Source organism: Sprattus sprattus (genome assembly GCF_963457725.1).
Source record: "Sprattus sprattus genome assembly, chromosome: 2".
In the NCBI taxonomy this organism is placed as follows: domain Eukaryota; kingdom Metazoa; phylum Chordata; class Actinopteri; order Clupeiformes; family Clupeidae; genus Sprattus; species Sprattus sprattus.
Window position 1 is genome coordinate 17,213,569 of NC_137921.1, and position 144,179 is coordinate 17,357,747.

General features: G+C 42.5%; 7 protein-coding genes across 15 annotated transcripts in view; 5 read left to right on the forward strand and 2 right to left on the reverse strand.

Annotated features, from left to right (window-relative positions):
- The window catches only part of LOC308360044 (apolipoprotein B-100-like), a gene marked incomplete at both ends in the record, with an annotated part of 15,093 nt that extends 12,742 nt beyond the window's left edge, over positions 1-2,351 (forward strand). The window contains 2 exons of the mRNA XM_080831793.1: positions 1-1,084; positions 1,221-2,351. The exon at positions 1-1,084 is cut by the window's left edge and continues 3,535 nt beyond it. Coding sequence (XP_080687919.1) covers positions 1-1,084; positions 1,221-2,351 — 2,215 coding nt within the window. The remainder of the gene's footprint in view (positions 1,085-1,220) is intronic.
- A 7,030-nt stretch (positions 2,352-9,381) lies between these two features.
- LOC308360522 (rho-related GTP-binding protein RhoB-like) lies at positions 9,382-10,899 on the reverse strand. Its single transcript, XM_080832475.1, has one exon. It carries the CDS (start codon positions 10,790-10,792, stop codon positions 10,202-10,204), a length of 591 nt encoding a protein of 196 aa, XP_080688601.1. The 5' UTR covers positions 10,793-10,899; the 3' UTR covers positions 9,382-10,201.
- Positions 10,900-12,268: 1,369 nt separating this feature from the next.
- Positions 12,269-37,715, forward strand: pum2 (pumilio RNA-binding family member 2). 8 transcript variants are annotated; one of them, XM_080860409.1, is made up of 24 exons: positions 12,269-12,431; positions 14,424-14,775; positions 18,037-18,105; positions 18,655-18,760; positions 19,197-19,384; positions 21,085-21,254; positions 22,523-22,874; positions 23,330-23,423; positions 25,842-25,943; positions 26,378-26,520; positions 26,633-26,692; positions 27,849-27,969; positions 28,876-29,010; positions 29,547-29,882; positions 30,299-30,526; positions 30,990-31,263; positions 31,577-31,706; positions 32,093-32,227; positions 32,560-32,697; positions 32,952-33,077; positions 33,494-33,565; positions 35,140-35,261; positions 35,905-36,097; positions 36,313-37,715. In XM_080860409.1, the coding sequence occupies exons 2-24, from the start codon at positions 14,437-14,439 to the stop codon at positions 36,442-36,444; spliced, it is 3,765 nt and encodes a 1,254-aa protein (XP_080716535.1). In that variant the 5' UTR covers positions 12,269-12,431; positions 14,424-14,436; the 3' UTR covers positions 36,445-37,715. The 8 variants fall into 8 exon arrangements, with proteins under 8 accessions (XP_080716535.1, XP_080716536.1, XP_080716537.1 ...); XM_080860410.1 differs by having other exon boundaries at positions 33,497-33,565; XM_080860411.1 differs by having other exon boundaries at positions 32,093-32,221.
- Positions 37,716-45,982: 8,267 nt separating this feature from the next.
- On the forward strand, positions 45,983-58,701 carry laptm4a (lysosomal protein transmembrane 4 alpha). Its single transcript, XM_080833064.1, has 7 exons — positions 45,983-46,151; positions 48,944-49,064; positions 53,760-53,836; positions 56,453-56,575; positions 56,807-56,902; positions 57,150-57,248; positions 57,506-58,701. The coding sequence occupies exons 1-7, from the start codon at positions 46,023-46,025 to the stop codon at positions 57,578-57,580; spliced, it is 720 nt and encodes a 239-aa protein (XP_080689190.1). The 5' UTR covers positions 45,983-46,022; the 3' UTR covers positions 57,581-58,701.
- Positions 58,702-61,405: 2,704 nt separating this feature from the next.
- Positions 61,406-69,581, forward strand: matn3a (matrilin 3a; the record flags this gene model as incomplete). The annotated part of the gene is made up of 5 exons (XM_080833764.1): positions 61,406-61,571; positions 64,283-64,858; positions 66,395-66,520; positions 69,390-69,497; positions 69,580-69,581. Coding segments are annotated over 5 exons (978 nt in total).
- Positions 69,582-99,274: 29,693 nt separating this feature from the next.
- Positions 99,275-100,795, forward strand: LOC308383193 (delayed-rectifier potassium channel regulatory subunit KCNS3-like; the record flags this gene model as incomplete). The annotated part of the gene is made up of 1 exon (XM_080860811.1): positions 99,275-100,795. One exon carries the CDS (start codon positions 99,275-99,277, stop codon positions 100,793-100,795), a length of 1,521 nt encoding a protein of 506 aa, XP_080716937.1.
- Positions 100,796-124,090: 23,295 nt separating this feature from the next.
- The window catches only part of mideasa (mitotic deacetylase associated SANT domain protein a), a 20,602-nt gene continuing 513 nt past the window's right edge, over positions 124,091-144,179 (reverse strand). Inside the window, exons 2-13 of one of the 2 annotated variants that reach the window (XM_080833495.1) lie at positions 141,360-142,884; positions 134,656-134,889; positions 133,910-134,237; positions 133,098-133,164; positions 132,392-132,534; positions 131,010-131,113; positions 130,272-130,347; positions 129,850-129,938; positions 128,243-128,299; positions 126,829-126,951; positions 126,151-126,350; positions 124,091-125,777 (exon numbers count right to left, since the gene is read on the reverse strand). In XM_080833495.1, the coding sequence (XP_080689621.1) occupies positions 125,453-125,777; positions 126,151-126,350; positions 126,829-126,951; positions 128,243-128,299; positions 129,850-129,938; positions 130,272-130,347; positions 131,010-131,113; positions 132,392-132,534; positions 133,098-133,164; positions 133,910-134,237; positions 134,656-134,889; positions 141,360-142,844 (3,231 nt within the window). In that variant the 5' untranslated portion in view covers positions 142,845-142,884 and the 3' untranslated portion in view covers positions 124,091-125,452. Of the gene's footprint in view, positions 125,778-126,150; positions 126,351-126,828; positions 126,952-128,176; positions 128,300-129,849; positions 129,939-130,271; positions 130,348-131,009; positions 131,114-132,391; positions 132,535-133,097; positions 133,165-133,909; positions 134,238-134,655; positions 134,890-141,359; positions 142,885-144,179 lie in introns of both variants that reach the window. The other variant, XM_080833494.1, reaches the window with a different exon arrangement.

The window sequence follows — 144,179 nt, forward strand, 5'->3', positions numbered from 1 at the left end:
CCCCATGAAGATGTCTGGAAAGGTTGACCTCCAGAATGACTTTGCTGTTACCATCAACCCTGCTGAGCAGAAAGCCAGCTGGACAGGCCTTGCTCGTTTCAACCAGTACAAATATTCCCACTTCTTCAACATGGCCAACGGTGAGACGGAAATGCACGTCTTTGCAACCCTCAACGGTGAAGCTAACCTTGACATGCTGATGGTTCCCATTGACATTCCTGAAATGACTGTTCCTTTCATTGGAATTACCACCCCATCTGTGACTGGGCTGTCCCTCTGGGAAGATGCTGGTCTGAGGAAAATCCTGATCACCCCTCAGCAGACCCTCAGCCTGGACTCCAAGCTGAAGTACATGAAGAACCCTGAGATGATGAAGGTTGAGATTGACATGGAGCCAGCGTTCAACGTTCTGCGCAAACACCTGGAGCAGGGCAAAGACAAGGCTGCTGACATTCTCTCCACCTCTTACAACCAAGCCAAGGAGCAGTATGAGAAGCTTAACATTGAAGTGCCTCAGACCATCCCTGTGCCTGACTTCAGTAAAATCACCATGCCAACTCTGCGCATGCCAGCTGCCCTCAGGAAGATCAACCTGCCCAAGATGCAGCACACCCTCCTGATCCCCACCATCGGTAACCTGAACTACGAGTTCTCTCTGAAGACCTCCATGCTCACTCTGAATGCAAATGCTGATCTCCTCAACCAGGATAACATCATTGCACGCTTCAATGGCCAGTCTGCCTCTGAGTTCCCCATCCTGAACGCAAAGTCCTCTGGCACCTCAACCCTCAACCTTGCTGATGGTATGAGCCTGGGCACAACACTCTCCTTGGAGCACGCCATTCTCGAGGGTAGCCATACTGGCACCATCACCCTCAACAAGGAAGTCACAGAGGCATCCATTGCAAATGTTGCCAAGATCAACCTGGCCTCAGTGGTTGGTGAGATCCACCAGGAGCTCACTGGAAACCTTGTGGAAGGTCTGACTATATTCATGTCCTCCCCAAGTGCTGGTCTTCTTGGACTTCAGATGCAGACAAAGAGTGCAACCAACCTGAATGGCAGGCTTTACAGCAGATATCCGGTAAGCTCTCAAATATATTACTTCTATTTGTAGCAAATAATGAAGATATTCAAAAAGAAAAGATATGTTATTTATATGTAGACATTCTATAATGTTTTTCCTCATGTTCTAACGATGTGTTTAATATTCCTTGCAGTCTGAGCCTCAAACTGATGTGGACATTCTGGGCATTGAGATGAATGTTGTTGACTCCAATAAGCTGAACATCCAGACAAGCTGGAACATGGAGGTGCCACGTGAGATGCTTCTTAACATCAAGGAGAGAGTGCCAGAAATCACTTCCACATTCGACATCAAGGACATGATGATCGAACAAGCTGATGCTGCCTATGAAATGATCCACAAGTTCCAGGTTTCCCTCCAGTCTGCTGTTAAGTACCTCAAAGAACAGGGAAATGTGATGTATGACAGAGCAGCAGAGAAGATTGCTGATGCCGACCTCACTGAATTCAACAAAAAGATATCAGAAAATGCCATGATCCTCCTGGAGAAGTACGAGAAATTCCTCCAGACCCTGCTGAAGGCCGCAGTCACCTTCCTAGAGGAGACCAAATTCCAAGTCCCTGGTTACACTGAGAAGCTGTCTGTCTTTGAGATCTACAGAGAGATCAGCACCTTCGTTGGTGATTTTACTGAAGATGCCATCACAAGAATCCCAGAGATGCTGGCGTCCTACAGTGAGGCTGCAATTGAGTACATCAGAAATGTTGAGTTCACAATCCCTGGGTCCACCCACATCGTCAGTGGAAGAGAAATCTTGGATGATCTGACAACTGCTTTCCAGAAGATCCAGAGCCAAATTATCACCGCTGTGAAGGATCTCAGCAACATCAAGCTGGAGACCATTGTGCAAAAGCTCTCTGTGTTCATGCAGACCAGCATTGACACAGCAAAGGAATTCATCACCACTCTGGCATCACAAGATCTAAACCGTGTGTCTGCTTGGGCCAAAGATGTGTACGCCGACTTCATCAACTCCGTAATCTTCCGTATCATCACTGATAAGGCCAGGGAAGCTATGAGTGTTGCTGAGCAGTACTACACTCAGCTGAAATCTAGGTTTGATGAGATCTTTGTCACCTTTACCTTTGAGCAGCTGAATGAAGACATTCAGGCCTGGATTCAGTCCATCATCGAGCGCCTCAATGACCTCCAGAACAACATCGCAGCGGCCCTGTTGGAGGTTTCAAAGAAAACCCAGGCTCACGTGACAGTGAGTTATGAAAAGATTGATGTCACCATCCCTCTCCCCCTCAATCTTGCATAAATCTATGGACTGCTATCATGCTGTATTAAGCTATAACCTACTGTCTACTGAATGTGATAAAAACTGTCACCTACCTGCCTGAAGTGGCTTGAAACTACAGCAAATGTATTAAACAACCAGTATGCAATATGAATATACTTCCACCTTACGTTATTGCTGCTTTTGTGTTCTTTTTCTTTTGTATGAGGTTCATTTGCTGTGTTATTGTCTTTAGTCACAACTTACACTTTCAATGTCTATCTTGTTATTCTATTTAAAAAAAAAAAAAACCCTGAGGGTAAAGTATTAATAAAGACCATTTGTACTGCACAAACATCTCCATTCCTTTGCTACATCGGCTCCATTTTTACCATACATCACAGTCACATCAAAATGATCAAAAATCAACAATACGAAATATGCAAACAAAAAATACTTTCCCCAAAATCAGTTTACTTAAAATATGTCATCTCATGTGTTGGCAGTATAGCTTCATGCTTAACAGACTTGGGGGGATGATACTGGCCTAACCATTGTTAATATCCACTTTGATGGGCAAGGGGTTGAATGTCTTGACTAATCTGCACTTGTCCTCAACTTTAAATAAATTGTGCAGAGGTTCTGCTTAAGGTTTCTGCCTGTTAACAGGTAGGTTTTCCTTGCCCCTGTGACCATTGTGCTTGTTCTACAGGAGTTTAGGCCTTGGGCTCTGTAGAGCGCATATTGAAATAAATTGCCGAGGGCTCACACACACTAACACACACACACACACACACACACACACACACACACACACACACACACACTCACACACACACACACACTCACACACACACACACACACACTCACACACACACACACACACACACACACACACACACACACACACACACACACACAGAGAGAACGAGAGCAAGAAACAGAGTAAGAGTACATGTGTTGTACATGTATCCACCTTTCAAATAAACAGTGGTTCAAAAACTTAAGCAGCCTAGAAATCCATAGAGGTTCTCCTAAGCAACTTTGAATCCTTTGATCTTGAGCGTCTTGACGGTTAAATGTGTAGGTACACAAAGAAGTAAACGTACACCAGTAGACGATATAGCTCATACTAATCACAGAAACTACAGATGAGCCATAAGTGATGTAAACCACCTGATGTCGCTGTTTGGACAGTTTAGACTTAAACATTGGATCAGCATGTTTTTTGTGTGCGTGACAATCAGTTAAGTAAATCACTTATGAAGTGGTGGTGGAAAATATCGAGGAGTGATTCCCAGCATTCTAATCCGTGTTTTGTGTGCCATCCTGCCGGGCGCTGAGTCCAGACTAACTGCGCGTCTAAAAATAAACAGGACAGATGACCTCATACTTAGTCAGTGTGTTCCTCTCCCACCCTCGATGGGCGCGAAGAGGAAACTGCTGAAACGCTGACAAAAAAAAAATCCACTTGCTTCCATTACGGCAGGCTATCCGTTGAAGGGATATTCTGAATGTAGCCGACCCGAATTTGGTCCTCGACAATAGTATGTCACAATCGCCCAGGACACGTGGTAATACATCTTTATACAGAATTCATTATTTTTCATGAATGACATTCACCTTCCTGTTTTACATGTTAAATTCACCTGTAAACTGCTAGCTTTTAAAGGGAATTCGTGCAGCTGAACTTAAAATGATTCCCTTAACCCTCAAGACATTCTGATCGTTAAAGATTAATTTAAGAAAATATATCAAGGACCTAGTAAGCAGTCAATGAAACACATTTGAGTGATTGAAAAGCAAATGCACTTGAGTTCAGTTGAGATTTCTCCAAAAATGTCAATATGCAACCTTATTCCACCTCTCTTCAAAACAAATATTGTTATCACTGAAGGCAAATATAATTATGACTTACTACTGTGAATACTAAAAATCTATTATAACTCAATGTATTGAAGAAGAGTTAAACACTGGAATCAGACATGTCATGAGAACTGTTCAGAGGGACCCTTGTATTACCAAAATTACCTGGTGGTAACAGGAGCACAAGTGCCAGATGTAGAATGCCAGATGAACACTTGGAGATCCTGATGCCTGGAGATCTCTGTGCCAGTACACTACACTGTACTTGAATATGCAGGATGTTCTTTGGTACACCTGTGGTGTTCTGGAAGACGAGACTGGTAGATGAGACTTTAAGAAGTAGATGTTTGGCCTTACAGACCAGTAGTGTATCTGGCATTACAAAGTCAAGGCCAGTGGCAATACATTAACCAAATTCAATAGCTGTCCTGTTCTGCTGTGGAGGAACTTGTTGTCTTGACTGTGTGACTGGTGTTTTGGGGAAACACTTCACGATCTTGGAGCAGAAAGTGATGTTTATTGTGTGCATATTTAAACTGAATGAGCTTTCCAGCAAAACATTGAACCCAGACACCAAGTCCAAGCCAGCCAAAGCTCAGCCAACGCTCAACCAAAGCTCGGCTCGGCAATCAGACCTGAAGCCCCTGGAGTGGCCCATGCAGTCCTCAGACCTACGTTTCCATCATCCAATCATTAGTGGGATGAGAAGAGGGCAATGGCAGCAAGGAAATCAAATAACATCACTGAGCTGTACGTTTTTGCACCTGGGGAATGGGTTATGATAGCAACAGAGAGGTGTTACACATTGACATATTTCGACAGACTTATCATGAACTATTTGTAAACTCAACTTTTTGTTGGCTAATGTGTTATATTTAGAGTTTATTAAGGTGTTTCTCAAAGTCAAGCAAGGATCCTTAACGGCTGTGTTTCAAGGATGCTACATCATCAAATCCTGTCGAAGGACTGTTCTTGGGATCCATCTAATTCAAACAAGGCCCAAGTCCTTCATTCAGATACAATGGGAGTATCCTCTGTGATCTTGAAGCACCCACAATCCTATATGCACATACCAGAGCCTTTAAACAAAAGTGCAGAATTTGAAGGCCGGACCTTTGCAATGATGAACACCTAAACATTAGCGAGACCATTATTTGTTCTCCGAATGCTAGGAAGGAGTCTTGTCTAGGCTCTGAAGGATCTGACTTGGAAGGCCCCATCCCACCAAGGAAGCATTCTTGACTTTGAGAGCCTCTCTCTCACTCTTCGGAAGAGGATGTCTTTCTGTTTTTTTTCCCCTTTTTCTTCAAGTCTGCTAATCCAGCGTTAGTCACCTTTGATTCAATCTGCATTAGTTGTATAACATGTGTACAGACACAGTTGTGCAAAGCAATTACTTCAACAGATTTAGACTATGCCTCAGTGTGTGTTGTGCTTTTGTTTCCATTAGATGATAAAATCAGATTAATTCAATTAAATCTGGTATAGCCCCTTCTTTCTCAATGACTGCAATTAAAGGCAAAATTGCACTTGTTTGTATTGATCACAGAAAGATCTCACAGTGCACGGTACGAATCCATATCTCTTTTTTAAGCCTCTGTTCAGGATGTCCACACAGTGAAAAGCTGCTAAATGGTTTTGGGATTGTCCTTGCAGTGCTGTTTTTTCAGTAAAATTCTATCTGATGCGTTGGTAATAAATCGTAATAATTTTGAAGGACCATCCTCACAAATAGCCTCATAAACACAACGGTGAAAGTCTTGTGTAATTTGTCTGGGTCAAGGAACAGCCTGTACTTAGCAAAATTACCCTCAGCCAAACTGCATGGAAAGAGAAAGTTTCCTCTATGTTGCATCTTAATGTGGTGATGCAACAGACATTTCAACTGGACTGAACACAGGCGTTCATTATGGTATTGCTCTAGAAACACCAACTTTTAGAGAGACACTCCCATGAATGTTGACATTTGTGTATATGTGTGCCAGAACTGGTCAACAGCTTGACCACTTGAGTAACGCTGTAAGAGTACCCTATGACCATTACTTTTGTTGTGTGCTTTAGATCTGACTAGCTCCATTCTACTCTGCTTTCAAAGCCTAAAGGAAGAGATCAAAGCAAAATAGTGCACGGGTGTTCACTGGACACTCTGTTCCTTTCCTGAATGTAAACAAAAGGGTCAAGGGCAACTGTGTCATGTTGGGAAAGAATGTGACTTTTAAGTCAATGGCCATGACCCCCCCCCCCCCCCCCTCTGATGTTGGAGTAAATGGAAAAGAGTGGGGCCTGCGCTCTTTTTGCACAATGAGTGACCTCCCGCTAGGCTTGCAGGGAGCCGGAGAGAGGAGAAGAATGAGGGGATGTTGCCGTAATGTCTGCCGCTCTACTGTCTGCTTGTACAGCGCTGTCAGTCACTGACTCTGACTGTTCATGCCGCCCACCCCTTTCAGGCCTTTTAGCTGATCAGGATAACATCATCTTCTGTAAAATGCTCTAGGGAAATCTCATGATGACAGGTTCATCTAAAGCATAAATTAGCTGGAAAAGGGTTGGCCTTCAGACACATCCATCCACACTACTCAGTTTCAAAAGGCCATGTAACTGTTTATTTGTGGTGACTGTTTCATGTTTTATTACAGGGAGTAGACAGTTCTGTTGTGTGCACAACAGTGGCTTTTATCAAATAATATAAATGATTGCCTTGTTCATCTTTTATTATGTCACTATGGTGTTGGCACCCTTTTTCAAAGACATGTGGTCTGGCTCATATATAAACTGTGTTGGTGTGTGTGTGCTCATTTATTTTCAAGGAAGACAAGAGGAGGGTGGAAGAGGGAAGTTGTAATCTTGTTGATAAACACTTAGTTAGTTACCATGGGACCATATGGGGACCTGTTCTGTGCAACATCCTCCTTCACTATTATCCAAATTAACTGAAGAGATCTCATGTAATTGCATTAGAGGTTGTTTGTGAAATGTCTTACGTAGGTTATGAATGAAACAACAAAATAAGGGCTTGATAGTGGGATATGTTGTGTAAACACAGGTGCAGAAATAGAGACTGGTGCTGTAAGTTTAATACTATGTTTCCCTTTGGAGTGTATATTTTATGAAATATGGTTTTTTTTTGCCCCATGCATTATGGTTTCAGAACTGTGTGTTCAGTTTTTTAGCTGTTTGGTTTCATATTTCATAAAATATACACTCCAAAGGGAAACATAGTATTAAACTTACAGCAACAGTCTCTACTTCTGCACCTGTGTTTACACAACCTATCCCACTATCAAGCCCTTATTTTGTAGTGCACAGAGGAAAGACTTGAACACTAACACTAATAGTGTCACAGGGGTAGTCACACACACACACACACACACACACACACACACACACACACACACACACACACACACACACACATACCAAAGGAAATGTTTTCATTTCCTCACACAAGTCTCTAGAACTTGGCCAAAATGACCCAGCTCAAGAGAGCTTTCCTATATAGAGCAGTTTCAGTGGACCACACCTACATTCTACAAAAGATATCAGCACCTCTTTGAGCTCTCTAAGAGTAGAAAAGTAACGCTGTATAAATGCAGTCCATTACCATTGACACTTATAAATGCTGGTACATTTGAAAAACAAGCTAATCAAACTAACATGCTCTGTGAATCCACAATCTGTCAATGCAGCTCCAGGTTTGTCCAGACTTGCCCAATGACTGGGAACCTCATGACTGGCTGCTGTGGAACATGTGGATGCAGCCTACCTCACCACATGTCCACCACATGCTCATGACCAGTCTGCAAACTCCGTTCCATACGGTAGTAATGTAACAGGAAGCCCTGACAACTAAAGGAAACTTTCAATTTGCTTATGTTGATGTACGAGGAAAGACACAGGTAGCTAACAAATTGTTATACGTGAAGTCACAGTGTAGTAAACCGAAATCCTTGTGGATGTTTGTTTTTGTTAATGGTCTTAATAGAAAGCTGTGCTCTCATGCTTGAAAATGCCATCTGCTTCAGACATCAGTGTTTTCAAACTATCTTGTTGTCTTTTTATATTTCGGTTAATTCAGAAGCATCGCCTAAAACATTTCAGAAGGAGGGAATCTTCAGGAGGTAAGATGGTCAGGAATACAAACCCCCTAAAGAAAAAAAAATAGGCAGGGTCTGAGGGGGAAACAGTCTGCCTCTGATGAGTCAGGGGTATTATTTCTGTTGATCACTTCATGCCCAGAAGATAAACAAAGCCTTGCACCTGTGTCATTGTGAACATAACATTCACATAAACTCATGTAAATAAACAATAAATATTCCATTATTGTTCTCATTTAAGTTGCAGTTGATGAATCAGTCTCATTGAAAGATTCCTATGACATTCAAGCGATTACACGGGTGATGAATCAGAATGGTTTCAAATACACAGAGACCTCATTCTTTCAAAGGTCCATAATAGTGCAGCTTTACATGCAGTAACACTGGTGTGTCATGCTGTATGTAAATAGTCACGCAAAAGCTTTAACAAGAACTTTGTGAGAGTGGATATTGGATATTTTTGAGAGTGGATATTTCTGTAAATGATAATAGGTTTGAGAAACATGGGTCCAGAATTGCAATACAGTAATTTAAGGCTTGTCACACAAACAGAGTGGTTATTATGTAAGGGTCCTATCAGTCTGGAAAGCTTAGTTTATTAATAGTATATCAGACATAACAGTTGAGTAAGTGGACAAAGACATTGGTAATCAGGCACGTGAAGGAAGATAACACTTCCCTGAGAGACCAGTTAGGGTTAAAACAAACCCCAGTCATTCAGTTTTCCCGTTTATCCAAACCATATCACCAGACTGTTCATTGTTTACTTGGGTTCTAATTTCCGGCAGGTGTTCCCAGATGCTATTTCCGGTGTTTGTCAATATCAAATAACGTAGGTTATACTGTATAACAATTTGTAACAGATGTAGTCCTTTGACTGAGCATTTCAAGTATAATGAATTTTGCCTTTGAGTACATTTCAGCAATATATTTGATCATGTAATATGTAAATTACAGATTTGCAGTTGGAGGTACTAATAGGTTGATGCAGTTCTGTTTAGATTTATGACACCATGAATAAATTTAGTATACCATACCTATACTTAGTGCATAGTTCACTTAGCTGTAAGGTTTTTTTCCTGTCGGAAGGACCAATCACATTTAATGGTAATACAAGTGTTCTTTATTCAGGCAATTTAAATTAACGACGTTTCAGGGTTTTTCTCTCCAAAAAAGTCCATGTTGATACATCCGCAGAGGATACAAAAATATTGCACTATAAAAGTGTTCTTAGTTGTGGCACATAGCAGACAATGGTTGACAAGTTGCAGTCAGTTTTCCAGCAGGCTTTTGCTATGCTAGAAGTTGGCCTAGGCCTGCTAAGAGATCATAAAACATGAATGCCTTTAACTTGCAAGAGCAGCTTTGAAAAAAAAAAAAAAAAATCCAGTGAAATAAAGTAGTGAATGGTTTTGTTTAATTCAGAAATCCACTAACATTAGGCTTCAATTACTTGAAGAAGGCTAGGCCTATAGGCAGCATAATTGTCGCAGACAATATTTCATTTAAACAATATTTACGGTCAACAAAAATGTTGTTCAACACATGTGCATCCACCCTCCAACAAATAGTATCCTACAGTCTTTTCTGTCAGAGTGTTTTACAACACCAGCCATTCGAAATCCACGAAATGGTTCAGTAGAGTGGCACTTTTACTGATTTGTTCCCTGTTCGGAATTAGTAGGCTACATTGGCCCAAACCCCATGAGCCTCACTTTCTTGGCACATAAAACAAAGATTTAACAACAAGAGTCCTGATGCTGTCTCGAAGTAGGCCCAGTGCCGTTTAACCATTTCGCCCTGACATCATTACTCGGTACACAAGGAGCCTTGTGAATAGGCGGGCACCAGACAGGACGTGGCAATAATAGTCAGAATCGTTCAGGCAACGAGCTTTCATTGTATGCTTATTTGGCTATTCAGTAAAGTCCTCACAATAGCAGGCAACAATTTGTGCAACTACCAGCTTGGCTTGGTCGCTTCTGTAGAGCGGCGCGTGTGGCGGTCTCGAACACCTCGCGTACCCCGTCTTTGGTTTTGGCTGAACACTCCAAATAGTCGTACGCCCCGATGCGCACGGCCATGGCTCTTCCGTCCTCCGTTTTAACGGGCTCTTGTTTCATCCTTGACAGCTCGTTTCTTACGTTCTCGTCGTTCCGTAAGTCCTTTTTATTAGCCACTAGAATTATGGGGACGTTTGGGCAAAAGTGTTTGACCTCTGGCACCCACTTTTCAGGAATGTTTTCAAGGGAGTCTGGACTATCCACCGAAAAACACATCAGTATGACATCAGTGTCCGGATAGGACAACGGCCGAAGCCTGTCGTAGTCCTCTTGTCCAGCAGTATCCCACAGAGCCAACTGCACTTGTTTGGAGTCTACCTCGATATCAGCGACATAATTCTCAAATACAGTTGGGACGTAGACCTCTGGGAACTCGTCCTTGCTGAACACGATTAAGAGACATGTTTTCCCACAAGCACCGTCTCCTACCACGACCAATTTCTTGCGAATATCTGCCATGGCTAGAATCGCATTCAACTGTGAAACACTGACTATTACACCAAAGGCAACAGTTGGTTTGGTTGATGGAAAACGTGTTCACTCCTTGGGTTTCTCAGTTGCTTCGTTTTCAGACCATCCCAAAATGTAGACAGCTGTACACATCGACGTACTTGCACTCTCTCGCTTTATAACGGATCGAATGCTTTCTTATTATAGCAATCCAATCGGAACTATGGAAGTGATGTCACTCTTTACAATAGCATCAATGATTGGTCCCTAATATTGTCGGAGGCGGGGTTATCATTGTGACAGCCATCTGAACTCTGGGATATGTATGCGTGAACCAGAAGGCTGTGCCTCGAGGAAGACAGTTCACAGGATAATGTTTAGGATATATAATTAGATATGTTATCAAGCCAAAAAAATTAAAAATACAATACAAACAGTTTTTGAAAGCCACAATTACAAATATAAACACTGACGTGGAACTGAGACATTTGAGACATTCAACTTGTCAACACTGAAAGTAGCCCATTAATTGAGAGAGTGGAATTATTGTAGGCTACACGGGATAGGTGATGGCCTATATTAGCTAAATGAAGACACTGTCGTAATGTCAGTTTGAAAACCTATTGATTTGGGGTGTGAATAAACAACCATAGATAAAGGTGAGGAACCTTGAGGTCTAAACTATCTTTAGGTTAAGATTATAAAGGGGTTTAGAAGATATGGCCTGCACCAGTCTAGAGCAATTATACATACAGAACGTGAACATGAATCAAAAGGTATCTTCCACATCAGCCCTGTGCCTACGCATGTTCACATGATGTATGTATTGAACATACTTGCAAAAATATTTTTTTTTGTATAGAAAGTCAAGTAATATTGCAGACAGTCAAAACATTTTGCATTCATCTTTTAATATAATTGTTTGTTAAACTGCCTGTGGCACAGGCCAGGACCAAAAACAGAAAATCTGTAGATATGCAGATGCGCATCTCTGGCCAAAGTTCACATGCTCACGAACGGGCCTTTTGTTCTTCCTGGTGGCGATCGAAGCCCACGTTGGTGAATAAGTGCATTTGATCTATGTTCTTCAGGTTAATTGATAATGTTTAAGCGAACCTGACATTTTAGTGCGCAGGTCTAGCGTACAATATGCATTCAGTCTGTGGGGAGGGCACTAGCGTGATACTCCAAACTCCTACATAGCTAGCACGTTCAAACCTAAATCATTAAAACACCGATCTCCACGGAAACAAAACAAAATAGCTGGATTGTCGACAACAGGGTCTATTCAAACGTCGGTCTTCAGCGAAAAATACTGCGTGTAAGTACTAAGGGTATTGTAATTGATGCCATATTACACATAATCTGGAGGTATAAAGTGGATTATTGCTTTGGTCGCTGAGTATTTCCCCCTTTTGTTTAGCGGGTAAGGCCCCTCTGTTTAGAACTTGGAGGGGGGCCATGTTGTTAGTGAGTGGTGTAGTTACCCAGCAGCGATGGTGTTTTGTTAATGCTCTCCAGACGGCATTTGGGTGATGCTCTATCTTTCAACGCTGTACATACGGCTTAGAGATATGTTCTAATAGCATGTGAATAGCTTTTAACTGGATACATTTTAATACATCATTTAAGTATTTTACTTTAAAAGGTAAGATGCTTCGTTGTTTTATTAACAAAGCTTGCTGTATCTGCCCGACATAATCTAGCCATGGAGCTAACGTTAGCTAATGCTGTGTTGTTAGTATGCTAGATTCAAAGCTAATGTTACTGGGCTAAACTGGATTTGCCTGTTCACTAGCTACCTCGCTTGCTTAATGTCCTCAACAACCATTATTTTTAGAAGCTAGCTTACATTCTCCACTCATTCTAGTTAGCTTACCTTTGAATAAGGCCAAGCTCGTTTACTGAATGGGTGATGTTCATTTAAACACGTTATATGTACATTCTGTATTTTGTTAGCATTAGCTGTTGCTAGGGCAAATAAACCAGTTGGTTAGCCAGGTAACGATAGGCTGTGCTTGCTGGCTAGCGTTCGTTTTAGCGGTGGTAGCAGTTATTATGTATGTAGAATCATGGCTGAAGCCACATAGCGAACATTGATATCAAGTTAGCTATTTAGGTGACTTTGTAAGTAGATAACATTAGCTACGCACATTGTCTTGTTTCGTGTCATAATATAGAGTGCTAGCTAGCGAATTGTAAAATATTGCTAGCTATTTGACGTTAGCTGCTGTAACGTCAGCCTGGCAGTGGTACCTAGCAAGCGCTTTAGCTTTTTATCGGAAATGTGATTCTTCCCCTCATTAATGCTCAATTGTGGTAATCCGGCTAGTTCGTCATTTAGTTTGGTCACTGGCTATCTACCCGGAGTAGCTAATTGATTTTTTTTTCTTTTAACGCGGTAGCTACCTTTGTTTGCTTTTCTAACTTGGAAAGCTAGTTCGCCTACTTACATTATCGTTACCTGACTGAAAAGCAAGCACAACCCGCTAGCTGGCTAGGAAGCTTATTTCTGTCGTGTAGATAGATCTGTAACTCGCTAGCCAGCCAGCTAGCTAGCTAATTGTTATCTGCAGAGATCCAACTCGCCATTTTATTTTGAACCATCTCGATTTGCCCATTGATCCCTATATAACGGTAGTGAAATTGGCACATAGCAAGGAATACATAGGAAGTCAGCCATCCGGAAAACCGTGTTATTTGACCTGCTGATGATCATTTTACTCGATTCATTTGTGATCAGATCTTTAGCTCAACGATGCTCTGATGAACTGGCCTAGCTAATGTTGGCTACTATTGTATACCAGCTAACGTTACTTATTTAGCTGCAAGGTAATAACCAAGATATTTAGTTTTTAGCTGCATAGGTTATATCACCGTAATGAGTGTTAACTATTTCAGTGATGGCCAATGTTTACACTTACTTAACATAAGATACGTTGACATTTGTGTAAAAACTTTATACTGAAGCTAACATATTTGCAACCTAATGTTGACAGCATGTCTTAAGCGAAAGCATTTTACCCCCTTGTTGGTTAGCCAACCTTGCTAGCCGTCAACATGCCTTCAGACCGAACTGGTGCAATTTCAGTTTTTTGCTTTTATGCTCATAACACAGAAAACGTAGCTGTTGTTGGAAGTTCTTGGCTTGGTTAAAATTGGTCATTTTTTGTCAGATTCGGCTCTGAAGATACAATGTAACGTTAGGCCTGCTAGGCCAAATTGTCGGAACTAGTCAAAGGAAAGGCTGACTCTAATGTCCATTATTGTAAACCCAAAAGGCCGAAAACAGTTGGTGTAGTTGATATTAGGTTATAGTTCGCTTGGGTAGGGCAGATAGTCTGTTGCATACAGTTTAGTTTTCCTGTTCTCTTGTTTACTGTGGCAATGATTGAAGCCTTTTTCTAACTGTTTTTTGTTGTATTTATGTATGTACTTATGTAGAGAAAGAATAAGTGCTCTAGAGCCCATCAGTGTGTGTTTATGTATGTATGTATGTATGTATGTATGTATTTATATATATATATATATATATATATATATATATATGTGTGTGTGGGGGGGGTGTGTGTGTGTGTGTATGTGTGTGTGTGTGATTAAATTAAACTTTTTTTCAAGAGAACCTTTTCTTTGTCACCAGGTTTCCCCGTGGAATGAGCGTTCCATGCAGCATCCTAGGTATGAATGACGTTGCCTGGCAGGAGACAAGAGGCGGGATGCTGCACACAAATGGTGCCCCTGAGACTGTAGGGGTGAGGGTACACAGCGGTGCCGCCGTCAGCGTCCAGGGCCCTGGCGGCACCCACCCTCTGCAGGGCATGGACAGAGGGACTAACCCAAATCCAGGCACACCACAGCCACCCCTCAGTGGTCGCTCCCAGGACGACGCCACCGTCGGGTACTTCTTCCAGAGGCAGCCTGGGGAACAGCTTGGGGGCTGCAACACAAGCAAACACCGCTGGCCCACTGGGGATGGCAACCATGTCGATCAGGTATGACTTGGCAGCAATTTCAGTTTTGCCCATAGTTATGAATTGTGTATAGAAATATCCTGAAAGTACAGGCAATTTAGCATGGACTTAGCAACAATTATGTCCACCAGGTCCATTGTGGGGACTGGGGAATACTCTAACCAGCTTGTGTGTAGAATAAGACTCCTTGATGATACTGGAGTTAGAAACAGAAAATGGTTACAGAGGGTTGTGTATCAGAAAGGTCATTCTGGTTCCGTTTTCGAGATCCTTTGGTATTCACTAAACAACTATTTTTAACTTAGAATAACTCCAGACCTCATTAGGATTTTTCACTGATGGTTTCTGTGGTGTCATTTAAAGCGACAGGCGTTCTCCCTTGAAGTCTTCTCACTGTGTCACAATGAACATATTCCTCTGTACTCCTCTGCTTTCCAAGTGCTCTCATCTAAATAAATCTGATGACTTGGAGGATGATTCAGGGGCCAAAGAAATATGCTTAAACTGGGAGTTTAAAACAGTCACAGAGTGAGTGAAAACTGAGACTGTGACCAAGAGCTGAGCAAATTTCTAAAATTACCTAACTCTGAAGATGAGATGGTAGCAACAAGAAAGTATCTCTTTCCTTTTTTCAGGTTCTGATTTCTAGTGTTTGAAGTTTTCCTAATTCTGCTCTGCATTTAGAACAAATGTCCTCGCCTGCCAATGTAGTCATGGCAAGAAAGGCCGTATATTGTAGTTGTAAATGGCAGTTGTGTTGATCCTATCTGCACAACCAAAGTTGTTTTCAAACGGTGAGACCACTGGAGTCCCAGAAGAAGAGCATATACAGCAATCTATATGGCTTTTGGTACGTGATTGCCTGGCATGTGTCCAGCAATGTGATTTTTGTTTCTTTTTTAAATATCTGTGTCACTGACTCACCACCCCCCACTAAACAATGCTAACAGGGAGGACTGCTATCTCATGTCAGCACTGACAAAGGAAGGGAACTCCCTAATGTGAAAGCGTAAGCATATGGCCTTTCATTCTCAGCCCACTGCTTCACCAAAGCCCAACAGATAGGAAGTAAATAGCTCATATATATATTTCCCCCCATTTTGTTTTTAGCTTCACAAACCGGCCTCTTTCCCTTCCTTGTCTAGAGATTCCTTCAAGGGAAAACAACAAATTGATTTCTGAATATCTTGGAGGAGTCTTTCAGCGACTTTGGTCTAAAGCAAAGGATTATTACAGCCTTATTACTTTAAATTAAATTGTTTAAAACTATATAATGTCTGTCTATACTAAACTGTAACTATTCATTCTTGATCTGTGAGCAAATGCAAGTAGAAATCATTAATTGTACACAGATGTTTGTAGTGTATTGCAGCTAAGCCTATTTGGAAAGAAAAATGGCTAATTGTATCTAATGAATTATACATGGTTGTCACAGGTGAGGTTAAGGCAAACTTACAGACTAGTCCTCCATTACCCTGGCAACAGAAAAGGGAACTCAAGTGATTTATTAAGCCTATGATGTATGGGTATTATAGTCATAAAACAGTGCCCTTGAACATATACTGTTGGGTCTTAAAGTCTGAATTCACTCCCAAAAAGCTTTTAATTCACAACGTTCACTTCTGCCTTTCCTCAAACAAGGTTACCACAGACTGACTTTTTTCACTCTCATACATAGCTAATCTTGTAAGTTTTCAGTGACAACCCAAAATAGTGGGGTAAATGGTGGGCACACTGATAAACCAATCACAGGTTGATCTCTGGCTGAGAGAGATTTAAAGGGTTCCGTAGAATTGGAGTACCCCCACCGTTTCGGTCTACTTCTACGGTATCGTAGAAAGTTCCCAGAATTTTTCCTTTTAATCTTCTTGAAATATTACCAAAGATATTTCAGAGAGTGTGTGGTGACAGTGGAAGAATCACTTCTTGATTCCACTTTGCTTATTACTGCTTTGGCACAGCTTTAATGTGGGTGTTCTGCAGGAAAATGAATAGTGTCTCAGGCAGCTTGGGCCTGATGGCAGTCTTTCCATATTCTGAAGTTTTAAGAGGCCCTAATATGCTCATTTTCGATTTTCAATATTTAATTTTGGGGGTTTACTAGAATAGATTTACATGTTCCAAAACCAAATTTTTCTCATATTGTATCTTTATTCACCCATTGTCTCAAGCTCTGTTAACCATCCAGTATTGATGACGAATTGGTCGTTGTGCGCACCAACGGTGACACCAACACAACACCATAACCTTTTATGCCAGCACTTGGCGAGCGTTTGAATTGCTGCTGTCTTCTCCTAAACTAGAACTAGACTAAGTTCAACTGGATCACCTGTTTTTATATGTGGATTAAACTGGACAAGTCCTCAAAGTTCCTGGATATATGCACCAGCTGACAAAAATTTGAGAGTGCACAACCAGCCAAGACGAAACCAAATAAGCCAGCAGAAATGGCATAATTTTTTCCTGTTTGCGCCATGCTTTTAGACTGGAATGGCAGATACATATTTCGCTGTAGAACTCCTGTGTCATTAAGCCCCCTCCCCTCCCCTCCTGATGAGCCCATTGTGCTCTGATTTGGTCAGCTAGGCAGGCAGTAAGGATTGTGTTACGAGATTGCGTCATCTTGTCACAAAGGAAAAGGGCTGGAATAAGTGGTTTCTGGGAGAGAGTTACTACTCTACTCATGTACTTTGGGCTCTATTAACTTAGTAGACCGTTTACATTACACACACAAAAGGAAAGGAAAAAGTGGTAAAGCATAATAAGTTCCCTCTAGTCACAATAGCTCAAACCTATTTAACATCTTTGGGAACATTAGAAAAAGGAAAAATAAATGAACATACTTGGATATTTCAAATGACACTTCAGTCATCTAAAACAGAGTCGTAATGATGAAAGATCTAAACTTCAGCAAAATCTATCGATTTCAGTGTCAAAGGTGTTTTGTGGTGCTCAGACATCAGAAATGGCAGAACTTTTTCGGAATCACTGTTTAAACCTGCAGTAGGGAAACTTGTAGACTTTCTAACAAGATAAAAAAAAATGTCATTAAGTAATGAAACTAATGCTCTTGGCAGAATCAGGCCACTGAACCAGGCTGTAAAACTGCTCACCTAAACTATTTGTAGATATTGTATGTACAAGTATGGCACTAAATCTCACTGTACATGTCAGTATGTGTACATTACTTGGCACGGTCTGAATGTTACCCACAGACCGGTGATAACCGTACAGCCTGAAAGGACAACAGTGATTATTGACTCTGTTTTCCTCCCTCCCCAGGTCCGTGCCCAGGATGAGATGAACTATGATTTCCAGGCTCTGGCTCTAGAGTCTCGTGGGATGGGCGAGGTAGGTTACAAACGGAGCCTGAGGAAAGTGTGTGTGTGTGTGTGTGTGTGTGTGTGTGTGTGTGTGCGTGTGCGTGTGTGTGTGTGCCTTTGAGAGCCAGACGCTGTGTCAGGAAGTCAGCATTATTGTGTGTTTCCAGCCATCCCTCTGTGGCAAGTCTGATTAATTTCCCTTGCACAAAGGGTAATATTTCCTCCTTGAAAGTGATTTAATAGCTAGTCTGCATCGGATGCTGTGGAAAGAACCTTTATTGGTTCTGCCGTCTCACCAGGTGTATTTCCAAGGGGCTTTCACCTCCTAAAAAGCATTTGTTTTGTTGTTGTGTTTGGAGATATTACTGAATGATTAAAAATTATCATTGATCTTTACGCTGGATCGTCAGGTTTGCTTTTCATGGCTTTATTCCCTTGGGGCTTTTGGTGATTCCTTTGCAATTGGCAAGAAAATTAATTTGGCATTATATAAACCAGATTGTTAATGGGATAGTGCTTCTGTTGTGTATTTTCTCGAGGGATTAAAACATAAAACTGGTGCTGTTGTTTTTGAAAGCTGCTGCCAGCTAAAAAGCTGTGGGAATCGGACGAGCTGCCCAAGGATGGAAGGAAAGGGATGCTACTGGGAGAAGAGTGGAGAGAGAACGCTTGGGGATCCTCCCGTAAGACCCTTTTATCTTTTCACTACTTTACTTATTTTTTTCCCTTGATTTTAGGTAGCCAATAGGTGATTTTATACCTACATTTGTATCCTTATTCTAACTGTTAACATTCAGACAGTATCTACTCGTATGAAAATGTATTGCAAGATTTGCCTGGTCTAAAGGGGAGGGCGCAACATTAGTGCCCAACAAGGCATTTACATCTCTGTAGAAGTTACTGCGCTACTCTGTTGTGTAAAATATGGGTGCTACACCTTCGAAAAATACTTTGGTTGTCTCATGCTAAATGGGGGACAATACAATATTATTGCGATTTTTAAGAAAAATATTTTGAATTTGCAATACATTGCAAATTATTTCTCCCCTATATTATGTTCAATAATTTGTTCTCCCTCCTGTCTTCTCCCCCATCATTTCCTTCCTCATCTTCCATCAGACCACTCGGTATCACAGCCCATCATGGTGCAGAGGCGACCTGGCCAGGGTTTCCACGGGAACGGTGATGCCAACTCGGTGCTGTCCCCGCGCTCGGAGGGCGGCGGCCTGGGTGTCAGCATGGTGGAATACGTGCTCAGCTCCTCCCCCGGAGACAAGATGGACGGACGCTACCGCAACGGAGGCTTCGTAAGTCACAGGGCATCCTTCTGGAATATTCTGTTAACATTACCGCAACATAACTTAAGTCCCCTCCCTGCAACTGATGCCACTGATGGTCCGTATAGTTTTTGAGCACACACCGGTGTGCATACATTGACCTCTCTGTAAATGGGAAAGATTGTGGCTCAAACCTTGCCATACACAATTCCATTCAATCAACACGTTGCTTTGAGAGCACAGAAGGGAAGGGTGTAATTTGATTGGCTGTTGAGCTCAAATATCTACAGCCTTTAATCAGAATCTGACCTACTTACACTACCATCGTTTGAACGCTTGCACTTGGGGGGGGTACGCAAAGGCTGTGTGAGACACCTTCAGATGGTGTCCACTGGAGATGGGGACTAGTCTGCAACTTGGACTCGTCTTCAAAAGACTTGAGGTTTGACTCGTCAACTATTTTTTTTTTTTTAATATTTAATTTCTGATGAGCTGAATGTCAATGCCTTATCACCCTTAACCTTATGCATCTGGCACCTGAGAACACACCCAGATCGATCAGTCACTTGGTATTGTAGAATGTAATGTTGGCACCTATGGATGGTTAAGCTCAGCATCATCTATCTAACGTTTAGTTTACTTCTATCTTTGGAGCTAAGGGGGGTTAACTTGATTAGACAGGCGTTCACTGACAATGATGTCAGGACCACCAAAATACAAGTCCTTTGGTCATGTTTTGTACCCAAGACAGACAAAAGGTTTAGTTGCAAATATAAAATTATCTGGAAGTCTCTCTCGCTCATAATAATTTATCACCATAACAGATTATTTCATGTTTCCTGAATATATGATTTTTAAGCAACTTGAATTTAATGTCACATAAACTATTTCAATCAACAAGGCTCCAAGTGATTGTTGAAGAATATTATAGCAAGACGAAATAAATATGTTAAGGATGGAAAGCATAGCAACAAATACAACCTGTTGAAAATGAATCGGACAATCTTGCATGCCACACAGATTATTTAAGAACCAAGTAATGTTATCCAGTCATGGTGATCAGACAAATCACCTTTTTCCCCTCTGGCTTGGTGTTCAGTGAGGTTTTACACAGTCATGTTCACCCTTTCAGCCAATGTTATCAATCCTCATCAATATAGATAACTTCTCTAATCCATTTGCATGTCATGACTTACTCTCCAAACCATTTAGGTATTCATTGTGTATGACTCAACAGCAAATTGTACATAACCTTCTGCATGAATGTGAAAAAGCATTTCCAAAATTTCAAAAGAATGAAAAATTGCTGTTAAAATGTGCACAAGTAAATAGATGAGCAGTTTTGAGAGTTTTAATTGTTATCTGAGAAATGTACCAAAGCAACAGAGGGAAACTGTAAGCAGGACCTCAATACTTGGTGTATTCTTCAGCTGTATGTTCATGTTTCAAGGCAAAGTACAGTTACAAGATTTCATTGTGCATTGTTTTTTTTTCAAGTTGTCTGCAATTTCCTGTGATCATGTACCACGGTATGACCATGTACAACTAATCTATGATAATAGATAAATGAGTGATGATAATGCAGTACATGTTTTGAATTCCTTGGATAAAGCTTTGCCGTGTCCTAAGCAGACTGGATGGCATACAGCAGATGATGGAACGCTCATTGCAATCAGGAGACCTGAGACTTGACTTCCAAAAAAAAACCTTTCCTCTTTCTTTTATTTCAGGGCGGAGGAGACGGGGACCCGGACGGCCGAGAGAAGGGTGACCCCATAGACAAAACGTCCCCGTTTGAGGAAGACAAGAGTGCCGAGATGAAGGTTGGCGAGGAGGGCGACTCCAAGTCCAACGGGAGAGGCCTACTCAACGGCATGGACCGCGACTGCAAAGACTTTAAGTAAGCCAGCCAACCTTCTCCCGACACTTCTTAATTTCTCCCTCGTTCCCTAAGGGTTTCTATTGGAATTTATAGAGTTTTTCCTCTGCTGGAAGTCAGGAAGGGTGCATAGGGTGTTTTTTGTTTTTTATTGTAAGTGGCATCAAAAGTTTGTGATTTGTCTCTCAAAAGCAATTTGTCACATTTAAATTTTCTTGTTAACTAGAACTTAATAACCGCTTTTGAGAAACATGCACTAACCTTTTATGATGCAACGTTGGAATTGAACACCAAAAGCAACCGACATCCATGACCGTCCTGACTTGCCTTTCTCCACTCTAATTTTTTGCTTGGAGCTTTTGTAGTCTGTCTGACTGGGACTGCCTCCACAATACTGACAGACTAACGTGAAAAAATAGACTACAGAGTATATCTGGAGAAAAGGACAGATAATTGCATAATTATATTCTTAAAGCTTCCACATTATAACACAGATTAAAGGAATTTAGTTAGTTAGTCAGTCAAGAGGGGTAGTTACTTTTGTGAGAAGTATCATTGCTTTGTGTGAACTGAATTGTAACTGTCAGAATGGCTTAGATTGGCTCCAAACTGACCATGTTGGTTTGTGAACGCGTAGATCTGGTGGGAGTTAAGCAATATAGAAGAATAGAGGTTTTTGTGTGTGTGTGTGTGTGTGTGTGTGTGTGTGTTTGTGTGTGCCTGTGCAGAGCTTTTAGCACGTGGGAAACTAAGGAACCATAGCTCAGTTTGAACAGATGTTTTGGAGCCCACCCACAGTCTTTCTTGCACTTTTTGTACGGTTTGCTTTTGAAAGTAATGCTGGTTTGCTTTTTCCGAGCAGTGTCTGAAAACCTGTCGGGCCGGTTGAAATTCTGCTGTGCAGGGATGTTCTGTGTTCTAGTATAGAGCAGCTCTTTATCTTCACACTATTTGTACCTCAGAAAACCACATGCTCACCTGCCACAGGGCATCTGATCAGTCAGAAAGGATTTATCACTTATTTTAATGTTTTTATTTTTTCTCTTTTCTTTACTCGCTCTCATCCAACCATCTGCCTTTGTCTATCTTCTTTTCTCTTTACCTCCCCTCTCTTTCTCTCTTTCTCTCTTTCTCTCTTTCTCTCTTTCTTTCTTTCTCTCTTTCTCTCTTTCTCTCTCTCTCTCTCTCTCTCTCTCTCTCTCTCTCTCTCTGTCTTTCTCTCCCCGTTCCCCCTCTCTCTCTCTCTCTCTCTCTCTCTGTCTTTCTCTCCCCGTTCCCCCTCTCGTCAGCCCCACCCCTGGTAGCCGACAGGCCTCCCCCACTGAGGCCGTGGAGCGTATGGGCCCGAGCCAGAGCGGGCTGGAGATGATGAGCCAGCAGATGAGCCAGCACCATGCCCTGCAGGCAGCGGCCGCAGCCGCTCAGGCCGCCGCCAACGCCGCAGCAGCCGCGGCCGCTGCTGCAGCCTACAAGCCCTCCCAGCAACAAGAGGACGTCCAGGGCCAGGAGCAACAGGGGCTTGGTGGCATGGAGCAGCAGGGGGGCGTGGAGGCGCTGCAGTTCGACTACGCTGGCAACCAGATCCAGGTGGACTCCTCCGGAACCCCTGTGGGCCTGTTCGACTACAACTCGGGCCAGCAGGTGAGTCTCCTGGGAAACCTATCTGTCCTTCACGGTCAGGTGGTTTGGCTGTACAGTGTAGAGCCCATACAATTAGAATGAATAGGGGGGACGGTCCTTCTTCCAGTGACAACATCCTACACGTGAAAAACATGGAATAAATAGGAAGTAAAGTCATAGATGAGTGCGTTGATGACCTTGTTTAGTTGATACTCGATAAATTACAGGCATAATATGCATTTATGCGCTTTCTATTATCCATAGCATCAAGATTCATGGAGACCCCTAGTTAAGTAGGAATTCCTGTACACAGTTAAATGCCACCTTCGCTCATTCTGCACTTTCTAATTGTATTGTAGAAAAACAGGATTGCAGTGTTCTTTGGTTTTCAAATTGGCTAATACACTGTCATGTCTGGTGTAGTCTCTCTGTGGTGTTTGGTGTTTGACACTTACCTCTGTGCACTGCTTGTCCAGCTGTTCCAGAGGTCCAACCACCTGACTGTCCAGCAGCTGACGGCAGCCCAGCAGCAGCAGTACGCCCTGGCCGCTGCTCAACAATCACACCTCGGTATGCCAGGTTGATTCTTATTTTAAGTACCACAGACTTTGATCCCCATTGTCTTAATGAGTCTCTCAGGAAACAAGGCCTCATCGTTTTGACTGTGCAAAGGAGGAGAGACTATGGCTTCACGTGACTACTTACCTGTGTCTCTGATAAGAAAAGTGTTTAATTTAAGTATCCTAAAGGTTGACAGGGAGGGAGTGTTAGTGTACCCAGCCCTACATGGATATGATGTGATATGATGTGATGTGCGGCCACTCTGAAACCGAAGAGGCAACATGCTACGCTAATCAGTGCTGGCTTGATTATTTGGAACAGATGCTGGGTGACAGAGAATGCAAAGAAGAACTGTCACACTCTGACCTTGCATGCAAACACTAAGGCCGTGTCTCCTATCGAGATCTTGCACACTTCAAACACTGACTTTCAGGGTGTAGGGCGTTCAGTCACACAACCAGCAGAATTCAGGGCACTGAAAGTACCCGGATTGCGCACGGCAAGCGGTCCAAAAATTCAGTGTGAAATAGGGCTGCACGAGTAATTGAATTTTAATCGCGATCACGATTTTGGCTGCCACAATTAAATTAGCATGATCGTCTGCGATATTGACGTTTAAAATGCGTGCTGGAAACCCGTTAGTCTGTCTCTTCCGTTTTAATAAGATCGCTTAAAGTCCTCCGAGTGACGGTCATTTTTCAAGGTAGCATGGCTGCAGCCTTGAATCTGCCTATTACCTAAAAACCTGTGCCACTCTTTCTCGCTCCCTCCGGCAACTGCAAATTGTAAACAAAGATGACGGACCAAACTCTGCTTACAGCTGTGTTGTGTTTTTTTTAAAGTTACCGAGAAATAGACAATGTACTTTCCGATAACACCGTTATTGTAACCAGCAATAATGGTTGATGTGATTTGCGAGGCGTCAGTCAGCCAACTTTCTAACACTAGCACGTTAGCCTAACGTTCCTTCAGCTTACCAAGCTTACCAGAATTCACCCGTAAAAATATCTCGCGTCAGACACCTTCTTAACGAGACATCAAGGTAGCAAGACAGCTATCTTACTTTTAAGAGTTAGGGCAAGTGATTTTAACTGAGAACAAATTATATGCACAGAGTGCGTTAGAATTGTGTCTGCGCCGTAGAGCAATACAACTAACTTTTTCAACCACCTGAGATTTCCCCACCATCCACAGTGTGACAATGCATTAAGGCTAACATTACCTCACTGAATCACTGCCCATGTCCAACGTTAACCCAGAAAACCATAACAGCGACCCTGCATAGCGCGACGGTATCAATCCAAAATGTATTTATATTATGCTTCAGGTGAATAAGAACCGTATACGATTTATTTTTGATGCAAAGATTTGTACATTAGCCAGGATGTAGCACAACAATGGAAGTGGAAGCAGTGTTCTTGTTAATTTAAACGTGAAAGTGCAATAAAAAAGTTATCCCTGAAATTAATGAATAATCGTGATTTCAATATTGATCAAAATAATCGCAATTATGATTTTGGCCATAATCTTGCAGACCTAGTGTGAAACGATTTACACTTCTTGCCCTAAACGGGCTCCATCTTGGCTACGTAGCAGAAGAGGAGGAGCCCTTTTAGAAGCTTTTCAGTTTGGAAAGTTGGCTTTTGACTGACACCTTGCAAATCACTTCAACCATTATTGCTGGTTACAATAACTGTGTTATCGGATAGTACAGTGTCTATTTCTCTATAACTTTTGAAAAATCTAAGCGAGAAAACGGCAACAAATTTACATTCACTTACAAAACACGGCCGTCAGCGGTGTTTGGTCCGCCATCTTTGTTTAAAATTTCCAGTTGGCCGGAGGGAGCTGGCGCACTGATTTATGGGTGAAAGGCTGGCAGCTTTGCGTCCGTCACTTCTGCCAAGTGGTTAACAAAAGTATTCTATTAGAAACAACCCTTCAGCGGCAGAACGCACTAAAGATGTAAGTACTACGCCTGTATTGCAGTGTACTCTGAAAATACTCGATATAAGCCACAGCCTAAGTCTGAGGAAACATTCAACAACCCTCCCTGCTTTTGCAGAGTTAACACATGGAAGAAAGATGCATATGATGAACATTGAAAGAGCTGTAAATTAGAAGCTAAGAGGGTTGGTTTATGATGGATCTACAGTAAGAGTGTGGGAAGTAAGTGTTTGTGTTGTGTGTGTACAAAATGCTTTTACAATCCTTTTTATCTGGCGTGTATGAAAAGACTTCCTCATTCCCTCACTACCATATGCCTGGTTGTAATGCATCTCTGTCCATGAAGGGTCACAGTGTGTGGCATAGGCTCTCGTTTTCTGCGTGCATCCTGTTGTTCCTGTGCACAGTAAGTGTGCGTGAGTCTCTTGACAGTTTCATTAAGACCCTGGTGTTGTAACTCTGTTGCGTGTATTTGTGTAGGCCTTGCTCCAGCGTTCGTGCCAAACCCTTACATCATTAATGCTCCACCTGGTGCTGATCCCTACACCGCTGCTGGCCTGGCCGCAGCTGCCACACTCGCAGGTGAGCGCCACAAACACACACACACACACACACACAGTCACACTCCAAGTATACTTACCATCAATTTTATAGTTCTTTGTGCACAAATAATCACATTAACTTCAATTTATAATGAAGTTTTAGTTAAGTGTGAAGTGCTAGGTCCTACAACCATGTCCGACATCATCCAGGCAGTTGCTTTGACACACAAAACCCATCGCGCATACTGTGGTGCCTCCACAACCCGCAGCATCCGATGTATGCAAACGCACCTAAACTGATACCTTGACTTTAAGATAACTACCATTATTATTTGCCAGTTCCCTTGACTTGCACATGGCCACTTTCACCCACACACAATACCATTGCTTTTAAGAATAGCCCCTGTCTGCTTAGGTTGCCTGACCATTACCATTGCCTTACATCTCTGTGTAAAATTACCTTCTCCCCTCAAGGTCCTACAGTCGTGCCGCCACAGTACTATGGAGTTCCATGGGGTGTGTACCCAGCCAACCTTTTCCAACAACAGGCTGCAGCAGCTGCCAATCACAATGCTAACCAACAGGCTAACAATCAAGGACAGCCTGGACAGCAACAGGTATGCACATAACCAAAGAATTTAATTTCAAAAAGATTATGTGACTGCATTACTTAGGGCCTGAATATAATATAATGCTCCATGGTATTTCTGTTTGATTCGTTTTTCTTAGACTGATACTGATGTGGGGTGGGGGTGGCGGCAGCCAGCAGCACTCTGTGTGTTTAATAAGGTTGTTATTAATATTATTTTTTGATCCATGATCTAGATTACTAAGTACTCAGAACTCAAGTAGGAAAAAGTTGAATCAAATGTAAACAAAAACAAAGGCTAGTACAATGTTAAGACAAAAGTTTGCATTCTAGGACAAATAAAGATGTAGACTGTTTCACAGTTTCAACTTTAAGTTGTAATCAGCAGCCAATAGATAACATTATAACCATAAAATAACTTAAGTGTGCATCAGTGTTTTAAATCTCACATTGTTCACAGCTTTGAACGCTGCCATATCCTTAGAATATGACCGCTTCAGCCACCTTTGCGTTGATTGTATTTTAAAAGAAATCGCATTTATGGGCGAGTAGTTGCAGTGTTTAGCGAAAGTAGCTTTGATACAAATTTCTGCTAAATTCTTGGCTCCTACCTTTTTTGACTGCTCTAATGCATCGGCCAATAATAACTGGTATCTCTAGAGATACAGATGAGTGTGGTTGTTGTTGCCACTGAGTGTGGTTGTTGTTGCCACTGAGTGTGGTTGTTGTTGCCTGAGAAATCTCACAGGGAACTTTGCTTTGAGAAATATCTAACTGCACAGACAAACCACTGCCACACAAGTGGTGTCGAGTCCTTTTTAGGCACTAGTTCCTCATCCCTCAGACTGCTAGCTGACGTTGGATTGTTTTACAAATGTTGTCACACATGAAGGAAACTTAATTCGGTGGATCTGTGAAAGACACATGTTATGTAATTTGGCCAATCAGCGCAGCCATCTAGAAGGCAATCATTCTGTATGGTTTGTCATCATAGCATGGATCCAAACTTTTTTAGTTTGATGTGAGGTTTGGATATAAGAAGGACATTAAATGTCATGAAATCGTCAGATCACCCACCTGTGGAGTGATCACCCACATGTGAAGTGATGGAAAGAAGGACCGTAGTTTTGCTCTCAGGAGGCATTTTAGTGAAATTTCCAGCTCTGCCGTTGGCTTTGTTAATCTTTAATGAGCAGGTCGTGCTGTTTCAAACCACATGCTCAACTCTGTGATTTAATAAATAACTCTCAATGCTTTTGTCAACTGCTGTTCAAAGTTAGACCAATGTATGTTGATAATTGTAAGTGAACTCTTTGGTATTAAGACTTGGTAACCATGTTGACTTTTGACCTCCAGGTGATGCGTGCAGGAAACAACCAGCGCCCTCTGACCCCGGGTCAAGGTGGGCAGAGCCAGCAAGAGTCTCTGGCTGCCGCGGCAGCGGCCAACCCTGCCCTGGCCTTCGCCAGCATGCCAGGTAAGAGAACGCCCTCGTCTTACTGACCCAAGGTCAGCCTAGATGGTGGAATTTATGATGTAGTTGTTAGTAATATTAAATGTGTGCCATCCGCGTGGCTGCACGTTTTTGGTCCAGGTCAGCAGGATCCCACCTTTCTGCAAGGTGCAAAAGCTTGTCTCAGAGATGAGCAAGCTAGTGCCCTACCTTAAGTGGGAAACCATTAGGTCACACTGCTCAGCATGACACACAGTCACATAACGAGACTGCAGTTCATGAATAATGCTGCTCTTTCACGTGAGAGGTGCACTGCACAGCACTCACTTTTACAGAAAAAAAGGAAGAGAAGAGTGCCTTGTGTGCATGAAATCGCTCTTTATTTGCACTTACGACATTCCATTGTGTTGAAATTCATTTTGGCTCAGTACTTGGTCCATTTTTAACATGTGTGGTACAAAAACAAAAAGTCTAGATGTGGCAAGAGGGTCTTATCTGGTGCATCCCCCCCCCCCTCTTTTTTCATCTTCTCTCCATTTATCATTTTTTTTTTTTGTATTTTGTACTGACAGACCACTGGTTCAAGTTTTGTGGAAAAACTGTGGAGGGAGAAAAGTTTGAAAGGGAATGGACAAAACTATTCATTTTTAAAATTGCTATTTTATTTTATTCTATATTATTCGGGTCAGGTGAATGCTCTCATCTAGAGTCTCTTGGCAGATGTTAATGGTATTGCACACATCCCCTGCAGGCCTGTAAGATGGAGTGTAACTCGTAGCCACAAGCCTTTAACAGCATTAGGCAGTAACTTTACCTGCTAAGTTGTCTGTATGTCTGACCCAAATGTTTTTGTGTGTGTGTGTGTGTGTGTGTGTGTGTGTGTGTGTGTGTGTGTGTGTGTGTGTGTGTGTGTGTGATTTGCTCTCAAAGGCTACCAGGTTCTGGCTCCAGCAGCCTACTACGACCAGAATGGGGCGCTGGTGATGGGTCCTGGAGTGGGCCGGAGTGGACAGGTCCGGCTGGTGCAGACCCCCCTCCTGATCAACCCGGCCGCTGCTCAGGCCGGTAAGGACCTCAGGGCTGCCCTGAGAGCTGCCTGTTTATTCCCTCTGTGCAGTCAGGAGCAACACCCTGGGCTGTTGACTCCAATAAGCGGTGAGGTTTAATGAGGCTGATGAAGGCTGAAATCACAGGCCCATTAAGGTGAAGTCCTAGAGGTATTCCCGGAGCAGCAGTGAACACAGAACACACTTGTTCAAGTGCACTTTGGAGTTAAACTGACTGCCAATTACTTTGAGAAAAATAGGCCATGAAATGGGGGACCTTGGCTCACATTTATAAAAGCACACTGTGTCACTGTAATGACAGTCCCATACTGTTTCAGTCTATATATGTATTTTTATTTATTTATTTCTTAGGTGGCTTTTGAAATGTAGAGAAAAAAACAGGGTTAGTTGCAGGGTCTTCACATTCTCGGTCGATCTCATGCAAATCTTTAGATAGTATATTTGATAATGAATGATCATGACCCTTCTGTGTCCTCACTGTCCCCTCTTCAACAATCTTTTCTAACTCCAATCACCCCCCACCCCCACCCACAGCCGCAGCGGCGTCCGCCTCTGGCTCCGGCAACAACATGTCAGGTCCGGGCAACGGCCTGTACCGCTCCATGGGCTGCCAGCAGCCCCAGCAGCAGCAGCAGCAGCAGCAGCAACAACAACAACAACAACAACAACAACAGCTGTCCCAATCTAGCGGCCTGCCCTCCAGCTCCTTCTACGGCTCCGGCACGCCCACCTCCCAGAGCAGCTCGCTCTTCTCCCACACCTCGCCCGCGCAGCAGCAGCCCCCGCCCAGCTCCTCGCTGGGCTTCAGCGGCACTGGGGGCTCGCTGGGGGTGGGCCTGGGCTCAGCGCTGGGCGGGTTCGGATCCTCAGGTGGGTTGAGGAAGTGCCTAGGGGCGACATTTGGAGATGGCGTTATGTATTCTGGAGCTAAAGTTTATCTATGGAAAACACTGGGAATTATTTAATTGTATTTAATAAACTAACATCCCAGAGTTTAGTGATTGGTGATGGATTGTTTATATATATTTTTTAAGTAAAAAAAGAAAAAGAAAATAAATATATATATATATATATATATATATATATATATATATAATAGAAATATGGATTAGAAACTCGTTTTTTGGGTTAATGGAGTGATTTGGCTTTTGTTGAGTGACTGTTCATGGACGTCAACAGTATGCTGCTAAACTAACATAATTGATAATTTGCTCCCCCATCCTCTCTTTCCTCCTCTTCTCCTTCTTCCTCGTTTCTTCCCCTCCTCTGTCCCTCCCTCCCTGCAGTGGGCAGCTCCAGCAGCAGCGTGTCTCGCCGTGACTCCCTGCTGCCCAGCTCTGACCTCTACAAGCGCAGCGGCGGCAGCAGCCTGACCCCCATTGGCCAGCCCTTCTACAACAGCCTGGGCTACTCCTCCTCACCCAGCCCCATCGGCATGACCCCGGGACACTCCCCGCTCACCCCGCCGCCCTCCCTGCCGTCCTCCCACGGGTCCTCCTCCAGCCTTCCCCTGGGTAAGAGATGAGCCTTAGCCACTGTTTGATTACTCCCCCAGACAGCATAGTCCTCACTGTTGAGAGTAAGGTATTCCCATTAACTCCCATGGACCCATAGTCTTATGTCACATGAGACTCCAAGACTCCCATGAGATTAATTTAACATTAAATTCAATCTGTAGTTTACACACTGGTGTTAAGTGCAGATATTGTCCAAAGCTGTTTGGTTAGTGGGATAATAATTGTCATCTGTCTGTTATGTTCAATGTATGGCCACAATACATTGTATTAATACCCACTACTGTCAGTACTGGGTCTTCATTGTCATTTGTAGTTGAGTGTCTGTGAAGAGTGTGTTCGCTCTACAGGCAGACTGCACGTTTTGATTTTCATTTACATCTTTTTGTGCCTGGAAACTTACCCTGCTCATTTCCCCATTTGTGGCTGTCACTCATGAACTTTGACCCTTGACGCACTGCAGGTGGTCTGACCAACGGCAGCGGGCGGTACATTTCCGCGGCCCCGGGGGCGGAGGCCAAGTACCGCAGCACGGGCGGCAGTGCCTCCAGCCTCTTCAGCTCCAGCAGCCAGCTGTTCCCGCCGTCGTCGCGGCCGCGCTACAGCCGCTCAGACGTCATGCCATCTGGCCGCAGCCGCCTGCTCGAAGACTTCCGCAACAACCGTTTTCCCAACCTTCAGTTGCGCGACCTGCCCGGCCACATGGTGGAGTTCTCCCAGGACCAGCACGGTTCCAGGTACGCATATTTAGAAACATGTGCACGCAGAAGCATACAATGCAGTACACAACTACATTCTTCTAAAATGTTGGTGTGTCTGGCACTCTCGTACTCACTCATGCACGCATGTGTGTGCAACAATCATAGAGTTTTAGTGGTAGAAATGACTCAAGGTGTAACAGATCCAGTTAGGCATGAACACACTCTTCACAGTGTTTATGTTACAGTTATCATAGGACTTGTAGCCGTCTGGTTATTCACCCACAAAAACTTTTACGTGAATGTGCTCATGCGTGTGTGTGTTTTGAACCCCCCCCCCCCCCACCCCCAGGTTCATCCAGCAGAAGCTGGAGCGTGCCACCCCAGCAGAGAGGCAGATGGTGTTCGGTGAGATCCTGCAGGCCGCCTACCAGCTCATGACCGATGTTTTTGGGAACTACGTCATCCAAAAGTTCTTTGAGGTGCGCACGCTCTCGGCCCGTTCCACCCCAACTCGCACTCATTCTATTCTCCCACACCTCAGATCAGTACAGCTAGCTAAGGCTTATGTCACAACTTGATGTAGACTGCTCATAACCATGCCGAAGTCTTTCTGTATGACGAGTCACTCAATAGTTTAATGTAGTTTGGTTTAGTCTTATCTTGGAAGTGTGGGGCTGAAAAAGACTGCCCTTTTTTGTTCAAATGGTGAAGTAATTTATTATTATTATTATTGATACCCCTACACTGTCCTGCTTTGATATTGGTTGGCACATATTTGTGTATCACCTGAATTGCAGTTAATGTGATGCTAATGTTAGTGTGTTACTAACAGCTTTTTTGTATTTTTTTCAATTCCCCCTCATAGTTTGGCAGTGCGGATCAGAAGCTTGCGCTGGCGACGCGTATCCGTGGGCACGTGCTGCCCCTTGCCCTGCAGATGTATGGCTGCCGCGTCATCCAGAAGGCCCTGGAATCCATCTCCTCCGACCAGCAGGTAATTGTAAGTCAACCCTCCATTACTTGCTTCTCTTTCTAGCAATGTGATGATGAACCCAATAATGTATTAATGAATATGAAAGTCTCAGATGTATCGTATTGGCGGTTTCCTTTTTTTATTACACATGTAATAATTGTTTAGTCATTAAGTAACAGGCTTGGAAATGCTAGTGTTACTGGTGCTAAGATGGTTTATAAATATTATTCTAGTGCACAAAATTCCAAGTATATGAGAATATCATTGTCATTGAAATATGAATAGAAAAAGATTGAAAAGTGATGATCGTAGGGATGTGGCTGATGAAGAAGAGGTGACTATTCTGTCCCATTTCCCAGAGTGACATTGTGCGAGAGCTGGATGGCCACGTGCTCAAGTGTGTGAAAGACCAGAACGGAAACCATGTGGTGCAGAAGTGCATCGAGTGTGTGCAGCCCCAAGCTCTGCAGTTCATCATTGACGCCTTCCAGGGACAGGTATGTCCAACACTCACACTCACACTCACACTCCAAATCAAAGGACGCTCCATATACGTAACAACAAGTGTGTGTGTGTGTGTGTCCTGGATAGGACAAGTTCCAATTCAATTGGAAATACCATATAACCCGACTGAAAACTAGCTTAAAGCAGTTGTTTGTCATCTATTTATGTCTTTATTTGTTTTTCCCGGTAAGAAGAAGCACTGAAAACCACCTTGTCACTCACTCTAGTGTGTCCTCCTCTCCTGCAGGTGTTTGTGCTGTCCACCCACCCGTATGGTTGCAGGGTGATCCAGCGCATTCTGGAGCACTGCACCCAGGAGCAGACCCTGCCCATCCTAGAGGAGCTGCACCAGCACTCTGAGCAGCTGGGCCAGGTAAACGACACTACTCCAGCCTCAGGCTTCTCTCCCCCAGTAGGCCTCACTGGTGGGGGTCGGCAATCCTGAACCTGAGTATTTTGTCAAAAAAAGGGGCTAGCACAGCACCCTGTCATAAGTGGGTGTGTGCTATGCCCACGACTGAATGAGCTTGTTTTGTTTATGTTTTTGTATGTTTAGGTGGTTTTTCAACTTTTGTTGTTTATATGTGTTGTTGTTGACTATCATTTGTACATTTAACTGTCTAGGTTTTTGCCTAGTGTTGAAAGCACAATTGTGCTTAGATGAAGTGTATTCATGCTGCCCCAGTGGCTTATGCCATGTGGACTCTGATAACCTGGATGATGAACCAACAACCCCCCCTCCCCTTGCCCCCCCCTCCCTCACCCCCACCCCACTTATATTTCATCTAGAAGTATCAAGGCGTTTCATTGGAGATGACACACAAAACATATCATACAGGGTCCAGCGATGCGCTCTTCAAGGTCAGAGCAATGCACCTCCCCTCCTCCCCCTCACGCTTCCTCCTCCTCTTCCTCTTCCTCACACAGTTGCCATGGCGCAGTTTCCCTCTTTGTAACCAGCTTCTTTTTTCTTTGTCTAACAACATAGATAAGACACATTGTCTTATTCTGTTCCTCTGCTGGCTTTCTGTCCTCAGCCTTTCTAAACACTGTTATGATCACACCCACTACATAACATGCACCCACTACATAACATGCACCCACTACACAACATGCACCCACTACACAACATGCACCCACTACACAACACACACAAACACACACAACACAGACATTTTATTTATATATATATATATATATATATATATATATATATATATATATACAAACGCATACATAGAGACACAGATACAGACGCACACTGCAGGAGCTTTTTGTCTGCTGTGTCAGCCACCACCACTGGTTATGTAACTTCCTCTAGCTCCCCTAGAGGAGAGCTTGACCAACCCCCCCCCCCCCCCCCCATCCCACAGACCTATGTGCACTCATATATCCTTCTTTTCCCTCCTTTTTAACACTTCCCCCTTTCTTATTCGCAGACCTCTGGCACGCTTCTGTCCTGCTCTTTTTTTTTTTCACCCTGCCCTCCCTCTCTCTCTCTCTCTCTTCCTGTCCGTTATGAATGCTTGTAGGAATAATCCCCAGAGCATTTCTGTCCCGATTGGACCAGCAACATTGACTTCAGTGTACCTGTAGAGTGACTAATCGAAGCTAGCGATAGTGTGATGTGAAGCTCCAAGTCCCTAGAACGGTTGAGCTTTTCTAAGAGAACGCTCAAGAACAAATGTGTCTGCATTGGGTCTCATAACGGGCAGGATCCCCATATGTAAGTTAAGCTAATTGGAACGGTACTGACAAACTCCCTTAAGCCACATGGCAGTCGAATGTTGGTGCGTCTGGACCTGAGTGCACTCGGAATGATTGCTGGGGTTAACAAGGGCACACTCTTGGTCTCTCTCCAAAGGTCAGATGGGGGTCATAAATGCTGTAGTCGTCACATTGTTTAGATCAGCCTTTGACTTGTCAAATAAATGTTAATGTGTGTGTGTGTGTGTGTGTGTGTGTTTGATAAATATATGGTTTTATTTGTTATGTGTTCAATGTTACCCATGTTTTAGCCTTGCACTCTGTCTGACCCCACACATGCATAGAGACGAGATGAAGTGATTTGGGGGAAAAGCTTTTGCATATCAGAGCCAGGAGTGTAAAGAACTGTCTGTTGCTTAATAAGAACCAAGGTGTATTAGATGCATCTTTTTAGCTGCAATTCAAACTTTTAAACTATATAAAAGCAACTACCTACCCACAGTGTCTCGTCCCATTGGATAATTGTCTATAGGCTTTAATACTTCGGCAGAACTGTAATCACTTTCATACGTTTAAATGAAAAAGATGCACTTTGAGTTGCCAAGGAGATTCATATTAATACTCAGGAACAAACCTCAGGCAAATTCAGCATCTTCCATTAAATTAAATGCAGTCCCCCCCTGGAGTGACATGTTAATATTCCCATCTTTTCCCATGATGCCATGCAGGATCAGTATGGGAACTACGTCATCCAGCATGTCCTGGAGCACGGTCGCCCCGAGGACAAGAGTAAGATCGTGGCGGAGGTGCGGGGCAAAGTCCTGGCCTTGAGCCAGCATAAGTTTGCCAGGTGAGTCTCCGTCTGGCCCTCGCCAAAGGGCCCCCGTGGGGCCTCACTAGGCCTGTATATACCAATGACTATTGTTTGCCATCAGTAGCTTTGCAACATTGGATGTGAAACAGCATCCATCATTCATACAAATATCAATCTATCACTGAGTTAGTAATTTCAACTGAAAGCTGTTGGCGGAGCTGTGTTTACTCAAATTCGGCTTCTGCTGTGGTTTGATGGCACTTAGTCATGGCGTTAGGGTTTGTTTGAAGAGCGGTGTTTTACAGTGCCCTGGTGCCATCACTTTACTCCCGCTGCCTGGCTGCCGAACAAAGAAATTAGATTATGATTGTGGAATTGTTCTCTCACATCTGTACTCGTTACAAGTTGGTTGTTAGGGTTTTCTGTGCTTTGCCAGATGTCTGTCTGGGTCTCTGATGTGTCTTGCAGAGATAAAGCAGTGATGGATCTCAGACCAAACAGGAATTTTATATTATAGACCGGAACAACCAAAGATGTTCTTGTTTTACTTCCAGGACCGCTGCCTCTTCTCATTTTTCCTTTTGTTAACATGACTACCTTCACTATTATTTTAATGGTTATCTCTCTTAATTCATGTTGCCTCCTTTGCCCCTCTCACCCTATCTCCCCCTCCTCTCAGTAACGTGGTGGAGAAGTGCGTCATCCACTCCTCCCGTGCTGAGAGGGCGCTGTTGATCGATGAGGTGTGTTGCCAGAAGGACGGTCCGCACAGCGCGCTCTACACCATGATGAAGGACCAGTACGCCAACTATGTTGTGCAGAGGATGATCGATATGGCCGAGCCTGCCCAGCGCAAAATCATCATGCATAAGGTGAAGACCTAAAGCAACGTATTGATTGGACTTTTGTGGAATCATTTTTGTATTTCATCATCTGAGTAGACACTATGTGAATGAATGTCAGGAAAAGTGTGGTTGTTTCCTGATTGGTTCTGCTATTAATGGAATAATGAGAGGAAATTATCTTAAATAATGTGTCGAGGGTTGAAAAATTGAATGTCACAGCCTTCTCTCACTTGCTTTCTTAGATCCGGCCACATATTGCTACCCTCCGTAAGTACACCTACGGTAAGCACATCCTGGCCAAGCTGGAGAAGTACTACATGAAGAGTGGCTCGGACCTGGGACCGATTGGGGGCCCCACCAATGGCCTGATGTAGGCTCCCCTTCCCCACCCCTGTAACCCCAGCCACGCACCCCCCTCCCCTCGAAAACCTCTCATTTTGGCTAGCTATGTAAAGGTGCACTCGACCCTCTAGACACCCTCATTTGCTTCCCCTTGGGGGATTTACCAAAAAAAAGAATATATAAATAATGAGACAGAGAAAGTCGACTTCAGCTCGTAGTGCAGTGAGGTCCGGCAACAACCTCTGTGCTTGCCCTTGTGCAGTTCTCCCTCATGGCCACTAGGGAGTGCACAGTCTGCAGGCCATCTCTGGGTAAAGCACAACTAGCCCTTGTTTATGATGTAATTGATGTAACTGACTGGTTTTTCGTATATACGTATATATATATATATATATACATATATATATCTTGTACATTTTTTTTTTACCTTGTAAATTCTCTGTAGAAAAACGTATACAAATTTGCTGAAATTTACAATTCTTACAATTTACACCAGCAAGTGACTTTATAAAGCCAAACTGAGTGATCCTTTTTAAAATAATAATAATTATTCTTTTTTGTTTTGTTTTATTTTTAGTACCCATAATTCTTATACTAGCAGTAAGTGGTGACACATCGGTAGACCTCACCTCGCGGCCCCAAGTTTAGGCAGTGGTACTAATGCCAAAGCAGTTGGTTTTTACACAAATCAATTAACTAATCTCCATCTAGCATCTAGCGTTTCTGTTTTTCGGGATAGATGGTTAGCACCGACTCTGTTTGCCGGCAAACGCTCCGTGTCTTGTGCTATCAAGTTAGTCACCGGAATTTATTTTGCGACCAGTCGCAGAGCTTTGCGTGGTACAGACACAGAGTTGATCGGAGGCACCTGGGTAATAGGCCTCAGCTTCCTATTATTTTCCTTTCTTTTGGGCTATAGCTCCCCTGTTAATTAAATAACATTGGACTACAGCTCTGTGGAAGCTGATTTCTTTCTTTTCATTTTTGGGTTCCTCTATTTAACAAAATTTCTCGGACAAGGGGAGGAAACATGCGTGAGGACCCCCCCATCCCCCCACGGCAGGCCATGTTTGTTCAACATCCTGCTCTCTTTGTCTTTTTTCTTTCTTTTCGAGTGTGTTTATCTTGGGCACAGCTCACATGGATGGCTGTGGCCACCTAAGTTAAGTTCTGAGCTACTGGCTGTAGTGCCGAACAGTATTCCGTTTTGGTTGCTTTTCAAGAGCAGAGCCTAAGACCTGAGTTGTACATTGGTCTCGTTCCGTCACAAAAAACGACTTACCAATGTTGTCTTTCCATCGTGACGTGGGGGGTGTTTGGGAGCAGGGGTGGGAGGGGCGGGTGGTGGGTGGTGTTTGCGGGGGGTAGTCAGGGGGTTCTGGTTAGCGGGGAACGCTGGCATGCCGTGTCTGGATTTAATGCTTATGGAATGATATAATTTTTTTTTCTTCATCATCATGTCTGTGGAACATCTATCTGTCGTAGTTATTTGAGATGAACACTGCCCTAGAAAAACGGTATGTTTATGTACTGAACATCATCTCTTTACATAGTACTAGTTTAGGCGAAAATGTATAGCATCTTTATGTACGAGTAAATATTCAAGATATTGTTGTTTTTTTGGGAACGGGGTGGGGGAGGGGGGTCGGGGTCAGGATGGCGCCTTCCACACCAAGAGAGGATAGCGGAGCGACGTGGCAGACAGGAACTTTTTTGTGGATTGTGATTGGCTCTTTAGTCTCCCTTTGTGAGATCGTTTTTTTATTTAACCGTGAGCCTGCTCATTTGAGCCAAGAGACGACAACTTTGGCAAAAGGCGTCGTCATTTTTTGAAGGTTTTTTGGGCATGAGCCGGTGAGGGAGCATTTTTTCAGCGACGATTCAGTTTGAATATGCGAGTAATGCAGAGTGGGGGGTGTCTGGAAGGGCTGCTGTCAAATGCTATACAAATCTTCTGTAATGCTAGTATATTAATGGCTTTTCGTTTTTTGCTTCTTATGAGTAAATGCAGAATACATGTAGTATATGTGCAGTTAATAAGTGTAAGTTTATGAGTTTAAATAGAAGACAAAAAAAAAAATCTAAACTAGTTGTGATGTTGGACAGGCCTTGCTAAACATAGTAGTGATGCTTTTATTTCGTCTGTACAGTTGTACATTTGTAAACGTTTATGCTGTAAATGGGATGTCTTTTACACTTTTGGGGAAGAAAAAAAAAAAGCAAAATTGTGCATTTTTGATGTGTGTATATTCATCACTCCTTTCCCCTTGAATATAATGTATACAGAATTTTTTTTCTTTTGATCAAGTGTTGTTTTAAAGGACAGAAAAGAAACAAATCTTTTATGGCTTCACAATCGGAACATGGTCTTTTTGTTTTTAAATCTGTTTATTGGAGAAGGTCAGACACTCTGTACCAGAGCTGTAACATCTGTTGATATTGTCATTTTGACGTGTGACAGTCTAAAAAAAAAAAGAGAAGACAACTCTAAATTTAAGTAAATGAAATGACCCATCAATGCTCTGTACTTAAAACATAATTAATACTGGGCTGTTAATAGTCCTATCTGCTACCATGGAAACTTCACAGGACACGACAATTATTTTTGTACAGAAGAGTGCTGTATTTTGGAACAGCTTCTTACTTGTAAGCGAAAGAAATGTAAGATATTGTCAATGATATAAATATGAACATATGGGTTTTGTCACACTGTCAAAGTCATGTACATTTTCAGGTGGCCTTATGTACATTTCCAGATGTTAGATGAAGAGGAAAAAGAACTCATTTTTTTGGAAGCAGAATTGTGACTATGTATGATTAAATTGTTCTTCTAACATTTGAATTTTGGCGTCTATTCATTCATCTAGTCTGTGTCCATCTTTGTCACATGAAGCCAAGAAAGAAATGTACGGTGCATTGGTTGATTGATTATAAAAGTTTGACATAACCCATTACCTAACTCTAATGAGCAGTACTGTAGTTGACCTATCGTTATCCCATGTACCCCTCAAAAAGTCACGGTTATAAAACATAATTGATTCTCAGTTACCTTGAGGCGGTTTTCCTCCAGGCACTGAAGTGTTTGTGTATGTGTTTATGAAAGGTGATACTCTTGAGAGAGTAATTCATGTTTTCTTTTTGAAAGAGAAGGCCGACAGTTGAAATCAAGTTTAGGTCTAACTTCACACACACACACACAGTTAAAAAATTTCGTATTAGAAACTTTAATTCGGTCACTCTTGTATTATTGCAACACATTCATGCATGCTTCAGGTTTTCCAGCCTGTCTCTTGTTATTTTCCAAGAGTAACTTCCTGGTTCCTCAAGTGCAGGGGCCAATCAGAGAGCTGCAAGGGCCTTTTGAAAGTGTCCTGGTGGAGATTACCTGTAAGGAGGAAGGCACTTTTCATTCCGACAGGCAGCCATCGTGTCATGACACCTGTGTGAGCTTATCTAAAGAAACTGAAGTCCAAATCGGAACGCTGCAATGAAAGCTCCGTGGTTGGCCGCATGGTTACTCTTTACAGGCCTCAGCGTGCGTCCTGGACACACGGTGAGTTTTGAACCTGCTCAAGGGCAGAATGTGCCATACATATAATTTGCTAAGCAAGTTCTGGATTAATGTGTGCATGTAAAAATGTGTTGTTAATGTCAGGAGGACTCGACTACGAAACAGTGAGGACATTTGTTTTTAGGGACTGCTGTGCAGTGCTGACACACCAGATCATTTGAAACTGGATGAAGGTTTAATCTAACTGTGTAATGGAAAAATACAGGTGTGTCGTGGTATTGTGGCTTAAGTGTGATTAATGCAACTGCATGTAAGCCTCGTAAAGTACAGGTGACAGGTTCACTTGTGTGGATAATACTGCAAACAGACATGACCCTGCTTGTGGACATGATCTAATTGCCTTGTATGCATTTATACAAACATTTGTGTTGCACACTAATCGTTCTCAAATATACCACTGAATAGGTCAGCTGTATGATTTCTGTCCAGCATCTTCCATGGGGCTATACCGCACAAAACCATGGCTGTGCCTTGTCTATTGAATAAGTGTTAAAGGGTGGTATTTGGCAAAGCGGTTTTCTCACAGCTTTGTTTATCTTAAAAGGATCTTTCTTTCAAGTACTTTGAGTGTGTGAGTGGCACTCAACAAGAACATGTGTAATGTGTAGGCCGTACATTTTTACAGAATACAAAAGTCCTGTCCTTTACATTTTCACTCATCTTCAGATGAATAAGGGTTTATTGTACAGATCTGTTTTTGACACACCCCTCCTAGACAGATCCACAGACACCTTTTTTTGGCAGAACTAGATTAGATAAGGGTACCTGCTCCAATCAAAGTCCGTCTGCAACCTGCAACCATAACAACATAAAAAGTTCTTAGAAACATTAGTGTGTTTGGAAATGAGTGAACCAATTTGTCACGTTACTCACAGGATTCCAGATTTGGTCTGGCCTGGTGTTTGTTGACCCAGTGTTCACTACTGAATTTGTAAGTCAGCCCATTTCTCACACTAATCTAATCATTGTGCTCAGTGACTCACAAATGAGGTCATGAAAGATAAACTGTTCAACTTTCGTACAACTGTGTCACGTCATGTCACCATGTAAATCACTAAATGGAGGCCTTTTGTAGCTGTTAAAATGAACCAGTCACTTATCATAAAAAGACTTTGTTTTTCTCCTTTATTTGGGGACTTGGCCACGTTCAGTGTATGCCTAACTAATCTTACAACCTTTTTTATTTCCAGTGTTTACAAAAATCTCCATAGAAGTAACAGGTTTTCTGTGAAAGAAGTTATCTGTCATGCAAGACACCAAAGGGAATACATGAGTCCTGATTATAACAGCATATCATAATCATATTGACCCTGAAAGACTGACAGAGAGGTCTAACAGTAGGTGTCATGATGGTAGAATTGACCTTGAACCCATTTTGAATACGTTCAAAAGTTCAAAAGAAATAATGCTTTTTGCAAATTGCCTGGACATAAGCCAGAGTGACTGCTGCTCTTTGTTGTGTGCAATACCTCACCCCTTTTTTGTAATTACAACTTGTTTTAGCAGGTTTTTGTGCAGTGTTCATTTGTCAGGCGTAATGTTGCTTCCAGAAACACCTGCTGCCGTTAACATTCCTCCTGTATGAAACTGTGTTAGAACTGCAGTTGCCTTCACACATACCCGGGTTGTGTTTTATGCCATCTGTAATCAAGCTCATTTCAATATATTGGCCTGTATTTTTTTTTTTACCAGATACACCTCTTGTGTATACTTGGATATTTGTGAGGAGAAAATCTCAACGTAATTTAAAGTAGTTCTACTACTACCAACTACTACGTCTTCTAACATCCAACATCTGGTGACCATGTCTACTTTCTTACAGTCCTTTATGGCACCAACAGTTGACTGATGATTTATAGCAGTTTTTATAGTGTTTTAATCAGAGTTTACTGTTGGTCCGAACCGCCATCTGCTCTTGTGTGTTTACTTGCTGAACGGCTCCCTTCACTTAATTTTATGGAAGAGAAAAAAAAGGCTCTTCGTGTCCTAGTATTACTCATGTCCTTCCAAGTTAATGTGTAAGTACAGACATGTAGAGAGGGTAGGGCCTATGGCACAATCATTTATGCTAAGTAAACAAGAAGAACAAAAAAAAGTCCAATAGAAACAAGTTACAGAAGCGATTACTTTGAGTTTTCTTTTTGTTGTTGTTATTTTAAGAGAGACACGACGGGGATAATCTTGACCTTTTATATGCCATAATCCAATGGCACAACTGAACAATACATTTGGCAGTGGACAACGTAGCTAATGGTACATGATTCATGCTCTTTTGTCAGTAAGTTTAACGGCAGTTAAGAAATCACTGGGAGGGACAGCAGTTATAAACTGGAGGTGTCTCTCTCTGGATTCTTCTTCCCTGCCGATTAACACAGATGGGACGAGTCAGACACTAGTCATCCAACTCCTACATGATTAACCCTTGAAGGAGTAGGTCTTTTGGCACAGTCTCTTCGAGTCTCTTAACGGCAAAATTACCTGACTCATCGCAGATTCATTGTTCGCCTGACCTGGCAACATGTGATTCAGGGAAAACACATTGCGTGTTCAGGGGTGTGGGACAGTGGATCAGATTACTCTTGTGAAATCTAAAGCAATGGAAAGAAGGTTTGGTCTAAAACTAGTCAGCTAACTACATGCAACTACATGCAAAACCTCAAACACCAACCACAGCTCAGTTGGTAGGCCTACTGATGAAATCATGTTTTTTTTGTCTTAAGGCGATACAATTGGTAATGCTGTGCTGTAAAAGCTTTTCTTACATTATCATGGGGTTTCTGACAAAGACCACAGAAGTACATAGTGCATATCCTGGACAGCTAGTGAGAACGACTGGTGTGATCATGACCATGGTCGTGACCATGTACCGTCAAAATAATTGGAAGATGGTGCCAAAACCAGTTGCCCATAAAATCATACCTCAAGTGGAACAATTCCTGAATGCTATTGCTTTAATTTCATTGTTTCTGCATTTGGTTATTTCCATTCTACGAGAAAATTACATAATTTCAGAAGAATGACAGTGAGCTAACAGCATTTTCTTATTGCTCTGGATCAGGTGTTTACACACACACACACGCGCACACACACACACACACATACACACACACCTGCTCCTTTGTCATCACTGTGACTGCATTTCTCACCTGGCTGTTTCATACTACAGTATATACTAGCTGTTCAGCTGGGACTAAACAGTGTCTGGGCAACCCACTACCATGTATGCTCTGCTCTGAACAGTCTCCGTGCTTCTTCCCCAAGAGTTGTATAGGAAGTTTAATTGAAGGCCTGAAGCTAGCAGACTAATGTGTAACTCACTCTTTCTCCTTCTCGGCAGACCTCCCTCCCTGATGAGGATCTGTCTGGATCAGGTGATGATAATGAAGGGTCAGGGTCAGGGTCTGGGGACTGGACAGAAGGCAACTCAGGTAAGTGAAATCCCTACTAGCATGGTTAACAATAATTCTGGATGCAGTAGGAGATTTTGGTTTCTGAGTTTCCTGAATAATATCTCTGTTCTGTTTTAGACCCCCATGTCGTACCCACAACCATTTCACAGTTTACCCCAGGAGGGAACAGAATCATCCCGGATATCTTCTTGGGTGACACTAAAAGAGAATTTTCTGTAAGGACTGATATGATTTATTCTCACTATTGCTTGGTGGTATTACTATATGGTGGTATTTTGTTATTAAACTGTATGTACCTGTTTATGCTCAGGATGACTCGGATATAATATTTGATTCCCAGCCATCGCATTTACCACCTCCAACTGGACAGGGGAGTCATAGTTTTTTGGAGGACAAGGAAACTCTTGCAGGTAACCCTTGCGCTATGCTGCCAGTGCATTATTGTGGTTAGTACAGCTCTTTCAAGGTTAGGTAGGAAAGAGCAACAAACCTGTCTGTCCTCTGTCAGAAAAAAACATGCTTCTAAATTATTGGTTGAGGCAATTCTTTTCAAAATTAATGTTTTAAAGGTATGCCTCAAGGCAGCCCATGCTTCATCTACAGAATCTGTAAGGTTTGCGATGTTTGTCTCTGAAGTACTGAGCTGATTAATGTTGCTAATGAGTTGTACCTGCTCTCTGAACCACTGCATTAATTAGCCATTCCAGATGAGCAAAACAACTGCAAGGAGGTGTCACCCCTCTGCCTAAAGCATGTGCTTCTGGTAAATGACAAAGGATAATCAGAACATCTTTTCTCCTCTCAGCTGTTGTCAGTGGAGGCGTTGGGGCATTGGTCCTGGCTCTTGTGCTTGTCGCTGCTGTGGTGTACAACATGAAGAGGAAGGAGAAAGCAAAGTGTGGAGCAGCCCAGAACACACACTGCAGCACAGTGTATCACAAAGCACAGACAAAAGACGAGTTCATAATAGCATAGCCCTACACACACTCATAGTAATAAAAGAGGAGGAGAGGTTATCTTGCTGTAGAGAGAATCCACTTAATCCAGGAAGAGTGTGAGAGGGAAATGAGAAATAATAATAGAGGTGGGGAGATGGTGGGGCAAGAGAAGGTAAACCCAAGTAGGTGCAAGAGCAAGAAGAGAAAGGAATGGAAAGGGAAAGAAGACAGAGGGTGAAATGGGAGAGAGAGAAAGTGTGTGTTCAGTGCCATATGATTTTCAGGAATTACTTTTGTTTTATGACTGTTGGGCCTTCCTGAGATGCTGTTCAACTTTGTGTTCCCATTTCTTCAGGTATAAAACTGTATTTATTAATGGCATATGCCTTAAAAGAGTAGAGTAGATATTGGCCATTTGTAACAGTGCCCTTTTCTAAAATGTAGCACAGAGAAATCTTTATTTTTAAATCTCATTAGTCATTCACAAAAATGTATTATTTTTTTACAAAAAAAAAATCACTTTTCATGTCATGACTTAAAAAATGCTTAAACTACAAAAGTATTTTCTGCTTTTCCACAATAAATGGAAGTATACGGGTTATAGACTTCATTAAAAACTAGACATCTGTATTGTTTTCTGATGTTGTGGGCTTGACAACCTCTGTGTTTGTATGCTTGATTCTTTTGAATAGTAAAGGACACTTCTAAAGGTATTATTTTGTCAGATCCCATTATTTCCTGTCTTGGTAGGCTGGTAAGATGCATTTCCATTATTTTATTTGAAAAACATAAAACTCCATTTAGACTAGACCAACACATTTCAACACTCCTGAAGTAATGGTTAAATCAGAGAACCATTAAATATCACGTATCTGTTCTTTATTCATAAATATGCTGCTGCTGAAAATGGTCCAGGCTACAGAACTAAGATTTACCTTTACGTCTTATTTTCCAATTATTATTTTCAAAACATAAACCTCAAAGCCCAAACAGCAAACTTAAACGACTCCATTAAGCCAACATCTCAGCAGCTTTAGAAGAGTTACAGTCGTTTTAGGAATGCCAACTTGGTTACTACTCACAGCTATTATGGCTGGGCCCTCCTCTGCAGGGTGAGGATTCAGAGGTAACCTTGTGGCATCATTTAGTGACATTTATTCAAACATCACACTATTGTGTATAAACCTCATGCATGAAAATATTTATGGTGCTGCTAGAGCCTCATGACGTGAAATATATCGTGAAAATACTGTTAGATAGTTATTCTCGCTGGTTAAGCAATTATATGCGCACAGTGCAATAGCTTTCTGCCTACCACTGTTTTACTTTGCAGGATGATATGTTTGATGTCTGACAAAAACATTACATTTTTTGAGTAAGAGTACCATGCAAACTGTTATATTATAGTTTGTGTTAGAAATAATGCAGCTGATGGAATTTCCCAACAACACTCTTGCAGCGATTGCGCCAACAAAAATGACAAGGATAGCTTTAGTACAGCAGCAGTGATCCCTCCCCTTTCCCTTTCCTTGCGCCGGATGATTGGCTTGTATCGGTCCATCATTGGTTAACGCCGATGCTTGTCAAGGCCGTGTTTCTGTATTTTTCTTTCGTCACGTCAGTCAGATAAGGAGGCGTTTCCATAGTCGACCGTTGTTGATGGTGGAAGTATTGTAGGTCGTGCCGTTTTCATGATGTTTCTCCCCAACATCCAGGGCGATATGCATTTCAAACCGACTCGAGACAGATTCTACACGACAAGATGTTGTGGATGCTGCCATGTTCGGACAGGAACGATTATCCTGGGAACATGGTATATGGTATGTAAATATGGTCGATACGCGTTGGCTAGCTGCAGAAGCCATTTGTTTTGCAGTGCTAACAAGAGCTAGCGACTAAGCTAACTTGAAAAGAGCAGGTAATGTCGTGGTGCACTCTGCTGTGGTTTTCTTGTCGCTATGATAGTCAGGCATAACTGTCATTTGATAATAGAAAAGATAATATAAGCTTGATAGATAGCTGGGTTGATAGCGAAACTGACCAGCTAACAGACTACGGCTAGTTAGCTTGATCCAAACTTTACTGATCAAAATCAACCAATGTCCTGCAAGAATGTGGACGTGATATTCAGTCAGTTGTCCAAACATCACTTACTTACTCTAATAGGTTTGACTGCTAACATTACTGAACTTAAGTCATATTTGTGGAAATAACTTGGAGGGTTTAAGTTTTGCTTTAGATTTGCTATTGTGCGCTTGATAGGGCGAATGATACTGGCATGTTTCATCGGTCCGATGACTAACCTGACCCAGACGCTCTGCTGCGGTAGCTGTCAACTAGCTAGCTACCCTACTAGCTAAGTTAGCTAGCGTACAGATCATCATGTCAAATGTTTAAAATGCCTAACTTTATTATACAGAGAGTCCTACGTTTATCTGGTAGGTAGGATAACATATCCAAGAAATAACATGGACAATGTGATTTTCATTGTGCCTCATTTAACACAAAGATATTAAGTAACGTTAACGTTACTAATTCAGTGACGTTAGGATACTAATGCGAACCGACTGCTTTAAGGTTATATTTAAATGTTTGTTATGGTACTATAGTGTAACCAAAGAAAGTGTTTCACAAAACACAAACATTTTTATTAGACACAACGTTACGTTTATCAGTAAAAGTTAACCAGCGTGGCGAGCTTTAGTAGTGGTAAGTAAGGTAGCGATAGGATAGCTATCATGACGGTAATGCTTTCCAGTTTGGGAGCTAGATAGCGATAGCCCCCCCCCCCCCCCCCCGCAAAAAAAATCCCGAAGAGATGAGTAATGTCATATTGGTCGTGTGGAGGTCAGTTTAGAAAACAAAGTAAACATTATTATTTCACCAATGGCCTCTGACTCGGTGCCTGTCCACTTGGCCCTCTGTCTGCGATATGCCGTCGGTCCTAACAATTGTTATGCTTCCAGTGCTTCCCACGTTACGCAACAGCTGTTAGAAAGGTTTTATGTAGACCTACGGTTTTAATCCCACACTGCGTGTGTATGTAGCCTGTCTTTGTGGTGCACGTTCTACAAATTGTGCCTCCGTGCTGTTTGGTCTAGTCATTAAAATTCACAGGAAAGATTATGTAAGAACAAGTAACTGAGCTATTTTAAATGTATGTTTTTCAGTGTGCGATTCAGGTCCTCGTTTAATTTTCAATGTTGCCCAAAGGACGTTTCTTTGTGTGCAGCTTGTTATGGTGACTCCTAATATATCTTTACTGTAGATGGGGTTCCATATATTTTATTTTGCTTGCTCCAGCATGGATTTAGTGGGTTTTTAGTTGAAGTAAACCACCACACACACACACACACACACACACACACACACTGCATTAACCTAGGTATTTTTAAATATGACCAGTTTAAATTTGCATTGTAATCTAGGTCCAAGAACCCTTAGCCTTCAAAGTGCTGCTCACCCGGAACCTTTGTTGTATTATTACTCTCTTTCCTTTCTGGTTCCTGCATATGAAAATGCTGCCCCACTTTGTATTGTATACAACCTTCTCCAGACTCATAAAAATGTCTTAAACTCCTCCAGTTGGGTCAAGCAAATTACAGCAACTACTTCCTCAAACTCTGACAGCATGACAGAGCATGACTGCGTCTCTCAACCCAACATGTTGACAAAGCTGCCACATCCCAGGGGGCTTCTGGGACTCTTCTGGCGGATGTTGTCAGAAAGTTCTGGTGGTACAAGGATTTTAAGCCCCATACTGGTAGACGCAGGGGAGTCAGGTAGCCTTGGCCCTGGGAGCTTAGAAACAACAAATCGATATACAAACTAATGAAACGGATGATATCAGTAACAGCAGCTGAAAAAAAAAGTTGCCACAGTACGGCAGTTTAGGTTTCACGGATAAAGTAAGAGAAGAAACCCCCAAAGTAATTACTGGAAATAAGTGCAGTTCTATTGCAGTGCAGTCATATTGTTGCCTGGTTATGCATTCACAAGGTAGTTAGGCACGTTACACCGTTGGCACTTGTGGGAAGCAGCTGAAGCTAGAGTGCATTGGGTTTAGGCTACGTATCGGCTCTACCAAGGGCAGGGTGGTTTCAAACATTTGAGAGCATCAGTCTCAGGGTGTGTGTGGATATTTGTATGTTATGATCTAGAGGTATAGAAGGAGATATATTTTCCTGTAGGATTAGTCAGTATTTTTTGTTAACAATGTCCTTTTCACATTGGACGCTGGAAGTCTGCTGAGCTTTCTTCATGATGAGAGTAGGCTGGATTGGATTGGCTTATAATGAAAAGCAGACCATTTGTATTGGTCTATTGGGATTTTGTGATGGTACTATGCTCTACAAAGGGTCCTGCTTGAGGTTTTTTAGATGAATTCAGCACGTAAGTGTTTTCACGCATGACTGATATTTAACTGTCACCACTTTGAAGTTGTATTGCCTTTGCTTGTGAAGACTCAGCATACTGTGGTTTCTCCCCTGGATTGCAAATGTATATTATTTCCGCTCATTTGGTCTCTTCTTCTCTACCTCCTCTCACTGCATTTTCTTTCTTTCTGTCTTTCTTTCTCTTCTCTCTTTTCTCCATCTTTATCTCTGTGCAGGTGGTGAATCTGCTAATGGGGATTCTGCTGACGGTGGCTGTCACCCACCCTGAGAACGTGCCTGCCGTCAACCTGCAGTACGAGGCCATTGAGTATTACCTAGCCTCCGACAGGATGTCAGGTTAGAACCCCCCCCCCCCACACACACACACACTTAATTTGACTTAATAAACTTTAAACTTAATTTGGTGTACAGTTTAGACCCCAGCTGGCAGGCATGTTTCACCTAGATCATCTTGCCAAAGACAACTTGCCTTGCAATTACTTCAGTGGAACTTTTTTGGAAGCCTGTACAAATGAATCTCTTTGTTTAATGAGGTTTGCAGTTCCCTACAACAGTGGTTCCCAAAGTGTGTCGTGTGGAATTACTGCAGAGTGGTGTGGGTTGAGGACACAAAAAAAATAACGTAACGAGAACCCGAATCAACAACTAGTCAAATTAAGTATTTAAGCCTACTTCGCAATTTAATGAGATGGTCAGGGCCTACTGTTTAGCCTGTTTTAATTATTAATACTCCAGGTATGTGCATCAGAGCTAAATAGCCAATCTTAAAACCGTATAAGATCCACCCAGAATTACTCTGTTTCTAAATAAGAAATCTGATCAAATATTTAATGGTGAGGGTCAGGGGTAATTGTTTGGCAACCACTGCTCCAGAAAAATGTGCCTGTGTGAATGAATACGTTTCAGCAACACCTGTTGTTGCTAATACGTTTCACCCAAGGCTTTGTGGTTCTTTTCTTGGGAACTGGTTTTTACATAAAACTGATATCTGGAGCATGCAAGTACAAGTAGTCCCCAAATTGTAGTCAGACTTGTTTGTTAGACCCAGTTGGCTGGCTGCTCTAGTCATAAACATACAAGGTTAAAGGTCATTGGTTGATGAATGCAGAGCATTGTGAAAGCTGCTGATGCAGGGAAGTGAAAAAGAGCACACGAATTTCCACTGACGTTGTGTCTGACCTAGGGTTGGGTACCTAGAACCGGTTCCAATATGGCACTGGTTCCAATACAACCGGTACCTACACGGACCGAATAATCCAGATTTCGGTGCTTCCTTTCAGTGCCTGTGCCGATTTCCAAAAATATATAACAGCAACCAATCATGCAGCTATATGAACAAAACGTACGTTAAATGTTGTCTTATAAAAAGGAATTATTTCAGGCTGCAACATGAAACACGGACGCTGGTTCCAAAACAGTAGAAAACTAGCGATAGCAAACGAGCAGTCACGTTAGTGGCGAAGATCTGTCTCAGTACGATTTGGTCTGTGTCGCTCACGTTCATTTGTGCTCCATAGCAACAGTTTTATGACAGCAAAAAGCAGGCAGCATTTCACAGAACAAGCACAAACAGAGCTAGCCATCAATTTAACAGAGAGAATGCAACAGTTAATATATTGTTCCATTTGAAGAGAAAAAAATGCCTTGGCAATTAAAAAGCCTTTTTTTAATGTTTTAATAATTAATATTAATTATATATACTGTATATATATTAATTATCGGTTCAGGCACCATTTAGGCACCGGTGTCGTTTTAAATGTATCGTTTTAGCCTTTGTATTGGAAAAAACCCAAACAATACCCATCCCTAGTCTGGTGATCTCTTCCTGCCTGTGTCTTTGCTAAACAAAGTTCTGGAATAGCAAATGCCAGAATCCCCTGTAACAGAAGTCCCCGACCCCCCAACCAGTCCAGTATGATTGACTGGCATGGTGGTCCCCAAAACTAGGCTTTGTGTAATAGCATAAGAAAAGCCTTTCCTGTCCTTCCGTCTCTCTCCTCGTACTCTCTTCTCAGCCCCCCCCCCCCCTTTTTTTTTTTTAAACTCTTTTTCGCTCACACTCAAGGGCTTCCCAGAAAAGGTGACTCAGGAAAGCATTTGGCATTCTCCCAGCCAAAGTTACCACACATTCATGAACAGGAACTCCTGTTCAGCAGTAAAGTATTTAAGGCTGATGTTTTTTTGGGGGAAAGAAATTAGTGTGAGGGGAAGTTATGGGAAAGGGGGGAGGGGAGACCACTTGAATCTCAAAGATAAAAAATATTACACAATTTTGGTGAAGAAATCTGTAGTTCTATGCAGAAATATATCTGTAGGTAAGGTTTTGGTCAAAAATACTCTGGCATCTGCAGGGATTAAAGTATTCCGGCACCGTGCCGGATTTCCGGCGTGCAGCGTTTGGCAGCGGGAAAAAAGTCTAATATATATATTTTTTTATATTGAAAACTCGTTATCATCACCATTACTTTCGAGTTTATGAGTTCGTCTGCCAATGATATGAAAAAAGCACAACTCTCAGGCTGTCAAAAGAACATAATTAGCCAATCAGAAGTAGATTAGGGCGGGTCTTGGGAAAATGTGCTTTCACCACCGATTTTCTGTATCGCTCTGCCTACGTAGATGCCAAAGTAGAGATACTGTCAGACCGAAGCAGAGTAAGTTCAAGAATCCTTTGGAAGATGCCCTCCTAGTTGATGAAGGATTGAAAAAGAAATGGCGCTGGGCATGAATAGAAGAGATAGGGAAGGACGGTAAGACTTTTGGTAGCCGGTTGAAGAAGTTAAGAGAAGCAGGTGCTCTCTTGTTGTGCTCAAGAAAGCTAGGCTACTGTATGCAACTAGCGGGAAAAAGGTGCTTCCAGTGCTTCCACTTATTCGTAGAGCAGCTGTTCGTGCTTTCCAACACACAACGCTTTTACCGGGAGCAACAACCACATCTGATGTTCCGGCATCAAAAAAAAGTTCAGGCTCAGGATTTTTTTTTGCTTTAACCCCTGCATCTGTATGGGTAGGTAAAACCATCATAAACAGGGCTCATTGTAAGGTCACACAAATTATAATTATAACTTTTACAGTTAATTCTACAGCATATTGTGCTTCAACAAAGGTAAATATCTTTGATTATTTATTTTTTGTATTGGCATCTTACCAGAGGATTACAGGATCTACCACAGAGTAGCCCTGACTGAGCATTGACTCCTGTCTGTGTGAATGGTTGGGATGACCGAATAATCCCTCCCCTAGTTTCATAAAAGTGAGACACTACAGCTCAGCTCTTATGGCTTTATCTAATGGGTCCATCTGACCCAGAATCTGCTTTGCCCAGTCACAGACAACAGGTCATAAAATATTCACTGGCCAGAATGTCAGAAGGATATTTCAGACAACAGCTTTCTGCTGCTTCTTCTCTCCATTTCTCTTCTAAGGCACTTAACTTCACTGTGTTTTACTAAGTTCTAAAGCCCTTTGTTGTTGCGCCAACGTTTAGGTCTAATCAACCTTCATCAGAGGATCTTAAACTTAATTTTCATGCACTTTTTGAATGTCAATCTAGATGTGGGGAGTCCTAATAGAACAATGTTAAAGTGAAGCACCTGCAAGATAGAATTGCCGTACACGTCTCAACTGTGCCCACACTGCCAAAGAAGTATTATTTACAGATGTGGCACAGCACGGTAATGAAAGCCCTGGCAGGCACTGTTTTCCAGTTGGCAGTGCCGCTGTGCAAGGGTGTGGCTGTGTGGACCGAGCTCAGCCGCATGCTGGTGCTTCTCCAGAGCCCCGCTGCAGCTCTTCCAGACAGGCCGCTTGCTGCAGAGGCATTGAGCGCAAACTGGGGTTCAAAGACAAGGAATATAAAAAAAATCCACCTCCACCATCTCTCTTCGAAGCGCAGTGTCTCAGTTGGCTGCTGCCCTGGGCGGGATGTGACGTGACATGACAATCTTCTCTGGCTGTGACACACACACACACCACACACCTCTATCTCTTTAAAGAACATTAAAAAAAAGTATAAATAAACTGCTCTATCTACCATTTTTGGTTTGTTATGTTTCTGGCATCTTCTATCTGTCTCTGACACAGACAGAGAATGTTAGATTGATGGAGACAAAGAGATTGAATAAACTTTGTGTAAAATTTGTGTGTGTATTCTACACAAGTAATAGGAGTGTGTGTAAGAGTCTCTCTGTCTGTGAAGAAGACACAAAGTATGCTTCCTTCTCTCCCAGTTCTCTCCTGCCAGGCCAGCATTCCACGGCGCTTCAGGCAGCTTTTAATTACGGTTGGCTTGTCTGGACCTCAGCCTCGATGCAAGCACTCAAAGACCGTGTGTGTGTGTGTGTGTGTGTGTGTGTGTGTGTGTGTGTGTGTGTGTGTGGGCAGTTAGTTGAGGATTCCTTAGGGCAGTCAAGTGAATTGATGGAGTGAGTGGAGAAGACCACCCCTCCCCCAGTCACCGACACACACACACATATATCCGCAAACTCCATTTATGCAAAAATCAATGCTAAGCCATTCAAAACTATAAACAGTCCTCCGAGGCCACTGGCCTGCTGCCTGCTCCAGTGTGGCTCGCAATCTGGCCAAGACTACAAGCATGGGTGGATGAGGAGCTCCCCTCTCCACTCTCATACCATACACCCGCCTTAAATCACATGCAAATCGATTAACCCTAACAGCTCCTAGTTTGGCCGGTTCTAGGTGCCCAGTGTCACTCTGTGGAATGTTCTTTGCGTTCTGTTAAGCTCCCCATGTGACCCAAGCATCTCAATGCTATTGTGATGAGCGCTGAAATGTGAACAATGCTGTGAGTCAGCGTTCCAAGGTTGAAGCATCTTGGTGGAAACTCGCGAGAGTCATCTGGTCATTGTTTTCCCTACTCTGTGATGTCAGATGGTTTGGTGGAGCGGTTTGTATTGCTTGCAAAATAACCCAGCGCAAATGTCTGCAAAAGGCCTCAAGTCTGTTAAAGCTGTTGATACAGAGAATTCGGTCTCTCATTCAAACTCTTGTTTTGTTTTCTCCCCACCAGAAAATGCCTGCGTGGGATTCGCCATCTCTCTCCTGATGGTCACCATCAGTGCAATGATGGTGTACGGGGCCATCACTGTAAGTGCATCTAAAACATTGTTTGCAAAGTGTGAAAGCATGTGAGTGAGTGACAGAGAGCTCATGCACAGGCATGCTGACACAACAAGTTTTATCTTCATATTTTAGCAAGATAAGTGTGTGTGTGTGTGTGTGTGTGTGTGTGTGTGTGTGTGCGCGCGCACGCGCATATATCTGCATATGAGTGTAGAGATCACTGCAGTGTCTCTTCACACACAATCATAGATCTGTCTCTGTCTGCGGCCTTCTTAGAGGAGAGCAGTGTGTCAGCTCTGACGTGCCAGCTTTGAAGTGCAAATACGCTCTCCAGAAGACATGGGTGTGAAAGGAACCTTTTCTGTATGCTCTATTATTAGACCAGGAGATGGAGATGTGGTTGTGTTGGAAGGATAATGTAACGGCATTTCACATAATTTTGGTACAAGGCTGCCAGAGGATTTTGTGTTTATTTGTTTGTGTGTTGAATAATCTGATCATTTCTTTGAAGGAGTGTCTGGCAAGCAGAATCTGTGTCTTTCTTGTTTTTCCTCTCTCTTTCTGCCCCTTTTTTGTTTAATGTTATGTCCTCTCTCCGCAATAATCAGCTAAGGTTAAGAAATCAATACCACAAGCTGTGGAAGAACATAACTGAGTTCCCCTGCAGATGTCTGAGTCTCACTGTGTGTTTGTGCTTATTTGCATTGCGTAACCTTCCAGAGGGAACCAGACTCGTACAGGTTTGCGATTCGCAGACCCCTTACCTACCAAACCCCCTAGCAAAGAAGCACCCCCCCCCCACCCCCCACCCCCCATGGTATTGAGAAACTACTCCCAGGTTAACATTGGTGGCCAGTGGTAAGCAGTTTCTGGTTCAGTTACCTGGGTGTGGTTGCACAGTCCCAAAATGTGGCACTAAATTAGTGTAGCTGTGAATTGTCATGCTTCCAGAACCTCATAGGTAGCTTTGTATTCTCTACAACTGTTGTCTATACAATATGCTGAAAAGAGTTAGATGGATATCGAATCTAATGCCAAAGGTAGTCTTATCGGTGCCATACATATGCCGGAAGCTCTATAGCAAAAGTGAACTGCAAATACCTGGGGTGGCTGCGTGCCTTCATACCCACCAAACGGGAACATACCTAATGCGCAACTAACCAAACAGGCATTTTTAATTTAGTTTGATTTTATTATGGTAATCAGATGTGTTGCTGCTTGTTTTGGAATGAAAACGGTTGCTACTACAGTGGCCCCATCCCGATAAGATCTGCTCAGTCCTCATGTGGTGGAATGTCAGTTGGGTTTGGAGGTTGGTTTGGCCCTAGGAGGCTCACTTAAGGCTTGGCTTCAGACAGACAGCCCTAGAAGAGCAGAGCCGAGCAAAGCAAAAGAGGGCCCGCACTAGGGGTGGGAATCTCTTGGCACCTCACGATTCGATTCGAAATCGATTCAGAGGTCAACGATTCGATTTAAAATCGATTATCGATTATCGATTTAAAATCGATTTTGTAATTAAAAAAAAAAAAATTTTTTTTTTTTTTTTTTTTTTTTACACATCCATTTTATGTTGAAATGCAAGCTGCATCGACTATTGCATTGCTCATAGAAAGTCAAAATTGTGACCATTAAAAGCTTTTACTCTAATAAAGCAAATAGCGAAGGTAATTCATCTGTTGATTTTCTTCAATTTAGACTCTGAGTTGCAAACTCATATGGTTCAATAGTCAAAATGCATCGATAATCGTTTTATCGGTTTCGAATTGATATTCGATAATCAATCGATAATTGCATTTCAACATGAAATGGATGTGTTAAAAAAAACGATTATCAATTTTAAACCGATAAAACGATTATCAATCCATTTCGACTTTTAAAACATTTGAGTTTGCTACTTAGAGTCTTTGCTACACTTCCTACTTGTGTTTGATAATTAAAGAAAATCAACAGATGAATTACCTTCTCTATTTTTTATGAGAGAAAAAGCTTTTCCTTGTCACAATTTTGACTTTCTATGAACAATCCAATAATCGATGCAGCTTGCATTTCAACATAAAATGGATGTGTAAAAAAAAAAAAAAAAAAAAAAAAAAAATTTTTTTTTTTTTTTTTTTTTAAATTACAAAATCGATTATGAACTTTTCTGAATCGAGACAGAATCGTTTTAGAGAGAATCGATTAAAATCGAATAATCGATTTTTCCCCCCACCCCTAGCCCGCACTCTGGCGGCCCTTGTTCCTAATGCTTGTGCAATGGGTGTGGAAGCGCCGCAGCTGGGGTCAGAGCAGAACATTCCGGAACAGTCCACGGGCCTGCGCACTGGGCTTTTCAGCAGTGGACTGACACATTCCTAAACCAAAGGCCGCCCTTGCCACATCACACAGAAATCCTATTGGGAGTCCCAGAGTCATCGAGGGTTATCATTTGCTCCGACAGATTAGAGCAGTAGACCCTGTGTAGAGATCCCATGGTCCTTAGCTTGAAAGAGTTCCCAGTTCCCCTTTGCATTTAGTTCCTCAACATGCAGCCTCTTAGATAAAAAGTGACTATAAACTGTGCTTTTGAATGAAGTTGTTGAAAATTATGTCGTAATGTGCATAATATAATCCTGACTTTGTGTGCGTGTGTTTTGTCCACAGCACCGTGATGGCTGGCTCATCCCATTCCTCTGCTACCAGATGTTTGACTTCATCCTTAGCTGCTTGGTGGCCATCAGTTCTCTGACCTACCTGCCGCGCATCAAGGACTACCTGGACCAGCTGGTCAGCACTTCCCCCTCACCTGTGCCTAAATACCTTCCCTATAATGCCTTGAATCTTCACCCACAACATTTGAAATCTTTTTTTATTCACGTTTATCATGCTTTTGTAAAACGGGTCTAAAAGCACATATTGCTGAAATACAAATTCAAGCAAAGAAGAAAAATCTGTTGACTCATGACACTTACCAAAATCCCTATCTCTCTCTCTCTCTCCTTTCATCCCTACCTTCAGCCGGACTTCCCCTACAAGGACAACCTGCTGTCTCTGGACTCCAGCTGCCTGCTGCTCTTCGTCCTGGTCTTCTTCGCCTTCCTCATCATCCTCAAGGTAACAAAGGATTCATTCGGAGTCTGAGTTTACTGCCAAACCACTTCCCTGTTTCCCTGGAATCTCTTAAAATAGACACGGTTTCACAAAATATTACTCCAGTGCAGCTTGGTCTGAACGCTCTATTACGTACTATATTTGCCTAGTCATCCACCCTCAAAAGGTACACACAGCTCATGGGTACATTGTGTCATCCTCGCGATACAGTTAATGTTAGGCTTCAACTTAATATCTTTCTTTCACGCAGGCCTACCTGATCAACTGTGTGTGGAACTGCTACAAGTACATCAACAACCGAAACATGCCTGAGATTGCAGTCTACCCTGCCTTCGAAGCCCCTCCTCAGGTAGGTGGCGTTGTTGACATCTTTCAAACTGCTAAACGGACACCCCTGTGGCCGACATAGGGTAATTTGATGTTGAAAGATGGTTTGTTGCACAGTATGGGCTCAGGAAAGTATACTCTTATTCTGTACTCTTGCGGTCTGCTGCATGTGTTATCACACCTAAGTTGACCTACACTTTTTCTTACTGCCATCAAGCCTTCCGTCATAGGCATTACATTTTTTGTCTTGGCTAAACTGTCTTTGGTGTTCTCCCACAGTACGTGTTGCCCACCTACGAGATGGCCATGAAGATGCCGGAGAAGGAGCCGCCTCCACCCTACATGCCTGCCTGAATTACACCCTGACCCCCCCCCCCCCCTTTACCCTGTTCTTCCCCCATCCACCTGTTCTGCCCACCCTTCTCCCTTCTCATCCCGTAATTGTCTGTACAGTCACCAAGAACTCATTGAACCCTTCTTGCGTCACTTTGCTGAGTGGAGTGGAGTGCTATACACGACCTCTTGTTAGTTCCCTGCCTTCCTCCCTTGGTTATTGAGTAGTCATCGGGTGACGTCAGTAAGATGAGAAGGTAAAGGCAGGTTGCACAGGCCTGCCGAGGTGGACTTGAGCTTGTGTACATAACAAAAAGCAGTTCAAAAGTTTTTCTGTCACTTTTTTTTGTCTCCTCTCTTAATCTTTCTTTCACTTCATGTCTTGCTGTTTGTTTTGCTGTCTGTTGGCCTTTTTGGATCCCTTGTTGAAGTTATTTTGATGTCTTAGTGAAAGGGGGGTATTGTGTAAAGTAACATTGCTTAAGAAGCCTATTCCAACCATCAATCACTCCCTGCAAAGCACCGTCCTGTCCTTTAGGTTGAATATTTATGAGGCACTTTTAATACAGAGAAGACCTCGAGACAATCCATATGGATTCTTAATGATTGATATTACTCTTTACTGTTGCCTGTTTTCCTTAGGTTTTTTTTTTTTTTTTTCCATTTTAAGTGTGTGCTATATGTTTATGAATTAAGGTTTTATCCTAACCATGTTTGAAGAGGGTTGTAGGAATTTAAAAAAAAAAAACAACAACAACAAATATATATATATATTTCTTATTTTAAATAACACTTTCCTTTTGGCATGACCAGACAGGCTATCTTGTTTGACCATGCCAAGTTTCCCGTTGTGGCTGCAGTCTTTGTTGTGAACCGCCCTTGTGTTAAGGCAGTAGCTTGAGTTATACCTTTGGCCAGTCGTCCAGGGTGGCACGCGCTCTCTATTCACGATGGGACAGCGCCCCCTGGTGATGCGGAGAATTGTAGCTACTGTTGTGGTCAACCGTGGATGCATGCTACTCTTACTTTATCAGTCTTTAGTTTCACATGCAGTCTGAACCATTGTGGATATTATAAACACACGCACATACACACATTCACAGAATGGCTTCAATAAAAATTTCGAAAACATTTGTATCCATCACATGACACCAAGCTGGCTTTTTTCTGTGTTTTTGTCTGAACTGTAAAGATGCAAAAACATTCCTGTGGACACTATGCACAGACATCTCGGGACATCAGGGATGGGCAACTGCTGGCCCGCCTTCTCACTCAGTGGGGCCCGCAGATACATTTTCAAAAATCTTAAAAATGCTTCCTTTACCGCACCGAATCAGTTCAGCGATAGAAGGCGCTTCCTATTCAAAAATATGCAAGTGGTTTGGGCCTTCTACAGCGAGGAAAAGAGATAGCGCCATGGCCGCGAGCAGTGCAAAGCGAGAACTTTACCAAGACAATCGTGCCTCAGGTGAGACTGAAAGCAAATTATCTGTTGACAAAATGTAAAGGCAACCACATAGTGTAGTTGGTTTAGAAAACGTTATCAGCCATGAGATTTCAACACAAGTCCAACCTTACGCGATAAGTAGCCTACAACGCAGCTGCTAGGAAAGAAGCCCTTTTAAGGTGCCAAATTTGTGAAGAGGTGTGCAGTAGAAATGGCCAAAGCTTTTGGTGACGATAACCTGATTAAAAACTTTGAAACGGTCTCCTTGTACCGTCGCAGAGTGACATTCACGATCATATCGAGGGGAAGTTGAAACAATTCATCCATGACTGCAAGTAGCCTACTTCTCCTTGGATGAGAGTATAGAGATGTGATGGATGTTAGCCAGCTACTGATTTTTTTTACTAGAACTATTGACAGTTAATTTGAATTGCACGAGGAGTTATTAAAATGGGTGTCTTTGCAGGGCACCGATATTTTCAACACCGTTAATAGTGTTGCAAGTGCGTATGGTGGCTTTGACAAGCCGTCAGCTGTTGTTAGGGATGACCCACCCGCGACGCAGGGGAGACTCCGGTTTCGCAGGGCTCCTCCAACAGAGTTATGCGTGAGGTATTGCAGGTATATGGGGAGGTTTAGTGGAAGTTAAACATGCACTGCAAACATCATTATTAGTTGTTGCACTCAATGTTGGGTTGCTGTTTTGTGCCATCATTGAATGGTGCGCTTTGCACTGAAAAAAAATCACTCAGGAATGTGGTAATTTTTGTTTCCTTTTAACGTTTTGTATTTGTCATTAAAGAACAGTATACATGTTACAAATGCATTTGAGCAATAAACATATGAAGTTACGGTTCTGTACTTTAGGCTAATTCAATAAAGATACAGAGAGTAGGCTATTTGCTCTTATTTTAAATGGTAGCTTTCTCATATCCGATTAGTGGAAGTGCGCGGCCCTCTGGTAGCGACGAGGACAAATTGTGGCCCTCTCCATCATTAAAGTTGCCCATCCCTGCTGTACATCCACCCGTTAATGGCCCTTATTAGTTTCCTGACAATACTGCCACATGTCAGCAACAAACAGCACCACAAATCATGGCCCGTGTGAATAATCTCAAATGCTTCCAATAGTTATGAAGTTTTGAAGACATGATGAAAATGAATTACTATGGGGCGCACTGTGCTACTTGTGCTAAGTGTCATGCATTAGACTGCATTGTTTTTCTATCCCTCATGTGAAGACATGCATGGAACACCTGAAACACAATAAGATAGGCTATGCACGTTAGCAGGATACGTCTTTATAAAGTTTCTTTAGTATTAAAATGCATGTATTTGTTAGTAACCAAGTCTACCCTCTGAGCTTTATAGTAAGTCAAGGGAGTTGGATTTGATTAAGGAGTTACTCAAGGTGTGTTATCGAGCCGTTAACTAAATGATAGAACTGTACCGTTATGAAACACATCAATCTGGTGTTAATTCTGACAAATTCCCATTATTATAAAAATCTGCAATTTCATGAGTTGAAAATGGCTCCACACACCATGCACTGTTTTAAAAACACCCTGAAGCAATGCCAACGTATCTACGGTCATTTGGCATACAGGCCATGAAATGGGCGCCAAGCTCCCGTCTGAGTGTGTCTCAATTTCGTTTCCTGATCGAGACTCATCATTCACAGGAGTTTACGCCCCCCTCCACAGCCCCTTGCCCACCTTTTGTTGCATTTTTCAAAACGTATGCAGAGGGTCGAGATAGGATCAGTGCTGGGGGTGAAGTTCACTTTCATTGGCAATTATTTAGTCCTCTTTTAAAGTGATTCATGACGGCCTACATGAAAATCCGCGATTATGTCTTCAAATAATAATTTGCGCCATCTTGTGGACAAATCTAATCAGCGTGAAGAATCTTGACGTTTTGACGTTTTGCTTATAGCTCATGAAATGCATTATAATTCTATGATTATAGATTTGTGTAAGACAAGTGGGATGGGTTCTGTGTAGATCTTGGAAACTTTTCTGAATGTATGTGTCGGCGTGTGTATGCAATTGTGGTTTAGGTTTAAATAGTCGAAATGTCGTGGTTAAAGGTTTTGAGTTAAGAAGGCTTTTCAGGAAAACATTGTATTTTTCTGATATTTTCTTTGTTGTGACCTGGATTAAAAATAATCAGATGTAGGTTTACCATAAGGCTATTTATAATAACAATAAAGATGAGCATATGAAATCCAGCTCGCACCTTTTCCCCTAAAAATGGGCTGGCTCTAGAGAAAACGTCTTGGATAGGACAAGAAACATAAACGCGCTGTCAGCAGTGTCTTCAAAAGTGCCAACCTTGTAAATGGTAGTGAAACCAGTCAGTTGAAGAAGGACGACTATCGTGAGAGGACCAGTGCAACAATGAGGTCCTTCTTCTGGAGTCTGATCTACGGCCTCTTGGCCTTGTTGGTAGAGGTTTGTGGGACTTACGAGGTTGACCCGGGGCAAGTACATGCGCAAAGTTATGCTCAAAGAAGGAATGTCGCCCGACCACAGTTCCCACCTCAGAGAACTCTAAATCCTGCAGGTAAGTTTAGAGCAAAATATGTTTTACTTAAAGCACTTCACCCGTGATCATTCATACTGATCTCGGGTAGATTTATCTGATATTGCAATGGGCTATGGTTTTGCACTGTGACAGCAAAGTCTTGGCATCTTACATTGTATCGCTGTTTCCTTGATGCTCTTGCACACAGTGCTTAAATAACATGATAACAAGTGCATTGTGGGCTTCTCTGTTGCATTATTTTGCATTGCATTTAGGACAGCGCACTTACTATAAAACTTGTAGATGAATCTGTATGTGTACTTTTAAATAATATAATGTAGATTTTTCATCAATGCTTATTGATAAGCAGAGAACAATTTCAATTGCTTGTTCTAAATTAAGCTCAGTCTGTAAGCTATTTCAGAAGATATGTTTGCATAATTTTGAACAATTTAATACCAGTGTTCAATTAGTATTTTAGGCTTTGCAAAAAAGGGTAAGATTTGGACAAACCTATTACTGAAGAGCTTCACTGTGACTGGTTATGTGGTTAACACTTTTGAGAACTCACTGAGACCTAGTCTGTCAAATAATATCTGAATTTATATGAAAAGCTATGGACGTGGCAGCTCTCCAATTATATGTTAAAGTTCTGCTTAACTGTCTAGCATGCCACCAAAATTCAGAAGCTGAAAATATCAGCATGAGAAAGTAATCGCCCTGCCATATTTTGCAACACCTTTGCACTGCAGTTTGATCTACCTCATCCGTTTGACAAAATGGCTTACATTTTGTGATAATTAGCAACTCTAAATTCTTAAAAAAGGCATGACTTTTACTTTCTCAATCTGGATTGTAAACCTCTGCTCAGAATGTACTGGGGTCAGAGTTTCCCACTCCTGTTTAGGATTACAGAACACAACCAGTTGTAATTATCTTCCTACAGCGACACCTCTAATGGAACCTCTCAGATATTTACGGTGCCTGTAGTTGATTTGGGGGTTCAGCCAAAGTAATGCAGCGAGGGCAGTTAATCACAGTGGTTTGATTACGAGTTCTTCACAACAGAAGCAGGAGTGGGAAATACTGACCTGTAAAAGGCCAGGGGTGGATAATCTTATCCATAGTGGGCCAATGGTGCTGGCAGGTCCACTGATTACATTCATTCCACTCACACGCTTTTATATAAAAGCTTGCAGCCACGTTGGCCCTCTGTAGGTACGATTTGGTCCATCCCTGCAGTGGACTGGAAACCAGTCTAACTAATCACCCACCAGCGTTCTTCATGTGACTAATTTGCTTTACCGCTTCTCCTCTCTGGTGGCCCATAGTACATGGTGTTAACTACAGGTATAATGGGTATCACTACCAACCCCATCAACCTCATCACCATCTGCACTACCACCATCAGCCTTCAAACCTCCATCTGTCGCCAAACTACCGCCAGCCACACAGGATGTACCCTCCGGTGGTCCACCATCGACCCCTCCCTTTCTCGCCATCGGTTGTGCACCGTCGGCCATTTCCTATCTCTCCACCTAGGACACACCTCCGGCCTATAGTCCCCACGCCCCCGGCGGTTCACCATCGGACCAAAGGCCTCATGCTACCAGGGGTTAATCACTTTTACCAAAAAGTAGCTCCCCCTTTTAAGGGCCTGGTTCCTCCAGTAGCTTGCAACAAACAACCCCTTGTAATGCCACAGGTGACCGCTAAACCAACTACAATTCCCATAGCACCCGTGACCAATCCACCTCCAACAACCACCGCATTACTAGAGACATTTACTCTGCCAGTGGCTACCTTACCACCGGAGACTAGCCCCCAACCGACGAGCACTTTCGCCCCAGAGACTTCACCAGTGGTGACTCTACCACTGGTGACCCTTCCGCAAACAACCAGGGTTCCATCAGAGCTACCGGTCAGTACCCAAAGGGGAACCATCACCAACTTCCGTCCTGGGGAGACAGGTAGAATATTCCACAGCTGGGTTTCCTTCCAAACCCAACTGGTTCCAAACAAACTTACTTACAGACGAAACTTATGGTTCATTCCCATGTCATGTTGAAATACTGTACATATCCTGAAACATTTCGGTGTCTGGATCCCTTGGATGGGTCACACAAAATGTCCACCCATTGGACATTGAACTGTGTATCAGCAAATGTTACTGTTGTCTGTATCTTGTCATATCAAGCAACTAATACTAAGCTTTAAAAACCTGGACCCAATTTCTCAAAAACACTGTAGTAGTATAATGACTGCTATCTCATAAATGCTATGTCATGGCCACAATGTTTTTGGGGGAAAGGGTCCAGATCCCCATTGGTTATTAATGTACATCAACAACCACCATCTCAATGGCATTTTTACTAATGATTCTGCAGTCTCATCCCGTGATCACCAATGAGGTAACTATACCTTATTGATTTTAGGCCAAAGCTAATATAACATCTTTAACATGACTTGGTAAATAACTTCTCCATATGTTAGCTCCACTGATGGTATGGCATCAAGAAATCAAGATGGTCAGTAAGTTTGTTGGTGATCTAATATGCATTTAATATTTCAACAGATAGTGCAAGACTGATGTAATACGTGTAACTAGATATGAAAGAATTTCTTGGATGCTTGTATAATTCACCATTATTTATTCGTTCTCAATGTTGTCGATATCAAATACATGAAAACAAAATCGGCTAACTGATATAACTTGTATTATGTGCACTTACCTCTGTTTGGCCAACCAGCCAGTGACAATCAGTGCCAGAGCCGTCCACTAGACCTGGTCTTCATCATCGACAGCTCTCGCAGTGTCCGCCCAATGGAGTTCGAGAAGGTCAAGATCTTTTTGGCCGATATGGTGGACACTCTCGACGTGGGGCCCGAGGCCACCCGTGTGGCTGTGGTGAACTATGCCAGCACAGTCAAGATCGAGTTCCTGCTAAAAGACCACCTTGACAAGGTGACCATGAAGCAGGCCATTAGCCGCATCGACCCCCTGGCGGCTGGCACCATGACGGGCCTGGCTATCAAGAAGGCCATGGACGAGGCCTTCACCGAGCAGTCGGGGGCGCGATCCCGTTCAAAGGGCATCACCAAGGTCGCCATCATCGTGACGGATGGGCGCCCGCAGGACCAGGTGGAGGAAGTGTCAGCCGCCGCAAGAGCTTCTGGGATTGAGATCTACGCTGTGGGAGTGGACCGGGCCGACATGCAGTCGCTGCGGCTCATGGCTAGCCAGCCTCTTGATGACCACGTGTTCTACGTGGAGACCTACGGAGTCATCGAAAAGCTAACGTCCAAGTTCCGGGAGACCCTGTGTGGTAGGAACAGGCCTGGAAAATCATTAGTGTTTCTGTTTGCCAAAGTCCCAAAGAAGTGTGTTTATGTAGGGACTGAGGAATCTGGTTCCATTCATCTGTTGGACCCTGTTGTCATAGACTTGGCCCTCTCTGAAAACCAGTACTCTGCTATTGGTTATAATGGTTATTGGTTATACTATATATTGTTTATAATGTGGCTTCAATCTAGTCAGAGAATGGAATCAGTATTTTGTTTCTGTAGAGATACCTTTAATGAAGAAGGTAATGTCAGAGTTCCAGAGAACTTGTCATATCAGTGGCTTTGCATGTAGACAAAGTTACATAGTTAGACAAAGTATCAGGCTTCATGCACTCTAATTTAGAGATCTGTGAGATCATATAATTTTAATTGTTTGTAACCACATCATATTCATTTGTTGCTGAATGTGTGTTTCAGGTTCTGCTCCAGCTAATAACCATTACTGTGTTCACTAATTTCTGTCTGTCTTTTTCCAGGAGATTGTGTTATCTGTGTGTGGGCAGGAAACTTGCTCTGTTTTGAGTTGGTTCTGCAAAGGTGCTTGATGGCTGTGGTGTATGAGATGGATGCCTCAGGTGTCCATCTCTGTATTACAGTAATAGGGCTTGTTGAGATAGACAACCCTAATACTAAACACAGAGACTTGCAATTGCATTTGTAACAGTTTCCACAACATGGCTTTGGCAACACACACACACATACCGTATATCACCCTGATTTACTTTCAAAACAGGTGTTTCACTTAATATTTAAGTGTGTCACTTTGGTGTCTGTGTCCACTGGCCTTTTAAATGACATTTTGTGATATTTCTTAGCATCTGTTGTCACACTGTTTTAACATGTTACCCACTTGGTGAATCATGTTAGATCATATTATGTGCAATAGAGCTCTATGTGCATGGTATAAAATGTATCACTGGGGTATTTTGGTAAATCATTTTTTTATAACCATTAGCAAAAATGCATAAGACCTGGCAACTCCGTTCTGGAACAAAATGTTAAATATGCTGTAATCATGCTATAACTATAAAAGTTCAGACAGTTTACAATTTGAGTACAGATTTCCTTTAAGGGATTGATTGTGTCAGGACCTTTTGTAATCTGTTTTCTTCTTTAAAAAGACATACAATTTAGTTGTATGACTCTTTAGTCAGTGGCAATAACACAAACCAGGAGCTAATCCTTACTCTTGATGTATGTGTATGGTATACAAGCATATATGATTCAAGCACACCATATATGGTTTAAGAAGAGTTGAGGTTCTGACTAACCACTTCATGGGCAGAAACCATACACACGCACACAGACACACACACATACAGACACAGACACAGACACAGACACAGACACAGACACAGACACAGACACAGACACAGACACACACACACACACACACACACACACACACACACACACACACACACAGACACTCCATTTCTCAATGACTTGCCAGCCAGTTAAATTGTCCATGTGCTGCTTCAGTGCCTTCACCGACACCTGCCCATGGCTTATTGCAGGTCTGGACCCTTGCGCCATGGGACACGACTGTGAGCATATATGTGTCAACAACGTCTCCTCCTTTTACTGCCAGTGTCGGGAAGGCTATGTGTTGAACGTGGACAAGAAAACATGTTCCTTGAAAAGTAAGAACCTGTGAGCTGCTGTAACACTGGCTTTGATGTAAAATCAGCTTCTACGCATACAGTGTATATTTCTGGTTCCAAACTGCTGTATAGTTCTTGTTCCGGCCCAACACATACAAAAAATATTATCAATATTGAAAATATATGAAAGTGTTTTCACATCATTCTGGTAGTTTTAGCATCCGAGTACCAAAGGCCCGAATGCATCAAAGGTGGCAGCAAATGCACCAAGAACCTGTCTGCACAGAACTCTCTTTGACATACTATTGGCTTAAAAAAAATGAAAAGTGTATCGTTGTGTTTGGGACCAGTTTTGGACTCTGTAGGCCGTGTCTACTGGAATCAGTGTTAGCTAAGTTTTTTTTTTTCATACTGAAGAAGAGCTAACCGTTGACTCAAACTATGTCAGTGTCATGGTTGTTCATGCACTCTTGGCTTATTCAGTTGCTTATTCACCATGGCTTATCATCTCCCGTTTTGTGTCTCTCTTGTACAGACAATGTGTAGTTCAGTGTCTATGTTGCTAGTATAACTTAATGTCATGTTAGCTGCTAACAGTCTGGAGTGTTTCGTCTGCTGTGTGGTCTGACAAGTCATTACTCTGTAAAAGAGCACAAGCTTGGTCCATGTATTAATAGAAAGATCTGCTTGTAGTTCATTGTGAGAGTATCTATTGGTTTCTGCATCTGCTATGAAGGGTACAGTAAAATATCTTTGTAACTTAGTGATGATAAATCTGTTTACCAGACTATTTCAGATAGTGGTTGCAAACTTGTGGTGTACACCAGAAGAAAACCAAACAAATCCCATTTTCTTTAACAAGAGTGTTAGAACTATTTTCTGGCTCACGTTTTACAACCATACCATTTGTTCCTTCTACCCAGAGGAATGTTTTCAAGTAAGGACCCAGGCTGGCCTCTTGGATGAGTTTTGTGTGATTTCACATACTGCCTGAATGACCCTGTTGTTCCCAAACCTTTTTACCCTGCCTTATTTGCAGGTCAGGATCACTGTGGCATGGGGCATGACTGTGAGCAAATATGCATTAGCAGCACCCACTCCTATCAGTGTGATTGCCAGGATGGTTATGTGATGAACGAGGACAAGAAATCCTGTTCCTTAGGAAGAAGTAAGAACCTGCAAGGCAGCTGTCATGCAGCTGGCTTCAGGGCAGGGAAACAGTGAAACAGTGGCCTCTTATTCTTACTGGGTGTCCCAGAGTTACTCTAAATAATTATTTAGCATACGTGTGTAACGTGTTGTATCAGTAACGCACAGTCTTCTCTAGCACATTTTGTGTTTTTGAGAAAGTGGCAATAAGAGGGAAGTTGCAAGACTTCCACAGAGTAACTCCTGAAGCTGAGTGTGGAATGCCCTTAAGTGGCAGAGAGTGATGTAGCCTTTTTTAGTGTAAATGTCAACACAGACGCCCGATTGGGATTCACCCTGAAATCAATGAAAGGGAAAGATACTAATCAAATTGAATGAGAGCGTTAAGTATATGAGCTTTTAGAGTAAGGGCCGTTTCCCCATATGTATGTTTCCCGAGTTCATATTCTACACATCTGGAATGTAGAGTCTGAGCTTCAAAGGACCAGACTCTTATCCATGGCTACTTTCAGGTGTGGATGTGGATCACTGTGCCATGGGAAACAACTGTGAACAAATCTGTATCAGCAGCAGCCACTCCTATCTGTGTCTTTGTCATGATGGCTTTACCCTGAATGAGGACACAAGAACATGTTCTCCTGAACGTAAGGACCTCAGAGCCACTTTCTATCCGTGGCTTTGAGGTGGAGTCGGCATTTTACATGTTTTACATACGCTGCATGTAAATAAGCCTGTCGACTCCACAAGGAATAGATTCATATATCTGCTGTATTGTTCTCTTGATTAGGCAAAACATTGTATTTTCTCTGTACTGGTCATGGTGAACTATGCGTGATCTTTCTGACAATGTATAGCTCACGTAATTGCAATCCAGGTTTAGCCACACAAGGTATGTCAGTTAGACACGAGTCACCGTAAAGTAGTGATATTGAGAAATGTGACAGTTCCATTTACCAGGCAACATAATTCCACTGTTATGTTGCTATCATTCCATAGCAACTTGCAAAATAGCCAGCAATAGCTATTAGCATCAGTTGTGGAGGTATAATGGAACTGTTCTTGCTCAACAGTGGCAGTCAATGAGGAATGATTCTGCTTGACCCATACACAAACTGGAAGCTTGACCTTAAAACTGTGTAAACAAGGCCAGAAGTCACTGGTGTTTGTCTTGGTTGATATTGTAGTAGGGAAAATTCCGAAATATCAACATTTTGTATTTTTACAAAAAAGTAGGTTTGCTCGACTAATTTGTGTAGTTTATGCCTGTAATTTGTTTGCAATCTGTAGTAACCTGGCTGTCTGACTCTAAAATAACATAGGTGAGTTATTGTTCATAACCAGCAGCTATTTATTAGCCATAACAGGCAGGCATGTCCACGTAGCAGGATGTTAATGAGATATGTATTCAGTTAGGACTATAGCAAGGCTGGAGCTATGTGTGCTCTACATCTGGAAAAGCTTGTGCCAACAAAAGCAGCTCTGACCCGTGGCTCAACAAATACAGCATTCCTATGGTGCCAAAAATACACCATAAATTTCACTGGGTGAAAGAAGATCAAACATAAACCATCATTTGAACCCGGTACCTCAAGATGCAAAGACAATGTAGTTTCTTATAGACAAAGCTGATGTGGTTTCCCACATTTATCTTTCTCCAGTTTAAGAGAGTGAAAATAGCGTTTTATTTTATTATTATATTACTGATTGGTATGCTAATATAAATGTGCTAACCAAAATCCTTGCTTTACTCACAATGAAGAGGTTAAGGCTGAAGTGATCCAGGACCCCTGCATGTGTGAGGCTCGACTGGCTTTCCAGAGACAGGCTCAAAATGCCCTTCAGGACCTCTCTGCTCGGCATATCCTTTGTGTTTTCATATGTTATCTTATGTAATATTAGAGAAGGTTTTTTTTGTGTGAGGCACCATCTAATTTCCTTAACCACTGCAGAACTGGCCGACGTGACCAGGAGGGTGGAACAGATGGAAATTGCAGTGGGTCATGTGTAGACGCTTGAGGCAAGGTGAGCACTGGAGGTCTGCTGATGTGATCTGTGGGCAAATTTGTGGCCACAATTCTCATCCTCTCATCCTCTGTCTTTTCAGGGTTTGCTTGGTCTACTGAACTTTCAACTAACCATCACAGCCAGGGATCACTACCACCCAGGCATCCCACGTTTTCCCCCAGACCTCCCATACCCAAGGCTCCCGTCTGCTCAGAGAGAGAGCCAACTACAAGCCAAGCCTTTGAATATGCTTCATTTGTGGAATTATAATCCCCATTAGGGAATATTATCACCATTCATACTCAAAGGCAAGGCTACAGACATCCCCAAGAATTACACTGGTGATTAAATCTTATACTGGTGATATAATCATGGTGATTTTTATTAAGCATCCCACTACCCTTCTATGTCCCTGCAGAATTTAACTTTTCAGTTTACTACAATTTTGTTTTACAACCGAAATCTGATGCAGAAAAATCTATAGTAAGTACACTTGTATTGGAATAACTACTACTTCAGTGTATTAAAGACAATTATTGTTCTTATTAGCTAGTATGTCTTTCCATGACTAGCCACACTTAAGTGTGTTTTTGTGTAGAGCAGAATGAAATTCGACTGAAAATATGTAGCAAAGTAGTTTGTAATCTGCACTCTTCATGTGTATAAGCTCAGCCTGTTAAATGTATCAGAGGAACAAATTATTGTTTATTTATCCACTTATTATTGGTGACCCATAGTAAAATGCTGTTCCTTTTTTTTTTTTTTTTAAATACGTTGTAAGATAAACAGATGGTGTTCAATATTGAGGAAACATAATTTTGTCTGGTTTATGAAACTGGATTTATCACAGCTCTTAGCTGGAGTACATTTTTAAATAAATATATAACATACTGTAACAATGTTACAGTGAGTAGAATGCATATCAAAGTATGTTATACGTATATTATACCTGCTCCTTTACACATAAAAAATGTAAAAAAAACTGAGGCTGCTTTAGAATTATTTCTTATATCATGTGCACTTACGTCATACAACAAGTCATTGTGCTGAGGCAGACACCGAAGGAAGTTTTATTGCTGGTGTATGTGTGCTGTATGTCTGATACGGACTTGTGCTTTTACGCCTCAATGTCAAGAAGAGCACATTTTCAGCTCTGGGAGTGAAATTCATATACAAACTATGCCAGGCCCATCTTCCCTAGACAACAAGAAGGTCTTTCATAAGCCTATAGCAAATATAGAAAGAGGGAAGAAGTATCGTTCCTCTCAAACATAGAGAGAGCTCATGCTGTGTCTCACTTCAGAGAGTCTAGACATACTAAACATTCCAACATAAACCTTACATCTTTCTTCAAATATACACGAAAAATCTAGTCAGAAGTTAAAGTTATAGTACTTAAAATTGAGAATGTAATAATGCATTATATTATCATCATCACCACCATCACCATAAGCATATTATTATCATTATTAGTAAAATCATCATTATTATTCATGTTGCTTTTATTATTATTATTATTATTATTATTATATGGCTGAATACATTACATTTACTACGTTCTTAAGTTGAAAGGTTGATGATAAGTATGGAGAGGTTTGCCTACCATGAGAGGTCATGGCATCTGTACTGACAGAGCAGCCAGTTAATCTTTTCAGAGGAAGTGTCTAAATGCCACAGACATGTGCCTCCCTCCTCTCAGACGTTAAGTAAGGGATAACGGCAGACGAGCTGTGCAGTTCTACAAAGTTAATGGACGCTGCGGGGCAAAGAACTCCACGACGCGCAAACTTGACCTCCCTGTTGCTCTGTCCAACTTCACCATCAACGGAAACGTGGAGTTCAACTGTAAATAGTAAAACCTTATGAACAACACCTGTGTCCGTGTGTCCGTTTACAGAGGTGAGCTCATGAGTGTCACTTTGCAGCAATGCCTCGGGAAACTAAAGTTCCAGTTCCAAGCACTACTTTCTCACTACTTTATCTAACGGGAGCACTAGGCTTCAAATCAAGAATTCATCAGGTTATTATGCATATTAAATTTCCTAAAGATAAAGGAAATTCTAAATAATAATAATAATAATACAAACATTTTTGGATGTTGTAAACGGGAGATAAGCGGGATAACGGCCTCCGAGCTGTGCAGTTCTACGAAGTTAATGGACTTCGCGGAGCAACACTCCGCGTCGTGGTGTTCTTTGCCCCGCAGCGTCCATTAACTTCGTAGAACTGCACAGCTCGTCGGCCGTTATCCCTTACATAACATTTCATGGACACAGTAATATTTCAGCAGTGAAATAAGGTTTATTGGATAAACAGAAAAATATGTCAAATGCAGCATTACAAAATAAGACAGGTGCATACATTTGGGCACCCCAACAGAAAAATCACATCAATATTAACTAGAGTCTACTTTTGCAAAAATAACAGCCTCTAGGCGCTTCCTATAGCCTCTGATGAGTGTCTGGATGAAGGTATTTTGGACCATTCCTCCTTACAAAACATCTCCAGTTCAGTTATGTTTGATGGCTGCCTAGTGTGGACAGCCTGCTTCAAGTCATCCCATAGATTTTCAATAATATTCAAGTCTGGGGACTGGGATGGCCCTTCCAGAACACAATATTGTTCCTCTGCATAAATGCCTTGGTAGATTTGGAGCAATGTTTCAGGTCATTTCGCATCTTGCTGAAACACCCAATTCTGGCGTAACTTCAACTTTGTGGCAGATTCTTGAACATTATTTTCAAGATTTGGCTGATATTGAGTTAAATCCATGCGACCCTCAACTTTAACAAGATTCCCAGTACCTGCACTAGCTACACAGCATGATGAACCCCCACCAAATATGAATATTTTACTCACTGCGGAAAAGTGCATATACACACACACACACACACACACACACACACACACACACACACACACACACACACACACACACACACACACACACACACACACACACACACACACACACACACACACACACACACACACACACAGCAGGCCGCGGTCGCAGTGAATTTACTCTCTACTTTTATCCCATCCTGGACTGTCCCTCCTGAGTACTGGAGGCCTAGGGAGAACCTACCCACCAGGACCAACAGCCCCCAAAACGGGAATACAACCCAGGACCTTCTTACTGTGAGGCGGCAGTGCGAGCTAATCAGACGAATTATGTGTTGCAATTAATCAGTTTTGAGTAGTTACAGGTGTTATCTTTCACATTTGATTTAATTTCACACAGCTAAATACTGCTACACCAAATATCTTTGTCTGGAAAACCCCAGTACTCAGTGTTAACTAGAAAATTAATAATATTCCACTGTGATCTTTTTTGTTGAAGACAGAGTAAATTATCATGCAGCCTCAGAAGGGTGCCTTAACTTTTTCATACGACTGTACTGGTTCAGTTGGAACCTTGTCTTCAATACATTTTTTAGGATACTTTACAGACTGTGAAGGCCAGAGGTAATATTTTAACCTTCAAAATCTACACTGATTTAATTTCATATTTCACATCAAATATATATATAGTATTTAGGGTACCCACCCCCTATATATATATATCGGACTGTCTTGCTGATATATCCACCACCTTGAAAAACCACCACCTTCAGCTGAACCTGGCCAAAACAGAACTGATGGTCTTCCCAGCTAAACAGTTCATCCACCACAACATCAATATCAATACTGACTCTTTATCTCTTGCTCCATCCAAAACAGCAAGAAACCTCTGGGTCATTATTGATGACCAACTAACCTTCACAGCCCACATCGCCGCTGTCGCCAGGTCATGCCGCTTTGCGCTATACAACATCCGCAAAATCAGGCCGTACCTAACCCAGTATGCCACCCAGCTGCTGGTGCAAACCTTGGTGAGTTCCCGCCTCGACTACTGCAACGCCCTCCTAACAGGACTGCTGGCTTGCGTGGTGAAACCACTACAGATGATCCAGAACGCGGCGGCGCGTCTGGTGTTCAACCAACCAAAGAGGGCACATGTCACCCCGCTACTCATTGAGCTCCACTGGCTGCTGGTAGCTGCTGTCATCAAGTTCAAGTCACTTATGCTTGCCTACAAAGTGCTTACTGGTTCTGCTCCCACCTACCGATAAGAGCAAATGTTACACCCAGGATGCTGCGCTCATCCAGTGAGCGTCGTCTGACACTGCCTCCTGTGCAAGCACAGCAATCCAGACTATTCTCAGTTGTATTTCCACGTAAGTGGAACGACCTGCCTAGCACTACCAGAGCAGGGGTGTCCCTCTTCAAGAAGCTCTTGAAGACCCAACTCTTCAGAGAGCACCTACCTTCCTAACTGGCACATTGGCTTAACTTGCACTTAAGCAGTGACAGTCCCGCACTTCTTTTTCTTTCTATGTCGTTTTCTATTTCTTGAAAAAAAAAGAAAAAAGCAGTATTTATTGTTGCTCTTAGCTTGATTGTTCTCTCCCTTGTACGTCGCTTTGGACAAAAGCGTCTGCTAAATGCATGCATGCATAATTGGCTTTATTGCTACAGCAGTATAATCCCCCGTAGAGGTCTATTACCCTCATGGAGTGGCAGTGACCTGATGTACCTCTGGCATTAGTATTTGTTAAACTCAAATAGGAAACACATGATAAAATCCAACCTGTCTGTTACATATGAATGAGACAGACCCATGAGGAAGTCAGTCTGTGTTTCCTATATGATGATATGTAACAGACAGCCTGGAAAAAACTTTCCCCAAGAAAGGCTTCTTGCCTTCAGTCTTTGCCAGCTATACTCTTTTTGTGAGACTTGTTAGAACGAATGCAAACACCAGAGATGGTAGTTCAACAAATGTTCTGCACACAAATGCAAACACAGGTGTCTCACACCATATTTGCCAAAATCCTCACATAGCATTTACACTTATGTTTAGTCCACGGATTTCATTAACACACATCAAAACTAGTCATTTACTAGTAAACTAAATGAATACATTTATTTATTTCAAATGTATAAGACAGTTTAGTCCTCTTCCAATGGACTGGCATAAAACTGATGCCACAGACACTTAAACACCGTTGGTTGCCAGGAGATGGGATTTCTCACACTGTTTTGGACGTGGAAGTGATTGATATCTGCTCATTCTTGCTCTCCCAAGGGTGGAGTGGACTTTGACTGTCTGTGTTATTTCTCACAGCAAACAACAAGATTCAGGTCTCTTGGAGAAAAAAAAAAAAAGAAATGGTCCTTTTCCAATTCACCCTCCTCACCTTCAGTCTTGACCCATACACTCAGTAAGTCAGGTAACTTCATTATAGACTATTTCTATTTCTCCAAAAGTGGGGCTGTTTTTGCAAAGTTTAGCTTGTCCATTTTATATGACAGTGTGGTTCTTACAATTGACTGGAACTTTTAAAAAGCTGCCATAACCTCCCTATTTGTCTTTGTTTAAAGAATGTCTTTGAACCATTTGACTAGAGATAAATTGTGCAGTAAGGAAGTGGTCACTGAACCATTTAGCTCACTAGAGATGTTTTGTGTATTATGTTTAACAACTAGACAGCTTGACCTTCTGACCTTTGAGGATCCTCCTAAGAATGTCTCACCCTGAACATTTTCCCATGGAGACAAAATGTGAAAGACGTCTCTGTGCAGTTTGGTCAGGGAAATGCCCAAAGTCTTAATGTCAGAATGTAAGAATAACTTTGAGTGAAAACACTGATGTGATGCATAAAAAAGGTTCTGAAATGTTGAAGGAGAAGCATATTTTGGTACTGATTTTCTCACCATTATTTTTTTATATCTTAAGGAGAAATGTGAAAAGTGAGTTTTTTGGGCAGATTCTTTTGACATGCACAACATAGAAAGATACTGAGGGATACTGAAAGAAAATGTGCTGTCAGAACTCTGCATTCAAATGTATGTATATCATGGCATAGCCTACTGTATATGTACAAACCAGTTGAATGTACGTCACCATTGGCCTAAAATGCAGAAAACTGTAATTGTCAATATAAACACCACCATTGATGTGTTTCATCACAGTAGTCATTTAATTTAGTTTACAGTTCAAAAAACACATTGAAGTGTACCTCTCTAATTAACTTGAATGTGAATTCAACATGATTGCTTCCAAAGAAGTCAACTTGAGTATGCATTTACTCACTAGGTGGCAGCACAGTCCAAGTGAAATGGAAACGTCACCCTGTCAAAAACACAGAAGAAATACGGTTAGCCACTGATAGAATCACATGCTAAGGTTTGTTTGTCAGTGGTCAGCGAGTGTGAACTAGCCTACATGGAAAATAAAACTCACACCATTCTTAAACAAGCTCATACGGAGTTTAACAACAAAAACTTCAAACAGGCTGAGGAATTATATAGTCACTTTATGGCGTATTGTAAGAAACAATCAAGGTAATTTCATCAAGACAACTATCTGAACTAATCGTGTATTGCTACAAGCTACCATTGAAATAATGTTAGAGGGTACTTGATTTATACATTTACTGAACAGCTAGATATAGCCTAAAACTATGTTTTGTTTCAGGGAATGTGACGCCACTGACCTTGCAGTAGCTTTGAATAACCGCGGCCAGATAAAGTATTTGAGAGTTGACTTCAAAGAAGCAATGGAGGATTACACTTTGGCAATTGAGGCAAATAATGAATTTGAAGTTCCATACTACAACAGAGGATTGATACGCTACAGACTAGGTAAAGCCTTCAGTCATGAGTCACAGCATCGTCGCCTCGTACTGGTTTAATGGAGGCAACTAACCATTCATGAAGCGATTGGTCTTTGTAAACACTACAGTTGAATTTTGTGCCAAAAAATAGCCTAGATAAGTAGACTTCACTTCAAACTTTGTGTGGTTGCAGCCTAAGCATCTTCATTTGTTTTCAAGGATTTTTTGAAGATGCCGAAAGAGACTTCAAGAAGGTTCTGGAATTGAATCCAAATTTTGAAGATGCCAAACAGAGTTTACACCAAACAATAATAGATAAAGACAAGATGAACAGAAGATATTAAGCTAATGGTTGGACTTTGAGTACCGTCAAGCACCTGACCAGACCCATTTGTAAAATAAATGTTTAATGTATTGTGTAAAGTTGTCAAACCAGACAGCCTCATGTTTCTCTACCCACAATCAATGATGTCACACTTTTTCCTTGGTTCAGTGTTGTACAAAAACCTAGTGTGATCAAATTGCTGATTTAAAAATTCTGCACAAAACCAAAGTCTGCCTCTTGCTTCTGGTCTGTTATCTTGAGTACCTTGTCCCTACAATACAAGCATATTTTACACATGAAAATTAGTAAACAGGAAGACTTAAAACCAGAAGTCGAAGGTTTAAACACAGGCGCTAAACATTAAGGGCTTGTGATCCCGGTCCTAACTGCAGATTCAAAATACTTAATATAAACACTTCCACTAATCTTTACCAGATTATCATTTGCAAAATGAGAATTTGTAATGGTGGTACTGCTGTAGGAGAATTTGACATTCGGGTCAGAGCAACAATGTGTACTGCACATTTAAGGACCAATGAAGTCCTACAGTAACCATCTACCAACAGAACAAAGTATTAACCATGAATGACAAGAGATGGCATGGTTACACTTGCTTACTGCAAATTCAGTATGAAAAAAGTTGCAACATAAGTAGAGTTGCAGACAAATGTTGGGTTTGAACAGACTTAAAATTGTTTAAAGAAGAAACCACGAGACAAGATATTTCTTTTTAAGACAATCCTTTTATTTGTATAACATGGTTTTGAGTCACGATGACAGCCTGATGCGACCTGAAGAGAGCTGTGTTCTTGACTTGGGAGAATACTTTGCACTGCTTCGGCCTACAAACAAAGACAAGGGAATATTAAACACCAACCACAGAATACCATTGAGCAACTGAATCAAGGAGAACTCACTGCTCTTAATGCTGCTCAGCTCAGGGACATTTCCAGGGGAACTAGGACATCGTCTATAGCAGAGTCCATCACTTTGTTTGTTGTTGTCACAAATGGCAGCGTCACAGTGAATGAAAATCTGCAAGAGATGGGGGGGGGGGGGGTCAAATTAATGTCAGGGTTTATAACCCATTTATAAGCAGGTAAGGAGCAGCAAATGTACCTACCTGGTCTTTAAGCACCACATTATCTTGGACAAAAGCAAACATCTTCATGTCAAAGCGTTTGAAGTGTGAAGGGAACTGGACTCTGCCATCAGCAGTTACAGGATGAATGCTTGGTAAATACCGATCATCCTGGTTTGCACACCTGTAGAGTTGAAATGTAAAGGCATTTATTCCAAACTATGCATTGCAATTCTGTTGCTTTTATAGAAAGATACTGCAAGTCATTTCTGAATTTGGTTCAGTTTAGCAGGTTTATAAATAATTGTACCCATCAACAATGATGTCCCATCGTGGCGTGGACAGCCTGTCCTTTTCAAGGGTTGCCCAGCAGCTCTCCAGGAACAGCACAAGTTGTGGATCTGTGGACTCCAACAACTCAACCTCAAAGTAAAGGGGACGCCTCAGGGCCTCCACCACAGGATAGTCCTCTTCGGTGTAAAACGTGTTGTAGGACACATCTGAGGAGGGGAACAAAGTATTGCAGAGAGAATCACTTAAAAATCTCATAATTCATATTTGGAAAGATACTCACCAGTTGCCAGCCTCATGCGGACCCTCATCTCCCCAAAGGCAGGCTGTGGAGGGCGGTCAAAGGAGCGACTCTCTGGGAGAAACTGCAGCATCTTGAAGTCATTGTTCTCATAGTAACAGGAGATGGTGAGTCTAGGAGCCAGAGAAGACGTTCAAGCTAAAGCCACAATACAAGTTGGTGGGGAGGGGGAGAAATAAAAATAAAAGACTGAGAACTAAACATACCGGTACTCTGGGTTGGAAGTAGTCTTGACATTCACACCTCCTTGCTGAGACATGGTGATCTCATTCTGATATACCATGAAGCCATCCAAGAACTACAAAGCAAAGGAAGGATTATGCATGTATATGCCGACAAACACATGGTAGCTCACAAAAGCTTAAAGTGAAATCTTACTGTTCGGGTTGTTCCGCAGCTGTTAACAGGGAAAGAGAAGGAGGCAAATTGATCGCTGCTGAACATGGGTTTGCACGATGGGTCCTTTAGGGTGAGCTGACTGAGAATAAGATTTGGCACCGACTCAACCTTCAGGGCCAGGGCAATCATTGTGCCATTAGGGTGACACTCTGCAGACAGAAAGGCAGCAAGTGTTGCATTACAACCAAGTCACAGACCACTTCAACCCCAGTTTTATCAATACTCTAGAAAAGGGACACTGACCAGTCAGAGGCATAGGAAAGGTACAGGCCAGAGAGAAGTTGTTGAGGCTCCAATTATTGAGTGGGTCGATGACCTTCAAGTCCAGCCGACCCCCAGCAGCAGATGAAAGAACAAACTACAGACAGGTATGCAACATAGTTAGTAATGAAAGTACACTTGCTGATGAAAGCTCAAGTTACCAATTAAATAAAAAAAGAAGCTTACTGTAAATACAGCATCAGATGAGAGGAATGGCACACTCAAAGTCATGTGTGTAGCATTCTCACGGACATTGTACTTCATTGCTAGGTCAGAAGTCAGCTCCTGACTGCCCACAATGGTTTTAAAGTCACTGCCATGACTTCCATAGGCCACGGTGACATGGTAGCTTTCGTCATCACAAGTTCCAGTTACGACAGGGAGCACTGCAGCAGAAAAAGGACAGTTCCTCAAAATGCTCCAAGACAGAACCCATGACAAGTGTGCTAAAGGCAAGGCTACCGTACCAACATCATGAAGTGTTGCTTCCAGCTCAGCTGGATGAGAGAATGGGGATTGCTCAGGTAGGACAACCAGGCCAAAGCTCAAAGGAAGGGTGTAGGTCGTGAACTCCCGATCAGGATTCTGCAATATAGAAATGAAAGCTTTAATACTGGGAGGGGGGCAGGGACAAGAAAATAGAAAGCTCTTGACAAGACTTGGAAGTGTAGACATACACTCTTCAGGACCACAGAGTCAGAGAACGGCACTTGAAGACTGAAGCCTTTGTAACCATTGGTGAGGCGTTTCTCTTGGACATTGAAGCCTCTTGCGTTGGCCTCGGCAACAGTCAGTACACCAGTGGCAAAGGTCATGTTCACCAGCATCACATCAGGAAGGAAGGTACCCAAAAGTACATCAAAGACCCGTTCCTCAGGGACAGTATCTGTGGAGCAAGGATCAATGAGCAAAGAACTTCCATATGGAAACACAGCAATGTTTGTTGGGATACTCACTGTCAGTCACGTGTGGAGGTCTAGGCATCATAGGGGTGGTGATGGGATACAAGACCTTATATCTGGTGAGCTGGTCAGAGTCAGCCTCCTTCCACACCACCTCAATCATGGCCTCAATGAAGTAAGAGATATGATACTGGTACTCAGGAGCATGGCTCTACGGGGGGGACACACACAAACCCACAGAAAAATGGAAAGTTTGAGCCAATTGATTACTGCAAACCAAAAGTTCCCAACCATCCAATGAGCGCTTACCTTGTAGTAACCATCAGGTCCACCCACAGGCAATTCAATGACAAAGTGGGAATCAGTCACAGACATGGTGTAACCCCTGCTGGCCATCTGGGATTCATCAAGTCGCTCGCCATCAATGCCCATGTGCAACTCCAGCGTCTCACAGGTATTCGATGCAAGTAGTGGGCTGATGTGGCGAGGCACATACCAGGTCATCGTTTCCTCCGTGAAGACCACACCATCTGAACCAGGGGGCATAACACTGTAGCTCTTCCAACTTCAAAATCAGAGTAGTGAAAACAGTTACCATTACTTACCAGTAGGACAAGCTGCAGCAGTGTCAAGCATGGTGACAGACCACAGGTCCTTGAAATATGTGGTAGCCTTCAGAACTGTCATGGAGACACTAGTAACCTGAGAGAAGTAGAGTTACAGGACTTAAGAAAATGGTTTTGTATGATATATATATATATATATATATATGCAACTTACATTTTCAGAGTAAACCTCGGGTGTATTATAAGGGCTTCGGATGAACAGTCTCGATGGGGTTGTTGCGATACTATACCCAGCCTTTTGAGCGTCAGCCAACGGCATGGACTTTTCTTTTGGGGTGAAGAATACCATTCTCCAGATGTTCTTCTCAGAGGTCACAGCCTACAAGGCAAATACAGATTTGAGGTTCAAAAGGAGCCTTTGTATGTTAATTCAAATGGAACTAGTCACACTAAGGTTAAATCAAACACGTGAAGGGAGAAGGCCAGAGGCAACTTGCATCAGGAACTGCACCAGCCCACTGATCATCTTCAAGCTTGGTCTGCTCAAAAGCTGGGTCAATAGGTGGTGGCAACCTGTTCACTGACACCTATTCAAACATAAGGTGCAGTTAATCCTAAAGGGCTTGAACCCTTTGGAGCCATACTGGGAACACTTGGGTCAATAATACAAGTTTACCTCCATGTAGTTTTTGTCACACAGGATCTCACGAGAAGCCCATTGGTTGTAGTTGCAGGTCTTGGTCACCTTGTGCACATCCTCCTCAGCTTTATACTCATCATACATTCGAAGACGCAGTCCTAGTTCAAAAACCTCATCGTCCTAGTCAATGTGTTGGGTGAAAGTTTCTGGTTACCATGTTTCTTGAACAAAGCAGATAAACTGATGTTACGATACATAGCCAACCATGGGGACACATCGTCACGTCATTACCCGATTATTGGTGTAGCAGCTCAGGACTGAGGCAAACAGTTTCACGTTGCCCCAGGGGTCAGACTCCATGCGGTAGCCACACTTAGATTCCATGCTGGGTGTGATGGGGATAAACTGACTGCCATCTGCAAGTGCAAGCTTAGGTTAATCAGAAGGGGAAAGGGAAGAAAAAAAAAAAAAGGATTATCCAAAACAATTTTAAAGAACTCACTGATGGCATCCACTTCCAGGTGCCTTCCAAAGGAAAGGGATTTATCTACGGTCAACTTTAAGACATTTCCAAGGCAATGAGACTTCAGGCCAGTTACTGTAGAGGAGGAAAGATCCAGGAATTAACGTCATACCACACAGTTAAAGCTTCTTTAAACTTGCTCTTTAAAAAAAGACGGGCAAAAACCTACTTTGTTTGAAACTACTCTGAGCAGAAATCATAACAGCCGACATCAAAAGCCATGGGACTCTACAAAACAGAAGACAAGACACCAGTAAGAAGAAACACAAGCAAACTGAACCTTTCAGCTGAAGTTGTAAAACAGAGTACTCACAGTTGTAGAATTATGGCCATTTTCACTGACAAGGAAAGTTCCTGAAACTGAAGAGGCTTGAATCCTTTCTACACTACCAGCAAAGACTCAATTTGCCCCCTACACCGCAAGCCAGAGAGCCACTGAAAGGTGCAGTACATTCCCAGTCTGTGCTCCTAGCCTATATAAAGGGATGCACACAGGTGAGTACAATAGACATTAACGAGTGCTCATCTGTTTGACATCATTGTCAGGTGTGCTCAGGTCATGAAACAGCGATTTCTCCTGGCTGCTAATTGGTTATAAACCATAAGGTTGGATTGTAATAAGGTCCAGCTTTTGTGCTCAGTAGCCAATCAGGTAATATATCTTACATACTCTTTAAAGCTTGAACACACCTGAATCTGGAGGTTTCTTGAATTTAGATTTTTTGAAGATGCTAAGAAATTTCTCCAAATTTTGAAGATGCCAAGAAATGTCTCAAAATTTTGAAGATGCTAAACAGAGTTTACACCAAACAATAATAGATAGTCAAGACAAGATTAACAGAGGATATTAAGATGATGGTTGGATTTTGATTACTGTCAAGCACTTGACCAGTGCAGGAAAACAGGATGACTTTACTAAACCAGAAGTAAAAACTTTTTAAACACAGGAGCTACACATTGAGGTCTTGTGATCCAAAGACCTAACTGCAGATTCAAAAATACCCATTTAAAAATAAATAAACACTACCACTAATCTTTAAAGCAGAAAACAATTTGCAAAATGGTTTTAGAACTTGTTATAGTGGGACAGCTGTAGGAGAATTTTGATGGACATTGTGGTCAGCGCAACAATGTGTACTGCACATTTAAGGAGCAATGAAGTCCTACAGTAACCAGCTGCTGTCTAACAGAATAAAGTATTAGCAATGATTGGCATAACAGAAATTGCATGGTGTGAGAGGAAGAGCGGTCACCCCATTTTATTTGGGATGTGGCACCAGGACTTGATGGTGCAGTGGGGAAAACCACAGTGCAGGAGATGGTGGGTCTTATAAAAATATATATAAAAATGTATATTTATTTACAAGGGCCTCAAAACCCCAAAACATGTGCCCAAGAAATAAACAAACAAATCAAAATACATCAAAATGACTCAAAGTACTCCAGATTGGCACGTTCTAGGCCCAATACAGGCACAAGCTATGCCCCAAACTAGGCACACAAACTAGGCATATAAACTTGACACAAAAACTGTATCAACACATCTAGACACATCAAACTTCTCCTCACAGCAGGGAAGTGTTTTTTGCTCTCACGTCTTGATAGAATCTAAATGAGCCCGCCAAAGTTGAAGAAGGGACTGGAAGACAAAATCAGGAATTCTGGAGTTTATTTCAGCGTGGAGACCCCCTCTCAGCTGGTACTCAGAGAATGGCCTACATGATTGTGGGCTATTTTGGCTCTTATAACATTCAGTCAGGTAGAATACAACAGGGGAGGGGAGACCACACCCTACAGGTGATGGCAAGAAGGGGAGACAGTGAGATGGAGGGAAGGGGGTGATAACAATAGTAATAATAATAATGGATATTATTTGTATAGCACACTTTAAAATACAAAGATTTCTCAAGGTGCTTAACATGGTATAGACAATCACAACAACAATAATACAAAGTAATACAAATGCTAATGAAGTGCAGAAGATAGGATAATATAGAATACTTAAAAAAAGATAACACATTTGAAATAGATAATAAGACTATAATGAGGTTGAATATTGTGTATTTAAAAAAAAAGTAAAATCGGACAGAGCAATTTAAAACAATGCATTCTAAAAAAAACACAGATAGAAAAGAAAACTAAAACAGAAACCAGGACTTTCGGTGAAGGCAGAGATAAATAAGTGGGTCTTGAGATGTGATTTAAAAGCACCAGGGGAATCGAAGGCCCTAATGTTCTCCGGGAGCTCGTTCCAGAGTCGTGGCCCCTGGCGAGGAGAAGGCACGATCCCCCATTTCAGTCATTTTTGTCCGGGGAACTGCAAGGAGATTTGAGTTTCTAGACCTAAGTGTCCTTGATGTGAAGTGAGGGATGAGGAGGTCCTGGAGATAGGTTGGACCAGTAGTGTTTATGGCCTATGAGAAGGACTTGACTGAAAGCCAGTGGAGGGAGTGTAGGACTGGGATGATGTGTTCCCATTTCCGTGTCTGGGTGAGAACGGGTCTGAACATACTGCAGCCTCCGAACGGTTTTCGCTGGCAGACCTGCCAGCAGAGAGTTGCAGTAGTCAAGACGGGAGATGAGGAATGCGTGCACCAACCTTTCTGCAGCAAGTTTTGGTAAAGAGGGTCTCAGCCTTGAGATGTTTCTTAGGTCGTAGAATGAACAGAAGACAAAGGGTGGTAGCAGGAAAGAGGCTATCTGGGTGAAAGGGTTCACATGCTAATTGTTCAGATCTCAGTGAGTACACATCCAATGGTATGAGTTACAGATACAAATGATACAAAATAACAGTAGAATATCCATTTTGCGGTTCCATCAGTCCCCCATATGAGGATTTCTATACTCACACCAGAACCACCATGCAACAACAGATCAGGAAAACTTCAATATGCAGTTTGTCTTTTCCATATATCTTGTTCGAACTTTACAGCGTCATCAAGTTGAGGCCCTCAGTCATGCTAACGTTCTACGCTCTGGCTATATTAGCGGAAAAATTGAGAAGTCTCTCAAGTGAGAAGACAGCACCACTTTCAAACGACAGAGTAAATTGCCGGATTTTGGAGATGGCCTTGGATATACAGACCCAGGTCCTGGAAAGGATGAAAGGTAGCTTGTTCTTTTCAATACAGTTGGATGAGTCGGCGGATGTCAGTAACGCTGCATTTTTGCTGTTTTTTGTGCGTCATCGTTGGAGCAGTATTCTACAAGAGGACATGCTTTTCTGTGGAGAGCATCCCACTGTCTGCTTGGGGCGATTAATGTTGATAGATTTAAATCATTATTCAGACCAGATGTCTGAAGCAACATCTATTTTAATTGGGCCTACCTGAGTGGTCTTGTTTGCATTTTCCCATCACTTGTTTTTAGTGCATGCCATCTTTTGAGTCTTCTGGTTTTATTGACTTGCTGTGCACAAACAGACCTACTGATAAATTCCTGTGTTTCAAAACTCTTGGATATAAATCCCTTTGACTGAAAAAGCTCTATGGGGTTTAAGGTTCTGGTGCACAATGCAATATCTAGTTAGACTTTGTTGAAATCATTTCTAGGCTCCTAGATCGTTGTCCTTGTAGAGGATAGAAATAGTGAAGGTTGAGAACCCCTGCTCTAAAGAACTACAAGACAAGATATTTGTTTTAAAGACAATCCTTTTATTTGTACAACAAGGTTGTGTGTCACGATGACAGCCTGATGCGACCTGAAGAGAGCTGTGTTCTTGACTTGGGAGAATACTTTGCACTGCTTCGGCCTACAAACAAAGACAAGGGAGTATTAACACCAACCACAGAACACCATTGAGCAACTGAATCAAGGAGAACACTCACTGCTCTTAATGCTGCTCAGCTCATGGACATTTCCAGGGGAACTAGGACAACTTCTATAGCAGAGTCCATCACTTTGTTTGTTGTTGTCACAAATGGCAGCGTCACAGTGAATGAAAATCTGCAAGAGATGGGGGGGTCAAATTAATGTCAGGGTTTATAACCCATTTATAAGCAGGTAAGGAGCAGCAAATGTACCTACCTGGTCTTTAAGCACCACATTATCTTGGACAAAAGCAAACATCTTCATGTCAAAGCGTTTGAAGTGGGAAGAGAACTGGACTCTGCCATCAGCAGTTACAGGATGAATGCTTGGTAAATACCGATCATCCTGGTTTGCACACCTGTAGAGTTGAAATGTAAAGGCATTTATTCCAAACTATGCATTGCTTTTATAGGAAGATACTGGAAGTCAATGATTTCTGAATTTGGTCAAGTTTGAAGGTTTATAGATAATTGTACCCATCAACAATGATGTTCCATCGTGGCGTGGACAGCCTGTCCTTTTCAAGGGTTGCCCAGCAGCTCTCCAGGAACAGCACAAGTTGTGGATCTGTGGACTCCAACAACTCAACCTCAAAGTAAAGGGGACTCATCAAGGTCTCCACCACAGGATAGTCCTCTTCGGTGTAAAATGTGTTGTAGGACACATCTGAGGAGGGGAACAAAGTATTGCAGAGAGAATCACTTTAAAAATCTCAAATTCATATTTGGAAAGATACTCACCAGTTGCCAGCCTCATGCGGACCCTCATCTCCCCAAAGGCAGGCTGTGGAGGGCGGTCAAAGGAGCGACCCTCTGGGAGAAACTGCAGCATCTTAAAGTCATTGTTCTCATAGTAACAGGAGATGGTGAGTCTAGGAGCCAGAGAAGACGTTCAAGGTAAAGCCACAATACAAGTTGGTGGGGAGGGGGAGATGAGAAATACAAAAATATTGAACATACCGGTACTCTGGGTGGGAAGTTGTCTTGACATTCTTCACATCTCCTTGCTTAGACATGGTGATCTCATTCTGATATACCATGAAGCCATCTAAGAACTACAAAGCAAAGGAAGGGTTATACATGTTATGTATATGCCGACAAACACATGGTAGCTCACAAAAGCTTAAAGTGAAATCTTACTGTCCGGGTTGTTCCGCAGCTGTTAACAGGGAAAGAGAAGGAGGCAAATTGATCGCTGCTGAACATGGGTTTGCATGATGGGTCCTTTAGGGTGAGCTGACTGAGAATAAGATTTGGCACCGACTCAACCTTCAGGGCCAGGGCAATCATTGTGCCATTAGGGTGACACTCTGCAGACAGAAAGGCAGCAAGTGTTGCATTACAACCAAGTCACAGACCACTTCAACCCCAGTTTAATCACTCAAGAAGGGGTACACTAACCAGTCAGAGGCATAGGAAAGGTACAGGCCAGAGAGAAGTTGTTGAGGCTCCAATTATTGAGTGGGTCGATGACCTTCAAGTCCAGCCGACCCCCAGCAGCAGATGAAAGTACAAACTACAGACAGGTATGCAACATTGTTAGTAATGAAAGTATACTTGCTGATGAAAGCTCAAGTTAGCAATAAAAAAAAAAAAAAAAGCTTACTGTAAATACAGCATCAGATGAGAGGAATGGCACACTCAAAGTCATGTGTGTAGCATTCTCACGGACGTTGTACTTCGTTGCTAGGTCAGAAGTCATCTCCTGCTTGCCCACAATGGTTTTAAAATCACTGCCATGACTTCCATAGGCCACGGTGACGTGGTAGCTTTCGTTATCACAAGTTCCAGTTACGACAGGAAGCACTGCAGCAGAAAAAGGACACAGTTCCTCAAAATGCTCCAAGACAGAACCCATGACAAGTGTGCTAAAGGCAAGGCTACCGTACCAACATCATGAAGTGTTGCTTCCAGCACAGCTGGATGAGAGAATGGGGATTGCTCAGGTAGGACAACCAGGCCAAAGCTCAAAGGAAGGGTGTAAGTCGTGAACTCCCGATCAGGATTCTGCAATATAGAAATGAAGGCTTTAATACTGGGTGGGGGGCACGGACAAGCAAATAGAAAGCTCTTGACAAGATTTGGAAGTGGATAGACATACACTCTTCAGGACCACAGAGTCAGAGAAGGGCACTTGAAGACTGAAGCCTTTGTAACCATTGGTGAGGCGTTTCTCTTGGACATTGAAGCCTCTTGCGTTGGCCTCGGCAACAGTCAGTACACCAGTGGCAAAGGTCATGTTCACCAGCATCACATCAGGAAGGAAGGTACCCAAAAGTACATCAAAGACCCGTTCCTCAGGGACAGTATCTGTGGAGCAAGGATCAATGAGCAAAGAACTTCCATATGGAAACACAGCAATGTTTGTTGGGATACTCACTGTCAGTCACGTGTGGAGGTCTAGGCATCATAGGGGTGGTGATGGGATACAAGACCTTATATCTGGTGAGCTGGTCAGAGTCAGCCTCCTTCCACACCACCTCAATCATGGCCTCAATGAAGTAAGAGATATGATACTGGTACTCAGGAGCATGGCTCTACAGGGGGGGGGGGGGGGGGGTGGAAAAACCCACAGAAATGGAAAGTTTTAGAGCCAATTGATTCCTGCAAACCAAAAGTTCCCAACCATCCAATGAGCGCTTACCTTGAAGTAACCATCAGGTCCACCCACAGGCAGTTCAATGACAAAGTGGGAATCAGTCACAGACATGGTGTAACCCCTGCTGGCCATCTGGGATTCATCAAGTCGCTCGCCATCAATGCCCATGTGCAACTCCTGCATCTCACAGGTATTCGATGCAAGTAGTGGGCTGATGTGGCGAGGCACATACCAGGTCATCGTTTCCTCCGTGAAGACCACACCATCTGAACCAGGGGGCATAATACTGTAGCTCTTCCAAATTCAAAATCATAGTGAAAGCAGTTACCATTACTTACCAGTAGGACAAGCTGCAGCAGTGTCAAGCATGGTGACAGACCACAGGTCCTTGAAATATGTGGTAGCCTTCAGAACCTTCATTGACACACTAGCAACCTGAGAAAAGTAGTGTTACAGTAGTGTTACAGGATTTTAAAGAAAATTGTTTTGTATGCTTAACGAAACAAATAAGTTAGGCAACTTACTTTTTCAGAGTAGACCTCAGTTGTATTATAAGGGCTTCGTATGAACAGTCTTGATGGGGTTGTTGCGATGCTATACCCAGCCTTTTGAGCGTCAGCCAACGGCATGGACTTTTCTTTTGGGGTGAAGAATACCATTCTCCAGATGTTGTTCTCAGAGGTCACAGCCTACAAGGCAAACACAGATTTGAGGTTCAAAAGGAGCCTTTGTATGTTAATTCAAATGGAACTAGTCACACTAAGGTTAAATCAAACACGTGAAGGGAGAAGGCCAGAGGCAACTTGCATCAGGAACTGCACCAGCCCACTGATCATCTTCAAGCTTGGTCTGCTCAACAGCTGGGTCAATAGGTGGTGGCAACCTGTTCACTGACACCTAGTCAAACATAAGGTGCAGTTAATCCTAAAGGCCTTGAACCCTTTGGAGCCTTACTGGGAACACTTGGGTCACTAATACAATTTTACCTCCATGTAGTTTTTGTCACACAGGATCTCACGAGCAGCCCATTGGTTGTAGTTGCACGTCTTGGTCACCTTGTGGGTGTCCACCTCAGATTCATGCTCATCATGCATTCGAATACGCAGTCCTAGTTCAAAAACCTCATCGTCCTAGGCAATGTGTTGGGTGAAAGTTTCTGGTTACTATGTTTCTTGAACAAAGCAGATAAACTGATGTTACAATACATAGCAAACCATGAGGACACATCATTACCTGATTATTAGTGTGGCAGCTCAGGACTGAAGCAAACAGTTTCACGTTGCCCCAGGGGTCAGACTCCATGCGGTAGCCACACTTAGATTCCATGCTGGGTGTGATGGGGATAAACTGACTGCCATCTGCAAGTGCAAGCTTAGGTTAATCAGGAGGGGAAAGGGAAGAAAAAAAAAAAAGAATTATCCAAAACAATTTTAAAGAACTCACTGATGGCATCCACTTCCAGGTGCCTTCCAAAGGAAAGGGATTTATCTACGGTCAACTTTAAGACATTTCCAAGGCAATGAGACTTCAGGCCAGTTACTGTAGAGGAGGAAAGATCCAGGAATTAACTTCATACCACACAGTTAAAGCTTCTTTAAACTTGCTCTTTAAAAAAAGACGGGCAAAAACCTACTTTGTTTGAAACTATGAGCAGGAATTATAACAGCCGACATCAAAAGCCATGGGACTCTACAAAACAGAAGACAAGATGCCAGTTTAAAGAAACACAAGCAAACTGTACCTATTGGCAAAAGTTGTAAAACGGAGTACTCACAGTTGTAGAATTCCAGCCATTTTCACTGACAAGGAAAGTTCCTGTAACTGAAGAGGCTTGAATCCTTTCTACACCACCAGCAAAGACTCAATTTGCCCCTTACAACCCAAGCCAGTGAGCCACTGAAAGGTGCAGTACATTTCCAGTCTGCGCTCCTAGCCTATATAAAGGGATGCACACAGGTGAGTACAATAAACATTAATGAGTGCTCATAAGTGTGTCATCATTGTCAGGTTTGCTCAGGTCATGAAACAGAGATTTCTCCTGGCTGCTAATTGGTTATACACTAGTTAGGTTCTAATAAGGTCCAGCTGTTGTGGTCAGTAGCCAGTAACATTCTATGAAGTATGCTCTTGAAAGCTTGATTACACCTAAATCTGTTCAAAGTAGTTGATGTGTTTACTCATGACACAGCTGACATAACTGGCTTAATTTAGCTGAAGATTCCAGCTCTGGCCATTAATACGATGCGCTCGTAAAACATACTCTTCAAAAGTCTCACATTTGGTATGAACTAATTGTTTAGTAACATTGTTTACTGTTTTCTGCTTAAGTCATTTGTTTTGTAAGAACGTATATTTATAATCCTGTTAATAGTTTATGAAAGTATTACTTGGGTGTGAGATTGTCATTCATTTCACAGTACTATAATATTACCAAATTTTCTTTCAATTGTTTTGAGCCATTGTGCTCAATTACTTCATGAGTTAACACTCAGATATAGTTTCACTCTTTCTCCAGAAGGTGGAGTCATTTAGTCTCTCAGGATTTAAAAGCAGAAATGCAGTGCCCTGGGTTATGAAGACGATAGCATTTGTGGTAGTGCTGCGCACACACACCCCATCTTGTGCCTCGTGTCAAATGTCAGACAACACTTGTCGATTCTGAGTCTCTTTAGAATGTATTTGTTTTAGAATTTAAAAAAAGGGGCCTCAAAATTGACCTCAGCCAGGTTCAAAATATATATTTCTCAAATGAGGTCCTATGGACACTTCACCACAAAATAACCTTTATATCAAAATTGTAGAAAAAAAAAGGAAATCAGTTACTTGAAGTCATTCACTTGGTGACTGTACCCCTCTAGGTCACATGTGTCAAACTCAAGGCCCGGGGGCCTGATCAGGCCCGGCAAGCCATTTAATCTGGCCCACCAGCTCCTCAGAATGTTGCAAGAAGTTCCATTGATTTGAATGAGCAACAGTGAAATTGTATTTGGTTTGCCTAATTTTCCCTCAGGATTATTAAAGTATCCATCTAATTATCTATCGAGCTTGTCTGCCGCAGCCGCTGGCATGTCGAACGCACTACAAATACTGCAAGTCCCACAATGCACTGTCCCCTCGTTGGTAGCATACGTCAATTTAGGGAACGCTTGCCCCACTGTCCGGCCCTGGACTTACACCCATTTTTTATTTTTATTTCAGCCCTCTGTGTAGTTGAGTTTGACACCCCTGCTCTAGGTTGTATACCTAAACACAATCATCCTATTAAAACCCATTTACTAAGTTACAATTACTTAAGTTGCCCATGAGTGTGCAATGACACTGCATAAACAACTGAATCTCATTAGAAGGTATTATGGGATGTGCTAAAGAATCACATCATGGTAAGGTCATTCTGGTGTCTCAACCAGAAAAGCAAGTTTAAGGGCACGGTAGAGTATTGCCCGAAAAGCTAGCAAGCTAGTCAACCACCAAAAGAATGGCTTAAGTTTTTTTCCCCTGGTCATAAATCCCATGAAAATGTGTCACCTGAACTAAACCCAACTATAATACATCAGATAATGCAAGTAAACATATGGAGACTAAAAAAAAAAAACACCGTTTCAAAAAGGAAGTATGAGTCAGTGTTAGGGGAATTTATAAACTTTAATGTCATAACAGGAAGATTAATCCAGATGAAACATGTTCCACGTGCAGTTCAGAAACCATCCTGGGACCTTGAAGACAAGGAAAACAAGCAATCATTATAATTTTCATTGAGGACAGAAAACAAACAGTTCATGCAATAGAGTTGCTTTGCTCAACAGTACCTCTTTGGACACGCTTTCTGCCCATCTGCTGGTTAGCACACTGTCCACGGCACAGTCCATTCAAGGGGCTGTGGGGGTCACAAATGACCACATCACAATGGAAAACCACCTAAAATGGGAAGAGACATTAGGTCATTACTCTGTCCATTCTGCAGTAATGACTACTGGCTGATGGTAGAATCCCCCAAGCACACGCTTGCAGCAAATACAATACATAAAAGAATGAAATGAAAAATGCTCAAATGACCTGGCCTACAGGGGCATCCTCAGCCTCGGCGAAGGAGAACATCTTGACCTCGAACCTTTTGACGAGAGAAGGGAACAGCACCCTGTCATTAGGCGTCACCGGGTGGAAGACAGTCTGGTCTGGGTCCTCAGGATTCGGACAGCTAAGACAAAAATAAAAAAATAAAGAGATTGGACACAAGACCACACCATTAAATTCTCCATCAGTACCAGGAAACACAGCACTTATATGGCTTAAAGTATACTCTGCTTCTCTACTACTTTTGCCCATTTTCTGCGCTGTTACAATTCAGAGCTTACCCTTCCACTATGGTGTCGAATCTTGGTTTGGAAGTTCGGTCCTTATTCAGAGTAGCCCAGCAGTTGTTAATGATGAGTTCTACGTTTGGATCGCCTAACGTAGTCAGCGCCACCTCAAAGAAGAGGGGCTGACTGAGGTACGTCCCCATAGGGTAGTCCCAATCAGCGTAGAACTGAGTGTACGTCGCATCTGAGATAGAGGACCACGGAAAATTACCAAAGGATTGACTGGAAACCCCCCCCCCCCCCAAACAAACAAAACCACCCAACCACACCTTACCTTGAGCAAGCCTCATTTTAATCGTGAAGTCTCCCACTCCGGCCTCGGCCACTGGTGCAGTGGATTGCGGCATGGTGAAATAAGCCAAAGTGTTAGTGGCATTCACAGAGTAGATGCAGGAGAACAGAAACCTGTAACGGGGTGCGGTAGTTAGTTACCTTGTTAAGGGAAAGGAGTTTTGCTGTTGAAGGTTTAGTGAACACATGCAGGGAAAGGAACAGTAACTGAAGAGAATTCTTACCGATATTTCGGCTCTTCATTGGTTGTCGATAAGGTCTTACTATTTTGATCATTTTTCAAGGAGACCATGTTCTCATACACCATCACATCATCTTTAAACTACAAAAGATAAAGAAAAGAAAAGAAAAAAAATCAGTGGTAAAAAAAATAAATAATTATAATAATAATTTTAGTCCAACATCATCCACAATGGGAGCCAATGTACCACTCTAGTGGTCCCACAAGTGTCTACACGGAAGTAGAAAAAAGCAAAGCGATCATCACTGAAGGAAGGCCCACATGAGGGATCGTTCAGACTCAGCTGTCCAGGGTTTAGGCTGGGCACAGCATCAAGTTTAACAGCAAGTGCCCGAATGGTCCCATTTGGACTGCAGTCTGCAGAGAAATATTGTGAAAATAAGAATAATAAATGTCAATTATATATCAATGAAAGGATATAAAAACAACTAGTGAGGCACTGGAAGGAGAGCACCTCAAAGGACCGTTGTAAGCAGCAGGTTTTAATTTAAGGCCAGTGATATGGACATTCACACATTGGCTTCCCGTTTCTTCTAAATGAACCCGAGTGAATGCAAGCAAAGTCAATTTAAGACGTCACATAACATGAATGCATTTATGCTATACAACTGCCATCTAAATACAGCTCTTAGTTACTACCTGTGGGGTCATGAATTAGATTGAGTATGGCATTTTATCTTCTGTGACGAGACATTTCAAATAAATAAATCAAACAGACCGAGGATGGAGGTGGTGAAGGAACAGGCCAGGGAGAAATAGGTGATGTTCCAGGTTCTCTCTGGGTTTTGCAGAGCCACATCAAGTCTGCCCTTCACATCCGAAGAGTGGACCGCCTGAAACATGGGATCACACCAAAGATTTATATTGCATAAACGTCACCCTAAATGGTAGACAGTCCTGATTCAATTTAGGAGGACCAGCCGAGACATGTGTGTAAAAGGCCAAAACAAGACAGTCCCACCATGAGGATCATAAGCTCAGCCTCACACCGACTTGAGTCAAGCATACACATGCTTCCAGATCATACACATGCATGTTCTCCTTCATGTAGCCTACCAGGGACCTTTTACATTAAGCTAGTTATAGCATTTAGCAAATTGCACAGTTCTACAGACACCTGCTGTTCATAGGGAACAATTCTTGGCCAAGAATTTATACAATTTAGGCCAGGCAAAATTAGGTAAAAAGTAAATCCAGTGTGTGTTGCAGCAAACTACCTCTGCATGCTTTACATTTTTAGAAACAAAGAAAAGCTGGACACAAGAAATGAATGTTCTCAAGACAATCCCCTTCACTGCATCAGGATTTACTGAACCTCAAATGCGATGTCAGGAGACCCAAGGGGAACCGTTAAAGTGAAATGGGTTCCATTCTCATTGAAGCTGTACTTCTGGGCCAGCTCAGCGGTCAGCAGGCTGCCACCAACCACTGTCTCAAAGTTATGGCCTTGGCTTCCGTACTGAACAGTGATGTGGACGTTCATCTGATCACATGAGCCAGTTACAGATGCCAGACCTGCAAGGTAAAGGAAACAAAATACAAGTCTATGGGTTTCTGAAATGACATTGAACTCAACATTTAAACTTAGTGTTGAATGTAGCAGGTACATCTTGATACCAAAACAGTCTGTCTATATGTATTAATTTCCAGTACTTCCAACATGTAGAAGTAGTGCCTAAAACAAAAATACATAAAATACAAAATATCACAGAAACTAAAAATAACCAGGAGATCTCATAACAGACTTCACAGCCAAAAGACTCATTAACGGGCTATGGTCACACACACACACACACACACACACACCTTACCAGCATCCTCCACTGCAGCTTCCAAAACAAAAGAATAAGAAAACATCCTCTGCTCAGGTAGAATGAGAAAGCCAAACACCATGTGGAGTCCATAGGTCATCTGCTTAACATTGGGATTCTGTGGTGGCAACACATTTGAATAATCCATTACAGTGTTGCCCATTCGGGCCTAGATACATTAATATCTGGTGGTGGTTTCAGAGTAGAATGAAACATACCTCTTTAACGGCTGTTGGATGAGAGAAGGGCACTTGTACTCTGAAAGCTTTAGAGCCATTAGGAAAGACATGCACTTGGATGTCAAAACCATTGGCTGTGGCTTCAGCTAGAGTCATCACAGCAGAGTCAATGGTGATGTTGATCAGCTCCACATCAGGCAGGAATGTGCCAAAAACAATCTTGAACATGCCTTCCTCTGGAACGGTGTCTAAAAATGGCACATAAGCAATTGAGAAATCAGTAAAAATGTTTTTAAACAAAATCAATCCAAATATTTAGTGACTTGAATGCAGTTCAATAAACTATTTAATATTTTAGGCTGAGACTGTTAGTGTCTTCATATCTGTAATGTAGGACTAATGTAGGAATTGAAAATGAGCAGTATTCATTATGCAGCTTGCTGTGCTATGCCATTACAACCAATGCCCCCTTCTTCCTTACACTTAATATTATTATATAGACCAAACACACCACTGTCTGACATAATGACAGTGGATGATGGTGCATTTTACTCAGAGACATGCACATTGCATGTAAATACACGGTTGTGGGCACACAGGCAGAAAACAAAAAGGCAGACAGAACACAAAAAGGTGGAGGCTCACAGTCCTGGACATGTGGTGGCCTGGGGATGGGTGGAGTACTGATGGGAAAGAGGACTTTGTATCTTGTCTCATCTGAATCTCCCATCTCCCTCCACAGCAGCTCAATCATCGGCTCAATAGAGTAGGCGGTGTGGTATCGCCCTTCATGGACATGGCTCTGTTAAGTATATTAAAAAAAAAAAAAAAAAAAAACCACACACACACACCACACACACTCTTAGATATGAGGCCAAACACAGCTGAACATGATCCTCTTAAAGTCAAAAGATCCATGTGTGCATTTGATAACTAAACAGTGATGACCCAAACACTGGGCTTCCCTTTGTGACTGCGTAGCGTGTGTGCGTGCCATTCTGTTGCAAACCTTGTAGTATCCATGAGGAGACCCTATCGGCATCGCCACCACAAAGTGAGTGTCTGTGACGTAGAAAGAGAAGCCCTGGGCAATCCTGGTGGCCTCATCCATCCGCTGACCATCAATCCCCATGTACGCCTCAAGAGTCTCACAGACAGAGGACAGCAGTGGGGTGATGTGTCGAGGCAGACGCCAGATGATCAGATCCTCAGTGAAAGACACGCCACCTTTATCAAATGCGACAAAACAAATAAATAGGTCATGTAAATAGTCAAAACCAGAAAGATGAAGCTGCTGGAGTTTAACTGGCAAGGCACGGCATGTAAAGAATGTGAATGATGCAACCAGCTTATTTTTCACAAAGGAGTGCCTAACAGCTACTTTCAGGTGTGGATACAAGCAGTCAAACACAACTGAATACACAGATTTTCTGGACTTGTTGAGTGGCATCAGGTGTGCTAGATAAAGTCTGCAATTAAACTCTGCTGGACAATTTCACCTCCAGAGGCAGAGTTGGGCAACAAGTCATGAAATTGCACCTCCTTCAGCAACTCTAACCAATGTTTAGTTTACATGAAGTCTTCATGGCTGAGGGCTCACCAGTGGGGCATGCGGCTGCTGCTTTTACCAGTGACACCATCCAGCGGTGCTTGTACACAAGAGAGCTTGTCAAAGTCGCCATGGGAACTCCAGCCACCTGTTGCAGTGAACAGACTGGTCACCATATGAAGGCTTTTCAAAGTTGTCAGGGGAAAAGAAATGCAAACAACAGACAGAGAGGAGAAGTAGGGAGAGACAAAGACAATAAAGGAGATATGTTTGGTTTACATCTTGGGAATATGTCCCTGTTGTGTTGTATGGGCTTCTTATCAGCAGGCGAGTTGGAGAAGTATAGAGTCCATAGCCTAGCCTGTGGAGTTCCATTGGAGTGAAGGCCTTCTCTGCAGGTGTGTAGATCATCACTTTCTCGAGTTTGAAGGGCACCTTCAAGCCCTATTATAGAGAACAAACATGCAAGAGACTCAAACAGTCTAACATTAATGATAAAACAGAAGCACAATATTAACTGGATGATTATTTGACTTCATACCTCAGGGACTGATTCAGATGAGGGGACAGAGTTTCCACTGGAGGTCATCTGTTTCAATTGCTCAGAGGTTGGAAGATCATGCTCCACAGAGACCTAATGGCGTTCCAGGAAGTCACAATGTAAATACAAAACACTAGCAAAGAGAGGTCCTCAATACAATTTCCTCTATAAGAGAAGACACATTTTGCTGCTTGAGGGCCAGCTGAAAACACCTGACCTCCATGTAGTTGTTGGTGCAGAGAATTTCACGAGAGGCCGGCTGTGCGTAGCTGCATGACTTGGACACAGTGTGGACTCTTCCCGAGTCTTTTCCATATGTTCGGAGCTGTAGATGCGTGTCAAACATCTCATCCCCCTTAAAATAAGGGTAAAAACACCACTTCAAGTCCAAGCTCCACACCATGACAACAGCATCTTCAGTGCATTTTTAACTGAATGGGTTTTACATTTACAATGAGTCATTTAGCAGACACTTTTATCCAAAGCCACGTACAAAAGGAGAGAAAGGAGTAAACTCAAGTTCATTTTCTACAGCTGCCAAGCAAAGCCACTTCAGGCACATTTCCATACCTTGAATTGAACATAACAGTGGTAGAGAGAAGTATAAAGCAGGATATTGCCCCAAGGATCTGATTTCATACTGTATCCACACTGCGTAGCCAGGAAAGGGGTGATGGGGATAACATCACTGCCATCTGAAAATATAATTTGAATAATGTTAAGAAGAATTAACCAAATGGGTTTTAAACAATGTTGGGTCTAACTCACTGAGAGCATCCACTTGAGCATAGTTCCCCGCCAATAGTGAGCCGTCCACACTCACACGCAACACATTTCCAAGGCACATAGAGCTCACGGCATCTGTTTGATGAGGAAAATGGTAAAAGGTTAAAGAAAGTGGGGCAAAAACGAGAGCACTTTAAAAGTTAAACACTTACCTTGGTAGGCCACTATTTGCGTTGCCGTGCTTATGGTCAAGATTAACACACTGGAAAGAGTTTAAAATGTACAATGAATTCAGCAAGACATGTAAGAAAGAGGCAACAGTAGAACACATGTTTTAGACTAATGATTACAAAGGTTCATAAATAAATCGAATAATAACAACGTACTGAAAACAAAGGAGGGCGCTCATCCTGCAATATTAAGAATACACGTTCGCCTCTGATGAGGTGATTAAAAAACTAAGATAACCTACGAGCCCATTTAAAGGCATTTATGACTGCAGCAGCACCAACGTATTTAAATCGCTGGGCGTAAACCTGAACACCACGCACAGATGATTCCAATATCTGCTTAATTGCCCCTGCAAAACTTCCCGGTATTATTGGCCAAAGAGAGTTTTCATATCTGTAGGCTAATTAAAAATATGTGTTTATGCAGGTAAAGTGAGACGTTATTATAGTTGGGCTATGTGTTCGTATTTTGTGGGAGTGGTAGTTTTTTTTAATCATCTTTACATTTCCTATTCAGATTACCATGGGCTGGTTGTGATCGTTCCGCCCACTCTGAGCCCAAAGCGAAGTCCGGTGAGGGGACAGAACATGAGGAAGGTCTTCGGTTGTGCAGATCTGCATGCTGGCTCGGTGTGCGGTACGCAGTTTGATGCTGGACTAAATGGCTGCAACAGTTTCACCGCAATACATCTGCACGGACCTCCGGAACATGGACAAAATTAAACGAGAAATCAGCAATACGGTAACTATTTTGTTGGCATCTAAAATTCTCTCACAATTTTTCAAATGTTGCTAAACTGTTTGTGTTATTATGGGGGTGTTTTTCTGGTTGGCTCTTCGATAGCTGCAATTTCAATCATTCTGTAAGCGCTGCAATGAAGTTGCTTAAGAAGTTGTTGAACAATGTTGCTCGATTATATCATAGTGAGTCAAGTCGTTATGAAAATAATGTACTGTTTCCAAAAAGTATTTTCTCGTAAATGTGTTTGGTAGCCTTTTTAATTACTAATGTCAGTTTTGACAGCTCGCTCTCTTGCATCTCAAAATTGTTTCCCTTAGCCTGGAAATGAATACCGTTCATATGATATTGTCTGTGACCTAATAATATTAATATTAACAGCGTCAAAATAATTACAGTTACACATTATGTATTTTCATTCAAATGCATTAATCATTGGCTTCTGCATTTCTTGAAAATATCTTTCCTAAGATGACTTTGGAAGCACTTATCAAAATAGTTAATTTGACAGCCCTGACATGTTGCTGTTAAAAAGAAAGATCCTGGTGCACTTAAATCCTCCTTTCATTTCTGTAGATGGATAAGTGAAAGTGAAGTCCTATAACCCAGTATCTCAATGCCCCCCAACAACGCCACCATGGTTTACGGCCAGATACTCCACAGCCACGGCCGAGCGGAAGATCTGGTCAACATCAACGTGGGCGGGATGCTGCACAAGGTCGACAAGAACACCCTGATGCGCTTCCCGCAAACACGCCTCGGTCGGCTGCTGTGCTGCCACACGGAGGAGGCTATCATGGAGCTGTGTGACGACTATAGCGCAACTGACCAGGAGTACTATTTTGACCGGAACCCTGGGGTCTTCCGCTGCGTGCTGAATTTCTACCTCACAGGCCACATCCACGTGATGGAGGAGCTGTGCGTGTTCTCCTTCAACCAGGAGATTGAGTACTGGGGCATCCAAGAGCTTTACCTGGCCTCCTGCTGTAGCAGCTGGTTCCAGGAGCGCAAGGCGTTCATCGAGGACCGGGAGTGGGACGTGAGGAGTGATGACCAGGAGCCCAGCTTTGACTCCTCCTTTGAGGAGCTCTCGGCCCTGGAGAAAGACCTGGAGAAGTTCAAGGGCGCCTGGTGCGCTGACGTGCGCAGCTACGTGTGGCTGACCCTGGAGGACCCTGGGTTTTCGCTGTCTTCGAAGGTGATCATGGTGGCGTCGCTGAGTGTGGTGCTCACCTCCATTGTGGCCATGTGTGTACACAGCATGCCCGAGTTCCAGCGCGTGGATGCCAACGACCGGCCCATTGAGGACCCAGTCTTGGCTATCCTGGAGGTGATCTGCATCATCTGTTTCTCAGCCGAGTACACTGTGCGTCTGGTTGTGGCACCCTCCCCTCGAAAGTTTCTGGCGAAACCACTGAACATAATCGACTTTGCATCTATCCTGCCCTTCTACTTAACTCTGGCCTTCGAGACGATTGACGAGGAAGGCAGCGAGGAGGAAAGCGAGAACCTAGAGAACGTCGGCAAGGTGGTGCAGGTCCTGCGGCTGATGCGCATCTTCCGGATCCTCAAGCTTGCGCGGCATTCGGTCGGGCTTCGCGCCCTTGGTGCCACCATGCGTCACAGCTACGAGGAGGTGGGCCTCCTCATTCTCTTCCTCTCCGTTGGCATCTCCATTTTTTCTGTGCTCATCTACTCGGCCGAGAAGGAGGATGCCAACTCTGACCTCGGCACCATCCCCGTTGGTTGGTGGTGGGCCACCATCACCATGACCACCGTTGGCTACGGCGACACGTGTCCCGTTACGACGGCCGGCAAGCTGGTTGCCACACTCTGCATCATCTGTGGACTGCTCGTGGTCGCCCTGCCCATCAGCATCATCTTCAACAAGTTCTCTAAGTACTACCAGAGGAACAAGGCCTTGGACGCCAACCAGAGTGCGGAAGCTGAGACACCTCAGGACAGCCCCTACATGCACATCCGAGAGCTGTATGCTCCGAGCCTGTACCCGTTCCTCGGTGGGATCTCCTTCAAAAACAGTGAAAGCAGTGGGGGGGACGAAACAGACGCTTCCAGCCTTCAGGATGTTGAGGCTGAATGTGATGTGAACACTCTTGAGAAAAAAGAGCTGAAATAAATGAAGTTTATTTTTTTTCTTTCTTATTTCCTCGCTGGCTGGCTGCTGTGGTCGAAACACATTTAACCGCTGAGAGCACTTTGTTGTCCTCAGGGCTAATAAAATATCTCATCTACCAGCCTTTCAACACAATAGCAACATCTTTTTAGAATGCGGGAGATGTCTGCTTTCATTTTCAGTTTGTGCTGATTTGAAGTTCAGAGAAAATGTGATGTGTTTTTGCCGCACCCTAACTGGAGAATGAACAGTGGTCATGGCAGATAGCCAAGGAACCTCTTTGAAAACTCAGGGAGTGTGTCCATTTTCTTCCCAACTGCCAGTAAACGAGGCGAGTGTCAATCTGTACCCTTCCATTACAGACCTTATCTATCTGCCAGGAAGTGTTTCGCAATGAGTCACGAATGGCATACATCAGACGTTGTTATACACAACAAAATACAGTCTTGGAAGGGAAGCCCAATCCGAACTCTACACAAAAAAACACAATCTCCTCCCCTGGTTTTGAGTGAATTGATTATCTTCATTTGGCTTTGAAAGGTGCATGAACTAAAACATCCCCACCCACCCTTAAACACACTCAATGCACTGTGATGATGGCGCTAGTCATGATGACCTCACATGGAGGGGGATTGCCCCTCCTGTGGCGAAACCTTGTGGAAAGTGATTGCAAAGCCTGTGACACACACACACACACACGCTCACAAACATGCACGCACACACACACACACGCTGACACAGACCTACAGATACAATGTCCCTTAAAATTAAATGAATGCTGGAATGGCATGCTCCCAGTGAAAGGTTGAACAACAGAAATGGTAAATGAATAAACAAACTGATTTGCCTGAGATGACAGCTGTTGTCCTGCATCATTATTGTTATGGGTTACCACTGTTCTGTGAGACATCGCAGTCTGCCTGCTTGTGTTTCATAAAGTGTCCTGAATTGCTATTCAATTACTGCTTTTAACAGTCAGTCTGTCAGAATCTGTGCTCTGCTCTTCTGTGAAGTTGTAAGACCTTGCACTTATGCTGTCGCATGTCACTCTGATTGATCATTGCAGATATCTGATAGAGGTCTTTGCAAAATTTTGTTCAGTTGCAACTTTTGCCTTTTTCCCATACAGACCTGCCAGTCACATCTCTCCTGAGGTGTCTTTGTGTGTTCCTGTGTGCTTTCCTCTTCCTGAATTGATTTCCTGACTGAGGATGTCATGTATGCATGGCTTGGTTTCCATTACCAGTCAGCAGAAGGCTCCATCAGTGCAGCTCAGTGCAGTAGTTTGTTTTTGTAAAAAAAAACAGACTTCCTGCAAGTATTTCTGAGTTAGAGCATGGTGAAAATACATTGTGCCTCATTCCTGTTATACACACAGTGCATATTGTATCTTAACTTTTATTACATTTGTTTACATTTCTCATGCCTTAAATATGTGTAAAGAAATGTACAAAATCACTTGAGACAAACAATGAAAATGTACATTTTTATTTGTATCATTTGACAACAGAACGGTTATTTCATATATCCCTTATGCATTAGTTTAAGGAGATCTGAAGTACATATCCATTATCACTTGGGAATGCAGTTGTTGCCTATATACAGTGCCACCAGTGTAACCATATGAGTCTATTTCAGTGTGCATCAACATGCACCATGCCACAAAACTACTATTCATAGGCAAGTTTTAATAGAAAAGTTACCTTGCCATACAGTTTAATTCAAAGGACAAAATACACATTTCAAATACACGTTGCATCGACCTCTGCTCAAATTTAATTTCCCATCACCCCGAAATGGCCCCAATATATTAGCCTCTCCTCATTAGTCTTAATACTGTCGCTGTAAGCACTGAATATTTTTTGCTTTGGTGAAGGGGTGGCAGGTGAACTCCCCCTCTGGAGGTGTTCAATATTCTCTTCTGTCTTTATCCCTCAAAGCTACAATAATCCATCCAGCTATTGGCTTTGTGTCAGGCAGTGTTTGAGTGTTTTTAAAACTGCTTAAATCTTCATCACTGTACTATCCCTCCCTGGGAGTTTATGACTGGAAGAGTTTTTTCCACCCAACAGTCACCTTGGGTTTTAAAAGTGAGAGGGGAAACTGGTCTTTCTTGCTCAGAAATGATATGCGTGCTGCTTTCCCCGCTCGCTGTATCCTGGGATGCTGATCAAGCACTTTTTATGAAGTGATTCTCCAAGAGAGAGAGAGAGCCCTTTGAATGGGCCATAAATCCTCTGCGGCCTGACGAGGATAATGAAGACTCAATGAAAGACATGGGTCCACTCGGCACCAAACGAGCTCTCTGCCCAACCAGCCTATTCCACTTTTTCTCCATTACTTTTCCAAATGGCCACTGCTAATCATATCAGTCTCAGACTCTGGCATGGCCTGCCACTCATGGATTTCACTCACTGTCTGCTCCGAACGACCGGGTCACCATCTAACCAGGACAAAGAATGTGTTTTAGTGCACTGTACATCGTCTCAGTTATTTGTAGATTTAACTCACCTCATGTCTTTGCTATGAACCTGCAAATACTTTTCTCTCTCTCATTGTTGGTTGCACAGGTTCAAGTGCTCATATAAGGAAGACCTTGACAGAACGGCATTTTGTTTACCCAACAACAGACATGTAGGCTACTGTATATTTCAATTTAGACAAAAACTGTCTCTAAACATATTAAGAGGAGATGTTATGTTCAAAAGAAATTATTCACTTTTAGGCTACCAAATGTAACACAGGTTTTTGACTGACTGATAACAAACAAGTCTACATACAGTGCCACTTGAAAGTATGTGAACCCCTTGAGCACTTAAGCGTTTTCTGTTGTTTTACCATGATTTTTCATTTTTTTCATCACCAATTTTCCATAGATGAAATGTCAGGTTTATGTTTATCATTTGCATGTACTTGTTTAGAGGAAATTGTTTGAGAAGCTGAAAAACTACATGAAACATGAAATTAGTCCATTTCAAAAGTAAGTGAACCCCCAGCTGAATTGATAAAGTCAAGCAGGTAACAGATTCAGTGAAACTTATTTGGGTGAATAATTAGTCAATTGAGCAAACCGATCATCTGAGACATCCTTAGGGAAAGGTTTGGGCAACACAGATTAAAAGAGAGAGGAAACCAACCAAACTACTGTAGTGCCAAGGTGTACCCACACAGATCAACAATGCCGAGAGGAAACGAGATATCCGAGAACATCAGGAAGAAGGTACTGACAGCCCATCAGTCTTGGGAAAGCTATAAGACCATCTCCAAAAGATTCCAGCTCCATCCATCCATCCAAGACAAATAATTTTGAAATGGAGGGCATTCAACATGACCGCATCTCTGCCTAGAAGTGGACGCCCATCAAGACCATCACCAAGAAGCACCAGACGAAGAATAAATCAGGTAAAAGTCAACCCACACATCACCTCTAAAGAGTTTCGGACCTCTCTTGCAGCATCTGGGGTAAATGTACATGGGTCTACAATCAGACGAAAATTGTTGGTTTTGATCGTGACAAAATAATTCTATCTCGGACTCATCTGTTTAAAGAAGGGACTTCCAGAAGGCCTTTGGTTTATCCAAGTGCTCTCGGGCAAAGTTGAAACGGGCAGTTTTGTTCTTTCTTGAGAGCAGAGGCTTCCTTCTAGCAACCCGATCATGAATGTCATGTCTATTCAATTTTCGTCTGATTGTAGACCCATGTACATTTACCCCAGATGCTGCCAGAGAGGTCTGAAACTCTTTAGAGGTGATGTGTGGGTTGACTTTTACCTGATTTATTCTTCTTCTGGTGCTTCTTGGTGATGGTCTTGATGGGCGTCCACTTCTAGGCAGAGATGCGGTCATGTTGAATGCCCTCCATTTCTAAATTATTTGTCTTGGATGGATGGATGGAGCTGGAATCTTTTGGAGATGGTCTTATAGCTTTCCCAAGACTGAAGGGCTGTCAGAACCTTCTTCCTGATGTTCTCGGATATCTCGTTTCCTTTCGGCATTGTTGATCTGTGTGGGTACACCTTGGCACTACAGTAGTTTGGTTGGTTTCCTCCCTCTTTTAATCTGTGTTGCCCAAACCTTTCCCTAAGGATGTCTCAGATGATCGGTTTGCTTAATTGACTAATTAAGCACCCAAATAAGTTTCACTGAATCTGTTACCTGCTTGACTTTACCAATTCAGCTGGGGGTTCACTTACTTTTGAAATGGACTAATTCCATGTTTCATGTAGTCTTTTGGCTACTCAAACAATTCCCTCTAAAAAAAGTACATGCAAATGATAAACATAAACCTGACATTCCTTCTATGGAAAATTGGTGATAAAAAATGAAAAATCATGGTAAAACAACAGAAAACTCCTAAGTGGTCAAGGGGTTCACATACTTTAAAGTGGCACTGTATCCATACACTGGACTTTACCTGTCTTTCACTCACTGAAGCTTTGCATTAGTAATGGCCATACCATAAGCATTAGATGCATATCTGCTTGCGTCAATGGATACTTCAATATGTTTACATCTACATGATCGGGTCACTGTGTCCACAGAATAAATCTAGATTTATACACTGCAAAAAATGCCCCTCTAGATTTAAGACAAATAATTACATATTTAAGCAGGATTTTGCTTAAAACAAGCAAATTTGGCTGCCAGTGCGTTAAGCAAATTTGGCTTGTTAAGATTTCTTAAAATAAGTAATAGTAATATTTGCTTGAAATAGGTAAAAATAACCTTACCAAGAAAGCACTAGGTAAGTACAATTTAGCTAGAAACAAGACCGACTAGATTTTTCATCTCAATATAAGAGTAATAACACTAGGTTAGAAAAGCATTTTTTGCAGTGTATAGCCTGTGTGCAGCTTGGGAAACAGAGCCTGTAATGTTAGCTTTGGGGGTTATATCACTATGTGTGCCCACAGAAGCTCCACAGGGGCCAGGGTCAGTGGAGACCCTGCCCTTCATGGATTTGTGAATTAGCGTAGCGTCAAGGGCACATCGACGTTGTGTCATGCCAGATCAGCTCGACGCTTATTTGGTCTAGCAGCCGGGGGTAAACAACTAGACGTCGTTTCTCAGCGGAGGAAAAGGCTTTTCACCGTAGCTCCAAAAAAAACCTTACCTCTGCTCTGGAACAGAAGCCAAGTGTTTGCTTGAAGTCACTCAGCCGATGACACCAAGGTGGAGGTGCTAGAAAGAGAGGGGAGACCGAAAACATTTTTCATTATTCGTGCTCACGTTGGCAATGGTCCCTGTGACCTTTAGGTTGTTGAGACTGTGAACCAACGGTGCATACATGAAAATGTGTGTTTAGCAAAATTCACGTTGTTTGAACAGAGAGAATGTTATAAGTCTTTAATGTATTGGCGGCATCTGCCTATGCATCAAATCAAAAATATGTATATTATTATTATATATTATAGGTTAAATATATTTTACTCGCTCAAATATGACTTGACTGTCACTGAGGCTATAGGCACTGTATATGACCTTGCACAGAACATCTTATAGGTGACAAATCATGACATTTCTTGCAGGAGGGATGCGTTTAACACCTCACCAGTTCACCTGCCCTAAAACCACAGCACATGAAGGGCTGAAAAATGTGTTCCATTGCAACATTCCAGTTTTATTTCCGCCAATTTCACATAATTTTCTGATGCAATTGCAATAAGCTTGCTTCTAATTTGACCTTGCCATGAGGAAGCGACAGAGTGTTTAACATACAGCTGCTGAGTTGGAGAGTTTAATGCTGAGCTTCCCACAAGCTGTTTTCCATTTTCTATTCCATTTTGCTGTTAAAGCGACACAGGTGCTGTTTAATTGAATGTCTATTATTCATTGTTGGAATATAGACAGATTTTCGCTATTTTCAAGGTCCCTTTAAAAAAAAAAGAAAAGAAAAGAAAAAGACAATTTAGACAATTGACAATAACTGCTATCTTACATTATACTCACTGCACATGCAATGAAGGAGTTGCATACATGCCAGTGTCCTGTGGATGGAACACATTTTAAGTGAACATACAGGCTGAAAATGATGGATATCAGATTAACACATCAAATTTGTCATGCCTCCTCTTTAAAAGGCTTCTTTTTTAGACATGTGTGCTAATATGTCTTCAGACCATTACCCCCTGCTTTGAGGTGAGAAGTGTTCAGTATGTTAGATTCATGAGCACAACAGCAGAAGCCATCAGGGCACCATAATGAAATGTGCACAAAAGGGCCTGGAGGTTTGTCACAACTTGTCATAGATTTTTCTTCCCACTGCCTTCCATGTAATGGAAAAGAAAGGTCAAATGTTCCTGTGGATCAGAAAAAAAGTCGAATAGGAGATTTCTACCCCTTTCCTTGCACCTCCTCTCCTCTTCTCTACTTCCTCCAAATTTTCCCAGATGAAAGGTAACCCTTCATAGATATCTAGGAGGTGAGAAGTGCAGCAAACTTCAGAAATCACTCTTTAACATTCATGCGGTGACAGGCAATACATCAAATGTATTAAAAGTAGGGGAAAAGCAGCCTCCATGTCCACAAGACATTTAACAGGGGCCCGCCACAGAGTGGCCACAAGCCTGTGACAGGAAATTACTATTTGTATTCCCCCATTCAGTACAGGCTTTTGTCATAAGTGACTTGAAGAAAAATGGGTGCCTACATTTGGTTGCAAATTTACACAGAGCATGTCACTTTTGAGGCAGACAAACAAGTAACCAAACAGGTCCATGGCCCATGTTCTACCAGCTAAATAAAACAAAAAAGGTAAAACAAGAAAAAGAAGTTGGGAAACATCTCAGGAGTTCTTTGTCAAAAAGGGAGGGGGGGGGGGCAGAGGACACAATAAAGTTTAATCTTTTTGGGTAATGCAAAAGCTTCGTTCTTAAACCAAGCTAAGAATAGGCCTTAAAGATAGGGGGTTTTGGACTGTTAAACACAATTTACATTTCATGAACATTTCACAAATTTTCTTCTGGAACGTTCCAGAACCTTGTTTCACCTTCTCTCCTCCATATGTAACTATGAAAAATGGAATGTTCAGTTGAGGCTTTTAAGGACACGGATATTGTTTACTATTAGACCAAACCTCCACCAATTAAACACAGTTAAGATAAGGACTTAAGCCTTTTCCCCTTGAGTAAGTGGCTGGATCACGGGACACTTAGGTCTTGAAGGAGGGGTATTGGCTGTCCTGGATTGTACTGGATTGTAGGTTAAATCCACCCTGGACGCAGCACTTCGACCCCCGTCCCAGAAGCTTCATGGTACTTACCATAGGCTGAGAGAATTCTGCTAACGTCATAGTTTGGGATGAGGTCATTTCAGGCCAGAGTGGAGCTGTGTGTTTTGTTGATATCACTGGTTGTTATGGCAGAGCAGGGGGGGCAGGGTGCATACAAGGGCACTTGATGTCAAGCCAAAGTAAACTTAACTTGGCGGAAAGTTAACTAAGCTCTATTTAAAATGTATACTTTGGGATAGAAGTAAGGCTTATTTGCTGGATCTTAATTGTGATAGATAAGAGTTTATGCTATTAGCAGGCCACACTTTCTCCCTAGTCTCTTAAAGTAACACACTTTCTCTGTCATCAAAGGACTCCAAACACTGCATACTTCAGAGTAAGAAGTTCAACCCTACGTTAACTCAGTCATTGGGTAACGGCAACAAACACTGCACACAACCTGATCACTGCCTGCTAGAGGTTTTATATAAATACATATTTCATTAATCTCATTTGGAATCCAGTCCCTGGCCCCATGCACAATGATAGAGGGCTTCCTGCAGTGAGCACTACGGGATTGAATGGAATGATTAAAGGTTGGCAAACGCTCTCCACTTGGCATGGAGATGGAGAGGTATACTGGCCTCCATTCAAAAGTGGACAGACAACAGCTTTTATGGACAGCACTAAATGAATATGTCTGTGGGTTTGTGTGTGAGACCTAAACAGATGTATTAAGCAAGAGAGAGAAAGAAGGAAAGCTATAGGCCTAGAGAGAGAGAGAGAGAGAGAAAGATAGAGGGTTGTTAGTTTTTCTAAATTTACTTGAGTTTCAGTGTGATTTTGGTTGTGGAGACATTAACCTATGGGATTGATATGAGCAAGTTGAGGGAACTCTGAAATTGCTCAAAATGTACCTCAGTTGGCCTGTAATAATCACGTAGGCAAGCTGCATTGTTTCTACTCTGAGAGAGCTGTAGTTCTGCTGACATCATCAGATACCATCTGTTATTTTGAATAGACGGCAGGCTTTCATTTCCTTAATGCACCTGCCCCCAAGCAGCCATTTTGTCTTTCTTCATCTAGAATGGAAAGATTATAGTATCGCTATAATCTATCGTTTGGATGCTAATGTTTTCTGCTAATGTTTTCTGTACATTTGCATTCATAGCTGTACAAACAGTCTATTCTATCTCCTTTATCAGCTCCTATGTTTCTTATCTTCTGTGTGGGTATAGATTACATATTGCCATCCTGTATCCTATACGTGAACTGTGTGGGTATAGAGTACATATTGCCATCCTGTATCCTATACGTGAACTGTGTGGGTATAGATTCCATATTGCCATCCTGTATCCTATACGTGAACTGTGTGGGTATAGATTACATATTGCCATCCTGTATCCTATACGTGAACGGTCTGAGTATGCCATCATGCAGTAATTCCTGCTGTGCACTCATGCGCTCACATTCTTATACAACTGGCAAATAAAGTATCTTATCAGTTTAATGTGAAAAGACTGGAGCCTCTAAATGAATTGCCCTTTCTTGGTAGAGTAGACAGTTATCACCAGGTAACATCATACATTAACATGATGGTTTTAATACTGCAGGCTCATCAAGAATGCACTCAATCCAAAAACATGTGTTCCATTTTGGTTTAGGAAATTACAGTGATGTTATTGAGTTTGTTTGCCTTCAGAGGCTTCGCGGAGGGTCATACATAAACACCACATATGGCAGTGTCTCTCTGACAGCAAGAGAGGGAGAAATAAATCGAGGTTGTTTACGGCTGATAATTATCCTGACTCCCACCAGCACTCCGGCGCCTGAGGCAATAAAACATTTAAACGAGGATTTTTTCATAATTGCCTTTTTTCACTGCAACCTATGTCAACTAGCCCTATGAGTTATGGGTGCAAGAGTGTGTTTGTCACACCGTGGTCTCTACCTTGTAATTGAACCCACTCAACCTCTCAAAACACTAATAAACCAAATGTAATGAATAATCAATAAGACAATGCAGAGACACCGGACTCATGTTTTTTCTTCTGCTGACCTGTAGAACCATCAGGAGAACCATCTCTCCCTGCGCCAGGTTTATGGCCGCATAGATTGTCTGCATGACTAAAGCTTGGTTCATCTGAAAACGAAAAAAAAAAAAACTACTTACTAAGCTGTTTTGTGAAGCATATTAACAGCAGGCACTGGAGCTTTAGATTGACCAGACTTCAAAGGCATAGTCATTTTTAACGTTAATTTAATAAACTCTGTGGCGTGTGTTCCTGGTAGTTCCTCATGGTACTACTTGGTTTCAATGTGACTTTCCTGGCAATATAAAGGCCAGAGGTGTGTAAGTGAGATGGCTATTTCGAGACTTTTTTGCAGCTAAAATGATTATGTGTCGAATGCGCCAAAAAGCCTTGCTTAAATTAATGAAAGTTTCATTAAATTAAATAAATAGAGGAAAGATCAAAGACCAACACGCACGCACACACACACCGCTGTTTGCAAATGCATTATTTTACTTCAGGTGATAAACTATAATGTCATGCATTGAACTGACACCTTAATGCCTTTTCCCCTATATGGCTTCTTTAGATCATTCAATGCTTTGGGAGTAAAATGAAAGCCAAAATGTTCCAGGTCACAAAAGGACAGAGAGAGAGAGAGAGAGAGAGAGAGAGAGAACGAGAGAGAGAACGAGAGAGAGAGAGAGAGAGAGAGAGAGAGAGAGACAGAGAGAGAAAGGAAGAGAGAGAAAGGGAGAGAGAGGAGAGAGAGAGAAACATCCCAAGGTGCAGCAAATCTCATTTAGGCCGTGAGAAAGGTTAATGCACAGTGGTGACAAGCCATCAGCGTGACGGAGGAGGGGGACATCTCTCTCTCCTGGTGTGGTGGCCCGCCGGGGAATTTTTCCTCTTTGTCATTACACCAAGGACGGCAGACATTAACCGGCGACACAGCCTGAGATGGTTGGGCTCCAAGGAGATCAATCTAACTTTAGGGGATTTTACGGACTTCTTCACTGCCCTATGTGGCAGGCTCTTTGTAGGAACTCTCACTTTACTGTCTTCACTTGACTCAGAAAAAAGGGGGTTACTTTCTGGACTTGTCTTTGTCATCTGACTTCCAAATCATCTGGTTTTTTTTTTAAGTCCTGGGGTAATTGGAACAGAGTTATGTTTCACATGGAACTCTAGGCCTAGAAGTTTATGGAACTTCATGATTTACAAGGCAGGTGCAGAACATCATCTTTTTCAGGTGGAACAAAAAGGGGTTGTGATGCACACCGTTATAAGTGAGATTCATGGATTAAAACCACACATATACTTTGAGATTATGAGTTTCTTCAAAGCAAGCTTTATGAGTGAATCAGCTATCCAAACTCAAAGTTAGCGTACTAGATGCTAATGTTCGTTATCTATTGCTGTCATTGTCACTGGTTGGTTAGTTATGAATTGATTCAGTCCCATGGGACCCCCTCCCACGATTCAAATAAATGTGTATGCATTATTTTGTGGTTTCCCTCATTTAGAAGCTACCAAGATTACCAGCCACCAAATGTTTTTTTGTCTTCAGTTTTTAACCAAATTCCTTAACATGGTTTACCAGTTTGTCTTGTAAAACTGATTCATGTCTGCAATACACTCTAACTTATGTCCTTCCTGGTGTTACTGATCATATAACTTAATGGGTAACTTAATGGAGTAGTTACTGCAGTGCTGTGCAGTCTGCAGTAATTACAGTGAACACTCCACTTTATAATGTATAACGTAGATCATCCTTTTACTCCTCATTAGCATATTGCATTCTATACACTATGTGCTTCACTAATAAGAACCACACTACAGTCCTGCCTAAATGAGTTTGATTCCAAAACACTCATCTCATGGTTATCTCTAGGGTTATACAAACTTTTGATAGTACGATGAGGGGAAAAGGGGTTTATCTTACAAGTATCTGACATCTTACAAGTAATTCATTGCAGCTTGATCTTCAGGGGTTTAGACTTAAAAGCTCTATGGAAAATCATCTTTGGTGCTTTGCCGCAAATGTCAAGAATTTAATTGATGAAGATTATTCAGATTAACCCTATTCAGCGATATTTCTTTGGTCAAAAGAGGGATGGGAGATGATGGGAAATGTTCTATTCAAAACACTGGAAGGCTGACAATAAAGGGATTTACAGTACAGGAAATTAAATGGCTGCTGATGTACAGTGTGGTGAAGAGAAGTTCTTCAGGGAGAAGCTGTTTCACGATGAGTAGAGCGGACTGCAGAACCACAAACTTCTTTTGATTTACGAAGTGGTCCTTGTCAGCTAGATGGCAGTGTGAGGGGACATAATGGACGCTAATGTGAGTCGTAAATGTGGCTGTAACGAGGCCTGTGCTTGTTTTATCAGCCCTTGAAAGCTTAGTTGAGGCTTCTCTGTGTCAATGCCTATTGGGCTCATTGCTCCTATTGAACCCCACAGTGTGAAAGAAACAATTAGATATGATTTGTAACTGACATCTCCTTAATGTTTGATGAATTAGTTAAGGGGCTTCCTGTCCCACCTAGGAAGAATTGTAGATTGAGAAAGAGGTTGATGTGTTTGTACTGACCAGGGTCAAGTTGCCCTGACGCTATCTGAACACATGTTTTGAGGGTCTGTCTTAGACATGGCCTGCCATTGTTTATTGAGCCTTTACTTTACCAGGAATAAAACCCGCTGAGATGTGAGAAATCTAATTTTGTGAGGCACTCCTTGGCCTGCAGGAAAAACAATTGAACTTCAAAATATAAAAAAATGACTGTGTGTGAGAAGTCAGATAGATCAACAAGGGAAAGCTAACAAATGTCCATGCTCATTAAGTGTTGACTGAGTATTGCTTTTCTCCTGCTCAACATAAGCGGTAAATGCAGCCTCCAGGGCCCAGTCTTTAAAGTCAGAGACCAGTTTTCAGCAACAACACACCCAGTTATCTACAATGGAGCTACTTCACAGCAGCTCATTCCCCTGGAGATTATACAAAAATGGATTTCAGAAATCAATTAGTAATTTCATAAACCCTTTTACCTAAAGTGATTCACATGGCAATGGTAGCATGTATTTTATCAATGGATTGGCCCCCTTGGAATACTCATTCAAACCATCCACCAAGACAAGTATTCATGTGGACATTTTATCCACAAGGGGTGCTTTGCTAACTCAATTAGCTCTTTTATCGACAAGGACACTTTTTCCAGGGTGAGCTGTATTGACCAACAAATCAAAAATGAACATTGGCAGGGTTTCTGCACTGTAATCCTCCTGAGCCTGACGTGCAGGATTTATTACCATGATAAGAAGGGAGTGGTAAAGATTACCCTACTTAATTTGATATCGTCCAATACAGTCATTGATTTAATCAATTGATTGAAGATTAGAAGAAAAGCAGGTCTTTTTTTTTGACTGAGCTGATTTGCTAGGTTAAATTTTAAGAGAGAGAGAGAGAGAAAGAGAGAGAGAAAGAGAGAGAGAGAGAGAGAGAGAGAGAGAGAGAGAGAGAGAGAGAGAGAGAGAGAGAGAGAGAGAGAGAGAGAGAGAGAGAGAGAGAGAGAGAGAGAGTATTTTACTGCCATTAACCAATGTTTCAGCACTGCTTGCAGTTGCATAAGTGGGAGGGTGTGACTGGAAAAGGAGGGCTATGCTTGTATTGATTGTCTGGCAGGAGCAGTAAAAGCCATCACCAAGAGCACATAAAAGTCTACAATGGAGGATACAAACTGAATCCATTTACTTTCCATGGCATAAAGCAACTTTCAACTTACTACATAGAGAGAGAGAAAGAAAGAAAGAAAGAGAGAGAGAGAGAGAGAAAGAGAGAGACAGAGAGACAGAGAGACAGAGAGAGAGAGAGAGAGAGAGAGAGAGAGAGAGAGAGAGAGAGAGAGAGAGAGAGAGGCCAGGAGTTCAAAGAAGAGAGAAGTCATGCTCTGCAAGAGCTCCAAGATAACTTGATTTGTATGTTATTGTGAGGGTCCAGACGGTCACCCCGCGTTCTTCTGGGATGTGGCGAATGGAATTGGTGGTATAGGGGAAATACAGTGCAGGAGATGGTGGTTTTGATATAATATACATACAGCCGCGGACTTCAAAATTATCAGTTTCTCTGGTTTTACAATTTATTGGTATGTGTTAAAGTAAAATTAACATTTTGGTTTTATTCTATAAACTACTGACAACATTCCTACCAAAGTTCAAATTCAAATATTGTCATTTAGAGCATTTATTTGCAGAAAAATGACAATTGGTCAATATAGCAAAAAAGATGGAGTGTTTTCAGATCTTGAATAATGCAAAGAAAACAAGTTCTTATTCATTTTTAAACAACACAATACTAATGTTTTAACTGAGGAAGAGTTCAGAAATCAATATTCGGTGGAATAACCTTGATTTACAATCACAGCTTTCATGTGTCTTGGCATGCTCTCCACCAGTCTTTCACATTGCCGTTGGGTTACTTTATACTACTCCTGGCGCAAAAAATTCAAGCAGCTCGGCCTTGTTTGATGGCTTGTGACCATCCATCTTCCTCTTGATCACATTCCAGAGGTTTTTAATGGGATTCAGGTCTAGAAATTGGGCTGGCTATGACAGGGTCCTGATCTGGTGGTCCTTTATCCACACCTTAAAAATGTCTGAATTCTAAGAAACTTTATGTGAAATGTGTTTTTGTGAGCAGCACTTGAAGGTCAACTTTTCATCTCTGGAAATGGCAACGCAGGACAGCAGAAAAGTTTTTCCTCATTCCCTACTTTACCAGCGGGCATGTTGTTGTCATTGAAAAATGTGAACATCTGTGAAAAGATAAACACTCCTGTTGTTTTATGCAGGCAAAGCTGTTTGAGCAAATCATAGGCTAATGATGATTCATTTTCACTCTGATTCAAAAGAGAGTCAGAGAAAGGCAGTGCCTTGGCATCACCTGAACTGTATACCCTTTCTTTTTACATCGGATTCCCTCCCTGCGGTCTTCATCAGCCGGTACACTGACACTACCAGCCATCAGCCTCAGCACAGTGGGTGCCTGGGCCCTCTCCTGCTGCACGTTTAACATTTAAATGATCTGTATTATTGTGGTTTCTATTAAAATTATATATTTTATAATACAGTTATTAAATGTGTTTCTACACGTTTATATTAACACTATCATATGTTTTTGGAAGCTAGACCAAGTGGAAACAAAACAATATAAGATAAACAACTAAATAAAAGATTAAAATATATATTTCTATGGGAAACATTGACCCTTTACTGAGATCAAAGGTTAGGGAGTAATAAAGATCAAACATTATGTTCTGTACCTGCAGTACACGTTGCACTACAAAATCTACAGTTTCTACAGTTTCTTCAAATACAACTGCTACAAATGGCATTGTAAACGGAAGTAAAGGAGAAGATGTGATGAATTTAGCGTGCCTACACACTTAACACACAGTTCGCCTCTCTATTTATTCACTTTCTTTGGAACTCGTTCTCATCCCACCACCTCGCCCTACACAACGTGACTCCTGCACGATTCCTGCAAGCCGTTTCAGGACCCTGGCCAGAGCTCTTGCCCGAAACGTCTGCTCGCACAATCAAACAGTTTACAAATATCCAGACAGTGGCCCTAAGTCATGAAGGACTGATTCATATGGTGCATCGCCAGTGCCATCATTCATGGACATTTGTAGACATACATTTTTATAAGGCCAGACAGAAATGTATGTTCTTTTTTGTCATATATTGTGAGGTGGATAGGGTAATCACTGGCTGCAAATAGATGTTTATTAATAAGTTAATTAATAATCTGCTAAATACATTAACCATTACCATGTTTACAAAATAAGGTTGCATTAAAAAAGCTGCACCTTCGTCAGTGTGATGTAATTGGTTCTCTGTTAACTCTCTATTATCAGAGCAGTATCATTATCTTAAGTGCCGTAATATTTTGTTTAATTTTAATTTTTCCGGTTCCGTGAACGTTCTATCAGGATGATATATTTGAAAATTCTACTTCGGCACTGAACACCATAGAAACAAGCAAACATTCCAATAGTTCTCTTGCATTCTACTTTGAGAAAGCGACTTGCAAGCAAACTTCTACAATTTTCGACGTTGAATTAATCAAACATTCAATTTTATCTTCTGATTCAAAGGTGAGTAACAACAAGCGCTACTAGTGTCTACCTCGTTTTCAAAAGCGATCTAAAAAAACTGTCGAGTGAAAATGATTGCGTAGACGGTGAGCAGAGGGGACGATGTCCGCTAGCTATATAGGCCTAACACATTCAAAGTGGAGTGCAGTGAAAAAGTATTCTCCCCTTGGATAATGAGAAGTAAAAACGAGAAAGTCTAGCTTATTTTGTTATGTTTTATATCTAAGTCAATACATATTTAAGTAAAGGTTAAATAGCCCACTCTGTCTCTGACTACAGATATCTTCATAGAGAAATGAATAAGCTCACACCATCAGCCATTATGGACAATTCAAAAGGTGACGCTGTGAGTAAAATGGGACCACACCATCCTTCCAAACTCTTGATTGAACAAGCTCCTTTGAAGATTAGAGAGAGGCTGTGGAGAGATGATGCTGAGGTAAACACCCCTGTGAACTTCATCAGCAATGGCATCCAGTCTGACATTGAGGGAACCCTGTCAAAGATGAGAAGGTGTTTGGATGATGAGAGAGTTGAGGTGAAGAGTGATGTGGCGGACATGAAGAAGGAGGTCACCCTGAAACAGGTGGAGTTGGAGGACAGGGCCTCTGATCTGAGGGAGATATGGGAGTATTTCACAGCTCTTGAGGAGGACCGGAGGAACCTGCAGCAGCTCCTGCAAGTGCAGAGAGAGGAGCACGAGAGGGAGGTCTGTGCTCTTGAGAGGGAGCTTGTGCAGGAGAGAGCAGAGTGGCAGAGAGAGGAGAAGGAGCGAGAGGAAGCCCTGCTGTCTGAAGTGATGTCTGTGGTGGTCACCAGAGAAAAGCTGATGAAGGAGCTCAGGACACAGACAGATAGACTGGTGGTGAGACATGTTTTCTTGCTTTTCTACACCCCTGATAACATCACTCAACAGTAGCCACCAATTGAAAGTGTCTAGAAAGCTTCTAAATCTCTTTTAACATTTCCATATCTGTGTGTTTTGTCCTTCAGAGTACCTCACAACCGGGAGGAACTGCAGTAAGCAGGGAAATTAAATCAAGGAAATGGTGGTGTTTGAAGAAACATCAGGCCATCCCTGATGTTGCTCCTCAGGTACTTTCTTTTCCACGGCCCAATGCTGATTTGTATAATGTCAAGGCAACTGTATATGAGAGATTGATTTTCCTGACCAACTCTTTGAAAAGCTTCCCATATCTGAAAGATTATTTTCAAAAGATTCATCATCTTAATTTTGATCATGTCTTTCTTCAGGATGCTCACAGCAGCAGTGCCTCTCAAATCGACCTGAAGCAGATCATGGAGCTGGAGAAGAGAGTCAGGATGGCGGAGAAGAAAAAACAGCTGAAAGCCCTTGCCAAGGCTGAAAAGAAGGCAAGGAAGGCGGATAGAAGCAGTGGGAAGAAAGAGGGAAAGAAAACCAAGAGGGATAACAAAATGAAGGACATCAACCTGAAGCAAGTTTGGCACCGCTACCTTTTAACCATGGGTTGTGCTACATCACCTGTTAAAGAATGGCCAAGCCAGCTAAGTCTTAGACCAGACAGTGAAGGGTGCTAACATTAAAGTTATTTTAGGGTTTTATATATTTTATAAATGTAAATGATTAATTATTTCTTTTACTCCATTATGTAATAAATACACATTCATAGCATTTCCCTCGATTCAATTTGTTCCTTGATTTTGTACCCTTAGTATGGTAAATGATATGGAATTATAGCATGGACATCAATGACCTCCACTACAGCCACAAATGTAAAAGATGTACTGCCTTCAAAGGGCTGGATTACTTAAATACACAAAATGAATGTTAGCAATAGCTCTGAAAAGGTCAGAGGAACATGCTACTAGTTATACAGCACGTATTGTGGTGAATCCAACAGAGAACTCTGAAGGACAATCCTTGACCTGTTAAGTTGTAAACATGTGTAGAAAAAGCCTTTGCTGAGATCAAAGGTTAGAGAGTAATATATATCAAACATTATGTTCTGTATGTACCCTGCAGAACAGAACAAAATCTACACAGTTTCTGCAACTACAACTACTTCAAATGGCATTCTAAACAGAAATTTAGGAGGAGATGTGATGAAATTGGCATGTACTTTCATATCACATGCCTATACTCTCAGCCGCTGCAGCAGTTTCTTCAGGACTCACTCTCAACCCACCACCGCCCCTTACACCACATGTCCTCCTTTGGTATGGAGTAAGGGGGGGCACATGTGGAACCTGCTTGACTCCTACCAGCACTGTTGACTCGTGAACGATCCCTGCATGACGAGAGACCTTGCAAGACATGCTCTATTGGCTCGCACTGTCAAATACTTTTTAAAAGTCCAGAGTTTACAAAAATCCAGACAGTGGCCCTTCCATGGGTCATGTGACTGATTCATACGGTACATCCATCAGGGCCAGGGACACATGGGGTGCTCCATCAGTGCTTGTCAATGAGTAGCGGAGAGAGAATAACGACCCACCATCCCTTGGGGTTACGCGGGGGCTGCAGGAGACAGCAGTGAATCAGTGCTGTAAATTTGCTTTAGTACTTCATTCAACTTTCTTTCTCTCTCTCTCTCCTTTTTGAGAGCGTGAGAGAGAGATTAGAAATCAGAGAGGGAATGAGAGTGTGAGTGTGTATTTGAGGGAGCGATGACTTGTCTATGGTTTCCAAGGTGATACAAATGGGGACAAAAAACATATTCCTATGTGAGCATAGAGCGCTGTAAGTGACAAGTAATCAGCACTTTTTTTGTTTCCCCGGGAGTTAAGAAAAACTGCTGATATATTTGATTTATATTAAGTCAAAATGCAATCCAGTACCCCTCTTTAAATGGATGGTGCACATGACTATAGTTGGCAAGTTTGCAGTGCTTGTCCACTTGCTGATTGGTTTTGTTTTTACATAGCATCTGTTATAGCTACCTGAATCTAAAACCAGTTTCTTAAGGTATTCCTGGAAAGTATTTCTTACCTAAGCTTCAAGCACACATTAACATCCTCCTACTCTGTCTACTGATTAAATCTTTGTTATGCATTAGTTTGCAGGTTCAATGTTGTGAATGTCATTCTTGCCTAAAGCCGTCAGCTTAAGAGATAATCAACACAAAAGAAACTTCAAAGTGCCCCTCCACTTTCAAAAAGGCGTCCTTTGACACAAACAGTCCACCACCATCTCCTGGTGTTTTGCTGAGCTGTCATGTTCCCAATTTTGCTCCGTCAGAAGTGATGAGTGTGTTGGCACAAGCACGACTGGCGGCTACCTCTGTGTTTCAATACTATATCTTTGTTGGACAATGACTCATCACTACAGGAATGGGCAGCTTCAACAGGGGCAAATGGAGTCTTTGTGGAAGTCCTTTACTTTTCTTAAGTGCATTTGGCTGTACTTGCTGTTCACCCCCACCCTCACCCCCGATGTCTGGTCCTCTGTCAAGATATAATATATGTGTTACGGCTTATGCTGCAGATTGGACCTAAATCAATTTGAGCCTAGTTTATGGGTCACCTGGACATGTGAGGAATGAGCACCAGGCAAATGGCCATTTACAGACAGCGACAACAACAACAACGTAAAGAAGCCAACAGACATAAACAAAAAGCTCTTAAAAGCTCCTAGAATTAAGAGAAGCACAACTCTTAATCCACTCCTTGCTACTTATTAAAAGGCACATTTAAAACTTGTGCTAAAGGGGAATCATCTGCATAGCCCTAATCTACACATGGGCGTCAACAGTATAAATTAATATAAGTCCATCCACAATGCGGATCGCAGGCTGAGTCATGTGTCACTTTAAAAACACATTTAGCATTTTATGGGCCGTTGTCCCCGAGGGCAAGTAGCACTCCTTCACTTAAAGTGCTCCTCTCCAGCGCACTGGGAGGAGGGGTAGAGGGGTGTGGAGGGACTCTCTCCCTCTCCCTCTCCCTCCTTTCCTCGTCGTTCTCCCTGACAGCTCACACATCCACTCTGGCTGCCATTGGGGCTCTGTAAGCATCTGTGACTCAGAGAGCTTGATGGATCGACCTGTTTGCATCATTTGCATTGAGACTGAGTTATAACTGCTGACAGAGACAGTATCCTGACGGCTGCAATTCAGTTGCCCAGTTGTTTGTGTGTGTGTGTGTGTGTGTGTGTGTGTGTGCTTGCAACCAGGTTGCCACATGGAAACCTATGTGAGTGTGTGTGTGTGTATGTGTGAATTTGCTTGCAAACAAGCAGCAATATGGAAACCTGTGTGTAGATGTGTTTGTGTGTGTGTGTGTGTGTGTGTGTGTGTGTGTGTGTGTGTGTGTGTACGTGTGCTCAAGTATGTGTGCTATGAACGTTTTGGGAAGCTGATTTTCTTCTTTTACTCTCCAGTTACAGTACAATGATATCTTATCCTTAAACAAAAGATACAAAGTCTTATCCCTAGATAAAAGATGTAAAAAAAACAATTATGCCATCTGAGCCAGGAAGGCTTCTAGAATCATGATTACTGTCATTAAGCTGTCAGCACCATGGACAGCGGCCAGGTGCATGGCTGCAAAACACACACAGCCTCTGCTATTCGCTTTCCCTACATAATAATATCAAGATCCGTGTATACATGAGACAGTTATCCACAGTGTAGGGCAGGAGGCCTAGCTGTTACTGTAGAGCTGATCTGGGTTGCCATTAGTATGAACTTTATCAGCAGTTTATCACAGAAATAGACTGACCACATCAGAGCCACGACAATTGTCTACAGGACAATAATCTTGGTGTTGGAGGCTGTTTTGATAAATGCAAATTTACATATACAGAAGAGGACACCACAGATAGTAGTGGATCACCAGGCCTGTTGTGCCAAGGATCCGGCAGGGTGAAATGTACTTATGCCGATGTTGTAGACCTGAACTGAAATGTTTCATGATTTGAACAAGATTTGATTTCAGCTGTCCTGTTTGTAGTGATGTACTGTAGTTGTGAATTAAATGTGTTTTCTTTTATTCAATGTAGAACGTAGAGGTAAATGTTGTATTATGTGCACAATGTACCATGAAGGCTGTTACTAGGTTACGAGCATTGGTGTGGCTAAAATATCAGCGTATATAGGCTACTGACATTTGATTGATCAACAAGGAATCAATCATTGGAACATCAATCATTGGAGCCCACTAATGACTAATGGTCTGCAAAACATATAAGAGTGCCGCGTATTTAAAACAGCTTTGATGCCAGAAAATGAACCAGGTGGCAAAAGCCAAGAAAACAGCTCTGAATGAAGAGCACTGTAGTAAGACATAAGAAACTGATGGAGCAAATTTGGTAATTGCTTTAGGGTAAAACAATATGGCAACATCCTCATGTAATTGGTCTTTTAATTATAAAATGTTTCCCTACTCCCTATATAGAACTTGACATGTCCTATACTCCCCTTATACAGTGCTGCTAAATAAGTTTGATGGCAGCTAATAATCCATTAGCGTTTAGCATTTTAAACAGCCATCTAAGTTGACATTGACTCAGGTGCTGTTTGGTTCAGGGTCATCTACATTTGTCCTGGGTAATTGAACCTCTAGAAGGCCATGGACTTCCATTAGGTTCCCATCAGTCTATCTACTGAACACTTCAACCCCAAGATGTTTTCCCCCAGCATGCTTTTATTCCTCCTTCAATCATCTGTTGCCCCCATCTCTAAGATGCATGCTACCTCCCTTTAATGGAGGGACATTAGCATCCCACAGCCTGCCAGTGATGACACTCGATCCCCACTTAGCCCTTGCTGTCTTTGCTTGAGTCCCAGGCAGACATGTGCTTGCAGACTCCCTGTGGGAGCACTCAAACACTCTATTCCCTGCTCCAATCCATCTTGTCAGTAAGGGTCCATTATAAAGCCAGCAACGGCCGTGTTGAGTGAAGACGCCTCATTTGGAGGCTAAGGGTACAGAATAATGCTGAATAAGGGACAACCACCGGGATGATAGACGCAGTCAATATGCTAGTCAGAGTCAGTATGCTAAAGCTAGTGTGAAGCCTGCAGTTGATCCAGAGACGGTCCTTTAAGCTCCAGGGATGAGTCCTAGTCCTGTGGTTGATACAGAGACGGTCCTTTAAGCTCCAGGGATGAGTCCTAGTCCTGTGGTTGATACAGAGACGGTCCTTTAAGCTCCAGGGATGAGTCCTAGTCCTGTGGTTGATCCAGAGAAGGTCCTTTAAGCTCCAGGGATGAGTCCTAGTCCTGTGGTTGATACAGAGACGGTCCTTTAAGCTCCAGGGATGAGTCCTAGTCCTGTGGTTGATCCAGAGAAGGTCCTTTAAGCTCCAGGGATGAGTCCTAGTCCTGTGATTGATCCAGAGAAGGTCCTTTAAGCTCCAGGGATGAGTCCTAGTCCTGTGGTTGATCCAGAGAAGGTCCTTTAAGCTCCAGGGATGAGTCCTAGTCCTGTGGTTGATCCAGAGAAGGTCCTTTAAGCTCCAGGGATGAGTCCTAGTCCTGTGGTTGATCCAGAGAAGGTCCTTTAAGCTCCAGGGATGAGTCCTAGTCCTGTGGTTGATCCTGACACGGCCCCTCAATCTCCAGGGATGAGTCCTAGTCCTGGGATTGGGGGAGCCTGTGTGGACATAAAGATTGAATTATGATATCAGAACTGAGGTTGGGGGTGGTGTGTGAAACAAAATCTGCAGCATAACAAACATCATGCCCTACTGTCTAGGGTGACCAGACGTCCTCTTTAACCTGGACATGTCCTCTTTTCGAGACCTAAAAAAGGCGTCCGGCAGGGATTCCAAAATTGTCTGGGATTTTGCCTTATTCGAATATTTGGTTGAAGATGTCAAAATGTCATTGCAGGGGAGGGGCGGGGTCAGCTGCATGTGAAAAATATGTCAAAACTTTGTCACAGGGGGGGAGGGGGCGGGGTCATGTGTATGCTTTACACTACCACGCCCCCTCCCCTGCGACAAGTGTCCTCTTTTTCACAAACTCAAATATGGTCTCCCTACTACTGTCAGACATGAGATGACACGCAGCATGTGCTCTAAACTACATGCGCTAAGGAAGCAGTCTGGCATTTTTTTGCGCTCAAATATCTGAGTGGTTGCTGGCACAACTGGGGTAGACTTGGCAAGGACTCTCCCCGCCTCCAACCTCCCACCACCGTCTCCTCACTGCGGCAATGGACCCAGAAAGTGGATCTGTCAGTGCAAAGAGTGCCAGTGATTAGTAGTAAAATGCAGTGCTGTTTTTAATGCCCATAATCTACCCCTTGCCTCACAATTACCAAAAGTGCTTTGCTGTCAAGGTGGTGTCAGTGCCAGGGATGTGTAAGCAGTTTAGAAGAACACCTACCCACCCACTGTCTCCCACAAGTTTTTACAGGACAAAATATATATATATATATATATATATATATATATATATATATTTATATATATATAAGCCCAGAGAGGGCTAGGGCGCAGTTTTGCAACAACCCCTCTCCTTAGGTTTATGGATTGTGGCCACATGCTCTCTATAAAACAAACGTTTTAAAGACTGCAAAATATGACAGCGTCGATGTCATTATGAGGCCCTTGTTTAGACCTGCAATCAGTTCCATGAGAGTTTCTCTCATGTTAGTGCATATCTGCCAAATACCTGCTGCTACAATTCAGTTCATAGGACAAAATTACAGTTCTGTCGCCCCCTACTGGTCATTTCAAGTGTAAATCAGTTTCAGAGGAAACAAGAGTTGACAGCTATGACATGCTAAGCAGGACTAACAACTCAGTGTCACCCCTACGCCTCCACCCCAGATCAGATCAGATTCAGTCACATAATGTTATGACCTGTACCTATATGGAAAGGAACAAATCTAAATGAAACCTTATTCAGTGTAAACTTTGACAGAAGTCCATTAGAGACACTAATGTTCATGTTGATGACTGAGCCTTGAAGACACAAGAACACTAGTGTAGATAATGACTTTTAATCAAAATGCACAACACTATCCAAGAAGCAGTTCTTTGTTGATTATACAAGCGATTAATAGCATTTGTTTTTCTTAAAAAAAAAAAAAAAAGAAACAGAAAAAAGTCAATTTGATCTCACGCCCTCTGACAATATAGAGGATGTTAAAATATATCAATTTACACCATATATACAATTCATAGTCAAAAACACATTCATTTCAAGGTCCCTTAATCATATAGAATAAGCATATATTTTTTTTTTAGAGTTTAAAAACTGTTAAATATGAATCTAACCATGTGCACAAAGAGTTGGTGTTTCTTTTTTTTTTTTTAGTTCAAACTAAGAATAAAAAACGAAAAACACTCAACAGTTGCTTTGACGATATCGGACATTGTTATGTTCCTGAGGACATGCAAACACACACACACAAGCACACACACACGTGAACACTTTCAGTACCAGCACATTCTTCCTTAACTCTCTAACGAGCTAAAATTCATTGCATCATTTCATCTGTCAATAACAGTGAACAGTTAAATGAACAAACTCAAATGCCCCTAGATATCAGAACAACTTTGGCAGTCTCGTTTGGACGAAGGAAACATGCTGAGGCCCTAACCTCATCAAACAACAACAGCAACAACAAACAAACAAAACAAAAACAAAAACACCAAAAAAATAACCACCAAACAACTCAAAACAACAGGAAGACTGAAAGCAGATCTCAACCGGCCTCCAAAGTACTCTACAAGACAATGTGTAGAGTATCTGGACGTGTGTAAACAGACGTGCTATATATGGTGACTCCTCAAATTAAACATGTGAACAGCAGAAAGTCAGTTTAACCCGTTTGTTTGAATCCTATGGAGTGCAGACAAACAAAAAACAGAAACGATACCAAATAGAGATTGTCTAGTAAAATAAAAACAACAACAACAACAACAACAAAAAAACATACATATAAAATAGACAAGGCACACAGTTTGGTGGCTAGTACTGTCGGAGTACAAAAGTCCTTGATATTTATTGTCTCATTCAATATGACTTTCTGTTCAGTGATGTGAAGGCTACAGACTGAAAGGCAAAGATGGTCTGCAATTGGGCTTCAAAGGCGAACAAGAGGGACAGATGTATCCCCAGTCCTATGAGCCCTTGTTGGGTAGAGCCTTATGGGCAAGTGAGTTTCACCAACCCCATCCTGAAGTCCAAGTCAGTGCTCATGGGCAGTTTTAAAAGGCAGAGAGATGGGGTGAGAGGGAATATCAGTGAAGGTCTGGCTGTCTTACTCGGTCCTTTGCTTCCTCTGCATTCATTTTTTTTTATCCTCTCTGTGTGCCCTGTCTCTTCTCGCCTCTTCCTCCCTCATTGCCAGTCTTCATCATTCTCATCCTCAGCCGTCTCTGACGACTCCCCAGCGCTGCTGTTGTCCACCTGCTCCCTCCTCCTTCCTCTCCTCTCCCCTTTCTCCTCGTCGTCCTCAGCCTCATCTTCCTCCCCTTCTCCATTCTGTGCCGCTACCGCTGCCGCTGCCTCGCCTGCCCGTTTACGTGCCAACTCTGCCGCTGCCAAAGCTGCTGCTGCGGCGGCACGCTCCTCTTCCTCGCGTAGGCGCAGGGCTGCTGCCTTTTTCTCCTGCTCAGAGTGGCTTTTCATGTGGGCACTGCGGCTCTTCACCTTGTAAAAGATCCTGAGGGTCAAAGGGCAAATGACAGAAGTCAGTGTGTGAAATAGTCATTTGGCTCGGCACCAAATGACTTACTACTAGCCACAAAAAATATTTTCGAAACCAATTACACACCACTTTTATACTGAGGTGGTTGTCATGGCATTTGTTCCAAAACATGCAGTATGGGCCAGTGAGTGCTCTTTGTGTCTGTGCATTATGGACAATACTAATTTAATGTGGCGCTATACATCTAGAGCTTTCTTTCTTTGACTTTACCGCCTGTCTGACACTCACACAAAATATACACAAACCATTACACACATACTAACTGCACATATGTATGTGCGCATGCATGCACACACACACACACACACACACACACACACACACACACCTGCCGCATTTTTTACAGGGGAACTCTCCCTCCGGTTCCTGCGAAGGCTTTGCAGGCGGTTTACTCTTCTTCCCTGTAGGTTCCGAGCGAGGCTTCCTGGGCACACTGCTGGGTGGAGCCTGAGGGGGTGGTGCTGATGGTGGCCTCTCCTCCCCCTGCCTGTCATCCCTCTCCAACTTTATCACAGACTCTGCCCCCATCTACAGTTACCAGGGGACATGAATCACAGCTCATTCAGTTATGTCATATGAATTACACTCATGACTATACCAGAGCTTCAAACACAGCTGGGGTTGGTTTTGGGATATGCAGCTGGATATGAGCTCTTTGTTATACTGGTCACTTACTTAATAAATGTACAACATGTAAAACATATTGTGGCGAACATTTTCAGAGGGAATTTGAGTGAATAAGTAAAACATTACTATGAGACTGTATAGTGGCATTCTATGACTTTTTAACTTAAACTGAATAAGAAGGAAGCTCAGATCATTAACGATCCTCTTGCATTGGCAAGTCCAAGCCCTTATAAATTGTTGACATTTCAAATATAAATATAGCTTCTCTATGTCAGCACGAAATATTCAACTGCACCACTCACTCTAAAAAATACGATCATGCTGTGGGGACCTAAAGTCTGTCAGCTTAAAATCTGACAATTATTATTATGTCACTCACGTTGACATAGTTATGGAGGTTCTGAGTCCCTTTATGTTGCCCCGACTCTCCTGTCAGCTCATGTGACTCATGCCAGGTCTTGCTGTCCTGAGCTTCCTCGGCAGCATGACATCTGGGGATGTTCTGTGTTGACAGACGAGGGACAAGCAATGGACAAAATAAAACACAAGAAACTGTGTGTGTTTAAGGGATGCTCAGTAACCTTGTTCTGGGGACAGTGCTAATTATTTATGTATGTGGTTATCATTATTCTCAGATATAGTTCAGCAGTGCATTTCATTTTTACATAATTTCAACATTCCCTTGACATAACCTTTAAAATGACTTTCACTAATTTAGAGTTTTCACTTTCACTAGAGTTTTAAGAACCAAATGGTGGTGGGCCCTCCTGCAGCATTTCCTTGAACTTAAACAGAGAACTTCACAATGAAGGAACTATTTTTGGCTGGCATATAAACTTGTCAGATATAGAATGCAAGGATTACGAGTAAGTAGAAGTATGCAAGAATGAAAGATCTCGTCCTTGTGCGTTAAGGAAAACATTTCAGGGAGGACAAGATACTCGATAAGCTACTTATCTGTATTCTTCTAGTCAACACAACTGCTTGAATCCCCTCCACTACATTCTATTTATCATAAAGGCAATGCTGTCTAGTGTATACATTCAATTATTTTACCAAAACACCTACGTGCCAAACTTTATTAGGATTAGGATACTTACATAGTAAATCAATATCAAAACAAAGCTAGTTTTATTCTCAGCCAAGATTCTGCTGCACATAAATACCCAGGGAGCTTCTAATCCATTTAAATCTAATTCCACAAATGAGAAAGTATGTGAAACACAACTTTAAAATAGGTATTGATCCAGACACAGCTGGAAACTAATTGAACAGCATTAAGCAAAAAGAAAGTGCTCAACGCGCCGTAGTGTGGACACGTGCACAGAGTTTTTTTTAGAGCCCACCACAGCCCGTCGGCCAGTGGACTCCCCTGCTCTAAGCTATCTGCACACAGTGGCTCTCACACACACTTGTGTAGTGTATGAACTAATTCAACGTGTGTGCGCGGCGCCCATGGTCGACTGTGGTTCAGTTCTGACTCTTTCAAGGTCCAAAATGAGATCTTAGGAGTCCAAATGAAAGGGAGAGCGTGTGTGTGTGTGTGTGTGTGTGTGTGTCTCATCTTAGCAGACAGTTACGTTTTAAATCATTCAACAGCACATACCATTTAAATTATTCCCACAGTTAGCTGAGACTTAAAAATAAATAAAAATAAAACAAACAATAAGACCCCACAAACAGCTTGTGTAGAAGTGGGGGCGTTTAATGTGAATTTGATTTCTGACCTCTGCGTTACGTTCCTCAGGGTCTGGGGGGCCATATGTGAGAACTCCGCTACGAGTGATTTTCACCTGCTTCTTGTAGGTGTAGTAGAACTCTACACATTGGGCCACTGTTTTCGTCCGCACCTGTGAGGAACACACACACACACACACACACACACACACACACACACACACACACACACACACACACACACACACACACACACACACACACACACACACACACTGAATTAGTACACACATACACAAAATAAAACACATGCACAGATGGCAATGATACACATGCGTAAATCTAAAGGAACCTACAAAAATCTACTCGCACACATACAGATCATTACAATAAGCAAACAGATATATATATATACAGTACTGTGCAAAAGTTTTAGGCAGGTGTGAAAAAATGCTGTAAACTAAGAATGCTTTCAAAAATGGAAGTGTTAACAGTTTATTTTCATCAATTCTTCATAAATTAACAAAATGCAGTGAAGGAACAGAAGAAAATTCTAAATTAAATCAATATTTGGTGTGAACACCCTTTGCCTTCAAAATAGCATCAATTCTTCCAGATACACTTGCGCACAGTTTTTGAAGGAACTCGGCTGGTAAATTGTTCCAAACATCTTGGAGAACTAACCACAGATCTTCTGTGGATGTAGGCTTCCTAAAATTCTCCTGTCTCTTCATGTAAACCCAGACAGACTCGATGATGTAGAGATCAGGGCTCTGTGGGGGTCATACCATCACTTGCAGGACTCTCTGTTCTTCTTTAAGCTGAAGATAGTTGTTAATGACATTGGCTGTATGTTTGGGGTTATGTTCCTGCTGCAGAATACATTTGGTGCCAATCATACGCCTCCCTGATGGTATTGCATGATGGATTAGTATCTGCCTGTATTTCTCAGCATTGAGGACACCATTCATCCTGACCAAATCTCCAACTCCACTTGCAGAAATGCAGCCCCAAACTGGAAAGGAACCTCTTCCATGCTTCCCTGTTGCCTGCAGACACTCATTATTGTACCTCTCTCCAGCCCTTCGGCGAACAAACTGCCTTCTTCTACAGCCAAATATTTCTAATTTTGACTTATCAGTCCAGAGCACCTTCTGCCATGTTTCTGCACCCCAGTTTCTATGTTTTCGTGCTTAGTTCAGTCACTTGGCCTTGTTTCCTTGTCGGGGTAGAGCTTTTTGACTGCAACTCTTCCATGAAGACCACTTCTGGCCAGACTTCCCCGGACAGTAAATGTCTGTACCTGGGTACCACTGGTTTCTGCCAGTTCTGAGCTGATGCCACTGCTTGAAATCTTCCGATTTCGAAGGTAAATAAGCTTGATGTGTTTTTCATCAGCTGCATTGAGTTTCCTTGGCTGACCACTGCGTCTACGATCCTCAACGTCTTCTTCAAAAGAGCTTGAACTGCACATTTTGAAACCCCTGTCTGCTTTGAAATCTTTGTCTGGGAGAGACCCTGCTGATGCAGTATAACTACGTTGTGTCTTGTTGCTGTGCTCAGTCTTATCATGTAAATGGATACAAAATAAACATTTATTGTTTACATTTTTCAAAGCATTCTTAGTTCATAGCATTTTTTCACACCTGCCTAAAACTTTTGCACAGTACTGTATATATATATATATATAATGAGAACAAACAGTTAATAGCTGTCTACTAACCACTTTCTGCACCATGAAGAAGTCCTTCCTGTAGGCTGAAATGCCCTTATTGAAGTAGCGCTTCTCCTCCTGACTCCAGCTACCTGAGCCTGGGGACAGATGTGGACACATATTATGGAGATGTCTGTTTGTCTCTGTGTGTGTGTGTATGTATGTGTATGTATGTGTGTGTGGGTGTGTGGGTGTGTATGTGTGAGTCTCTGTGTGTGTGTGTGTGTGCCTGCAAGCAAATACACCAATGTTTATACACCAAAAATTATAATTCAATACTAAATACAATCCCATATGCTTCACCAAAAGGAGTCGTTAATTGTGACTAGCACTACATACTGTACTGATGTGGCAGATTAAGAAACTACTCCAGTGTCGTGACCTGTGACCTGTCCCTACCCAGCCTGTAGGAATGTGGTGCGAACCCTCACCTGAGTAGTGGTAGTCTGCTAAAGGATGGCCTTCAGGAAACATGGGGCACTTCAGCAACAGCATGGCAAGTGTTTCCTGAGGGAAAGGCACAACAGCAACGATGATGATGATGATGGTGGTGGTGGTGGTGGTGGTGGTGGTGGTGGTAACAAAACTCACTGGTCACTGACAAACAAGTGTATGTGGTCACAATAACCACTATGGGTTGCTTTACTTTTCATACCTTCATGCCAGAATAAGACGTTTACAATAAAATGAGTGACTAATGTCCCCTCTACTCTGTAATGAGCCTGCATTACTTGCACTGTCAGCTGCTAAGGAGGACAGCATAAACAAATGTACTGAACAGTACGTAAACTGCTGAACATAAGACACTCTGTTACAGAGGAAAGACAAACATTGCTGACAAGGTAACTGAACAAGGAAGTTTGTCTTCTATGGAACCACATGGATGGTCTTGTAAATCACTCTGTGTGTGAGGTCATATGCAAAATGACTAAAGGCTGAAGTCCCTTGAAAACCAGTCTGCTGCATGGGAAAGCACCTTCACTAACTGATGTATGTATGACCTGAGTCAGAGAGATCAAATGAATGTATGTGTGTGTGTGTGTGTGTGTGTGTGTGTGTATGGGTGTGAAAGAGAGAGTGTATGTGAGAAACAGAGAGAAACAGAGAGAAATAAACAGGAAGTAACAAAAAAGAAAAGAAGAAACTGCAGGGCAGTGGGGTCTGCTCACCATGACATCACCCCGACACTCATGCAGGCAGTGCAGTGCCAGCTCCTGATTGGTCCCTCCTCCTTTCAGCACGCTGGAGCAGGCCAAGCTCATCAGGTCGTCCACTAGAGAGCAGAAGAGAGCAGGTTTCTGTGTGTTCGTGTGTCTATGCTTGCATGAATAGGTTTAAGAAAACAAACAATGCTCCATCAGATCCGTACAGAGCCAGGACAGATGGTCATGAGGCACTTCCATTGCTGCTCATCAACTTCCACTGTTATTGTTACTGTATATATTATTGTTACTGGCTCAGGGGGAAGTTTTTGCTTGGATTAAACCAAATGCCTGTTGGCTGCTGCTGCCATCCCTATGCAGTGCACCACTCTCGCCTCCCACCTAGCAATGTGCAGCTCAAAAGCCGAGTGAAGGCCAGAGCCTACTGGCTTACCAAAGCTATGGCTGAAACTTTTAGCATGTACATGCACTGGAGATTCCAGGAAGTCTTGTAATGTGCATGTTAATCTTTTACAGGGCAATAATGTTCGAAAGAAGGTTGTAAATAACAAAGGCTCCCAACTTGTGAAGGGCTTTAAACACCTAAGAAAAGGGTCTTGGACTTCACAGGAGTTTGATTAGACAGGAAGATTGCATGTAATGTAAATAGTTTATTTCTTCTCTAGAATATTTTGTAAAAGTTGCCTTATCTGATATACTTGATTGAACATTAAAAAATATTATACTTTAAAAAATGTTTTTGTTATTAATGTATTTATTAATTTAAACGCTTTTCTTTTTACCTCAGAACGCACTTTCACAGACATGGATTTTAAAATAACTTTCTGAACCATTGATTCAAATAGAACCAAACTTCTAGACTTTAAACTCTGAATTAAAATGATTTTATCTCCAGATGAAAGGTAAGTGCTACTTCAGGGTAATATTGAATCCTAAATGTTATCTTACAAGGTTTTTTCATGCCTTAACAGTTTTTCTACTTTTATTTTAACCTGATCAATAACTACTAGCAATAAAAAACAGGAGTGGCTCATAATCTCTTTGGCCGTTGAAATACAATTTTGATTGATGCAACAAACGATTCACAACGTTTTAAGGTTTATGCCATAACATCTGGTCACAATTTTTTGACCTCAAAAGTAATTCATTTTGAAATATTAGATTTTTCTAATCCTTTGGTCATTTCCAAGTTTAAGACACATCCTCAGTCCTCTTAACCCCAATCCTGAACAGCACAATAAAAATGTCATGCAGAACTCCTTAATCAAAAGCAGCACTCTGATTTGGGCCTAAGAAACAATCACTAGAGTTTAAGGTCTATTCCCCCACTTACACGTTGCCTGACCTTACAGTTACTTTGAGGGTCACGACGTTGACCTCAGTCTCACCTTGTTCGTCTTGGTCCCGGCTGGATGGGGATACCTGGAGTGGGACCCACAGCAGATTGGCCTTGTGCGGGTCCTGGTGGGCCCTGGAGCGATCCTGGATTTCTGGAATCTCTGCCTGATACTTAAGGCCAATATTGATGCGCCTAAGAGAGAGATAGAGAGAGAGTGTAGGTGTGTGTGTGTGTTAGTGTGTATGTGTCCGTGAGTGCGTGTTTTGGAGGATGAGTAAGGGTTTCAGTGTCCATGTGTGCCAGTGTTGAGATAAGGTAACCAGGCAAGACAGAATGAAAGAGAAAGATGTTTACAATAAATCAGACAAATATTCACAATTTTATGAGATAGAAGTATTGTGTGAGATAGAAATCAACATAACCGATTTAGTCTGAGAAACACGGCAAGAGGAAGTGTGTGTGTGTGTGTGTCAATCTGTGGAGTGAGTGGAGAGTGTGTAATAGCCAGAGAGAGAGCTGTGGAAAGTCAGAGTGAGTCACCATGCTTCACATGTGTAGTTGTGCTACATTAAAACCTGATGCTGCCTCCTCTTTTGCTTAAGGGGTAGGGTAGGGTAGGGTTGTGGGGCAGTAAAAGCTGCTGACAGTTGTTCAAGGGCCCTGTGTTTGTCTCTGTGTTTATGTATGTGTTTTATGTGTGAGGGGGTGAGGGGGGGGGGGGGGGGGGGTTGAGGACCGTTGTTGTTGTTACTTACGGCTCTAGGCTGACAGGTGTGGCCTCTCCGAATGGGGGGAGCACAGGGGGGGTGATGTCTGAACTGCCTGAAATACAGCCAGAGCAGAGAGAGGGGGAGAGAGAGGGGAATAGGGTCAGAGAGGGGGAGATAGAGAAAAAGAGTGAGAGAAGGAGGTAGAGAGAGAGAGGGAGAGGGAGAGGAAGAAGGTCAGAGAGAGAGAAAGAGAGAGAGAGACAGAGACAGAGACAGAGGGAGAGGAAGAAGGTCAGAGAAGGAGACAGGGAGAGAGAGAGAGAGTTCAGTGAAGATAAGATTCATGTGACTGGTATCTGTCTGTGAGCAGCCTCTGACCCAGTCTGTGCCCTGGGGATTAACGTCCAGCAGACGCACACTGACACATCTAGCAGACAGAGAGACAGGCAAATCCAGGCAGGGGGAAACAAACACACTGATAAATAAACTGAAAGACAGGGAGGACATTGGAGAAGTGGAGATATGGGAAAGACAACAGTTCTGCCAGGAGAGAAAGACAGACAGACCCAGAGATGAAAGAGAGACAGGGTGCAAACTCCAAAGCATACAAAGCCTATAGCTTTATAAAAAGGACAGGTAGTCAGGAGGAGAACAAAAAAAAAAAAGCACACGTAGTCTCTCTCTCACACACACACATATACTATGAAAAATAAGGGGAAGAATGTTGTAAGCCAGGGAGATTGAAGTCAAACAAAAACAGAAGGACTGCCTATCCAAAACACACCCACACCCACACACACTTAAGAACAAAGAGGCTAACTGCCACACGAAGAGAGCACCACTAAAACATCACTTACCGGAGCGCAGGAGGCTGCGAGTGGCCGACTTGGGCGTGGCAGGCGGCGGGAGCACTTGCGAGCCGGCTGCCATAGAGGAAAGGAAGGTGGAGAAGTAGAGGCCGGAGCCCTCGCGCACCGGCGACAGGATGGGCGGTGGCGTGTAGGGCGGTAGCGCCAGCGGGTGGTCTGGCAGGCGCACGGGAGAGCGCAGGTGGCTCTGGTAGGGCGTGATGCTGGAGTAGACGGACGGCACGATGAAGTTGCTGACCTTGGGTGGCGGGATGAAGAGAGGCTCTGGCCGCGGGCGCCGCTTCGACTTGGGCCCGTCGTCATCCTTCGCCTCGTTCTGCACAGGAGGGCGGACAAAGAGACAGTGTGGTGAGGCTTTTGTGAGTATGCATGAAAATGAAGACAATGAGAAAGTATATGACTGTAATGGTCACTTCTTTGAGTGATAACGGCACAGAAGTTCTTTCCATTTATTTTTGGAAAATGGGATATCTTAGTTCACCTACTCAGGTTCTACGCATACTTGGAATTCAGAAGATAGCTAAGAAGTGATACATGTTCCAAGAACATTTTGTCAAAGGTTATGGTCAAAGGTTACATTATCAAGGTATTTTTTACCCAACACACTGTACCCAGAAGCCAACTCACCATCTACTTTAATAAAAAAAAAACAGACCAATTTACTCATATTTTATAAGCTTTATCAGATTATATAAGATTGCAAAGCATTGCATTTGCTCCCAATCTCCTCTCACCTGTACGAGGCCGCCAGGCGCTGGGTTCTTCAGTGACCGACGCCGAGCCACAATGACAGAGGGTGTGTGTTTGGTGGGGTAGTGGTGCCCTGCCGTCTCCTGTGCCCGACCGTGGGACCATCCGGGCCCCGTCTCCCCCTGAGCAGGATCCTGATGGACAGGCACCGAGACTGGGATGACCAGCGGCACCATGCCCCCTCCCACACTCTGCCTGCCTGGGGCACCTTCATCTGACTGTGGGGAAGAGATCGGTCTCATCTCAGTGATACAGAATCGCTATGCTACACTGTAACAGTACGGATGCCAGTTAAGCTATTTCTTGTCATAAGAAGGGAGGTGAACAAGCAGAAAGGAAGGGAATGACAAATAGGAAGAGAGGGGGTGATGACCGCACAGAAAAGGGGACAGTGAAAGACAGATGTATGTGAGATAAATAAGTAAGAGCCTGTGACAGAGTGGAGGAACGAAAGTAAGAGAGAGAAGGATTGAGTCGATTGGACAGAAAGAGAGGATGAGAGAGACTGGAGATGAAAGTAGGAGTAGGAGGGTTATGAATTCAATAAAGGAGATGGCCAGTCAATGACATGACCAAAGCACACACACACAAACACACACACACACAAAAATAGGTAATCTGCCACCAGGAAAAAAGTATCTATCTATAAATCCAGGAACTCTGTGTGTCTGTCTGTCTAGGGCGTTCCTCACTGACGGTAGTTCCGTTAGTTATGAGATTTTGCATGTAGCTTACGCATGTCATGAACCTGTGCATCCTTGATTTTGAAGATTTTTGAATTTATAGTTTTCGAGATATTTGTATTTTACCGTTTCCCGTAGGGACTAATGGGTTATCCTCTCCCGTAGCACCGAAATGACGTCACAAATGACGTCACAAACAATATTAGCGGTATTAAAACTATCCTGCCTTCACTCAAAGTTCAGAATAGCGTTAAGGAGGTCCGCATTAAAATTCTTCTTGGTGAACAAATACAGACTTTTGCTCAGGTAATCTTAAGACAGTGATTGATTTTATCTATTCGTTTATATAAGCTTCTTTATATTAAGTTTCAAAGTAATGTCTAGAGTTTCTTTATACTAAGTTTCAAAGTAATGTCTAGAGTTGTCATCTAACAGACAGGGAAAAGTAATCCATCAAAATATTCATAGTGTTGGGATATATTAGTATAGCGTATTTTTACAGTACATTTCCGCACTTATTTGACTTAAACTTGGCAAACTCATTTCGTAAGCATGGTTGAAATGTAACTGTGATTACAGCACTTATTCATGGCATATGCAAAATGCATGAATTTTAGCGATGTGAATTATGTCATAGTCATAGAACAGTCGTCGTCATGGATGTTACCCCAGCTGATGCGTATGGGCCTGGCATGTAACCAACTCTCATTACCATGTAGTAGTATATTGTAGTTTGATGTATTTGTATAAGAGTTAGCTTTCTATTCAACGTTGCCGGTTAGCCTAGACCAGTGACCATGTGTTCATGGCATGCATCTATTGACGCAATGAGAGAGGTTTTACGATGTATTAGTGTCCCGATGTATCTGTTATAATTCCTGTGTACTTTGTTTTCTCATTATTGCAATATTATAAACCTCAGTCTGCATTTACCCTGGCTGGGAGAGGCTGTCATTCCGAAGATACTGTGTGTGATCGCCTTTGCTCTGTGTTCATTAAACCTGTCAGAGTGTATGAATAAACGGCTGGGTGCCAATCAAATCACAACGCAAGAGTGGAGTACTACAACGCTACAAATGGTAGATAATATTGATAAGCCTCCGAGGCTTTCAGATTGTTCATTGCTTTCCCATCTGTTGCTATGGAGTCCACGAAATACGCGCAAATAAACATGAAAAGGAAACATGCATCACAATAATACTTCAGTGTAACCTGTACCTATGTGGAGTGCAAATATGTCTTGCTATTAAACTACCCAACAGCTACACCTACGTCTGTTAACACTACAGAATTCCTACGGGCACTGCACTAGTATATATAAATATATAAAAAAAAAAGATTTCTGCCCGGGGCAGTACACAGGAACCTGCATCAGGCAAAGAAGAGACATGAAACAACAAATGCATGGCAAGCCGACAATCCTTGCACTGATCAAGAAAGAAGAATGCAGTTTAAAATCTGGGCCACACTGATGCCACTCCCCAAGCCCGTAACACCTGCTGCTGGGACGGATCAGGTACATTTTGATCTTTAGCGTCTTTTGTCTTAACATGTCGCACCAGCTCCATCTACAGTACAGGCTAACAAGTACGAGCTATAGTACTTCTTTGCTTGTGTAAAACATGAACGCAAAAGCAAGTTACAGTTTTTCAGTGATCAGTACCTTAGCCTTATTTCTGTAATGACTAGTTTTTAGTCACATTGCACCTGTTTCAACAACTCAGGATGCTACCAACTGCTTTATCAGGCACAAGCAAAGCAAGTTATGGTATTTAAGTGACTAATAGTAAGAACTTGACACTTACTCATCAGCGTAGTTAATTAGACAAAAATATGTACACTGCTGTTAATAGCTTTCTACACAGTTGTGTTATCTATTGAGTGTGTGTTTTTGAAAATAAAAAGAGAATTGCACATTTGACTTAATTTGCATGGTGCACCAGGTTTGTGTCATGTTTTACAGAACGCAGGGGAGTCGGAGGGGAGGAGAGGGGGGCTGCCTTGCAGAGCTGCACGAACAGGGAACAGCCTTGGGAGGTTCCAGGAATGTGGAGGTGTGCAGACTTGCAGCTGCCCGCACACATGTTTACAGAGGCCATAGGCACTCACACACACACAGGCCTGCAGCTGGAGAGGTGTTTCACATGAGCGCAAGGGCAAGGACAAGGACAGAACAGGCATACAGAGGGCAACAGGGACAGGGAAAAGGGACAAAGAAATAGCCTGCACGCAACAGATGGATGGATTGAGGGTTGACAGCCAAATGCACAGACAGAAGAAAACAGAAAAAAGCACCCTCTCCTCTCCTCACAGCGCAGCTCCCTCCTCTCAGTTGCTCTGTTGATATTGTGTTTTCAGTTGCAATGCAATCATTGAAGCTAAGCATTCAGGCCTGGCTAAGGAATGAGTGAAGAAAAAAAGAAGTAGTTTCACTGCTGGGTGTGTCTTCTTGTAATGCAAACACGAGTAAAAATAAAACACTGTCTGTGCACGCCAGTCAGAATGTAGTTCTCATTGTTGCCTAACACCTGCTAATCAACAATGAATTTACCACAGAGAAGTCATGCTACAAAGACTCTTCTATGGTCTGAACCCACCCCAGAGGCCATTAAAGTGCATCGGTAAAGTGTGTGTGTGTGTGTGTGTGTGTGTGTGTGTGTGAGGGAGTGTGCGAATAGGGTCAAAGAAAATACATCTTTAAATCCTATAGAAAATTATTAATAGGTGTGAAAACACTATGAAATTACTCCACTTTTTAGTGTTTGTTGCATTATCAAGTTATTTGTAAAAAGGTTTATACAATATTACTTAGGACACTGGTCACTAAAATGTGCAGCTTCAGTTGTCATTCATATGACGACGATAAAGTCCCTTATTTTGAAATTAAATCAAGTGGCTTCAGGCATCACAAGACCCTCCCTGAGGACTCTCGACCACAGAAACAAGGTCAGTACATCTCTACACTATTTAAAAAATCTCTTGTGAGTTTACTATTAAAAGACATCTCTAGTTCCAAAACAGTAATTTAACACAACACCAAAAATGTAATAATGTTATCATTTTTATTGTTAGATATGTCTGAACCTGCAGGTGCAAGTAAAATGTTCTGCAGTAGAAATTCTGCCATTCAGAAACACAGACTTGTTATCAGCTGTATTTACAATGAAGGTTGATATTAGTTGTATTTCTCACAGATGCTCTAATCTTATAAAGAAAGGTCATATGAAGTCACATGTTCTGCTACTAACTGAAAATGGTAAATGGACTGCATTTATATAGCGCTTTTCTAGTCATAGAGCACTCATAGCGATGTACAGCTGAATGCCTCAGACATCTACCCATTCATACGCCGATGGCAGAGGCTACTTTCCAAGTTGCCAACCTGCACATTGGGAGCAGTTAGGGGGTTCAGTATCTTGCTCAAGGACACTTCGACAGACACAGCTGAAGGAACGTTCTATCTATGCGCCACTCACAGGAATTGTGAGATATATTTTGTAAAGGGTAGCCAGATTCATGTAATTGGCTATAAGAAAGGCTAAACCCTTGCTCATCCATCTCCAGGCTTCTGCAAGGAGAATGATGTGGAACAGCTTTTATTGATTGTTTGTTTACAGGTTCAATTGCATAGTGTGGTAGTTTTCTCCTTCAGGCAGCCATGAGTGTGTAGTGTGTTTTAGAAAGGACTATTGACTAAAATCTTTGATTAAATACACAAGAAACAGTGGTTAACATGTTTGTTGAACGCTATGAGGCTTGGCCGTGGGACCCAAGACACACATTGAAGCTCTGCTCATTCAGAACAGCGTCATTCAGTATAACAGAGACAAGTCATACTGCAGAGCAGCAATATTTACATGAAAATACTATCGGAATGAATCAGTGGACTTTTGTCTTTCAAAGATGCATGTAGAATCATAATTGGTTGAAATCTTTGAAAATAAAGACCAGATAATTTTATATTTTTCTTTTTTGCCTGGTTGAAACACCTTTTTCATCTTTGTCCCAGGGTGTGTATAAAATGTGTGTGGGTATGTGTTTATTTCATGACGACTGCCTGCTTGCTGTCCACAATGCATCTCTTTGATGTCTAGGTCTGCATGTTTCACATGTACAAGTTTATAGACCATGAGGAAGTCTCACAGTGAAACACTGCCTTCCTCTCCGAGGGGGAACAAGACTTTGTGGCCAGCCTACAGGCAGAGTGACACAATAGGTGTTTGGTCAACATGAAGCCATGGCACAATATGCTGCTCTTGTCTCACAGGAAGGGACTTCACTATGCCAGTATGTAATGCCATTCGGGACCACCGAATAAACACCTCCTTCTCACACATGAGAGTTCAATGTTACTCAACCAGTTCGGTTCAGTGTTAGTTTACAATGTTATACTTCTTCTGTGTAAAACCATCAACCGCTCAGATATAGGATCACTGACATAATCAGTGGGCAGAGGGCTTCTGTGAGCTGGTTTTGAATCCTCAAAACCTTTGCTTTGGGTCAATGCACAAAATGTAGTTTGAGCTGAAAAAACACAAACTGGCTTTATTATTAGGTTTCCTCCGGTAGGAGGTAACCTATTGTTATCGTAGGTATTATTATTCACCTGCCATGGGAGTCAATGGCAGCCCATAGAACCATATGGTAACTTTTTGTGAAATTTGGCACACTCATTAAGGACAGTCCCTTCTTCATTCACACCAAGTTTCATGGCTCTCATTACACCACTCTAGCGCCACCAACAGGTCAAAGTTGGACTTTTGTAACACACGCAACTTTTGAACCGTATGACCGATTTTCAAAAATGAGGTACCATTGGATTCCCTGGATCAAGACGAATTAAACCAACCCCATGGTGTCAATTTCCGGTTATAGAGATTTTCCGCTATTTCCGGTTTTATCAAAAACCTTTGAAAGCCTACTCCTCCTACAATTTTTGGCAAATCTTCTTCAAAATCACCAGAGATGATCTTCAGACCTAGCCTCACAAAAGTTACGATTTAGAATTTTGATCGTCACAACCGTTTGTCCGGTACAGCCACTCAAATTCAGCTGAAAAGTCGCCAAACAGGAAGTGAAGTCATATCTTGGCAAATCTTTGTGAAATCAACACCAAACTTGATATGTCACTGGAAGACACTACAACATGTTCCCATGTGCAAATGCAACTTCATATCTTAAAAAATTATTGATATAAAGCAAATTGGATACATTGTTAACGCTAAAATAATGCTTTACACATCAACAGGTCAAAAAGTGATACTCTGATTCAATCACAAGTTCATGTGAAGACACTTGAGAATGTTAAGTACACAAATCTGAAAAAAAGTTGACTATAAGATGAAAAGTGGATTTTTGGTGAATATTTGAAACATGCATGCTTGGCTAATTTCTAGGGTGATTTTCAGTAGGTCTCTCTCTCTGCTCCTCCGCACGTGTGTGCTCCATATTCTCTCTCTCTCTCACACACACTCACACTCACACTCACACTCACACTCACACTCACACACACACTCACACACACACACTCACACACACACACACACACACAGGCTCAGGCTCCTTTGACACGCGCAAGCACACACACACAACATTTAAGGAAATGTAGGGATGACCACACCCCTTCTCACTCTTAGCTTGAAGCCATGGCCCTTGAGGATCTTCAAAGTAATGCATTTGAAATGTAATATCCCATTGGCAAGTCTGCAGCATGGATCTTTCTATACAGTGACAAATTGTCACAAAAATACATTTTTCCCTGGTTCGCAATGTCTGGAGGAGGAAACCGCCATCGCTGCTTGCAGCTATATTTGTCATTGTTTCTATACTTTTGAAAGAAGCATTATTTTTGAGCCTCTGAATGAAAATGCATAAAATATCATTCATTTTGGGGAGTTGGTTGCAAGAAAGATACGGCACCATCTCTGAACAATCTACAAACATGCATACATTCTTCACACAACATACATTCTCCCATCATCTCTACGTTATACAGTTACTCTTACCTTGAGGACTTTTGCAGGAAGCGACTCCATCTCCGACGCCTTCTGGGCAAGCGTCTCCAAGTTGATCTCCTTGGAGGCCCTGCGTCTCCGGGTGCTCTGGATCACCCCTCCAGTCAGCCCCTGGATGCCCTCCCCTCTGTTGTGGGCTCCTGAGGGGTCCCTGCTGGCCTGGTTCCAGGGGACGGAGGATGGCGCTGCTGCTGTGGGCGAGAGCCCATCTTTGGACAGCCGTCTGGAGCGACGGGGGAGAAGTGGCAGCTCCTGGGTTTCCAGGGCAGGCTTGGAAGGGGCACTCAGCTCCGGCATGGCAGGTGGATCTGACAGAGGCTCTTCAAGTCTGGGCTCCAGGGTTTGGGGCTGGTGAAGCTGGGGGGGCGGTGGACTGGCACTGGAGGGCTGGCTGTCGGACTGGTAGGGAAGAGGGTGGGGGTCTAGCTGCTGGGGCTGGGGCTGAGGCTGAGGCTGAGAATGTGGCTGGGCCTGAATAGTCTCCTGCTGGGACGGGTTCTGTTGAGGCGATGTCTGTAAGTGAACTGGTTGTTGTTGCTGTTGTTTTTGATGCTGTTGCAAGTGATGCATTTGATGCAGCTGTTCATGCAGCTGTTGCTGCTGATATATTTGGTGCATTTGTTGTTGCTGTTGCATATGATGCTGCTGCATTTGATGCTGCTGCTGATGTCTTGCCTGTTGTTGTTGGTGATGCTGCATTTGGTGATGCTGCTGCTGGTGGAGCTGACGGTGTTGCTGCTGCTGCTGCTGCTGCTGTTGTTGCTGCATCTGCTGCTGCAACTGCAACAACTGGTGCTGGGATTTGGGCTGCTCGCTGTAAGGCATACCAGGTGCGGCGTTGTTTCCTGGGAAGACCTGGTAGTACGTTGAGGGCACGGGCTGCTTGGTGGCACCGAAAGCCAGCTGAAACGGCTGCAGCATGGAGCCCTGCATGCCAGGACGGATGGTGTGCGGCTGGCACGGCAGCTCGCTAGGCTTGTGACCCTGCTGGAAGGCCTGGAGTTGAGCATGACGCATGGCGGCGGTTGTCGCACGCTGATCCCACTCCAGGCCTCTCGACTGGGCTTGAGCTTGGGCCTGAGCCTGGGCCTCCTTGAAGGCCTCACTGGAGCTCTGAGGCGGCTTCTCTAGGGGCAGCCCGTCTCCATCATGGTTCGGCTTGGGGTACACCATCTGCCCCCGAGCCTCGCTCATGCCTGCCAGGTAAGGGCTAAAGTTCTGCCCCCAGCCAGACATATTAGGAACAGCTTGAGACCAGCCAGGAGCCTGCACAGCGTCCTGGTGCATCCATTTCATAGCGCCACCCTGCGAGAAATGCCCCCGGCCTGGGTGCCCTTTCTCTGGGTTGAAAACAGCAGTGCCCTGGGCCTCTGCGTTGGAAGGGACTCTGGATCCATTGTCATCATGCGCCTGCTCTAACGTAGCGCTTCCCACATTGTAGTACACCTCTCCTGGATGTTGTACAGCTTCTTTCATGGCTTCTCCTTTCCGCTGGCTTGTACTGCAGGTGCTAACACTGTTAAAACATATTTTTGCATTAAAAATAATCAAAGACAATAAAACCTCAAAACACCATATTTCCCAGTTCACTAGCCTAACAGTTTTGTGCTACGTTCGACTGAAGTGATATACATCAAGAAATGGGGAGGGAAGGAGAGAGACATTAGTTATGTAGAAAGAGGTACATTGAACTGCACTGTACCGCTAAGAACACTGCATGCCTCTATCATTGTTCTTAGCTTGACTGTTCTCTCCCTTGTACGTTGCTTTGGACAAAAGCGTCTGCTAAATGACTAAATGTAAATCATTGCATCGAGTCAGAAAGAAAGAGGGTGGTGGGGAGATGGTTGGATACAGACCGCAAGTGCATGGGGAAATTGCAAAAAATCTTTCTAATGTTGGCTCACGGGGCGATTTCTATAACACAAAAATTATATTCTGTCTTCCATGGGTAGAAATGAAAACACTGCATTATCTTTACTTTACTATGAATAGGGAAGCAAGTACCGGCGTGCCACAGTAGAGCTATGCAGCTTAGCGTAGCGCGCAAATCGATACAAAGTTTGAAGGGTTTTTGGTCTACTTCTATAATGACTGCACTGTGGCTTCATTGTCAAAAGAGAGAAAGTGAGAAACGGTTAAGGCAGAAGCATGGAATTAGTCACAACATCCGATTAACAACTTGCGGTATAGGCTATAGCTATCAACAGTTAAACGGGTATCCCACTGCCCAACGGTGATAGTTCAAACTGTAACGTTACAGGCCTGATACTGCGTGACAGCCACGTCAAACTACTGAGTCGGGGGGTACGCTGCTACAGTGTACTTGTACGCAATAAGACGAAAACACGTCAAATAACCACCTAAAAAGATTTCAGCAAGGTAATTATTAGTTTTGTTAACACAGGCCATGGAACAAACGGCACCCAGTAGAGTGTCCCAGCTAGAACAAGGCGTGTACAGTGCCATGTTTGACAACGAGAATTACCGGAAGCGAGGAAAAACAAGCGCTGCTTCATTTCACCCCCCCCCCCCCCCCCCCCCCCCCGAGGACCCCCACCCATACACGAGTACGAAGCGAACTTTTTGTTGCAAAACTAGTAACTTTGCACGGATGTTATTTTGATAATTTAGTGTAAATATGGACCATTTACAGCTACCCATAACAATCCCGATCAAGTACAAACGTGTGGTTACATAATATGATAGCAATGGCTAAATTCGCCAAGGAAGTCACAAAATGTGTGTTAGGTAAACAGATGGTATACAAATAATAGAAGAATGCGCAATGCAATATTATAGCTTGAACAG

Coding starts and splice junctions, on each gene's coding strand:
- LOC308360522 (XM_080832475.1), bottom strand. CDS start 10,792: ATGGCAGATATTCGCAAGAAATTGGTCGTGGTAGGAGACGGTGCTTGT.
- pum2 (XM_080860409.1), top strand. CDS start 14,437: ATGAGCGTTCCATGCAGCATCCTAGGTATGAATGACGTTGCCTGGCAG. Junction 14,776..18,036: donor ATGGCAACCATGTCGATCAG/GTATGACTTGGC, acceptor CTCCCTCCCCAG/GTCCGTGCCCAGGATGAGAT. Junction 31,707..32,092: donor TCATCCAAAAGTTCTTTGAG/GTGCGCACGCTC, acceptor TCCCCCTCATAG/TTTGGCAGTGCGGATCAGAA.
- laptm4a (XM_080833064.1), top strand. CDS start 46,023: ATGATGTTTCTCCCCAACATCCAGGGCGATATGCATTTCAAACCGACT. Junction 46,152..48,943: donor TCCTGGGAACATGGTATATG/GTATGTAAATAT, acceptor ATCTCTGTGCAG/GTGGTGAATCTGCTAATGGG. Junction 57,249..57,505: donor CCTTCGAAGCCCCTCCTCAG/GTAGGTGGCGTT, acceptor GTTCTCCCACAG/TACGTGTTGCCCACCTACGA.